At 51.4% G+C, this 121,896-nt stretch overlaps 4 protein-coding genes across 11 annotated transcripts; 3 read left to right on the top strand and 1 right to left on the bottom strand.

The window, feature by feature from the left end:
* The first annotated feature begins 649 nt into the window (after positions 1 to 649).
* Positions 650 to 2,975, top strand: KISS1 (KiSS-1 metastasis suppressor). The gene is made up of 2 exons (XM_036825565.1): positions 650 to 752; positions 2,661 to 2,975. Exons 1-2 carry the CDS (start codon positions 650 to 652, stop codon positions 2,972 to 2,974), a joined length of 417 nt encoding a protein of 138 aa, XP_036681460.1. The 3' UTR covers position 2,975.
* Positions 2,976 to 13,567: 10,592 nt separating this feature from the next.
* On the top strand, positions 13,568 to 23,908 carry REN (renin). 5 transcript variants are annotated; one of them, XM_036867685.1, is made up of 10 exons: positions 13,568 to 13,723; positions 16,774 to 16,924; positions 17,481 to 17,604; positions 18,203 to 18,321; positions 19,291 to 19,487; positions 21,328 to 21,336; positions 21,874 to 21,993; positions 22,402 to 22,546; positions 22,834 to 22,932; positions 23,557 to 23,907. In XM_036867685.1, the coding sequence occupies exons 1-10, from the start codon at positions 13,644 to 13,646 to the stop codon at positions 23,716 to 23,718; spliced, it is 1,206 nt and encodes a 401-aa protein (XP_036723580.1). In that variant the 5' UTR covers positions 13,568 to 13,643; the 3' UTR covers positions 23,719 to 23,907. The 5 variants fall into 5 exon arrangements, with proteins under 5 accessions (XP_036723580.1, XP_036723593.1, XP_036723571.1 ...); XM_036867676.1 differs by lacking the exon at positions 13,568 to 13,723 and adding an exon at positions 15,199 to 15,326 and having other exon boundaries at positions 23,557 to 23,852; XM_036867698.1 differs by lacking the exon at positions 21,328 to 21,336 and having other exon boundaries at positions 23,557 to 23,908.
* A 1,875-nt stretch (positions 23,909 to 25,783) lies between these two features.
* Positions 25,784 to 43,936, top strand: ETNK2 (ethanolamine kinase 2). Of its 4 annotated transcripts, XM_036874294.1 has the most exons (9): positions 25,794 to 26,288; positions 27,935 to 28,194; positions 31,174 to 31,296; positions 35,922 to 36,064; positions 36,659 to 36,742; positions 38,453 to 38,494; positions 39,184 to 39,329; positions 41,032 to 41,105; positions 42,734 to 43,936. In XM_036874294.1, exons 1-9 carry the CDS (start codon positions 26,031 to 26,033, stop codon positions 42,804 to 42,806), a joined length of 1,203 nt encoding a protein of 400 aa, XP_036730189.1. In that variant the 5' UTR covers positions 25,794 to 26,030; the 3' UTR covers positions 42,807 to 43,936. The 4 variants fall into 4 exon arrangements, with proteins under 4 accessions (XP_036730196.1, XP_036730199.1, XP_036730189.1 ...); XM_036874301.1 differs by lacking the exon at positions 31,174 to 31,296 and having other exon boundaries at positions 25,784 to 26,288; XM_036874297.1 differs by lacking the exon at positions 38,453 to 38,494 and having other exon boundaries at positions 25,795 to 26,288.
* Positions 43,937 to 47,432: 3,496 nt separating this feature from the next.
* Positions 47,433 to 77,323, bottom strand: SOX13 (SRY-box transcription factor 13). The gene is given in 16 exon segments (XM_036828194.1): positions 47,433 to 49,381; positions 50,046 to 50,262; positions 51,262 to 51,405; positions 51,720 to 51,816; positions 51,954 to 52,063; positions 52,472 to 52,634; positions 52,866 to 52,951; positions 55,369 to 55,402; positions 55,404 to 55,441; positions 55,444 to 55,513; positions 55,925 to 55,993; positions 56,419 to 56,591; positions 57,772 to 57,858; positions 57,944 to 58,055; positions 59,243 to 59,441; positions 77,247 to 77,323. Coding segments are annotated over 16 exon segments (1,878 nt in total). The 5' UTR covers positions 77,249 to 77,323; the 3' UTR covers positions 47,433 to 49,104.
* Positions 77,324 to 121,896: the final 44,573 nt, after the last annotated feature.

The following is a 121,896-nucleotide window of genomic DNA, read 5'->3' as shown; positions in this document are numbered from 1 at the left end:
TTAAGTTCCTATTACAGCAGGAGGGAACTGGGCCAGGTTCGGGAAGGCAGATTCTAGCGGGGAGAGTGGAGCACAGGAAGTTGTCATTTATGCAGAGCCCAGCATGGAAGGAAGAAGCGCCTGCTCCCAGGCTCCAGAGAGCAGGTTGGGAGCTCGGCATCCTCCATTCAGTGGAACTCCTTGCCCCACTTCACTTCACTTTTCCCTGCTCACTGCCACACTGCATCTCATTCCTTGTTTCTCCAACATTCCTCTCAAGCAAACCTGAGATTCAGAATCCTGGCCATTTTCCAACCCAAGCAGTCCTGCCCCTTCCACTGATATGAATCCTTCCTCCCTCCCTCCTTTCCTTCTCTCCTTCCTTCCTAACCTTACTGGCCTCACCTGCAGGAAGCCCTCCCTTATGATCCTCACCTAGCATGAGTTCAGCTTGGACTATACGGTGCAAGTGGTCTCAGTCCCATTTCCATGCTGTGTCTGTTCAGCCTCATCCCTCCACTGGGGGCCTCCAAGGGCAGGGGCTGTCTCCTCCCTTCCAGGGGTCCCACTTCACACTGGGATCTGCCCCACCACCCAGCCCAGAGGGCGTGCCTAACCTAGTCCCTCCTCCCTCTCTCTGTCTTGGTCTCAGGGCACTTCCAGGACCAGGATGAACTCACTGGTTTCTTGGCAGCTGATGCTTTTCCTTTGTGCCGTCTCCTTCAGGGAGACCTTAGAAAAGGCGGCGCCCATGGAGAATCCTAGAGCCACAGGTATGTGTTGTCTGGGAAGAAGGGTGGGAGGGAGCAAGTGAGTTGTCGCAAAATGAGAGTTGCCATATTTTTCAGATATGGCTGGTCTCTTGACATGAATTTAAAGCTGCATTTAATGGAAACCTAAGACTGATACATGCAACACATTTAGGGGCCTCACTAACTTTGCAAGCAAGGAATGTCTTGCCACTGTTACGGACATCATGAGGCTCACCCAGGTTCAGGTGCTTGTTAACCACCGAGCTCCTGCATGGTTTTCTCTGCTCTCCGCCAACCACCTCTCTGTGCAGATCTGCTAGGAAGGAATTTACTATGCAAGTTTGTCTTATCAGTGACCTCAGTTCCTTTATAGGAAATTTGAAAAAAAAAAAAATAACCTACACAAAAGGACAGATCCTTAATATCTGTCAACATTATGAGTTCATTGTGAAACTGATGACCTGGAGAAACTGAGGCCCAAAGAGGTAAAGAAACGTTCCCAAAGTCACTCAATCCAATGCTGCAGAAACCCAGCAGGCACTGAGCTCCCCAAGAGTGCCCTCTACAGGGCATGAGCTAGGACGGTGCTCATCCCCAAGTCAGGAGGGGGGTTTAACACTGCTGGGTGGTCAGCTTGGCCTCTGGGGACCTCAGTTCCTCTAGCTATGGAACTTGCATCATTCTCTCTATACACAAGATATCATTGTGCCCATAAGCTATCCCAAAGCAAAGAGAACATGGCCCTGGGTGTCCTTTGCCAAGTGTGTCTTCTCTCCTGGGATCGGGTGTTCTTTCTGGGTGAGGGAGGATCCCCCAGAGAATAACATCATCACTGCCCTGGGGACATTGAGCTCTTGGCTCTTTTTGGCAAAAGCTTTTAGGTGATGCTAAAAACAACAGCCTAGGCAGTGATCCTACTGCTGGGATGGTGGCTGTATCTAGAAAGGAAGTCATCGTCCCTCCCATCTCAGCCAGGCCCAGGGCCCTCCTAGGAAGATTATAACTAACTCTGGACCATGCCCACTCTTCTCCAGAGTATGCCAGGGCATTGAAGAGCAGGGCTCAAAGCCAACTACCCTCCACCCAACACACACCCACTCACACCCCAGACCTCATTTCCACTCATCTCCTGCCACAATTCGCTGGGGTCATTGTCTGCTGAGAGCTAGTTGCACTACTTTACTGCTAAAAAGTATAGTGCACTTAATGAGCCTTGCATGTGAAGTGCCTTCCAAATTAGCCTCATTAACCCTCAGTATGAAGGGGAAAGATTATACCTGGAGTGGGGGAGGTGAGCTGGTCGAGGTGACCCAGATAATTTCCCTTCTTTGTTGAAGTCCTTATATAGCCTTTTAGGGTTCACACTTGTTGGGCGTGTGCAGGCACAATGGTCTTAGCTTCACTTTCTTCATTTCTGTAACTACAAGCTTTTCATTAGCTTTTATATATTTAACAAGCATTTTTGAGGCCCTAGTATGTGCAAGGCACTGTTTTCAAGACTCTGAGAGGCTCAGAGATGAATGAACATGGCCCTAACCGCCCCAAGGAGTCTGTCTAGTGGGAGCCTGATGCAGGGGCGGGTCAGCCAGAGAGCCACGAAGAGGAGCAAAGCTGGGTGTCCAGCAAATACTTGAGTTTTCTTTATTTCCAAGCTCTACCCTGGTTGCTTCCTAAAAAAAAAAAAGTAATTCAATATAAAAGACATTCAAGACAATTCTGTAAAACATTTGAAATCAAAGCTATGTTGAAGAAAGGAGGAGCAAATGGTCACACCACCCAAGCTAAGAGGCTGCTGAGCTTTGAGCTCTGAGCTTCCTAGGGGTCAAGGAACAAAAGAGAAGCAGAGGATGGGGATGTGAGTAGGTGTTCCAAAGCCGTCTTTCCCGGGCCCCGGCCTCACGTCCGCCTCTCCCTGTGGCTCTGTCCTAGGCCCGCGGCTCATACCCCCGGCGCTCCTGGCCTCCGGGGCGCAGAGCCCGCGGTGCGCGGAGAGGAAGCCCGCCGCTGCCGGGCCGAGCCCTCGGGGGGCCTCGCTGTGCCCTCCTCCCGAGAGCTCCGCTGGGCCCCAGCTGCCGGGCCTGTGCGCCCCCCGCAGTCGCCTGATCCCCGCCCCGCGCGGCGGCGTGCTGGTGCAGCGGGAGAAGGACCTGTCCGCCTACAACTGGAACTCCTTCGGCCTACGTTACGGAAAGCGGCAGGCGGCGCCGCCCGGCAGCCGCGGCCGAGGCGCCGGGCAGGGCTGAGCGCGGAGGTGCGGCCTTAGACCTTCCAATCCCGGACGCGGATCCGAGCGTGGCTCGGGGCCGGGGCTGGGGGCGGGGCAGTGGGAGGGGCCTGCAGCTTGTTTCCTGAAGCAATAAAGGGAATGCTGGCGTCTCACCCGCTGGTGATCTGTGGCTAATTTTTGCAAGCGGCGCGGATGAGATTGTTCCCCTTCTCTCTCGGCTGGATGCTTAGCTGGTTTTAAGATGGCTTTAGTGTTATCAAGGTCAATGATTTTCAAACTAGAGGTAAAGGACCAAGTTGTTTTTTCCCCCAATTCGGGGCAGATCGGTACTTTTAAACACACACACACACACACACACACACACACACACACACACACACACACACTGAATCTCTATAAGACTTAAAAATAACTAAAAAGAAGCCCAAATTGGATGCTGCTTGGGTGGTGTTACAGCAATATCAAATAGCTATAAAAATTTCTGAAGATGTTCTCTTAATTCCTAGACCTATGTCACTGCAGATGGGTAACCAACATTTTTCAGAGGGCCATGAGCCGACACCCACACTTTGAGTAGCACTGATCTAGGGCAGGGGAAGGCAGATGGCTTAAGTACCTTCCCCTTTCCCAGGGAAGTTTTTAGCCAGTCGGACAGCCTGATCTGGAAGATGATGCCAACCATTGCCCCATCCACTGAGGTTTAAATAACACCTTAGTTCCCCAGTCAGACCTCCACTGGGGTGCTTGGCCACAACCACAGTGAAGCCCCACTCCATGCGCAAGGAGTGTCAGCAGTGCACTGGGCCATCCATCTGCCAACCCCCCCTCCCCCTGCCCCGGAAACCCTGGATGGGTCCAGTGCTTTATATTCATCACTTCTCTACATCCTTTGAACCACCCAGGGGGCTGAGCATGTATCAACCCCATTTTCACAAGTGAGAATCCTGAGGTTCAGAAAGATAAATATCTCACTCAAGGCACACAGCCAATGAGTGGCAAGCCATTTCAGACTCCTGGCTTCCCCATTGCACTGTCACACCTCTCTGACATGGCAGGGTTTCCATCTGAGTCAGCTGTGGTGAACATCAGGAATGGTCAATCTGCCTTGTGGGGACATTCCTGGGGGCCCCCAATAGCTGGGGAGTTTAAACTGCTGTAGGAAGGAGTAGAGCTTGTCAGTTGGGAAACTCCAGGAAATCTAGGCTTCTAAGCCCACAAGAAAACCCAGCCCTATTTGACAGCCTCACGCTACACGTACCCTGCTTGGTTTTGGCTGCGCTGGCTCTTCGTTGCAGCACGGGCTTCTCTCTAGTTGCAGCGCACGTGCTTAGTTGCCCTGCGGCATTGGGAACTTAGTTCCCCACCAGGGATCGAACCCATGTCCCCTGCATTGGAAGACAGATTCTTAGCCCCTGGACCATCAGGGAAGTCCCTACCTTGCTTGGTTTAGAATGGAAATGTTCTTTCCTAGAAGGATTGTGTGGTCCACCACCACTCCGTGAAACACCAGTGTTCCACCCATTACAGAAACCAGGACTCCATAGAATGGAGGCAGAATCTTGTTGCTATGGCAATGAGATAGGCTGCTATGGGAACACGACAACCTGCCCTACCCCCATCTCTACTCTGAAACCGTCCTCCAGGATCTCTCAAATTATTGGTACTGCTGTGAGCTCATGTCCTAGCATGCATGACAGGGTGATGCTGTTGATATTTCATCCCCCAAAAGGCCTGGGGTGTGTCTCTGTACCTCTGGGAGAGGAATCATAAACTCAACAGCTATTCTGTTAAGTGAGTTATTCTCCTATTCCCTGGACCAAACCTTTCTCTGATGAAGTCTATGCATAGGAAGAAGCTAATGGATCTCTAAAATCTGCTCTTAGCCAACCTAATTTTACAAAATTTCCTGTGATCCCCCCTAACTTCTCCTCGTGACCTCAAGTTTAGGCAGATAGAAGGCAGGGGTGTGTGTGTGTGTGTGTTGCTTCAGGGGCAGGAGAGTGAAATGTGTTCTCTGGTATAAGAAGCAGGCCTGTGTGTGAGAAGGTTTGTGTAAGAAGAGTAAATGTGAGAAACATACATGTGTCTGTGTGATGCTGTGTGTGGTGTGGCCCCTCTAACTACATTTCAGACCTTACTAGCTCCCACTGCAACCCAAGTGTTCTCCAGGATCTATGTTCAGCTGCTTCAGTGGGTAGCAGGAGAAGAGCTGGATCCACCTGTCCTGGTCTTCTTGCCCAGGACTGTGCCTGTGAGACCCCAGGCTTTGCAGCTCTTGGCCCCATATGCTGTGAAGGGATGGGGATCTCCATGGGATGAAGGGATTTTTTGGTTTCATGAGGCTCCCGGCCTGACTCTGAACTGATTGGAGGGAAGGTACAGGCTGTGAGGGGCCCCAGGGACTCCCATCTACCTCCCAAGACTTCTGGGTGGGCTCAGAGAGCTAGGGCACCAGAGCCCAAAGACTTGGAGGTAGGGCTGCCTAGGGGCTCTCAAACTCTCTCCTTCCTGGGAACTCTAGACAGTCCCCAAGGGGCAAGAAACCAGGAGGACCTGGGCATCCTTCCCTGGGGAATGGGAGGTAAGAGCATCTCTTTCCATATTCCTTTCCTTTTGGTAAGTCTGTTGCACTAGTAGGGAAGTGGTCTCATGCCCCTAAGCAAAGGAATATGGGGGTCGGAGGTGGGAGGGATGCAGGGGGATTTATGCCTCTAGTATCACTAGTAATATATTAACAAGCAATTTTTTAGTCCTGTGGTGTGCCAAGCACAGGGCTACTCCATTTCAACCTCACAACAACTGCAAGAGGTGGGCAGTATTCTTGGAGAAGTCAAGTAGTGCGCCCAAGGTTGGCTGGCAAGTTAGAGAGCCCAGAGTGAGACTCTCACATTCTAATTCCAAGTATCATAATCTTCCTATACACTACAGTCTTTCCTTTTTCTCTGGCCCTGCTGTGTGGCAGAGCCAACCCTCTTCCTGAATGATTTGTCTTGGGTAGCAGGTCTCTGGCAGCCAATGTAACTCTATCCCGATGCCTCTCCAACTTCTTTAATGACAACACAGGTGAGGTTACCAATCCCCAGAGCAGGTCTCCTCCCCTCAAACCTCCTGTTTGGGGTCAGGCATCTGACTTTTGCCCCTGTCTGTCTCCTTTCTCTGGAAGCAGCTTCCCCAGGTCCAGACTTGGTCATAGGGAGGCAAAAGATGTCAAGTCCCAGGGGAGTTAGTATGCCCTTCCTCGCCCTTCTTCCATTTTAAAACATCAGAGCCCAACAGGCTTCCATACTCAGCTCAGAGCAGGGAGCCTGGAGGCCAGCAGGACTGGTTTTGGTTGTTGGGAAAGCCAGAGCAGAACAAAGAGCCCCCAGTTTCATCCTCTTCGCGGGTTTTGCTTACCTATATTTTCTCTATTATCTGTCCAATAGAGTCTTAACAGCAGTCTCATCTGCATGTTACCTTCACAAAATGTTTAAAGGTACCACTTTTGACACATTCATGTCTGCTCACACCCTAAGCCCCCTAAAAGATAGCAAAGGAACAAGAAAGGAATAAACTCCCAAGGACAAAGAGAAGGGAACGGAAACCACAGCAGATGAGAAATGACAACCAGATATTGAAGATGGAAATTAGATGGAGGGCTTGGCAGAATGAAGGAAGCTACAACCTCAAAGCCAGCAAAAAGGTCTACTGAAGGGCCATAACTGATTCACCCCGAGGACCAAGTCTCGGTACTTGGAGCTACCTGGGACAATTTCTAGACTGAAAACAGGGGACTGGCTGGAAATCTCTACATGGAGAAGTTAGACTTCCTGAGTCCCCTATCTCCAGCTAACACAGCAGGCTACCCTGCTCCCCCATGAGGAAGAAGCTAGAGGCTTTCTCTCTCGAGGATTCAGTAGAGACCTCTAGTCAGGGGGTCACAAGCACAATGAGGGTGGGGATAAAGAGAGTGTCTGAAAAGAGGGAAAAAAGAGAGTGGACTGTGTGAAAGTCTGCCTGGGTGAGCCCTTTCCCAGTTTCTTCCCAGAATGCAGGGCACAAGGACCACCTCCCCAAATGGGAGAGAGAAAGCCCCAAAGAAAAGACCGACAGATACTGACATTGAAGGGTACCTACCTTTGTCCGTTTGGGCTGCTTTAACTAAGTACCACATACTGGGTGGCTTATAAACAACAGAAATTTATTTCTCACAGTTCTGGAGGCTGGGAAGTCCAAAATCAAGGGACCCCGGATTCAGTGCCTGGTGAGGGCCCACTTTCTGGTTCATAGATGGCTATGCTTTTGTTGTATCCTCACATGACAGAAAGGAGCAGGGAGCTCTCAGGGGTCTCTTTTATATGGGCTACTAATCCTATTCATGAAGGCTCCACCCTCATGACCTAATCACCCATGAAGGCCCCCCACTTCCTAATATCACATGGAAGGTTAGGATTTCAGCATATGATTTTGGGGGGCACAAACATTCAGTCTATGGCAGTGCTCCAGGGAAAATCTGCTCAAAGCCCCCATCTAGAGTGGGGTACACCAGCTGTGAGTCTTGCCCCTGCACACCGAGTTTCTAGGCCCCTCCACCTGTCTGTCTTAACCCTGAATGGAGAGCCAAGTTGTCCCAGGAGCTTGAATAAAACCTCTAGTTTGGAAGAGAAGACCAAAGCAAACAACACAGAGAAACCAGAGACACCATGAAAAAAATTAGTCTGTAATTAATATCCTCAGAGGGCATAAGAGAAAATTTTGCACTCATAAAACAAGTAGTGGATGCAATAAACATAGGAATAATCAAAGAATAAGAAAGGGCCTTCAGAGGTTAAAATTACAGGAGGATATATTTTTTTTAAGAAATAAAAGAGTTGGAACGTCAAGTTAAAGAAATCTCATAGAAGGTAGAACAACAACAAAAAAAATCAGGAGATAAAATACAAGAAACTTAGAAAACAAACAGAAGTTGCAATATCCTACTAATATGAGTTCCAGAAGAGAGAAAAAGAGAAAATGGAAGGGAAGAAATGACCAAAGAATTAATGCAGGACGATTTCCCAGAACGGAAGGACACGAATTGCCAGGTTGAGGGCATCCATTGAGTGGATGAAGCACATGAATAGAAAAAGACCCATGCCAGGGGTAAGGAAAGGTGGTGAAACCCACTAGAGATCAAACCATAGAAGAGTCTGGAATCAGAGTTGCACCAGACTTGTTAAAATCAGAAGATATTGGAAAAACAACTTCTAATTTCAGAGGGGAAATAAGTTTCAACCTAGCATTCTATTCACACCCAAACTCTAAAGAGTAAGGGTTGAATGGAAACATTTCTAGACCTGCCAGGACTCGAAGTGTTTACTTCTCCTGCACCCTTTCTCAGCAAGCTTTGGAACACATCTTCCACTTAAATACAAGTGTCACCTGAGAAAGAGGAAAACCCCAGAACCTGGACATAGGAAGCCACAGAGGAGAGCAGCAAAGAGATCCCCCAGGAACACCGAGCACTGAGCTCCTGGTGTGCAGGAGACCCAGGAGCACCGAGCCCCCAGGAGAAAATCCCACTGGTGCATTACCTGGGCATCACACCAGGCGAAAGGGGCTGTGGAGCAGCTGGGCACAGAAAAACAAGGAGTGGGAAAGGGGCGGGAGCAATGATGAACTTAATGAAAAGCAAAAAATTACACAAGGAAATGTCATTGTAATACACCATGAATGTTAATTTAATTATAATAATCTAAGTACTGGCTTTTGATTTTGCCAAAGTTGGAGGGACGGAGCATAAGAGAGAGAAATCCTTAATTACCATAAAAGAAGAAGAAATAATGAATAAAATTGAAAAATTAAGAAATGGCGGTTTAAGCATAATCTTTAGGAATATGGACAACCATCAGTAGCAAAATTGCTGAGAGAGTTGAAAGGCGTTGCCTCTGTAGAGCAGGACTGGAGATGCTGGTTATCCTTAAAAGCCTCTGAGTTCTACTGGATTTTAAAACTAGAGTATTTATATACGTCAATCCCAATCTCCCAGTTCATCACACCACCACCACATATATACACGAATATGTATAAAATGGATAACTAATAAGAACCTGCTGTATAAAAAAATAAATAAAATAAAATTCAAAAAGAAAACCCCGAGAGTATTTATTTTTCTGATAAAAAAGGAAAGCGAGAAGAAAGGAAGAAAGGGGTCCATTTTCTAGGAAATGTTCTCGGGATACCACCACTTCCCTATACTTCTGTTGGTGACACTCTAGCGCACAAACCACTAGCACCCTCGCATCAGAACCCCCGCCCCTGCATCACCACCCCTCGCACAGCACAGACACACACATGCTCCACTGAGCTGCTCCACCATTACCCCTCCTCTGGAAAAGGGACCTTCCAGTTTAAGCTTTGTTTGATGATGAAACAGACCACCAGTGCCATTTGGGGAAAAGCAGTTTATTATGTTTCTAGCTTTCATACCTCAGGATACGGTGTCTGGTCCCACTACATTGGGTGCATCTCATTTCAGGAGTACTCCTTCGACCAAGCTCTCCCACCAAGCCCCCCGCCCCCTTGCCAATCCTGTCCTCCTCCCAGGCGCTTGTAGTTCCCAAGACCTGGGTGACCTGCCTTCAATTTTCCTGGGCCACCACTTGAGCAGGCCTCAGGTTGGGATCACCCCAACCCTGTGGCTGAATTCCTGTTCCTCCAAGGCCCTCAGAACAAACAGCTAAGGACATTTGGCTCCCTGCAGCTCCAAGGTGCTCCCAATCCCAGCCCCAATGCCTTCCAAGTAATTATTCCCTCTCGAGGGTCCACCCACACAAGGCAGCCCTGGCTGGTTATTAAACTCTGTTCCGGGTCTGTTTTTTCCTCTCAAGGCCCCAGCTGCTCATCTCTGCAAGCTCAGTGCTCCCATCTGATTGAAAAATTCCTCCCAGGAAGCAGCTGGGCCCTCCGGGGTTGGGGAGTTAAGTGTGACATGGGGAGGAATACAGGTGAAGAAAAGACGTGTCCATTTTTATCTTTTCTCCTGCTTTCTCGTTTGCTTTTTATGAACAGAAGCAGTACCGGCCCAGAGATATTTAGCTCCCCAATTCCAAGCCTCAGTGAGTCTGACCTCTTTGCCACCTTCCCCAGGGCAGTGGCCATGGCAAGAGTTTTCCACTAAACTAATGCTGGTGGAAATAAATCCATGCTCCTTTCAAAGTAGCAGAAATCAGGCTCTTGGTACCACACAGCCTTCTCTCCCTCCACACTTCAGCTCCGTTGGTCCCTCCCAGTCTTGATCACAATCCCAAATCTCCTTGGGATGATTATCCTGGAGCAAAGTGGGATTTGGGGGCATTTTTAGAGAAACCCTGAGCACCACTTGCCTCCTGAGAGATTCCCAGAGCCCCATCACCCCTCTGAATGCCCCTGCCCCCCACTCTGCACACCCAGCCTGGGATCTGAAGAGAGAGGAGAGGACAGGACCCAGGCGGGATTTATGCTTCTCCGGACTGGTTCTCACGTCATGGGTCTGCCCCAGGGGAAAGGGCAGGTGCGGCCCAGCCCTTCCCTCTGCCTCCAGCTCCGCTTCCCCCGACCTCAGGTGACGCAGCCTGGGGCCTCGACGTGGGATCCTGGGGGGCTTCTGTGAGAAACACTGGACCCCTGGGCTGATGGGGCCTGCGAGATAACCTGGGAAGGGTCCCTACCCATGCGCCGTCCCTCCCACAGCCCAGGGCACTGGCAGGCCCAAGTTCAGAGGGAGATTCTCATGGAGTTCCACCCGCCTTCCAATCATCCTCACCCAACAGGGAAAGCGGGGAGTAACAGGCTGGGCCACCTGGCAGGGAGTCAGGACACATAGAATCCTAAAAAATACTGGAGCTGACTGTCCCAGGGTCGGAGGTGACCCCACGCAGGGCATTCGCTCTCACTGGGCAGTGCTGACTGCTCGACAGTTCTTCCTTAGAACGGAACTAAAACCGGATTCTTTCTCCCTGCCACCCTTTAAGGGCCTCAGCTCTGTACGATGAGGCTGTACAAACGGGTCTGACTCCAATTTCTGTGGAAGAACTTTCAAGGGCTTTATGATCCCTGGGGCTTCTCTCTCCCAGCTAAGCTTCTGCAGAGCTGCCCTCCACGAAGCTTCACGGCTTGATTTCAGGATCCCTGCTCATTCTGACTCCAGGCCACAGTCTTGCTGGGATGTGGTACCCACTGTCCTGTCTCAGGATCTGAGCCCCACAGGAGTTGAGGGGGTGGGCTGAGAGCAGCGTGTGAGAAGAGCAAGGAGCGGCTGCCCCTCCCAGCCTCTGAGCTGGAGTCATCAGGAGAGACAAGATACCACCGTTTCTGGGCCCTGCTACCCTCCCAGGGGCTGATTTCCTCTCCTCTGGTCCCTGCAACTCTGGTCTATAGTTTGACAGTTGTGTCTTTCCTGGGGAAGTTATTCACTCTTCTTATTCACACTTGTACCCACTGCTGGTCCCAGGGTCAGTACTCACATGTGCTGCACCCACTGGCAGGAGACAGGGATGTGGGCAGGAAGGGCATTTTTGGTTGGAGAGTGCCTGGGGCCCCAGAGGGCTTGGCCGGCTGTTGGGACCCCCAGCCCTGCCTTTGCCATAGAAGAGTCCTGAGTACTGACCTGAAATACAGGTGAGGGTCCTGCTGCACTCTGCCGGGCATCTAAACTGCAGTGAGGCCGGAGCTTTACAGAGCTCCCTCTCCCCCACAGAAAGCTCTGTGGGCTTGGCAGACTCAGCCACAGCCCAGCACCCCTCTCCTTTGCATCCCATTGGCTCTGCCGGTCATCTGTGACACACACAGCCCCAGAGAGGGGCCCGGAGTCACAAGGCAAAGCGCTCAGCTTGTCCTTCCCTAAGTTCTCTGAAGCCTCAGCTTCCTGTCTGAGCAGTGGGGACGATGGTCCCCACTTCACAGAGCTGTGCAGAAGGAATGGTGTTCGTTTCCGTCACCTTTGTAACTCCAGCATCTAGAAAAGTGTCTAATATATAAGAAATGCTCAGTGGATACTTGCTAATAAATGAAAGAGCACTGAGACCTACAGGGATGCTTAATAAATATTTATTCAATCTGACAAGACAGATGTTGCCACTTTGAGGGGTTCTTAAAAGTTCTCCCCTGCCCTCAAATGCTTCCCCCAATGCCAACCACAGGGCCTGAAAATTCTCCAGTGAGAGTTTATACCAAGAAACACCAAATTCTCCCATCACTTGGTAAGGGTGTTATAATTTCAGAGATCCAAATGCATTAATTAGACAACACGTTGGTAACAGAGATTAGCTCCTCTGGTTAAGTTCTTACTGCCCACAGTCGGTGCAGAGAGCAGTGCCCTGAATACACAGGACTTGGATACCAGACTGTCTACCCAGGAGGGTGCCCTGGGGCCACCCAGCATCTACTTCATCTTCCAGATTGGAGAACTGAAGCCCAGAGAGGGGAGGGGGTTCCCACGCCACACAGCAAGTTGGTGATAGAGTCAGAACTAGAAGCCAGGTCCCTGACAGCGATGCCAGGGCTCCTTGCACTGCTTATCACGGTTCACTGGGCACTCATCTGATGAGTACTAAGCACCACTCTGGGCGAGAGGCAGATATACACACACAGAAATAATTCCGAGACAGGACAGTTGAGGTCTGTGCTCTCACAGAAGGCTCGTGTCCGCACTGTGGGAGACCCCAGCAGAGACAGTCAATTCCAGGCTGAATCCGCGCCTGCTTCACGGAGGAGATAGTGATATTTGAAGAGCGAGCAGGGAGAAGCCAGGAGAGGACATCCTAGGCTGAATAAATAGCACCCATCCTGGGATTTAGGGGCCAGGTGAGTGTGTGGTGAGCTGCCCCTGACTGCTTGTAAACTACAAGAAAAAGGGAAGGGGGCAGAGACAGAGCCCAGAAAGGAGTTAAGGCCAAGCAGAAGGAGGAGGAGGGGTTGGAAGACCAGCTGCCCCACCTCGCTCTTTGGCAGCAGCCTCCCCACACCCCCAGGGCTGCCCTTCCCTTCCACCAATACTAGGTCAACTGAGGAAGGACACACGCCCCCTGCCCCCAGGCCCCTACTTCCAGAGGAAGGGCTGTGCTGCACTTTCCCATAAACAGCCACTGCCGACAGAGGCTTGGAGGGAGGCAGCATCGAGGCCCCTGGGTCTGGCTCTGTCAGGGAACGAGCCAGGAGGGGTCACCCATGTTCCAGATGGGAACACTGAGATGCAGCCTAGGAGAAGCTAGTCAGGGGCACAGCCAAGGTTAACCCAGAAGACAGAGCTACAAAGGCAAGGGGTGAGGGAGACTGGCTGAGGGACTGGAAACCTGGGTTCCATGCTTGTCCCAGCCCTGACCTTGTCCCCTAGCAGTGCTGTTTCTCATCAGCCTCTGTCTTCCCTGAGGGGTCACAGGGCCAGGCCGAGACAGGGCTACTGGCGTCACTGGGCACAGCCTTGCTTTCCCACAACCTTCCTTCCTCTGGCTCCCCTGCTCCGCGTCAGAAGCCTGATCACCCTTCACCCACTTAGCTCAGTCCCACGGAGGGATTTATTACTGGCTGCCCTGCCATCTGCCCCACGGTAATAAATTAGGGCAGAGCAGAATCGCAGCCATCCCAAGTGTGGAGCATACAAAAGGAGAAGGGTTCTTCAGTGGATCCCAGAGAGAGCTGGGACACAGGCAAAGCGTGGACCCAGGGGAAGCGTGGACCAGTGGAGCAGAATGCCTCGCTGGGGACTCCTGCTGGTGCTCTGGGGCTCCTGCACCTTCGGTCTCCCCGCAGACACTGGCGCCTTCAGACGGTAACTGGGAGAGAGGGTGGCAGGGGAGAAGGGATCCTCATTTTCCTAACACCTAGGCTTTCAGATATGTGATGTCACCCAGTCCTCACGACCAGCAGGGCAGCAAAGTTTATGGTTCCATTCAGAGAGGTCAGGTGACTCGCCCAATATCACACAGCCAGCAGTGGCACTAGTCAAGCCTGGAAGCAGTGTCTTTTGATCCCTGACCAGAGCTTTCACTTCCTGCATAGATCACCCTGCTAGGCAGTGGGGGCACCCAGAGATGATTGAGACATACTCCCTGCCCCTCAGGAGCTCACAGCCTAATTACTAAGAAGGGCGCAGTACAGTTAAGTCTACCAAGGAAGCAGCACAACATAGTGGTTAAATGCAAGGCTTCCAGGACTGGGTAGTCTTGGTTTAAATTCTGCTCCACTAGCAGAGCCAACTAGCTCTGGAACCACGAGCAAGACGCTGAACCTCTCCAGGTCTCAGTTTACCATTTTTAAAACACCTATTTTACAGAGCTGCTTTGAAGACTGAATGAGATATTGCATGTAAATCCCTCAGCCTGGTGCAGGAATGCTGTAAAAACCCAGCTGTTATCATACTCCAGGGTGGATTATCACAAATGTTAAAAGAAAGGCTTAAGGCAGCCCGAAGGTGGGAGGAGAGAGACCTAACATCCATGTTTGGTTCCAGGCCCTGTGGGAACAAGCAATTCTTGAAGCCTGCAGAAGGGGAGAGGCAGGGGGGTGGGGGGCCTGTGGAGAAAGGGTTTCAGGTTTGGGAGTGCAGATGGGACCAGAAGACCTGAAGGTAAGAGGGCAGGTTTTAATAACAGTAATAGTTGCTAAGTCTGTAAAATGCTGAGGAATTCACAGGATCGTGTCCCATATCTCATCTCAAATCATCCTCCAAACAACTCAGCAGTCCCATTTTGCAGCTGGGGACACTGAGGCTCCCGGAGGTCACAAGTAAGAGGCTGAGCCTGGACACACACTGGGCCTTTGGTTTCCAAAGCTGGTTTCCCCTGCTCCAAGGCTCATGGAGAGTAGCTGCTGGGTTGGGGGCATGGTGTGAGAGAGCGGGGGGCTTCCCAGCAGCAGGGTGTGCCTGAGCGCGACCCCACCCCCAGGATAAAGGCAGGGAAAGGTAGAAACATTCTCCCTTGTTCTCTTCAGAAAGAGAAGAAGAATGGAATTGGGCCAAGGTGAAGAGGGAGTCAGGCTTTCAAAACATACTTACAGGAATTTTGCTACCTGCCATGTGCAGGGCATGATGCAAGGCTCTTTGGGAGATCCAAACAGCAGACCCCATTCTCAAGGTGTGTCATTGCCTTTACATACACAAGTGCCTTTTACTTACTGAGCAGTGGGCAGCTTGCTTAATCTGCAAAGTGCTTCTCCGTGGTGGGTACTACCATTCAGTCCATTGTTATAGAGGAGTTAATGGGGGCTCAGAAAAGGCCCAGAGAGGTTAGGTAAATTGCTCAGAATCACGCTGGTAGGAAGGGATTCAAGTATGTCCCCACAACCACTATGCCCTCAGCACCAGGCAGCATGAGGCTGTGCAGTGCTGGCTGTGAGCACCCGGCGAAAACGGAGCAGGAGCCCAAGCAAAGGTGAGGCCACTGTGGAGGGAGTTCATGGGGCGAGCTTCCTGGGGACGGGGGTGCATGCTAGGCTTCGAAGGATGAGCGTGCTGGGGTGTGGGGAGGGAAGAGGAAGGGGAGAAGGAAGGGACTTTCTAAAAGGAGAAAGGTAAAAGTAAAGGTCCAGAGAGGAGGTTGTTCATAGTAAATGGTGGAAAATGAGCCCTCCTTGGGGTCAAGCCTTCTCTGCCCCTCCATTTTCCCATCTGTAAAATTACCCAGCTCATGAGATGGCTGAGAATCAAAGAAGATCAAAATTGTGAAAATACTTTGTTGAAGAGCAGACTATGTTATGAATTTGACAAGTCATTTCCGTTAAAATATTATACCGACAGGCATGAAAGTTGCCTTCATGTTTGTGGGCATAGCGGGGTACACAGAATACACGGGGTGTGAGAAGGAAAGGATAGTGCAAGTACAGAAAAAGAAAGAGGGCTGCAACCCTGGGACCCCCCACCAACAGCTCAGGACATCCTCCAGCCTCTGGCACACAGCCTTCATGTCAGAGCCCAGGGGACCCTATATGGGAAACGGGGCCGATCACACCGCTTTGAATGTCTGCTCCATCGCTTCTGAGACACCTCACTCCTTATCATAAAGTGAGGATAACGACAGCCAGCTTGCAGAGCTGTCATGAGGGTTACGTGGGTGGGGTGGCGTGCACAGTGTTTGGCACTCATGTGGTGGCAGCTCAGTATGCTGTGAGTTTCCCAGGTCTAATTCTGCCTCCCAAAGGTGATAGGAAAGTGTCAGGACAAGAAGCCGAGGGACTGGCACTGAGGCTCCAGAAGGCACATCTTTCCAAGGACAGGCTGCACAGGCACTCTGGAGAAGCCCACCTCTCCCCCACCGCACCCAGTTCATTCCGTCCACTGCACCCCACAGTCCCGGCTGGGCGCCTGCCCGCAGCATCCCACAGCCCCCACAGGCCACTGAGGGTGTCTGCTGCCACCTGCAGGCCCCATGTGGCACTGCCCCCTCCTGCCCAGCCTTGAGAGGGGCACTCCCAGCCTTCACCTCCTTAGAGGGGAAGTCAGTGCTGTTTCCTCCTCTGTCTCCTGGCCTGCTGGAGCCCCTTGAAGGCATTGATGATCTTTATATCTCTAGTATCCAGCACGGTGCAGGCACAGAGTAGGTGTTCAACCTGTGATTATGGAATGAATGAATGAACAAATGGCCTTGCAGTGATAAGGATCAAAATTAGACAACAGGAGGAGTTAGTTGAGGGTTATTTAATACCAGTGTAGGTGACCATGGAGGTTTGTAAATTCTCCTCTAGAGGCCTAAGGGTTCAAGAGTGATTCTTAGGTGCCTGGGCTAAGGTTAGGGGTAGTTGTATCAGAAGCTTCCGGAACTCTACCATTATTATGGGGCAGGACAGAGCCCTTCTACTTTTTCTTACTCCGTCATGGGCCAGGATCTTCCTCAAGAAAATGCCCTCCGTCTGGGAAAGCCTGAAGGAGCGAGGCGTGGACGTGGCCAGGCTGGGTGCTGAGTGGAGCCAGCTCACCAAGACACTCTCCTTTGGCAACCGCACCTCCCCCGTGGTGCTAACCAACTACCTGGATGTGAGTGCCCAGCTCGGTCCCTTGGCCCCCACCACCTGCCCTCTCCTTTTTCTCTTGGGCCTAAGGCTTTCTTTGCCCTTTTTGAGCACCTCACAAAATTCCCATTTCACAACTGGAAAGCCTGAGGCACAGAGGGCAGGAAGGAGCCCAGAGGCAGGGTCAGGTTTGGCACTCAGGAATCCAGGCTCTGGGCCCCAAGCCCAGGTGTCAGGGGTGGGCAGGAGGGGTGTATGACCTCAGATGCAGGTTTCTGTGACCAGGCTCAGTGCAGCTTGACTACTTACTGCATCAGTGGTTCCTTAAGGCTTGGGGCACCTTCCTGCTTCATTTGCAGTACTTTTCTTTTGCCCTCTTGTCTCACCGAGCCTCCCACTTCCTGGGAAGTCATAAGACAGTGCTAAGCCTCCCACCCCATCCCTGCTGGAAAATGGAAGCCCAGAGAGGCTGCATGATCTGCCTCATCTGGCCCCAAGTGCCAAAGGGGGTATCAGGCAAGACCCCAAGGCCCAAGGCTCCCTGAGCCCCTCAAGCCACCTCTTTCGTTTCATCCCTGCAGACCCAGTACTATGGCGAGATCGGCATTGGCACCCCACCACAGACCTTCAAAGTCATCTTTGACACGGGCTCAGCCAACCTCTGGGTGCCCTCCACCAAGTGCAGCCCTCTCTACACGGCCTGTGGTGAGACCCGGGACCTGGGGTGCCTCCTCAAAGCCCCTGCCCTGTCATGCTTGGGCAGTCCCACCTAACACCCAGTTAAATCCCTCCTGCTACCACTTGAGCTGCTTCCTCCCCGCCTCTGCTCCCACTGCCCCTGAGAAGAGAGAAGAAGAAAATGTCCCCCATTTTTCTTATATGGCCACCAAGGTAAAAAAAAGCAGGCTCCAGGAGCCCCCAGCCCACCCAGAAAGCCATTTCTCACTCCTCCTGAGATTGGGAGAGGACTGAATTCTCAGACCCATTCCAGGCTCCTGGGCTTTGCCGTCCTTACCCTCAGTGAACTTACTGAATGCTTACCGTGACCAGAATCTTCTCCCCACCCTAGTGTTAGCAATTACTTTAAAATACTTCATTTGAGACAAAATTCTCAGAGATATGAGCACATTACAGGGGCCCAAGGTACACAGTCCTTGATTGATGAAACACATTTTCCAAGCCTCCAAGCTCAGGGCCACCCTGTCTCTGCACTCAGGCCTCAATACATGGGCCATACCCAGCGCCTGCCCCCGAGCCCCCTGCCTGGGCCTCCCTTGGCCCTGAGCCTATGTCTCCCTGCCAGAGATTCACAGCCTCTACGACTCCTCGGAATCCTCCAGCTATGTGGAGAATGGGACGGAATTCACCATCCACTATGGATCTGGGAAGGTCAAAGGCTTCCTGAGCCAGGACCTGGTGACTGTAAGTGAGGATGTCCCAGGTCATCTGACCTCCTGCCCTTCGTGTCCCTAGACGTCTCCTGCCACCCTAGGGCCTGTGGTTGGGGAAGGTGCAGGCCAGTCCACCGTGGAGCCCGGAGAGCTGAAGAGCACCCTCCCCTGCTACTTCTCTCCAGAGCTGCAAAGCACCGGGGCAGAGCAGACCTGAGCTCCTGGCTCAACCTGGGTGATTTGTGGAGGCCTTTACATCTAATGCACTCATAGGGTTTGTCCTGAGCCCCACAGCCTGCAGTCAAGTAACCTGCCTGAGGTCACTCAGCTCTGACTGGGCTCTTAACTAGACCCTAGACTGAAATCCAGAGTCAGAGTCAAGGTCAGGGGTATTGTCATCCTTATGGTCAGCATCACTTTTGGAGTCAGGCTTAGGTTTTAAGGTCATAGTTGAGTTTAGAGTTTGGGATTAAGGTCAGTCCTGGTTTTCATTGTCACTTGGCCTGTGTCTGATCCTCCTCCATTTCTGGGTTTCTCCAGCTACTGCTCTGACAGAGTTAGGGGAAGGGTACTAATGGAACTGAGAGGAAATCAGCGTGAGCCCTTACTCCCCCTTGTCCGTGAAATTAGGGAAAAAGGAGCATGAAGGGCAGGCCTGGCTGTGCTGGAGAAATCCTTGGCCCATCATGGGGGTAGGGGACCAAAACCCAGCCCTACCGATGTGAAAGCTGGGCCACTGGGGAGCTCCTGGCATCTCTTTTACGACTGCTTGGCAGTACCACCTTCTCAGCCTCTGCCCCTTCCAGTCCCTCTGGACTCTACTGCCTACATGTGTATTAGGAGAGGTGATATGCATGCAGTGTTGATGAAATGGTCTTACCCCAGATCGTCACACCCTGGGGCCTGTGTGTGCCCGGGGGCCCCAGTGTGGAAGCCTAGACCAGACCCTGGCCAGGATACAGGTCGTGGGCTTGGTCTCCTCTGGTCCTTCCTCCAACAGGTGGGTGGAATCACAGTCACACAGACGTTTGGAGAGGTCACGGAGCTGCCCCTGATACCTTTCATGCTGGCCAAGTTTGATGGTGTTCTGGGCATGGGCTTCCCTGCACAGGCCATTGAGGGGGTCACCCCTGTCTTTGACCACATCCTCTCCCAAAGGGTGCTGAAGGAGGACGTCTTCTCTGTCTACTACAGCAGGTAGGCCTGGACTCCAGGGGCAGAGGCGGGGAGAGGGAAGGAGGCAGGAGAGCTGGGAGAGTAGGAAGAGAGTTCTGGGCCAGGATTTTGATGTATTCAGGATCAGGTGGTATTCAATCCATATCTAGAGCTACACTATCCAATATGGAAGCCAATGCTTAAATTAAAATTAATTAAAATTAGGCATTCAAATCCTTAGTCACACTACATATTTCAAGTACTCAGCAGCCGCAGTGACTAGTGGCTACCACTTTGGATAGTACAGGTGCAGCACATTTCCATCTTTGTGGAAAGTTCTTTTACTTTCTGTTCAGTTCAGCACTGCTCTAGAACAAGAGGAGAATGCAGGGTGGGGATGATGGGAAGTAAGGCATTGTCGTGACTGGCGGACCTCCCTGTAAGGGCCCTGGCTCCTCTCACATAGACAGCTGACTTCATTCATTCATTAATCCCTTCATTTATCTGCTCATTCACTGATTCAACAAATATTGGGCACTGATATGACAAGCATTGTGCGAGGCTCTGGGGGTACAGCCATGAACACGGTGTACAAGACAGAGTCCCTGCCCTCACAGAGCTTACAGTCCGGCAGGGAAGACAAGAAACATTACAACGTGATGGGCAACAACAGGGGCCATGAGGCTGAAACCCCGTGCTTTCAAATCTAGGCTGAGCTTATGTGCAGTTCAGCCAATCTTGGAGAAGCTGCTATCAGCTGTTGAGCAGAAATGTGATCTGCTCTCAGCTGCTGGGTATGAGATCAGAAGGGTGAGAACAGGAGGCCAGTAGCAGTGAGGACAGAGGGGAGGGTCAGTGTCCAGAGAAATCACAGAGATGAAATGAAAAGGAGTGTCTGGTTTGGTGAGAGAAAGGGAGGGATTGAGAAAAGGCCACCAATTGGCTGTCAGGGGCAGTCTTGGGAAGAGGTGTTTTAGAGGCCAGGCAAGGGCAGATGGCAAGCAGTGAAGAGGTGGATGTGTGTCAGGAAGGCAAAGGCAGGTGTAGGCTGCCCTGAGAAATTTGTCAGGGGAGGGAATGCCAGGTGGGGTGCAGACAGAGCTGCACAGAGAAGCAGGGAAAAGAAGGGTGGGTGTTTTTAAATGCTGGAGGATGCCTGAGTATGCTTGCAGGTGGAGGAAGAAGCCAGTGGAAAGTGAGAGGTTGAAAATGTGTGAAAAAAGAGGAGATAACTGAGGGTATAGGAGCCTGGAGGCCATGGAAGGGAGTAGGATCCCAGCAAACAGGAGGAAGGCGGGCCTTGTTGAGGAGAGGGCCTGCCTCTTCCTTTACACTGGGATGAGAAGGAGGGAACATCCAGAGAGATCTTGCAGTGTTGGGAGAGAGGCAGAGGGAAATTGTGCTAGCACATATGCATATGTACTGGATTTATAAAAATGCAATTAATTGCACTTGCACCAATAACGTGCAACCTACACGCTATGCACCCATGTGCATGCACACTTGCCTTCTACTATGAATGCTGGAAAATCCCATCTCTCTCTCTCTCTTTGTCTCTCTGTCTCTGTCTCTGTCTCTGTCTCTCTCTCTCACACACACACACATAGAGGAAACCAGCCCTAAGGTAGGCCCTGAGCTTTGGGAGGCATCATGCCACCTGGAGGAGAGGAAAGCAAGGGGCATCAGCTTCGGATTGGGCACCAGGAGCCCTGGCTCCAGTCCCCCACTCAGGCAAGTGACTTCAGGCAAGTGACTTCACCTCCTGGTGACTCCATTGTCTGTAGGGTAAAAAGAGTGCGTAATACCCACCCTGCCAAACAGCAGGCTGGTGGGGCTCACCTGAAACAAAGTCTTCCTTTCTGCTGTGTCTCTTTCTCTGCAGAAATTCCAAGTAAGGAGATGGAAACCCCCCCACTTGGCCCTGACCCTCCAGAGCACCTGGCCCAGAATCACACATGCCACCTGCCCAAAACTCACCTCAGCAGGCCCAGGCTCCGCTGGATGCCCAAGTTCTCTGCTCCTCCTTCCTGCTCTCCTCATGTCCCTGCCCACCCCCACCCGACAGCTCCCAGAGGCCCATCCCGTGTCCCGTGCCCCTGCGCAGCACACAGCTACCCGAACCCAAGTGAGGGTGGGGCTGATTTGTGTCTTGTTTGCACTCTACTCACTGTCCTTGTGCCTGTTCCTTCTCTGTGACCTCTCTGGGGGTGCTTTATTGGGCGCAGCCAGACTAACCTGGGACCACCTCTGACTGGGCTTGGGAAGGGGCAAGACAGGTGGAGAAGCGGCATGTTCTGCAGCTCCCTAGCCTTGCCGTCCGCCCCGCCTTCCTCTGCCCTACCCTGCACCTGTGCCCAACTTCCCTTGTTCCTGGGGTTACTGAGTCTCGAGGTTGTGGGTCTCCAAGAGCCTCTGATCTTCCCTTCAGGAATTCCCACTTGCTGGGGGGAGAGATCGTGCTGGGAGGCAGCGACCCGCAGTATTACCAAGAGAATTTCCACTACGTGAGCGTCAGCAAGACTGGCTCCTGGCAGATCAGAATGAAAGGGTCAGGAATCCTCAGCCCTCCTCACTCTCTAAAAATGCTGCTGCTGCTGTGGGTGGGGACTGGAAGGGGCAGGGTTACCATCCTGCCCTCTCTCCTAATGCAGCCGCTTCTTAAGGTCCAGCCAACATTTGCTCTCTGCCTGCTTCGTCCAGGGATGGGGAACACTGAGATATATGGTTCAGAGGGGAGGGGTCCTACTGAGAGGAAGCGGAGGGTCACTAAGCCACATGCTGAGGGACAGGCAGCACCTTTCTTCTTCCAGCTCATGCATTACCCCTCCTTCACTGCATCACAGGACCACCAGCACTCCCTCCCATCATCTGCCCTCACTCAGGAAAGCCATGCAGCCTGGTGGTGCCCCATCAGCCTGCTGTCCATCTGTCTGTCTGACTGTGTGGCCTCCCCCAGGGTGTCTGTGAGGTCGACCACTTTGCTCTGTGAGGAGGGCTGCATGGTAGTGGTGGATACCGGTGCATCTTACATTTCGGGTCCCACCAGCTCCTTAAGGCTGCTCATGGAGACCCTGGGGGCCAAGGAGCTGAGCACAGATGAAGTAAGGAGCTGGCAGGGAGGGCACTAGGGGTGGGGGGAGCATCACCTGGTCCAGGCCCCCAAATGACCCTAGGAAACATTCGGTCCCAAATGAGACCATTTCAGGCCTTCCTCTCCTGCCTCTCACACTCTTCCCATATGTGGCTTGGTCCCTGGGAGAGGGGACTGGGGACTTGGGGACTGTGCCCAGCCCTCTCCAGGAGAAGGGCCAGGCCACAAGCACAGGGCTGTGTCTGCTGGGGGACCTCCCACGCTCAAAGGGGCTCCCTTGACCCTCCCCGCCGCCAGTACGTCGTGAACTGTAACCAAGTGCCCACACTCCCTGACATCTCCTTCCACCTCGGAGGCAGAGCCTACACGCTCACCAGTGCGGACTATGTATTACAGGTGAGGCTCTAGTCTGCCCCTCGGCAACAGGGAGGAAAGGTGGGCAGGGGCCCTCAAAAAGAGACAAGTCGTTATGCACAGATTACCTGCTAGACCAGTTGTTCTCAAACTTGGCTGCACATTAGGGTCACCTGGGAGCTTTTAAAAATCCCCGTAATAAGCCACATCCCATACCTATTGATACCTCTGGGGGTGGTACCTGGGCATCAGTGTTTTCAAAACTCCCCAGGGGATTCCAACTTGCAGCCAAATTTGGGGATCACTGTGCTCATCTCCTGATCTCCATTCTCGTCAAATGCCCCCAGTAATGTTATGCTCCTATACTCTTACCTGCTTTTTATATTCAGTGGGTTTAGAGGTGTTAAATACCTCGTCTAGGACCAGAAGCTCTGCCAGACTGTAAGCTCCTGAAGGCAGCACTGTGCCTGATGCATTGTTAGCAGCATCCAGCTTAGTGCCTGCATCTCGGAGGGGTGCGATCCATGATGGTTCAAAGGGCCAGGATGTGATGGAGGCCCGGTGTGGATGGGGGACTGGTGGGGGGATGTTGCTGACGATGGCTGCTGGAGTCAGGCAACGTGGTTATCAGCTGGGCAGTGGGGAAACCCTCTTGTTTCCTGCCAGGACCCCTACAATAGTGATGATCTGTGTACACTGGCCCTCCATGGTCTGGATGTCCCACCGCCCACGGGGCCAGTCTGGGTCCTGGGTGCCAGCTTCATCCGCAAGTTCTACACGGAGTTTGATCGGCGTAACAATCGCATTGGCTTTGCCCTGGCCCGCTGAGGCCCTCTGCTGCCCTGCCGGTCCTGCCCTCAGCTCTAGCCCAGAGCTAGAGCACTCTCTGGGACTCTCCAACCGCTGCCTGTGCTTGTGCCCTCACTCAGGGGCATGGAGCACCTCCTGGATGTGCGCCCTGCCCCCAGCACCAGCTCTTCCCTACTTTGAGGACAAACAGAATAAAGACTTCATGTTCACAACCCCACTGTACCTGGGTTCACTAGGGTTTGAAACAGAGGGAAGCACAACCAAGAGATCATGTGCAGACAGGAACGTGACAGAATGACAAACTATATGTTCACTCACAAGCACAGGTTCCTGCGTGCAGGGAGGATGCCATCCATCTGACATCAGCGGGGTTCGAGTGGAGTTGAAGGTTTACACAACCTTGGGTGGGAAGTTTGCAGAGAGCCAGCCCCTTGAGGACCAGGGCTAGCACTGTGGCAGCGGACTGTGGGCCAGAAAGATGGTCCCAGCTCATGGAAGCCAGCCTCAAGCTCAGGCTCTGCGCTCAGGCACTGCAACCCCCCACCCCACATAGCCATTTACCCATGCAGTCTAAGGCACCAACACCTAAAAACGTAGAACATCAGAGATCCGACCGATGCTCCCTTTTTACATGTGGAGAAACTGAGGCTCAGAGAATGAAAGCATTTGGCCAAGGGTGCTCAGTGAAGTGTGAAAAATCCAGACTAGCCTTCTAGCTGCCCGTCTGACTCAGGTCTGGGGGTTCCCACCTTACCACATACAGTTGTACCTTCACAGGTTCAGAGCTTCACCCACCCTGGTATGGGGCCAGGTGCACAAGCACACAGATGTATGCACTGCTGTCCTCCGTCTCACAAGACTTGGGACTCAGGCTGATGTCTTCTCCCACTCTGACCCCTTGGACAATCTGCAGGAGATGTGTAGCTTGGGGAATGAGAGGCAGCATCTACCTGAATGAAGCCACTGACACTGTCCCTCTTCATGACAACTGCTCACCCTTCTTTTGACTGAAGAGGGTGAGGCACTGAGTGGCCCATCCAGGCCCCAGCAAAGCTCATACCTCTAGAATTACAGGCTCTTGGAGTTGTATAGAACACCAGGGCCTCTCTAGGGCAGCACTCCCACATCTGCCAGCATCCCAGTGCAGAGCCAAGAGCACAATTCTCTGAGTTTTCTTGCCTGCTTAGGTTTATTTCCTCACTGTTTGCAGGAAGGGTTGGAGTCAGTGTCGTTTCCAGCTCAACATACTGGGGCCCCATGACCTTAAGTAGGCAGGCCCCCCAATCATCTCCTACCCTGTTCAATAAGACAGCCATATATGGCTATTTACATTAAACATAAAATTAAATTAAATGTCACACTAGCCGCATTTCAATTGCTGGATAGTCACATGTGGCTGGTGGCCACTGCACTGGACAGAACAGATATAGGACATGTCCATCATCGCAGAAGTTCCACTGGGCAGAGCTGGATTCTGGACAGCAATCAAGACAGGAGGCTTGTGGTTGAGAGGTTCCTGAATAGGTGAAAGGGGCAACGTGGGGAAATAGGCACTTTTCTGGGTGGTGCAGTGAGAGCTCTCCCACGCGGCCAGGTGACTAGTGAGGTCCCCATTGGCACACCCACCCCCAAAAAGCATCCCCCAAAGTCCCCTTGCCATCGGAAAAGGCCTTTTCCCGCGGAGCCTCTTCCAGGAGTCCAGGGATTGGGGGCAGGAAGCTGGGGGACAGGTGGTCTAGCCTAAGCTGACCTCTTGGGAGCAGCAGTATCGCCACACTCCAGGATGCAGTGGGGGGCGGGAAGAGGCTTCCCCCGGCCCTGCCCCAGGTTACACAGGGAGAGCGGCCCCAGCCGAGGTGGGAAGGAGGAGGCCACTTCGCTGCCACGGAAGCGGGGGGAGCGAACCGGGGGATACCGGGCCTGAGACCCGGGTTGGGGCGGGCCCACCGGGCCCACCCCGGCCCCGCCCCCTGCGTCACGGCCTCTCCGGGGGCGTCACCCCGCCAGGCTCTCCAGGTAACTGTGGCCGCGGCCGCCCGCGGTGGCAGGCAGCGCACCCCCGCGGCCAGCGGGCCGGGGCGGGGCGGGGTGGGGTGGGGGCATTCCCGCGGCCCCCGCCCCGCGGCCCGTGATGTCACAATCGCGGCGGGCCCCGGCGTTCCCGGGTCGGCTTCGGGCTCCCGGCTGCGAGGCGGCGATTGAAGCGGGCTGCTGGCTCCTGAGTCATGGACTTCCCCTGGCCCCTCCTCTACCACTCCCACTCCCGCGCCGGGCCCCCCCGCGGGGGCTAGCGTCCGCGCGGCGGCTCCGAGGGGGTGGGGCTGCAGGGAATGGCTGTGCCCCCTTCGGCTCCCCTGCCGTGCTCTCCCTTTTACCTGAGGAGGCAGGCGCCTTGCCCGCAGTGCTCATGGGGCATGGAGGAGAAGGCTGCGGCCGGCGCGGGCTGCCGGGAACCGCCGGGCCCCCCGAGGGCCGCCGCCGTCCCGTGCTTCGGCATATCCGTGGACCAGGACGACATCCTCCCCGGCGCCCTGCGCCTCATCCGGGAGCTGCGGCCGCATTGGAAGCCCCAGCAAGTTCGGACTAAGGTAGCCGAGCGGGCGCGGGGCAGGGGATGGGGCCCCGCCGGGGCTGGAACGGGGATGCGTGGACGTGCGTTCGTGCATCCTTCCGGGTGTCGGTCCCAGGGGTGCGCGGCTGCTGCCCAGAAGAGGGTTGAAATGGTGGTTTGCGTATGTATTTCTTTCTCCATCTATTTTGGTCCCTAAGCAAAGCTAGGCTCCCGCCTCCCTCGGCCCTCCACACACACCCCCCCTCCTGGGGCTCTCGGGCACGCGGGAGATCCACCTGCCCACTGTCAGCACGTTGTGCGTGGGGGCCCCACCCCCTGTCGCTGTGCGCCGGTGCCCCTCGCTGCCCAGAAGCAAGTAGCCATCCGGCTCAGAAGCCTGCGGAGGCAGGAACTTTTAAGGGCACCCCCCACACTCACACACCCCGTAGTGGGAGCAAAGCCTCCGGGCTCCGAACTGCTCCTGCTGGTCCCTGAGGAATTCCAGCTAGCCCCGAGCCCTGAGCTGCGTGGAAAGCCTCACCATCGCCCCTAGCTCTGCCTCAGCTCCCCCTACACAGGGCACCTCCTCGCTCTGCTGGGCACATTGGCAGGGACAGACGTGGGCAGAGCCTCCCCCTGAGGAGCCTCAGGCTGACTTCCCAGCAGACCTGCCTCCTCTGTAAAGAGTCTTCAGCTGTCCCGTTCCCTCTGGGAGCTGCCTGTGGAGGATGTTGCCCCGAGTGGGCACCTGCAGCTTGTGCTGGGGTGGTAGGGACTCCATGCTGCTGGGCCTTCTGGGTGGGGAAAAGTGAGGTTCAGGACCATGTGTGAAGGTTGACAGACCCCTTTTGGGGGAGGGGTGAGTGGGTAACATTTTCAAAATAAAAGACAACTTTGGTGTAAAACCGTCAGGGCATCAAGCAGGCCTGAGTTTAATTCCAGCACTGGCCTAACATGCTGTCTTCCAGTCCCTCCCCTCTCTGGGCCTCAGTTTCCCCACCTTTTATTACTTCAAATGTCCCCTAAGGCCCCTTCCAGCTCTCTCACACCGTGCCCCATAAATTCCATGGTTCATTCCTCCTTGTCACCCTACCCAGAGAACCTGCCCAGGATCTACTGTCTCTGTCTCTTCTGGCCCTAAGGAGCTCTGACCACCTGGCCCTGGGGTGGGTGCCAACCTCAGTACCCTCCTGTACCTCTGCCGCTGCGTGGGGCAAGAGGGACAGCAAGGAGCCCTCTGCCTGGCAGGTGGTGAGAGGCAAGTTGGGTCAGGCTGTACCCATCCTAGGTGACTCCCCGCCCTCTGCCGCATCCTGGTCCATGGAGGTTTCTTTCAGGGCCTGATGGGAGAGTGAAAAGTGGGGGGGGGGAGGTAAGTGGTGTGAAAATTCCTCCACCGCCAAATCCCATCCACTAGAGGCAGACCCAGGAGAAGCATGCCTGGGCTGAGCCCAAGCTGCCATTTTTTTCTTGAACTCTCTGGTCTACCTCAAGCATTGGGAGAGGGTGGAGGGTTAGGAGCAGTGCTGAGCTCTTTACTAAGTGAGAGGGCTAAAGGACGGGGGTTCTGTGCGATTGTGCTCAGCATTCAAACGAGCACCCTGTGCTGGAGCTAGGTCACCACGGGGCAAGAGCAGAGTCCCTGCCCCACACGTCCCTGCGCTGCCCTCTCCCCCATGCCAGCGCTTCACTGATGGCATTACCAACAAGCTGGTGGCCTGCTACGTGGAGGAGGACATGCGGGACTGTGTGCTGGTCCGGGTGTACGGGGAGCGGACGGAGCTGCTGGTGGACCGGGAGAGTGAGGTCAGGAACTTCCAGCTGCTGCGAGCACATGGCTGCGCCCCCAAACTCTACTGCACCTTCCAGAATGGGCTGTGCTACGAGTACATGAGGGGCATGGCCTTGGGGCCAGAGCACATCCGTGAGCCCCGGCTCTTCAGGTGAGGAGGGTGCCCAGTGTATCATTCATCTCCATGATTCCACAGGCCTTGGGCTTTGAAATCGTTGGCCAGCTTCCCTGGTGGAGTGGCGTCCATGAAAGAGACTCTTAAGATCTGTGAGCTCCCTGAAATTGCATGAAAAATGTGTGTGTGTTTATGTGCCTTGCTCTGCGGAGAGGAGCTATAGTTTTGTGTAGATTTTCAGTGGGGTCTGCTGAAAGGATGTGTTCTTGGGGAGGCAAGTGAGAATTTTGGTGAACATGGGACCAAAGGGGGATCTGCCTCCTGGCCCATGCCTCAGTCCTCCACCCATCCCAAGTCTGACCTGGAAACATCTCGGAGCCTTGGAAGTGAAATCCCCAGAGTGCTCAGGGTTTCCTGCTCCTCCCCTCCTGCCGAGGGCTCAGGCATTCCTGGAAAATGGGCCTTATCCGGGGTGAGTGTGGTTGTACCAACCCAGAGAGATGCCTCCCCACCCCAGTCTGAGCTCCTTCTGGGCTTCCTGACAAGGTAGGCGCCCAGGTTTGGGGAACTGCTGAGGCTTCCTTCCAGAGGCTCACAAGGACCCATGGCCCCCAGGGAGCTGCTCCTATTAAGCGCCTGGATGTGTAGGACCCAGGAACTGGACTTAACCTTTAAGCCCTGTGGATGCCACTGCTGGGGGTCTGGAAGGGGGAGAACCAAAGAAGAGCCCATATTATGCTCTCCTCTGACCATGCTGAGCAGGGATGTCAGGCAGGATCCTTCTTCCTCCCCACAATGCCACGCCCATGTGCAGGGCACTCAGACTGTAGTGAGGCTTGAGGCAAACCGAAATTTACCCCTGACACCGGGAACAACAGCATGGGGGTCTGCTTGAGACCCTTGGGATCTGTCCTGTCCCAGCTAAGGGGAAGGAGCCTTTCAAATCTTGAAGGGAAATAGAAAAGCCCATGCAGGGAGTAGACCAAGAAGCTTCTTAGCTGTCACCTGCTACCCAGCTGACCTCAAGCTAGTGCGCCTGGCCCTATTTGCAGTGAACCCCTAGCAGGCCCTCTAGGGACTTAGAAGAAGGAAATCTGAGAGCACTGCCTCTCGGGCTGGTTGAGCCTCAGGATATTCATGTGGAGTTGTATGTTGTAGCTGTATGTGTGTGTATCTGGGGTGGGGGTGGGACATGCAGCCCTGTGCGAGGGTCTTCTCAGGCTCCAGGTGATAGTTCAAAATGCACCCAGCTAGAGATGTGAGGTCAGAGCGGGGCCGGGGGAACTCTGTCCTGACTTCTCCCACAGTACCCCTCCCAGCTCTCCCTCAGTCTTGTGACAAAAAGCTCAGATATTGTCAGGTCCTCACCACTCCCAGTCTCCTGCCACCTCTGGGAATCTGATGCTGTCACTCATTCTTTCATGGAAACAATTACCATTGTCAGGAAGATTGAAGATGGATTTAGGTTTGATAATAAGAAGAACTTTACATTTGGGGGAGAGCCAGAAATTGGGATAAGTATGGGAGGTAGACCCTTCCTTGATGATTTTCCCAGGATAGACCATTATCCTTCTGGGATGAAGGTGGATCTCTGAGGGAAAGGCAGGGAGGAAGAGGCCTCAGGAGCCACCGCCCCAGGTTCCCCTGAACCTCACCTCCGGACCTCCGCCTCCTGCCGAGGCTTTGCAGCATAAAAACGCTGACTGTTGAGGTTACTTTCATTGCTATTCCAGACAACAGCCCTATTGATATTCAAGGAAACACTCTGTTTAGGCTCTTTTCCGAATCTTCCTTTGGGTAGGGGAACCCCGGGTCTCAGGGGCTGCTTCCCTGCCCTGCCCAAGCCCTGGCGGGCACCCTCCTGCCCCAAGGCCTCTCGCCTCTGAAAGCACAGCCTTCATCTCTCACCCACTCGGTCACTGCCACGCCCCCTGCCCCCTCTACCCTTTAGGAGGTGGGAGCCTTGGGGGCTTCTGGAGGAGCCCCTAGTCTGCCCTGCCATCCTGTTGGGTGATGGCTGTCCCTTCCAAGGACCCGGCCAGGGGAGGGGGTGTCCCTGGAACAGCTCAGTAACAAGGTTTCAGACAGCCAATGCCTTTGTTGTCTTTCCCAGTGATTATTATTCGAGCAACAGGCAGAGGCGAAGGAAGCTTGAATGCTGGAGGCTTGGCAGCTGAGTGGGGGGTGGGGCTCCAGAAGGGAGAGCAGGCAGAGGACTGGGGGAGCCCAGCTGGGACACAGGGCCTCAGACGCTGGGGTCCTTATCAAGGCCTTCCCTCTCTGCCCGGTCAGTCCTCCATCCACCCCCGCCCTCTCCCAGCAACCTTCCCCAGCTCTGCTTTCTCCTCTCCCCACCGCCCCCTCCTTCTCTCCCGGGACCTTGGATAATGTCCACAGGAGAACTTGAAAATAGAACGCTGGTTTGTTTTGCGTCCTTGGCACCCAGCCGCCAGCATCAACTCCCTGCCGCAGAGGAAGGGGCTGCCCTGGGCCAGCCTGCTTCCCTCCCCACCTTGGCCAGGCTGATAAGAGACAAGCATTTCTTCCCTGCGTGGCATTACCACCCCCTGATTCCTTGGTGCCCTGCATTTACCTCCCCCTGAGGGCGTGGGTCTGAGTCCAAGGGGGCGGGGCTGGGGTGGGGGGTGGGAGGGGTTCTGCCCCCCTCCCCAGGTGACCCGTCTGTCCTCAGGGGTTGCTGTAGGCACTCAACCTTGGGGTGGGGCAGGGTCATTGACCTGTGGCCAACGGCCCACTGCTGTGCCCTTTCGCTCCCTGAAGCCCCGCTGGCTCTGGTTCTGGAAGGGGAGCTGCTGAGCTGAAGGCCTTATCTCATTTTCACATCTTCTGCTGAGACCTTCCTTCTGCAGGACCAAGAGCTCCTAACAGATTTGTAATAGTCCTACACTTGGCCCCAATGGACCTTGTAGGGCCATTTCTTTATGCTCAGGAGTGGCTGAGCTGGGGAGGGCCTGCCCCACACTCATACTCTACTCTTCCTGTTTTCTGCTGTAGGCTAATTGCCTTAGAAATGGCAAAGATTCACACCATCCACGCCAACGGCAGCCTGCCCAAGCCCATCCTCTGGCACAAGATGCACAATTACTTCACCCTTGTGAAGAACGAGATCAACCCCAGGTACAAAGATCTGAGAGGGTTCAAGGCTACCACTGTCTCTGCTGCCTTAATATGACCTCCCTTCCCCAGCCCGCCCCGACAGAAGGTTTAGTGGCTTCAGTCCTGATTCCTGAGCCTCTGTCTCCAAGCAGAGTTGGGCTGATTGACGAAATCTCAGGAACTTGTTTCCGCAGTTTTACACCTATGTGCTTATTTCTTCTTCAGTTTTCTGGTTGTGGCGGGGACTAGGGTCAGCATCTCCCCATTTCACTTGAAGGATACTGAGCTCAGAGACTAAGCTTTGCCCAGTGTCACAGGACTAGTCAGAGGCAGGGCTTCTGTTTCCACACAGGGCCCTTTCTACCTGAGCTGGCTTCTGAGCAATGAGAAGGGAGGGACCGGCCTTCTTGAGAATGGGGTGGGGTTGAGTTCAGAGTCAGTCAGAAGAACTCAGCTCATCAGCTGACAAGCCCTTGGACTTCAAGATTCCTGCTACTTGCCTGGGCACCTCTTGTCCCCACATGGCTCTGGGGCCCCGGTTCCTCACCTTGTTCAAGCTGACAGCTCGCTGCTTCCTCACTGCTCTTCCCAGGGAGGGGTGCACTCTACCCATCCTGACATGGCCTTTCCCCAGGTAAGACGCAGTTCCCTGGACCTATCCTTATGCTCTCGCCGGCAGCCTGAGAGTCCTTCTAGCCTTCAGATGCCTGACTCCCCAGCATACCCTTGAGCGCTGAGAAAAGGATGGTGGCATGGAGAAAAGATTGAGGTCATCATCCCTGCCTCCCCCAGAAAAGGCCATAGTGGGTCTCCGATTCCTCCATGTTCCCCACTGGGGCTGAACATCACTCTTCTCCAAATGTTTGTGGGAGCAGGGCACAGAAGAGGTTTGGAGGAAGGGTATCTCCTTCTCCCTCTAAGATGGTAATAATTAACCATCCCGATCGTGTGTCTCTGTCACATGCACGCACACATGACTTTATCTAGATCCTCCCTCTCAGAGATTATTAAGCACCGCTTTGAGACTACTTGTCTAGGACGGCCTTTGTTCAGACCTTCTGTGTCAAATGGCTCTGGGACAAGGACTGCTTCCCCCCTTAGGACTAGAACAGCACATAGAGAGCAAGACCCTCTGATCATCCAGCCCACCACTTTCGTTTGACAGATGGAAAAACTGAGGCCCAGAGGAAGGATGGGACTTGCCCAAGGTTATACTGATCAGTGGCAATTCAAGGACTAGAGTCCAGGCCTGATGCTCGGGCATGACCCTTGTTACTGCAGCTTCTTTTGACTGTACTGTCACTGTGTAACCTCGGGGTGTGACCTTGTTGGGAGGGGAGTGTGCCCTGAGGAAGAGCTGGCCAACTTCCTTTTCTCTTGTCTCACCTTTGACCTTAGGCAAATCAATTTGCTTAAATTGAGCCTCTTGAGGGGATGATGTCTGCCTTAAACTGTCTAACCTGCCGCAAGCAGGGCAGCGATGAGCAATCACTCGGATGGGGTGAAGCACTTGAGCTCCAGTCATTGCCTAATAACCCTGATTTAGTCAGTCCTTCATTTCACAAACACTGATTGATTGGGATTTAAAACAGCAAAAAACTTGAAGGTGACATGGGCCCTGCCCTCAAGGAGCTTAGAAACCGTCCGTGTAAATAGGACCTAGCTATGCAGTGTGTGTGATGTATGCAGGGGTGGGAGCACCAGGGAAAGTCTTCTTGGCAGAGGTAGTATGGCAGAGATGAGAAGGGAGGCCTCCGGCTGGAGGAGACAGCATGAGCACAGCTTGCTTGTGGATGCTGAGCAGATGAGGGCCTGGCTGGAGCAGATCTTCAGGAGGGATTGGGGATGGGTCGTGGGAGATGGGGCTGCAGAGGTGAGTTGGAGCTAGACTGTGAGGGGCCTTCAGTGCCAGGTTAAGGAGCCCAGATTAATTTATCAGGCAGTGGAGAGTCATTGTAAAGGTGTTGGAGCCAGGGGTTCATTGTAAAGGACAGATTTGGGTGGGAGTTGGGGGCTTCGAGGCAGGGAGGCCAGCTGGGGGAGTCTTGTGATTCAGTGGGCAACATCTAGGACTAGGGTTCCCAAATTGGAGCATGAGATTCCCCTGTGTGCTTGCTAAGTACAGATTCCGAGCCTAACCCTGGAGATTGATTGGGAGGTCTTGCATTAGACCCTAGGAATCTGCATTTTGACAGGCTCCCCAGGTGATTCTGAGGCAGGTGATCAAGGAACCATGCTCTGAGGAACATTGCCCTAGGGAAGCTTCATGAAGGGATGGAGAATAGGGGGATGAGTCAGATCTTGTGGAAACAGATTTGATAGTCTTGGTGTTGGGTGGGACATGGAGGAGCCCAGCATGGCTGGGGAAGGTGGAGTTGATAACTGCTTAAGGGGCATCAAGAGGAGCTTTGGATGGGTTGATTGGTATGAGGGCAAAGGTGATGAGTCAGTAAGTTTGAACACTTAGAAAGTCCTTTCCCTGTGGGGAGAAGGTACTTCCTCTCCCTCCCCCGCCCGGATCCTGAATGCCGAGTGGACACTTGCCAGGCAGCAGTCCCTTCAGGGGAACCCTCAGGCTTCCCTGAGGAGGGCCCCCAGCCCCTTCACCTGGGATGTGGAAGTTTCTGTGATGCAGTGGTGGTTACTATTCTGCCATCCCCACAGCCTTGAGAGAGTCAAGTGATGTCAGGGCTGAAGGTAGCAAAGCTGGTGACGTTTCAAGCGCTCAGGGGAGGGAAGCAGGGCTGCCCAGGGAGGTAGAAGGCCTGGACTGTTCCCACAGTAACCAGCTGTGTGGCCTTGGGGTGGGTAGGGTAGGGGTCAGACAGAGGTCAGGGCCTGGGCAGCAGGCATCTTGGATGTCAAAGACATGTTTTTCAGGCTAAGACCTGGGCAAACCAAAGGAAGCCTCCTAATTCTTATCTTTGGATGGTCTCAGTCCAAGGGGGAAAAAAAGAATCTTAAAGGAAAAGGTAGCTTCTTAAGAAAAGCCCAGATTAAAATGTATCTTATGCAGACCTGTCAACACAGATAAATTCCAACGAGGGTGAGGGGAGGCCTCCCCCATCCCACCCCTAATAGACCCCTAGACTCAGAGTGGCCTGTGCAGAGCCCCTGAGGGGCACTGAGGCCCCCTCAGTTCAGAGGCTCAGCTTGATTTTGGATTCTTGGATAGGCTGAGGACTGCTTTCCTTAGGTGAGGGAGTAGAGTATCCAGCTGTGTAAGACACATCTGGAGGCGGGAGGAAGTCTCTGCCCTCCCCTGAGCCTCCGATTCCCCATGGGGTTAGACTGGAGACCTAAGATCCTCTTTAGCTTTGACCTTCTCAGAGCCTGGAGGGAGCCCGCTGCTCATCCTTTTCCAGGGGAACACGGGGATGCCTTAGTCGCTGACTACTCTTCCCTGTGTTCTGGCTTCTGGGCTGGGTGAGGGGCAATGGGGCGTCCTGGGGGAGGGTCAGAGAGGACATGTCTCATTCACATCCTCCCGCATGTACCCTCACTGCCCTGGACAAGAAAGCAAACAGGAGTCATGTGAATGGAGATAAAAGCCCGGAACCACCAATGGGTGGAGGGGAGGAGGGAGGCTAGGGTTTTAAGGGCTCTGCTAACTATTTGGTTTTTCAGTACACACAGAACTGTGTGCTTCCTGGGAGCAAAGTTCAGAGCATTGGAGCACAGTGCACCCTCACCAACTTCCCCATGACCTCTGAGAACATCACTGACTGACCTGTTCATTCATTCCTCAACATGTACTTTTAGCAGAAATGCCTGCCGTGGGCCACAGGATGGGGTGGGCCGAGGGACAGGTGGCCTTCATGCATCTTTGTTCCTACACAAGCAGGGGGCCGGGGCGGGGAAACACACCCATAGTTCAAGGGGGAAGAGGTGAGTTATTGAGCCGCAACAGAGCAAGTGCTTTTCAATTGAAAGGCCCTCGTATCCCCTTGGCCTTGGAGGAGTGGGCCCAAGAAGCAATTTGTTCTGCTTTCTTCTGTAGACCTGAGTGGTCTCGCTGTGTGATGGGAAGCTAGTCTAGATGATCTCTAGTCCTTTCCAACCATGACGCCAGCCACCGGAGCAGGAGGGAGACACACAGGAACGTCCCTCTGTCTCCTCAAGAGGGCGCCAGTGCTGCCGCCACTGCCAGGGCACTGTCACTCTTCCACTGGAGGAGCTCTGGGGTCTTGTTTTAGAGAGCTTCACCTCCCCCTAGGAATTGTTCCGCACATCCCAAGAGCAGGTCTGTTTGCATCCCTCCCCTGCTGCCCTTGTTCTTTCTGGAATAATTGAGTTTGGACATTCATTCTCCCTCCCCTGACACCTCCTTGTGCCTCCATCCTTATTTCCCTCTCCCTTTCACGAAGTATCAGGACATTGTTCGGTCAGGGACTTTTATGCTTTGCAAAATGCTTTTATGCCCATGTTTTAATCAGCTTCTTAGAATAACCACAGGAAGTCAGAAGGATAGGAAAGGCCATTTTACAAGTGACAAAAGTGAGGGTCTGAAAGGTCAGCCATTTGTCCAAGGTCCCTCTGCAATAAGAGGTAGTGATGGGGCCAGAGCCCAGGGCTTTTGAGGGCAAGCATGTGCCTGTCTGCCGTCAGCCCTCCCTCCACCGGCCACCTTTCTTGCCACTGCCCAGCCTTTCTGCAGATGTCCCTGAGGTCGAGGTGTTGGAGCGGGAGCTGGCCTGGTTGAAGGAGCACCTGCCCCAGTTGGACTCCCCCGTGGTGTTTTGCCACAATGACCTGCTCTGTAAGAACATCATCTACGACAGCACCAAAGGTACGGCTTCCCCAGCCCTGGCCAGGCAGCAGCAGGGCTCAGGCTGCTGGATCAGCTGGCGTTTGGGTTCTCCTCCTCAGGCTGGTACTTGGACAAGCAAAGTGAGACCTTCTGGTGTAGGTCTCAAGTTAATTTGTAGGGGAGAAATGAAAAAGAAACAAATTCCTACTTAGAAAAATCTTTGCCAAGAAAGAACTCAAAATCATGGTTTGTGGAGCCATTCCCCTGACAACGAGGACGTCTTGGCTGCTCTGAGCCTTCCCTGTGTTCCTGATGATAGCTTCACCCCCATGGAGTACTTGGCTTTATTTTCTGGTCCTCAGCCATGCTGAGGACAGATGTCTTTAGTTGGGGAGAGTCTGAGGACCCAGCTGTGTGAGAGGGACAGCTGGAGCTGGGGAAAGGGCAGACAGACAGGTGGAAAGATGGAAGGAAGCAACTTAGAAGAAAGTTGCCACTGAGAAGTTGGGTTAGGCTGGGTTGCTGCAGAGGCCAGTGAGAGTCAGTGGGTGCACTCCTGAGGTCTGTGAAAGCTTGACCAAGCCCTATATCCAGATCTGGGGCCAACCCTCACTGCCTTTCCTCACCTCACAGGTCATGTACGGTTCATTGACTATGAATATGCCGGCTATAACTACCAAGCTTTTGACATTGGCAACCATTTCAATGAGTTTGCAGGTGAGAAGGGCATTACTCTTTGGCCTATATCCTCCTTGTGATGGAGGGCCAGGTCCAGGGGAAGGGTTGGAGGGGGTTCTGTGCATGGGGAGTGGAGGGTGGACACCCCTGTCCTCAAGATATCACAGCTTGAGGGAGGGGCCAGGCACAGCCTGCCTTGAGAAAGCTCCAGGTCTCATGGGGCGAGTGGGGTGGGCCGGGGCAGACGCACGTACACAGAGTAAGTCCCTGCTAGCCCATATGGCACTTTGGTACAAATTAGGAAAATGTGCCCTCTGTAGGATCCCTGAGGACATTCGGCTTGGCATGTGAATTCTAAAGAGACCCCTTCCTTCCGCTGGGCAGACACAGCCCACGCCAGCTGGCCCAGCTCAGCTTGATGTCGGCCTCCACTCACCCCCTGTCCAAGCTCCTTTATGCCCAGTCAACCCGTGCAGTCGTAAATAGGGGCCCTGCAGGCAGATAAGGGGCAGAACAAGCTGCAAGTAGCTATTTGCCTGGTGGCCTGATGAGATTAATCATGGTGGAACTAGTTAAAAGTGTGTACTTTGCAACTTGACTCCCCTACTTCACATCCTGGCTTTATTGCTTACTAGCTGCATGACGCTTGGGGCAGGTTACTTACCTTCTCTGTGCCTCTGTAAAATGGAGATGATAATAGTGCCTACTTCATAGTATTGATATGCGATACACACACCAGTGTGGCACATACTAAGCTCCACGTTGGTATTTACTGCTGATGTCAGGCAGGGGAGCTTTTCTGCCTCCGAGGGAGGCTGGAGCAGCCATGGAAGAGGTTGGATTTGGGGTGTGTCCTGGCGTAGGCCGTCCTTCCATAAAGGTAGGTGTGTACAATAGAATCATTTGTGTAAAGGAAGCAGGGCAGGTTTTTCCAGCTCGAGGGCTTAATTGTTAAACAATTCGATGGGGCTAAAGAGGCAACTGGTGGATGGAGGTGGACACTGGGGCTGGAGGGACATCCCCAGGCTAGCAGTGTGGGGTGCTCGGCGTGATGTGGCCAGTCCCTGTGGCTTAGGATAGGTGAGGCACGCCCAGACCAACTGTAGAGCCGGCACCTGGGCCAGCCTGAGGCACTCCCCAGGCCAACACAGGCCAACCCTCTCCCTTCTGGAACCCCAGGTGACCAGGGCTGTCAAGCACTGCTTGTACCTGAAGGTATGACTCCCCAGGGTGGCCACCAGCTGCATCTAGGAACCCAAGGGACAGATGGGGCCTCAGCTGGGCAGAGCAGCTGAGCTGTGGGGTGTGGCCTGGAGCAGAGGCTGGCACCCGCACGGCACTGGGCCTGTGACTGCTCAGCTGCCAGACCCACTGGCCTTTCCAAAAGGGATAATTTTTAAGCATTTTAAGTCCTTCTCACCCAGTCCAGCTGGAATTTCTCCAAGGGGGCAGATTGCATCCTGCTTCCAAGTTGAGAATGAAGGAGGAGGAACCTGGGAGCTAAGAACCAGCCTCTAACTGGCTGTGTGACCTTGAACAGCTTTCTTCTATCTGGGCCTTAGTGTATACATCCGTGCCAGGACCTTGTTCTCCAGCCATACTCTTGGGGGCCCAGAAGACTGAGTGTGTTTCTCCAGGGACATAAGGGAAGCTTGGGAAAGATAGGAAGAAAAGAAGAGGGAGGAAGAGACCAGACAAGGTGGCCCAGTCCTGGTCCTGTCGTTAATAAACTGTGTCTTTCTGTACCAGCTCTGAATCTAGGCTCTCTGCCATCATGCCCAAGATGTGCTGGTGCGTACGGGGCTGGCAGTTTGAGGACTCAAGGAAGGGTGGGACTAGAAGGATTCAAGGCCATTTATCTTAGGGGTTCCAAGCCTGGCTGTGTTTCCGAATCATCTGGAGAGTTGGACATGGGTGGGTGCCTGGCAATCTGTATTTTCGCCAAGCACTCCAGGCGATGTTTTTAGGTTAACCACCTCAACACTGCTTCAGGAAGCAGTATCTGAGGTGCACTACGTCCAGCCCTTGCTTTACAAATGAGATTTTGGCCAGTGAAAGGAAAGGGCTTGCCCGAAGTTAACTGGAGGTTAGCATCAGATCTAAGACAACTAGGCTCCTGATTCAGGGCTTTGACCCAGCGCCTCCAATGTGCCGTGGTTTTGTGTAGGGCTCAGGGACACAGTAGTGCTGTCTTAGGGGGTCCCCATCACTTCCAGGACTGTGCCTTGCCCCTCAACGAGTCTGCCTCTCTCTGTGCTTTCCTCCAGCTCAGCCCACTGAAAGCAGTGCCCCCAGCTGGGATGGGGGTCGACCCTCCACACATTAGAGTTTGGTGGTCAAAGAAGCTGCATTCTTTGCACAGCGCCACAGGGCACAGGACATGGAAGTTTTGAGGGGATCAGGGAACACCTACTGAGCTGGAGGAGACCCCCAGGTAGGCCCATCTCCCAGCAACTTCTGTGCGGCTGCCTCCCCATCAGGTGTGAATGAGGTCGATTACTGCCGGTACCCAGCGCGGGAGACCCAGCTGCAGTGGCTGCGCTACTACCTGCAGGCACAGAAGGGGATGGCTGTGACCCCCAGGGAGGTGGAGAGGCTCTATGTGCAAGTCAACAAGTTTGCCCTGGTGAGTGCTTGTGACTGGAAGGGATGGGGGAAGGAGAGCTGGGGGGAGGGACTCAGGGCCCACCCCCAGCTCCTGCCTTCTCACAGCCTTGTGGTGGAGGAGGAAGCAGAGCCCAGGGTCAGGGGTGAGGTCCTGGGGGAGTCCCATCATATGCTCCTGAACCCCAACCTAGAGGGGGGGTCTGGGAAGAGCCATCTTGGGCATCCTCTTAATACTGACACTCTATTCCCTGCTTTCCTCCCATTCCATCAAGTCCAGGTTCTCTCCTTCCTAGAGAACTACTTCCAAGAAAGATCCCAGCTTCCTATTTTAGCAAGTCTCTCATTTGGACAAGTTCTTTCCAGTGTCTAACCTTAGCCTTTCATGCTACAGTTAAATACATCCCTTAAGTTTTGTGTTTTGTTTTTTTTTTTTGTCTTTGGAGAAGATAGAGAATGTCAGTTCTAATCCTCCTTGTTAACTATCTCCACTGACTCACTCAGAACTCTGTGTAAGCCTTTCCCATCAGGCTCTTTCTTCTCAAATTACTGTACTGTCAGTTCTTGATTTTGAGTGCTGATTATCCAAGGTACATGGTTCATGCCAGGTCTCCACTGGTATGCACCAAGGGGATTGCTAACTAGTCTTACTAATGTCAGCCATGCATAAGCAAGAAGACAAGTCAGCTGCCCTGAATTTCACAATACATCAGAGAACTTAAATAAAATCTTTAATTACCTGTAATTTTAAATTGCCTATTCTATTTTCCTCATTGGTGTAAAACTGATTCTTATCAGGTTCTTCCTTTTTTTAAAAATACTTATTGAAGTATAGTTGATTTACAATGTTATGTTAATTTCTGCTGTACAACCAAGTGATTCTTCTTCAGGTTCTTCCTCTTAACTGTTCCACCTATGCCTTCCTCTTGCTAAATTTTTAGTAACCATTCCCACTTGCTAATTGAGCTCTGCTCCTTTTAAGTCGTGAAAAGAGAATAAAATGGGGGGAGGTACTATAGAGCCAACCCCAGAGTGAGCAGGACTTGGGGTGGGGCAGGAGAGCCACAGGAGTGGGGGCCCTGGCCTGGGGTCACTGGAGCAGCAGGAACCACGGCGCTCTAGCTTCTTGAGCCTGGGGTGGCCTGGGCCCCGGGGGGTCTGGCTCTGGGGAGGCAGTTGAACCCTCGGTCAGCAGCCCGGCTCATGTCCACACTCACTGTCTAACCTCACCCACCTTGTGGTAGAAGAGAGGGTAAGGGGCGAAAGAAGTCACTTTAGAGGTCTTCCAGCAACTGGACCTCTGATGCCCATGTGGCCAGGGCACTGCAGATGGGGTGCCACCCCCTCCACTGGCAACCAGGCCTGAGCTCTGCCTTAGGGATTTCTCTTGTCCTGGATACCTTGGGCTTGAAGATTCTCCTGGGTAGGGGAGCGGCCAGGGCTGGAGTTCAGATCCGGCTTAGGCTGGGGAACAAGCTGAAAGTCTGCTTAAGCCTGAGGGCGGTAGAACCTACTTTGCTTGCCTTTTTCTAGGAGTGGAGTCCCCAAATACCCTCCAGTGACTTGACCTCTGGAATATCTCCCACCTGTGCTGGGGAGACCCCACTGTGTCTCTGCCAGTGTCTTAGTTCTGCGTCTTCCACAGTGACTGTGTCCCTCCAGCTATAGGGTCCATGACAGTTTTGGGGGGCTCACTACACTGATCTTCTCTGATGTGTTTTCAGGCGTCTCACTTCTTCTGGGCACTCTGGGCCCTCATCCAGAGCCAGTTCTCCACCATCGACTTTAATTTCCTCAGGTGAGTGCAGGGAGCAAGTTGAAAGTCAGTGGGCTGGTGGGGGCGGGCGTGGAGGAACGGAAGAGCCTCGAGCCCAGTACGTGGGGGTAAAGGACACCCCAAACAGAATGTCCAGGTCCATTGCCCTGCTCTGCTCACCATCCCCATTCCAGCCAGCCCATGCGAGGCGGGTCACTGCTCCAGGGATGCCTGGGGAAGCGCGTGTGCCCAGAATCCCTCTCTGGAAGTGGTCAGAAGCCCTTGCACCCTGCCTCCTGATTCCTCTTTCCCTATTATAGCCTGCTGTCTGCTTCACTGCCCGGCTCTTCTGCCAGTGCTCTTCCCCACAGAGCCCGGTGCTGAAGGGAACTGCTGGAAATTAGTCTGAAAGATCATGAGTCCAAACCTCATTTTATAGCAGAGGGGCCAGAGTTCCAGAGGGGGGATGACTGGCTGAGGTCCCTTGGTGGTTTAGCTGACTATGCTGCCTCCCTGCATGGGGTATCAGACCCAACTGCTCCTTTAGTGGCCCCTAGTGATATACTAGGGGCTGTACCGAGACTGTACTTGAGTATTGACTACTTAGGCGGCCCTGTCGTGCGAGATATACATGTCCCTAAAACCAGGAATCATTTTGTCTTCCATTCTGGTCCAGTCTCTTTGTCTTTGTCCTGCCCACCCACCCTCAGCTGAAAAGGATGCTGGCTTTAAAGTGTTCACAAAAATTAGAGAAATGCAAGTCAAACCCACAATCACATCTACCTCACCCCCATTAGGATGGCTACTTTTGAATAAACAGAAGATAACAAGTGTTGGTGAGGAGGTGGAGAAATGGCAACCCTTGCGCACTGCTGTTGGGAATGTGAAATGGTGTAACTTCTGTGGGAAACAATACGGTGCTTCCTCAAAGAGTTAACATAGAATTACTGTACGATCCAGCAATCTCACTGCTGGGTATATACCCAAAAGAATTGAAAGCAGGGTCTCAAGCAGATATTTGCACAACCATGTTCATAGTAGCATTATTCACAGTAGCCAAGAGGTGGAAGCAACCCAAGTGTTCATTGATGGGTGAATGGATAAACAAAATGTGGTCTATCCACACAAGGGAATGTTATTCCTTTAAAAAGGAAGGAAATTATGTCACATGCTACAACACGGATGCACCTTAAGGACATTGTACTAAGTGAAATAAGCCAGTCACAAAAAGACAAATACTATATGATCCCACTTAGATGAGGTAACTAAAGTAGTCAAATCCATAGAAACAGAAAGTAGAATAATGGGTGCTGGGGGCTGGGCAGTTGCTGTGTAGGGGAGATAAGAGTCCAGTTTTACAGAATGAAAAAGTCCTGGAGATCTGTTGCTCAACAAGGTGAACGTACTGACCACACTGAGCTGTAAAGACTGAACAAACAAACCAATGTGTTTGGGGAGGGGTTGCTCCAGTCTAATCTAAGAAGAAAAATAAAATTATAGTTGAAGTGAAAACAAAACAAAACAAAAAACCCCAGCCTGGGCTAGGGTCCATTTGCCCAGACCTAGATGGGCTGAGCTGGTGAGAAATTTTCCTCATGGTGTGAGTGCCCCCAGCAGGGCTCACCTGGCTACCCTTCTCACCCCCAGTTCCCTTTCCTGTCTTCTGGCAGGTATGCAGTGATCCGATTCAACCAGTATTTCAAGGTGAAGCCTCAAGTGTCAGCCTTGGAGATGCCAAAGTGACCAGCGTTCCCATCCCTCCCCTCCCATCTGCCTGGCCAGACCTGTTCTCCAGGGCTCCATTCTGCTCTGGGGTCTTCACCTTTGGACAAGGTGGGCGAGGGGACAGGTGGGTGTCCCAGGAGAAGGCTCTGCCCCTGTTGCCAGCCCCCAGTGATGCTTCTGGTGACCATTCTTGTTTGGAGGGGCTGATAGGCCCCAGCTCTGGGGGTCCTCTTCACCTTGCCAGACTGGGTGGTGGGGAGTGCCTGCAGCCAGCCAGGGCTCAGACCACAACCACCCTGGAAAGGCCAGCATTCCCAGCCCCGCGCCATCCTGGCATCTGGGCTGCCTTGGATGTATCTTTGACCTTCCTGGCTTGGGGAAGGGGGAAGGTGGGAGGGCTCCTTTCTACCTCCAGGGCCCTGAGCCTCCAGCCTGTCTACCCCTGCATGCCCCATGTGGGAGGTGCTGAGCCCAAACCAGCATCCTGCCAACTCTGACAGATGGATGTACATATCTTGGGGGGGTGGGGTCTAGAATTGGGTTTGATGGCACCCCCAGCAGCCACCTCATCTGAGATTACTCCCTTTCTCCAAACCATATCCAATCAAATAACCCCTTCCCAAACCTCAGCCTGAGGACATGTGCTCTCCTCCAGTGCCATTTCTGCTCCAGGCTTGTGTTCTGTACCTCTGCCGCCTGCTGGGAGGGAAAGCAAGGGAATGGGCCACCAAAGCCTGGCTCTGCTTCCTGCTGTGGCTTGGCCAGAGGGGACGGAGCCAAGAGTGGGGTGGCTGGACAACAGCCAGCAGCCTCCTGCCTTGTTCCCTCCCTTGCCCTCCAGGCCCTCACTTCCAAGGAACAGTCTCTCCATGTCCACCTTCTGTCCTGAAGTTGACCCGCGGTGTCCCCACTGGGGAATGACTAGTGGGAGTCAAAGGGCAGGGGCCAGGGACCGCCGGGGCTTGCCCAGCCTGCAGGAGCCTGGGTGGGATCGGTCGTGAAGGTGCTGAAGGAGCTGTTGCCCCGACTCCCAATGGCCTCCACCTCCTTTCTGCCCTCACAGCCTCAGGCCTTTCTGGCTCTGGCCTATAAAATTATTCATTTGTAAATTATCATGGTTTTCTGCATTAAAACGGCCATTTATGGACCACTCTGTGTCTGAGTGCCACTGGTAGGGTTTGACTCGGATGGTGTGACTAGTTCTCCTGCGGTGGGGGGGTGGCAGGGTGCTCCAGTCCCTCCTCTCTGGGGCCCCTTTGGGCTGCACACTTTGCACCACGCCCTCCATTTACCTGGCTCACAAGGCCTGGGGTCCTGATTTGGGGTAGACCTGGGCAGAGCTGGTGGTTTCACAGCTCCTCTGCTTTTGACCATCTTGCTAGAATAAGTTGACCCTGAGAGGGCACAGCTTCGAGGGAACTAGACTGTGGATTCCAAGAACTTGGCCTATCCAGGTGATGGACCAGTAAGACCCCAAATGGAAGTGCTCAGGACTTCTTCCTTGGTCCTCACTGGCCCCAAGCTGTTAAGGGAGTTGAACGGGAGGTTGCTGTGCCTGAGAGCAGGCAAGGGTGATTTCCGGACCCAATATGTCACTTTCTCAGAAAGCCAGAGGGAGGGAGAACGGAAGCTCGAAGGTGAGTGGGGCACCCTCCCAGCTTCCCAGGCTGCACTCCCAGGGCCCCCAGAAGGTGCCTGGCACCCTTAGTGGTAGCAACCACAACAGCAGCAGCTGCCTTCCAGGTGGACTCTGCCTGTTTGCCTTTTGCCTGCAAAAGTACCAGGGTGCCATGGCAACCACTGGAGCTGAGCTGGCACTGGCAGTTGGGGCCTTGTTCAAGGTCATGGTGATCCAGGGTGGCCAGGCCTCTGACGGGTAGCAGTATCACATCTAGGAAGGGTGCTAGTGGAGGACACGGGTGAAAGGTCTGCCCCGGCATAGGGAGGGTGCCAGGGCTGGGCAGGTAGGGCCTCTGAAGGTCATCTGTGGGGTCAGGTGGTCATGGGCACCACCTTCCTGAGGTCTGTATGGCAGTGCCCACCCTCCTTGTTCCTCTCAGATCCACCTCTGGATCTGAGGGCAGAAATAACCACTGTGAAGGCAACTTCGTTTCCAGCCTCCTGGGGCCTTGATGTCACAGCACTGAGATGGTGGTACAGCGGTGAGCAGGGAATGGCTGGGACAGGGCCCCCCAGGTATCATCTTGTGCCCCTACGGCCCGGCCACCACCAGCACCAAAGGAATTGACCTGCAGGCACCATCCCACTACCGCCTTTGAGAAAGTATCCTCATTCCTCCAATTCTCCAGGGGAGTGGGCAGGTGGGGGCAGGGGTGTTTAGGCACACCCCTCCCACACAAAGCCTGGAGGCCCACCGTCTCGCCTTTCACTGCCACCCGGCACTAACCAGCCCCCCTGCCCACCGGGCTCAGCACCAGGCCTTGGACTCTCCGAGGGTGGCCTTGGCTCCACTCCCTCAGGCCACTTCTTGACACTTAGCAGGCTCTCCGGGCAAAGCACTCCTGGACTCTTCATCTCTGCTGGGCTCTCACCCCTAACCTCCGGAGAGGCACAGAGAGGGCAGAGAACAAGCTCGTGCCCCACCCTTCCCGGTAATGGTAATGTCCAGGACGCTCTGTTCCTGGCCTTTTAACCCATCTGACCCGGTCCTGCCTCTCCGGGGGCCAGGGGGGTGGGGCTCCAGGGCAGCAACCACAGGTTCCCGCGAAGAGCTTTTCCCACCCTAGGAGGATGCAGGGCACATGACTCTCTCTCAGCAGCTGGAATGAGGACAGGACAAGGGTTGCTGGAGGGAGTAGGAGGTGGGTAGTAGTGGCCTCAGGCTCTCCTGAGGCCACAGAGGACCTGGGAATAGGGAAGTGAGAGGAACTCAGGACTGGCAGGGGGTGAGGGCGAGCCTGGTCAGGAGTGTCCTGACCAGACTGCCCAGATTTGGTTTGGAACATAGTGAGGGGTGGTGGTGGGGACTGGAGGGTTGCGGAGATGGACAGGGAAGTTGAAATGAGCAACTCTCCCCTGTGACCACTAGGGGGCAGGCGCCACAGTCAGCCAAGCTCCTCTTCCCAAAGATCACCTTCATCTTTTCCTCAAGGGGCCCAAGAGGCTGGGCTCTGCTGCTTGCCACTGCCCTGCCAGTGACCTGGGGTGGGGAGGGCAAGGAAAAGGAGACTCAAAGCTCTGGGAGGCTGGGCTGGGAAAAACCAGCAAAGGCTAGCAGCCAGGATCCTCCCTAGATCAAAAGATCGGGACGCTAATTCTTGGGGTGTCTTTACTACCAAGTTTGTGGCCCAGGAATCAACCATACCTACCTTCTCTCACCACTACCCTCTCCAATTTAGAAATCCATTTTCCAGCATTCAAGAGCCTCTGCTTGAATACTTCTGTGTTGGGAAGCTCACTATCACTTTTGACCATCTTTGTCAAAAAGTTTGTTAAGCCAAAACTGTTGACCCTTGAGACTTTCATCAAAAGGCCAAGTGCTAGTGCTACCTTATGAGCTACATCAAATATCTATGTGTTGCCCACCTGACAGCTTTGAAGAAAGCAATCTTGTCCTTTCTGCCCTACCCTAGTCTCCCTTTTTCTGGACTAAACATCCCTGGCCCTCTCAACCATTCCTTGAAGGACATGTCCATCCACTAGGCTCCCTCCAGTCCTCTGTACAGGATGCCTGCCTCTGGGCCCCTCCAGTGTGAGAATGGCCTTTTCTATTGAGGGGCCTGGGACTGTGCGGTGTACACTGGCCCATCACCTTGCTTGTTGTTAACACATGCTTCTGTTAATCCAACCCAAGTCCAACTCTTTGACACGGTACTGTTCAGCTTTGTTGCCCCCACTCCATATTAATGGGGTTAATTTTTCAGCTACAAGAGTTGGTCTTTTTATCAACTCTTGTTGCATTTTGAGTTTCAGTCACCTAGCTCTTTTAGGTCTATGGGACTGTTATTTCTCTTAGTGTGACACGTAGGTCTTTGAAATCTCATTTCAAAGCGTAAGGTCACAGAGCCCTGAAGTACATAAATAGAGACCCTGCTTCATTAATCAGTATCCTGGGGGGCTCATAAATGGGCTCGTGGTGTCCATGTGAGCCCTTTTCTGGAATGAGGGTCCACAGCTTTCATTAGATTTTCAAAGGGCTCCTTCTCCGAAAGAGGATAAGAGCCATGGCTAAGGCATAACCTCTTTGTTTTCAGATGAGGACAATCAGGCCCAAAGGGGAGACTTGACACACACACACACACACACACACACCTGCCCAACACACACGCGCACACGCGCACACACACACACACACACACACACAAACGGCCATGTGGCTAGTTCTGGGGAGAACCTGAGCTTCCTGACTCCTATTACAGTACTCTTAACCACTGCCTTCTTTCTTAGGACCTGCGTGGGCACTTTGCGGTGAGGTCTGCTCACCTCCTTGAGGCAGGGGCAGGGTCTTACTAGAGTGTGGGCTCTGGGGGTGGCATCTGGCCTGGGCCTCCCTTGCCTAGGATGTTTCCTCCCTGGCTCCATGCCTGAAGTTCCATGGAGCTGCCACCGGGGGCAGTGGTGCCTGGGCTGATGGCACATTTAGGAATTCTGGACTTGGGCCAGCCTCACCACCCCATCCCGTCCCAGCAAGGGCCAGATTCTGAAATGGTCTGTCTTTATTATGTCAACAGAAAACAAAAAAATTCCCCCAAGTGTAAATAGGAGAAATGTGCTGGTTAAGTTACTAATCATTATCTTATTATTAACAAAATAAAGCACTATCTATGTTTACAGTCATAAAAAAAAAAGAAACAGCCTGGAGAGAAGTTGGGTTCCGGGAAGTAGAAGGGGAGAAGATGGGGGAACGGACACAGACTCCACATCTGTCCCTGTAGGATTTGGGGTTCCCTTCCCACCTTGCCCCAGGGCTGTTCTGGATCTTTGGAGTCAGGTGCCAACGGGATTTGATTTTCTTAGGGAAAGACCTTGTGAAAGGGATCAGGAGTTGAGGCAAGTTACGGGTGTAGAGTGGGGGAGGGGAGAGGAGCGGGCAGGTGTAGGGGCAGAGCTGGGTGGGAGAGGATGAAGCCTTCCAAGGACAGGGTGGGGGTGGGGAGCTCCCATCCCCTGCTCAGGACGGAGGAGTGGAGACCAGCTGCACAAGAGCCCCCTCTCCAGGGCTTCTGTCACTTACAGAAGGGGTCACCATCAGTCCTCCTGCCCCCACTCCTGGCACTCAGGTTGGGACCAGGGGCTGGGGCACCATGACGGAGCCCCTTGGAGGCTGAGCACATTCCCATGCTGCTGGGAGCTAAAAATGGCTCCATGGGAACTGACATGCAGAGTCAGGGAGGGAGTGAAGGGGCAGGCAGGGGAGGTCAGGATGGCTGGGGAGCCCAGGGCAGACCAGGGGCTTACAGAGACCCAGCAGGCATTAAAGGGGCAAGGGCAGACACGGAGGAAGGGAGAGACACAAAAAAAGGCCCTGCAGAGAAACAAGGACAGAGAAATGCACCAAGGACACAGAGAACCTGAGACACCCAGACTGACAAAGAGGTAGCAATTTGGGGACAAAGAGAAGCACAGAAAGAGCCCCCCGGAGAAGCAAGAATGGCATCAAGAGACACACCCACAGGAACTCAGCGACAGTGCCTGGCACTCAATAAATACCTTGTGCAATGAAAGAACAGATGAAAATACATGTGCACTTGCGCACATGGGTACACACGTGCGCGCGCGCGCACACACACACACACACACACACACACACACACACACCAGCCAGAGGCACGAAAGGCTTGGCATAAGATAGAGACATGGAGGAGAGCCAGACCTTTTTGCACAAAGTACAAAGCGATCCTCGTGGTAGAGGAGTGATCTGGGGTACTGTGGTGGGGGTGCGTGTTGGTCCCATGGTGGCTGGTCCAGCCAGGACAAGAATGGAAACAAAGCATGTGGCCCTAGGGGAACAGGTCTGTAGCTGCCATACCCCTGGGATGGGCAGACCTGCAGGAGGGGAGGGTCATACAGTGTCCCCTGGCCACGAGCCCCAAGGGCCACCACGGAGCTCAGCCAGCCCAGCACATCACTGCCATGCAGGACCCACTCAGGCCATCAGCTCCTCAGGTGTGCCCACAGGTGTGGTGGGGAGGGGGCATCTCCCATCATGAATGTATCTACAAATGCACAGCTGTGCCCATCTCCCGGGCATGCCCAAGTCCAAGTACCAATGTAGTCCAGGTGGGGTGGCTGTGCCTGCTGGCGTGGGGCCCGGTCTTCCCCAGGGAGGAGGAGGGCCAGGCCCATGTAGCCGAGATCAGTCTGTGAGTACCACCAGCTCCCCGTCGCTCTTCTCCTCGGCCTCCGAGTCCTCATCCTCGCTGTACCGGTACATCTCGCCATCAGCCACTGAGTGCCTGTCCTCTGTGCCCTCGCCCTCCTCCCTGAGGCTGCAGGTATTGACGATGACAGGCATGTTTGGGTCCAGGCCGCGGGGCACATAGTGCTCCACCAGGGGCTGTGCCAGGGGCACGCCTGCCACCCGAGGGTACAGGACATCTGAGGGGCTCATCTGCACCTGGCTGGCCTGCGGGCTGCGGGACAGAAGAAAGGCATGGTTACAGATGCACCCGCACTTCAAGCCCGACCCTGCTCTCCTCCGGTCTTCCTCAGGTCGTGTCCTCCGAGCTCCCACCCTTTTGGCTCCAAGACACATACACCCTGCTCCCTGGCTGCTTTCTGATGGCAAATTCACTGTCAGCTACAAGCCCCCACACACGTGCAGCCCCAGGGCCACGGGTCCAGACATTCCCAGAGGATTGTGTGTAAATGCAGTTTTGGGAAATTGTATATTTCATATGTCCCAGGGAGCTTCCTATTTAAAGAAATCCACTAGAATGCTTGTTTTGGTCAACTCCGGAATAATCCTCTGATTATTAGTACCTTGATTTTTAGTACCCCTGAATTTTTATTGAGTTTGTCAAGGGGACCCACGGACACATTTCTCCAGATACCCACTAGTCCCCAGTCAGTCACAAATCTATATCCTGAGCCACCAGGGACTCACCATAGTCACAGTCACCACTACAGTCACACACACATAATGCCCACACAAACCTATGCACACACATGCGTGCACACACACAGCTCTCCTGGAATCCCACACTAAGGCCACACGCTAACCCCTGCCACTCACAAGAGCTGCACACACGCGCGCACGCGCACACACAGTCTCAGGCACTGGGGAGGCCTGCTCACGGGGTCGTGTAGCTCTGGCGGGCATCCTGGCGCCGGGTCCTCATCAGAGCCTTGTACTCGCCCACCCGCAGCCGCTTGCCCTCCACGATGCAGGTGCGCTTGGGCCGTGGCTTGTACTTGTAGTCAGGGTACTTCTCCAGGTGCTGCCGGCTCAGCCTCGCCTGCTCCTCGTAGTAAGGCTGCTTCTCCTGGTTGGTCATGGACTTCCAGCGGGAGCCTGGCCCAGCCCCCAGGGGCAGGCAGTCAGTGCTGGGCTCTGCTGACACCCCCAGCCCCCTGCAGACCCTGGAGGCCCCGAGAAGGTTTTGGCCCCCAGATATATGTGCAAGCGCCTATACACAGCAAGTGCCTGGCCCAGCCCCCAGGGGCAGGCAGTCAGCGCCGGGCTCTGCTGACACCCCCAGCCCCCTGCAGACCCTGGAGGCCCCGAGAAGGTTTTGGCCCCTAGATATATGTGCAAGCGCCTATACACAGCAAACGCCTGGCCCAGTGTGGGTGCTCCATGGATACTGAGCAAATGAATGAGGTTGGCATGTATAAGGATATCCAATTGCTAGCTTAAGACACAGCACCCACTCACATACCAAACTACACAGCGACTCTGGGAGGCCTCTGGTCTGCATGTTTTGCATAAACAAAAGAGTAGCCACCCAGGCCCCCAACAAACCCCAGAGGCTCCCTGCTGAGGACAAAATACCTGGTGTCTCAGTCGACAAGAGACCTGAACTGGAGGAGCTGAGGTTTGGAAACAATTGCCCTCTTCTAGCTCCGCCTGCCCTGCCCCACATTTCTCCCTGGCCTCCAAAGAGGACATATAATTTCAAAAACCTTTCTACTGATAGCCCAAGAATACCAGTCTCTCCTGTCTCCTGCCAGAGCCAGCTCCAAGGGTCTGGGCAAACAGGGGAACAGGTTAGGGAGAGATGGGGTGGGGGAGCTAAAGAATGTACACACACACTCTCTCCCGCCTGAGTTCTTCGTTGCAGGTGCTAGCAGAAGAGCCCTACAATGGTACAAGACTCCAGGACCCAGCTGTCCCACATCCTGCCTGCCTCCCACGCACCATCAGATTCCACTGGAGTTCACCACGGCGTGGACCATCACCCAGAAAGCCCCAGTTAGACCCAGCTGACTCCTGCAACTAGATCCTGCTGGACTATGGCTCCTGGAGCCCCTAGAGCCCCCCGAGACCCCACCCCGCCCACTGGGCCCTTACCAAGGATCTTGCTGATGCTGGAATTGTGCATGTCTGGGAAGGCCTGGAGGATCTTCCTCCTCTCATCCTTGGCCCACACCATGAAGGCATTCATGGGCCTCTTGATGTGGCTGCTGTTCCGGGACTCAGGGAAGTGGCGGGAGCCTGGGGAGCAGGGGAGGAGTCAGCCAGGCAGGGCAGCCAGTGTGGGGTAAGGCAGAGTCCTCCAGGGCTGGCAGAAAAAAAATCCCCTACTTGACCACCAGAGGGCGCCGGGAGGCTCCCACAGGACCAGGGATGGCCAGGAGTAAGACCAGCAGGGGTCCCGAGACAGACAAGGGACAGATACGTAAGGGGACTCCACAGACAGACTAAGGGAGAGAAGGGATTGGAGACAGACACAACCTGACCCACCCTGGCCCTGGTGGGAAGCAGAGGTGGGCCCTCCTGCCCATCAGCCCAGTACCCGGAGCCCTCACCGTCCACATCACAGCCCAGCATGGCTTCTTCCAGTGGGTGCACACAGCTCTCCTCCAGCCGCTCCTTGGCTGGGGATGTGTCCAGGCTGATGAGGTCCTAGGTAGACAGGACAACTTGTACATCAGCCTCCTCTGCAGCACCCCACTCCCCTCCCCTGCTCTTCCCTTTGGTAGCCTCAGACACTGTGTCTTCCACCCCTGCCCACCCAGGTGCAGGGTAGTGGGAGCCCATACCTTACGGAAGGAGGTGTTGGGGGAACTTTCTAAGGCTCCACTGTGACCGTGCAGCAGCTGTCTGGCATCCTGGATGGCTTTGGTGACAGCATCCCCTTCACCAAGGAAGCCTATGGGACAGGGGAAGGAAAGGAAGGGACAGGAGGGGCTACTGAGGGAGGTACACCCAGTTCATGTCTTGCCACCCTGGGGTGATGCTCCCTCTTCCCCTCTGTTGCACTGCATATCCCCAAGGGGGCGCCATTTACACTGGAGTCCTGGTGACAGTAGACTGGAAATGAGAATGGCCTGAATCCCTGATTCAGCATGCCCAATCAGATACAGTGGGGAGAGCAGGAAGGGGATCTTCTTCAGGGACACTGAGTGCTGAAACTAAAAGGGGCCAAAGAGAGCAAGTCTAACCCCTTGTTTTATAAAAACTGTAACCCACAGAGGGGAAGGGACACGCTCAGGGTCATATCCTGCCCTCTTAGCTCTCTCCTAGAAGAGGGCTGAAGGGAAAGGTATAGGGGGCTTACCCAAAGGCAGGCTGGGAGGGCTGGCCTGCAGGTCCCGTGTGGGGGCCCCATGGCTGGGAGGACGGGGTCCACAGTTGCTCATCTTCAGGCTCGGGGAGCTGGAGGCATTAGGCAGCTCGGGGGCCTTGGGCTTGGCCGTGAGGTTCAGGGGTTGGGAGGGCTCCTGAGGGAGACCCAGAGGGTTAGACACACCAAAGGACACCTCCACGGAGGGACTGGGGGGACACAGGGTGACAGAGGGACAGAGGAGACAAGCATATCCAGAAGAGACAAGGAGACAGGAAAGGAAGACAGAAGAAGCAGAACAAGAACAAAGGACCCCATGGTCCCCTAGGTGGGCAGCCAGCCACCACAGGTGAGGGCGGGAGCCCCCCGCCAGTGGGTGGAGCAGTACCTGTAGGGGGTGGTGGGCAGACAAGGCCCCAGGCCTCTTCACCACTGGGGCGGCGGGGCTGTGCAGCAGCTGCAGCGGGTACTCCACTACGGAAAAGGCGGCAAGGAGAAAAGTCCTGGATGAGCACAGAACAGCAGACGCCCTGCTTGACGAGGTCCCGGCAGCACAGAGTGGGCAGAGGCTCGGAGCTGGCCCAGCTTGCTTCCAACCACTGCCCTCCCAGCCCCAAAGCGCTGCTGAGGACCTCCTATGCCCTCGTCCCACACTGCCCGGCACACTGATCAGCATCTTCACCCTGTTCCTGCCCTTCCCAACCCACTGACCGCAGAGTTCCCACTCGATGGTGAAACAAGATCAGGTACATCATCTACTCTTTCTACGGGTACTTGTGTTTTGTACCTACTACGTGCAGGGTACAAAAGCAGCTGCCTGGTTTGTAGCCGGCCTCATGTGCATTATCTCAACATCATCCCTAGTATGTGGCATATAAGAGGTACTCAATACATCATCCCATTTTATGGATAATGAAGACTGGGAGAAGTTACATCGGTGCCCATATAGTTAATAAATGGGAGCACTGAGATCTGAGACCTGAACCCAGCCGCATCCTCTAGATCCTTCCCCCCTACATGCACTCTCTCTCTGCTACCTAGCTGGCTTCATTCTCCCTCAAGGAGGACCAGCATCCCTGACTTGACAATTGAGGTGGCGAGATAAGCCATGTAGACAAACCACTGACCACATGGCTGGCGGTGATATGGGCTGCATGGGTGGCATGCCAGAGAACTCTGTTCAGCTGGGGTGACTGGAGCAGGCTTCCTGGGGGGAGGGGAGGCATGAGCGGGCGTGGCAGGCGGGCAGGTGGGAAAGCGGGAGGTGGGAAATGAGGCTGGCGCTCGATGGGCAAGCAGGGCTCGGGGCCTGTGAAGGCTGAGCCCGGGAGTTTGGACCCTATGCTATAGGCACCCAGGCACCACCTAAGGCTTGTGAGCTGGGAGAGGTGTTACTCATACTCAGCCAGGGCAGGGGAGGTGGTGGCACATCTGGCAGCCATAGGCTTCCTGCTTACTAGGATTCAGGAGCAAACAAAGCAGGGGGCAGCCTAGCCAGTCCAGGTCTTCCACAACTTATTTCCTGCCCCCTGCCCCCCTTGTCCAGCAAGGTGTGGCCCCCTCCCCACAACTAGGCCCCTGCCCTCCTCACCCGTGCAGCTCGGCTCTATGGACATCTGTAGGTGCAATGGTTTTGTGCAACCTGTCCTCCCCCTTCACCCCTCCCCATTCCCAGTCCCCACTCCTTCACCCCAAATGAGAAACTGCCTTCAAAGTAGGGCCTGACTTTCTCAGTCCTTTGTGTTTTCCCTTCCCCCACCCAGGAGTCAGTGGTGCTGGCCTATGAACTGTGCCCACGGCCCAAAGGCCTTGCTGGTGGACCCATAGGAACTCACCCGGCTAGATTTCCCCTGCCTTCTCTCTCACGTGGAGCAGGGAGCATTGACCAGAGGGAGTTGACTTAAAACCCTTTCCCCTCCTGGATCAATTATGGGCAGCATCTCTGCCCTGTCCCCAGGACCTCTCATAAGGAATCAATGATCGTAGCCTAATAATTCCATCTCTGCCTCCATCCCACTGTCACTGCCCTAGTCCAGGCTGTCATCCCCCATCTCTAGAATCCCCTCAGCAGCCCCTACCCTGTCTTACCTCCAGTGGGTACCCCTCTGTTCCCCACCACCCACAGCCAGTGTGACAACACATCCTCTGCTGAAATGTTCCCGCGCATCCCACATTCTAGAAAATAAATCCCAAAGTCCGTGCTCAGCCCCGACTGCCCTCCCCAGGCATATTCCACTAGCTGCCATGTACTCCCCTCAAGTCCAACACCCCCTTGGGCTTCCTGCCTCAGGACCCAGGCCCCTGCCCTCCACCCTCAGCTCCCAGCTTCACCCTCACAAGTCTACTCCCCCAGCACCCAAGCGAGCACCACCTCCTCAAGAAGCCTTCCCAGATTCCCCGGCTGCTGGTATCCTTCTGTCTCCCTCCCCAGACCGTAAATTCCTTGAGCTCAAAGTCCACATTTTATCACCCTCGTGGCTGCCCAACAACCAGTCAGCACCTGACGCTTGTTGCTGCTCAATCTGTGGTCACTGAGTCGCAGTGACAGGGCAGAAGGCAGCAGTGCCACGGTCAGGGCAGAGTAAGAGCATGAATTTGGGAGATGGGTAAATCTCAGTTAACATTCACAACATTAATATTCTGGTACAGGAAATGTCCCACAACTGGGGGCTAGACCTAGATAGGCAACATCCTCTTATGTCTGGAAAGCACTTTATGTTTTCATGTGCTATTTCTTTTCATTCTCCCAGTGAAATTCAGAAAGAAGGGATTATTCTTTGACTAGACAGATCCCAAAGTGAGGCCCAGAAAGGCCGCACTGCACATTATGGATGAGAGTGGTTCCTGGGCTCCTTCACTGACCTCAGGTCAACCCCCCCTCCCACACTCACCTGGCTTGCAGGGAATGGGCTGTAATGGCAAAGCACAGCTGGGAGTCGGGGGTGACAGGTAGAGGTTGGTGCTTGGGGGGAAGGCTGGAATCATGACGTAAGGACATGTTGACCCTGCTGAGGGCAAAGAAACCTGTGTGAGTCCCTGGGGGGCCCAACCAGCTACCCAGCTGTGGTCCTCCCTGGACACAGAGGGTGGACCCGGGGATGAGAGACGCAGGCCTGGGGCAGGGCCAGTTTTCAAAAGGATCCATCTGACCCTATGCCCCCTCTGTGGGCCTCTGTCTTCCTGCCCTCAGGTCCCAGCTGGGAGGAAGATATTCTGGGCCCTGCCCTTGAAACAGGGGACAAAAACAGGGGAGGGGGCTAGAGCACAAATGAGCCCCCCTCCTTAGGGTCATGCCCGAGTGGTTCTGCTCAGTCCACACTCCCTGCCTTTCCCTGTCTCCAGTACCTCTCCACACTGGTGTCAACCCCTCAAGCCCCTGCTCCCCCAGAGCCCAGCCCTCCCGCCCCTTTACCTGGATCCCAGCATCCAGCCCTCCCCTCTTTTTACCTGGATCTGCTGCTGAAGGAGGTTGATCTTATGCTGCTGCTGAATCAGCTGTTGCTGCTGCTTAGCGATCTGGCAGAAGGAAAGAGTAGGTGATGGGAGCAGGTACCTTAGGCCCCAGGATCCCACCTCCCACAAGCCTTTGTGGCCCCATCCACACCCTGCCTCCCATGCCTAGCGCAAGGACATGGAGGACAGCTGGACGGGGCAAGAAGCCAAACAGCCAACCCTCAGAATTTATTCTCCTTTTGTGGAGAGCTCACCCCTTCCTCAGCGACCAGAGGTGGAGGCTAGGCAAGAAGCAGCCTTCACTCAGAGCCCCGCGGCGCCGCTCCACGCCCCGTCCCCTCACAAGGGCTGACGAACCGCCAGAGGTGGGACCACCCAGCCCTTGCCCACGGCCCCCTCCCCGCCTGCCCCCAGGCCTCAGCCTGCACCAGCTAGGCCTGCCCCCACCACGCTCCTCTCTGTGCCCTGAGACACCAAGCAGGGCCTACCTGCTCCTGCTGCTGCCGGGCCAGCTCCATCTGCTGCTGCTGCTTCTCAAAGAGCATAGCGGCCATGTTCTTCTGCTCCGAGTGGGCCGTCAGGAGCTGGTCCCGCAGGGTGGACAGCTGATGGATCATGACCAGCAGCTGCAGCTCCTTCTCTGCCAGGCTCTCCTGGGTCCCTGCTCCATACGGACGCAAGCACCATTGAGGATTTTTGTTTGTTCGTCTGTTACCAGTCCATCCATATGACACTGAGCAGTTGCTATGCCCCAGGCCCCTGTCAGGGGCTGGACCACAGAGACGACTGAGATATAGTCCTTGCCCTGGAGGCGGCTCCTCATCTTGTCACCTGACAACTAGCTGCTCTAGAAGGTCCCCACCATCAGTCACTGATTCCAGGCCCTGGAAGTGCTGATGGTGGGGCATATCTCAGCCCTGGCCCACCTCTGGGATGTCCTTAAGTGCCCAGTGCCACTGGGTCAGGGTGGATAACTAACCCACAGGAGGGCCCAGAGTGACACGCTTAGGCTTTGGAGCAAGACAGATCTGGGTTCAAACTCCCCTTTTAACTCATCCCTCCTGGGAGCTGTTGGGCAAGCTACCAACTTCTCTGCACTTTATAGTTTTTTGAATCTATAAATGAGCACAACGATTGACACTTCACAGGGTTGCTGTGAGGGTTAAAGGTATTGAATGTAAAGCTTAGTCCCGGATCTGGCACATGGTCCTCAACTAGCAATGTCAGTGCTTCCTTGTCTCTAATCCAGTTCATGTCAGATGCAGCAGTTACTCCTAAGTGCCAGGATGCAGACCATTTGCATCAGAATTACTCGGGGAGCCTTTGAAAAATACAGATGCCTGGGCCACCATCCTCTGGGGTTCTCATTCAGTAGGTGGGGGTGGAACCTGGGGATCTGCATTGTTTTAAGGATTCCTCTGGGAGTGTGATCAACCACACTGGGAAACTTATCACCCTGATGAACCAAGGCAACAACACTTTAATTCACTTAGTGAGGTCCTGGTGGCCTAGAATTAAATTCCAGCAGTGAAAGGGAACATTCGGCTCATTTTATAGTGAGATCTGAGAAGTGGCAAAGACATCCCCAAGGTCACAAGGGTCCCAGGGGATTTGATTCCCACCAGGCCTCTGCTGCATGGCAATAAGCCTAGTGCTTGCACCCCCCGGGTGAGGGATGGTGCAGACCCCTAGGGGCAGGCAGGAGCCAGAGTGGCACAGGCCGGGTGTGAAGGCACCAAGAGCCCCAGAAATTGCCCTACAGGTCTGGACTGCAGGGCCAGGCCTGGAGAAGGGAAAGGGGTTCAAACATCTGTCCCCTGCCCACCCACATGGGCCTTCACCTTTGACATCTTTGGTTTCCACACAGCTCCTTCCCAGAAACCTCTCCTTCCAGTCACTGGACAGCAGCTTCTCGATGGCCGGCACGACTGGAAGATACCAAAGGGCTAAGGAGTAACTGTCCTAACACCTCCCCACCCAGGCCCCCGTGTCTAACTAGGGCAGACGTCTTACCTTCTTTTAAATTTCGGTTGAAGTCCAGCTTCTCCTGGCTTCCAGAAGCAGCCTCGGAGCCTCCTGGTCTCTTGGGTTCTGGGGACCCATTGCTTTCCAGGGAGCTGCTGTCCTGTAAGACACACTGAATGTCACTGTCACCCCCAAGGGAATGGGGGCAGACTGCATTGTGGGGGGCTGAGTGCCCCGGGGATGTGTATCCTGGGGGAACTCCAGAATCTACCCAGCCCCACCCTCCAGTAGGGCCCTCCCTCCCTTCCCACCTTCCCGACCTTTGCTCTGACTTGGCTTGATAGATTTGGTGAAAAGAACAAAGGTTTAAAGACAGAGACCTGGCTCAGTGATTCACAAGGTGCTTGAGCCCACACGAGTCCCTGAACTTCTCTGAACCTGACCTCCCTCTTCCGAAAATGGAAATACTAATACGTCCCCTGCCATAGGATTGTTGCTGGGATCAAGGGAGATAACGCATGTGAATGAGGTTTGCCACTGCAGACTTAGAGGCCAAAAGCCAGCTATTAATTATTACTCCCTTGTATGCACCTAACTCCAGCCCGGCAGGTTACTCTCAAGGCCCCCACCTCACCCTCTTTAAGACATTGTCCCCTCTCTCCTCTTCTCATCTGAGTCCTCTCCATTCTTTAAGACCCAGCTTAAAGCCCTACTTCTCCAGGAAGTCTTCCTCGACCACCACCCCTACCCCTCAGCCCACCTTCACATACTCCTCCTGGCTGGATCCCTCCTCAGAGCCCTAAAACTCTCCTCACTTTCACTCATTTGGCTTTTGATTAGGTATTCCCTTTTTACATCTCTTGCATGGAATCATGGAATTTTTAAGAGCTGCAAGAATCTTCACCACTCATGTAGTTCAGCTCCTTCATTTTAAGGGTGAGGAACTGTATTATCTTTAATAACAATTTAACTCTGGTTTGGTTAATAAGGCCGCTTTTCTCGAATCCTACATATGAAAAAGCTAGTAGATTATCTTTAAGCCAGACTGTGAGCGTGTGTATCCTATTTCTCAACTAGTCTTCAAGGGTAAGGACTGCTCACACATAGGTGAGCAGTTAATATCAGGTGAGTGAGGGCAGAAGTGCATCCATGTCCTGCTCAGACAGGTAGCCTGACCCACCCACCCACCTAAGTCTTGCCCCAGAGGAGAATGCTTCTGCCTGCCCCTCTGCCCAGCTAGGCTGGTGGGTGCCTGCTCCACCCACTAGAGGGAAGGGCACAGGCGTAGGAGCTACAGAGGCGGGGTGGGGACACTGACCCAGGAGCCCCTAGGAGAGTGCTGGGCACCTGGGCTGGAGCTTGAGGGTCAGCACCATCCTGGGGAGCCCGGGCTGGATCTCCGGGCTGGGGTTCAGCTGCGGTGGCCAAGCCCTGGGGGGCCTCGTGGCAGGGCTCCTTCTTCCCCTCTGACTTGACAGTGCAGTTCACCATGGTGCCAACGTCATCCAAGGCCAGCTGGGCAGAGCCGGGGCTCCTCATGGACATCCTGAGGGAGGAGGGGCAGAGTGAGGGAGGCGAGTCCTGAACCCCAAGGCAGTGACTGTTCCCCCAGCCCCAAACAGGTACACTCATGCAAAAGGCAAGCTTCCATTTGGAACTCACTGTGACAAACTAGAAAAGATTCTTGTCCCCTCCCACCCGCCTATTTTTTTTTAACAGAAAGGTCTAGAGAAGACTGGGCCAACATTTGGCATGCCCTGCCTGTTGCAATGTTGGAACTAGTGGGCTGATGGGTCTCCCTGAGAAGGCTAGAGATTGTTAACTGGCTCCTTCTGAGCCCAATAAAGCCAAGATCATATATACAGTACGTGTCCGTGTATGTTTGTGTACGTACGTATTTGTAATTAGTTATCAAAATTTAAAAATCAAGAGATATCCCATAAAAATCTGGATTTGAACTTCTCTTGAAGCTGGTCTGTGGCAATAATTGGCTGGAATTGAGCAGCCTATGAACAGGCCAGTTTGCCTTACTCTCCCTCTCCACCACTCCCTCCTACTCCCCAAAAAGGGAAACCAAGTATCAACTACCCTATACACTTATTCTTTGTTTTCCTTATAGTAGAGGCAAGATAAAAGTGAACTATTTGGAACAATTTTCTTATATCCGTTGTATCTATCTACCAAAGTGAGGAATGAAGTAAGCTGAGAGATGAGTAGCTTTCAGAAAAATATTTTCTTATATTAGAGTCTCTCAATTAGAGTCTGGCCCCTGTGGGCCTCTGCAGTCCCTGGTGTAATATAAGCAGAGACTGCATCCCCTGCCTCCTGTTGCTGACACCCCACTGCGTGGGATCACTACGTAGATGAGCAGGATCCTGGGAGAAGTTTTCAGTGGTTATGCCAAGTTCAAGGCCAGAGTAGCAGTTGCCCAGAGCTCACTTGCTCACCCTCCAAAGTGACTGAGACAAGACCAGTGGGGACACACAGCAGGTTCCAAGCAGGCACGGGTCTTGCCTCAGCTACTTCACTAGCTGCTGAGTGACCTTGGGCAAGTTACTTAACCTTTCCACACCTGTTTCCTCATCTGTAAAATGGGTGGTGTAAGGGCTATGAATTGATATTTACAAGGTGTTTAGAATAATGCTTTGTACTGGTAAGCACCGAAGTAGCCTTTGTTAAAGCACTGCAGGGTGGAATGCAGCACAAGGACGGCAGCCTCAACATAGCTGGGGGGGTGGGTGTGGGAGGCTTGTTTGAAAGACAAAGTCATGGGTCACCCACAAATCAGAAATTCTGTGGGTGAGGGCATGGATCTGTTTTAACAAGCCCTCCAGGTGATTCTGAATACTACTAGTATGAAAAGCACTGTTAAATAAAAATTTTTTTAAACTTTACTTACATGGGCATTAAATTTTTAGGAGGGGAGTGTAAGGCAAAAATTATATATAGTAAAACATCCCTTAAATTAAACTGCAGGTGCAGTATAATATTTGTATATTATATCAACTCTGTATAATAAAATGTTTCTTGTAATGTATAATGAATGATGCAATGTGCCATGTACAATAAATGTATACACTGTGTACAATACATGTACAGTATTTTACATGAAATAACTGAATGTGTTTGATTTGATGCCATCCTACAGATCAGACGAGACTAAACTCTCCTGCCACTTTCAAAGGGCAGGGTGCCCTGGGGGCTGGCGTGGGACCCAGGACAGGGCACTGCAGGATGAGGAGAGGAGGCATACGTCAGCCCAGGAGAAGACACCCCAGCCCAGCTCACCCTGAGGCTTTAGGGTGCAGCTCTGGGTCCCCTCCTACCACCCAGGGACCCGGAGAGCGGCCAGGAAGCAGGCGCTCGGCCCATCCGGGCACAGGGAGGGGCGCAGAGCCAGGCCCCGAGCAGGGGGGCTGGGCGTGGGGGAGGGGAAGTCGGGGAGGGGTATTATCCTGAAGCTGAGGGCAGCAATTACATAACAAACAAACCCGGGGCTCAAGCTGTGAATTAATCAAACCGCTGAAAATAAAACCTTCCTCTCAGGAACTTCAGACAAAAGAAATGAAAACAACCAGGCTGGCTGGAAAATAAAAGACAGCAGCGCTGAAATGGGGACAAAAGGAAACCAGACAATAGGGTGTTGGACAAAGGCAATAAAGCCAAAGGAAGTGTGACAGGCGAACAATGCGGGCCTGTGGGCTTCTGATCCCGGCCGCCTCCGCCCGCGCGCCCACACCCACAGCGCCACTGCGCCCGCCGAGCCGCCGGGTGGACTCCTCGCTCGGGGCTGGGGTCCTGAGGGCTTTCTCCTCCCAGCGGTCCCAACTTCATGGCCTTCCAGCGCCTACCTCAAAGCCTTTCTTCCCACTGCAGCCCAGAGACCCCGGAGGCAGCCGCAGGGCGCACCGTTACGGGAGCGTCGGACACCGGGCTGGGCCCCCAGCGCCAGCCGCCCACCCAGAGCTGCGGACCCGCTGTGCATCCCCCCAGCTGAAGGCGGAGGCAGAGGAGATGATGATCTGCCCTAATGAACTCCAGGACCTCACTGCCCAGTACCGTGGCCACTTGCCACGCGGCTGCTGAGCACCTGTACCACGGCCGGTCCCAATGCAAACGTGCTAAGCACAAACTACATCCCTACTTTGGAAGGGTTAGTACAAAAACAGAATGTAAAACAGCTCATTAGTAACTGGTTTTTGATTACACATTGAAATTACACTTTGGATACTGTTGGGTTAAATAAAATACATTGTTAAAATTCGTTTCACCTGTTTCTTTTTGCACTTCTTATTGTAGCTACAAGAAAACATTAAAAGTATATATGTGAGGGACTTCCCTGGCAGTCCAGTGGTTAAGCCTTTGCCTTCCAATGCAGGGGGTGCGGGTTCGATCCCTGGTGGGTGAGCTAAGATCCCACATGGCTTGCAGCCAAAAAAAAAAAAAAAAAGCAATATTATAACAAATTCAATAAAGACTTTTAAAAAAAAAAAAAAGTATATATGTGAGGACTTCCCTGGCGGTCCAGTGGTTAAAGACTTCGCCTTCCAGTGCAGGGAGTGCGGGTTTAATCCCTGGTTGGGGAGCTAAGATCCCACATGCCTTGTGGCCAAAAAAACCAAAACATAAAACGGAAGCAATATTGTAACAAGTTCAATAAAGGCTTTAAAACTGGTCCACATTAAAAGAAAGTCTTTAAAAAGAATTATATATGTGGCTCACGTTATATTTCTGTTGGAGCGTGCTGCACCAAGACATCTCCTCCCTTTGAGCTTGATGGCCTTTTCTACCCACACTTAACCCCCAAGAGCACTTCCACCTGGGTACTGGGATTATCTTTATTTGGGGAGTCTGCCTCCTGGAGCTCCCAACTCACCCTGGCTTCTGGCACAGCGCCTGGTAACAAAGAAAATGGCTCCTGGTGACCAGCCAAGGTAGCGTGGAGGTGTCAGTCTGTTCACCAGGGCGTGGTACCCACCAGATAACCCTGCCAGACCCTGCTAGCAGCCCAGACAAGGGCCTTTCATTCCCACAGGCGCCTGGCTCTACTTCAGGCACTGGCACTGGCTCTCCGTTGGTCCCCTCTCTGGACCCATTGGTTTATGGAGAAGCAACAGCCCAGGCTTGATGCAGAGTGCAGGCTTTTGGGTTCAACAATCTGGATTCAAATCCATGCTTTGCCACCAGCTGACTTGTGTGACTTTGGGAAGTTAACTCTGAGCCTCCATCTCCTAATCCATATAATGGGTATAATAATCCATATGTCACAGGTGTCCATGAAAATTAAATAATACGGGGTGAGCATCCATTAAGTTGTCATATAGCCCAGGATGCTCCTAGAGCCAGGTGGTTGAGAGAAAAGTCTCTACCTGAGTCCATTTGAATCCCAACTCTGATTAATTAATTGCTGTGCAACGGTGGGCACGTGACATAACCTCTCTAAACCCCAGTTTCCTCCTCAGTGAAATGGGAATAAAACCCCCCAATATGAAGGGATGAGCCTTCCATTAACACTCCAGACCCTATAAGATGTGCCTGTTTTACATTCTCTTGGCACCCTGAAACTTGGCCTTCAAAGTACTTTTCACAGCTGGTAATGATACCTTCACATGTTTTATTTCTGACTCGCCCTGTAGCCTGAGAACCCATCCAACCTCACACTGCGGAAATGTGCTTGTTTTTGCTCTTCACTGTAGCCCCAGAGTCTAGCACGGTGCCTGGAACATACAGGTGCTCAATAAATCCTTGTACAACACTCAGAGAGTTTAATATAGTTCAGCAGCACAGCACAAGGCAGACCTGAATGCATAAGTGACAGCTATTTATTATCATCATTATTAGATAGATGTTGCTCTCTGTGGTTTATTTCCCACATCTCCACCTCCCACACCCAGTTATCCTCAGCTGCATCTTCCTTGCATCTAAGTTCTTCCTATGAGTGACCCAAATCTCCCAGTAGCAAAGCAAGTCCATTTCCTTTTGTTCCTACCTTGGGACAGGTAAGAAACATTTTCCACACCTTTTGAATTTAAAGACCCTGTTGGAGTCTTCCCTTAAGTCTCTTCCAGAGACTTGAAAAAAAAAAAATTCCCTTATTACCCTTTCCCTACAAAGCATGCTCCATGCTTCAGTCATACACATGGTTTTTCAGGAGGTTTTAAGGTCAAGCAGCTACATCCTCCCCTCTCCCCAGACACCCAGAAGTCAAAGACTCTTTTAGTACACAGGAGATGTGAATTACTGGACTCACCCAGTTCCCACCCAGGTCCTGGTCAGAGGCCACAAGCCCACAGGACTCTCCAGTGGGACTCTCACTCAGGTGGAAGTGCTCCCATGTACCCAATCTCCTCCCTCTCACCCAGCCTTACTCATATTTTATAAATGGAGAAACTGAGGCCCAGAGAGGTCAAGTTCACGTGGCTTGTTTGGGCAGTACTGTTTCAGGAATACAGAGTCAGAAGACCTTCAACCAGCTGGGACACGGAACAGTATTCCTGCTCTGCCTTCCCTTCCCTTCTGGGGAACCTAACCCATAGACCCTCTGCTGTCTTCTTCTCCTTGGCCTTACCTCACCTGAGCATCTGTAGGAGGTGAAGGCCCCTAGGGAGAGAGGACTCTGGCCAGCCTCAACCTGGATGCCGCAGCGTCTTGAGTCTCTGAGCTGATGTCTGTGAGGCCCTGGGCCCCCAAATCCAGTGCCTAGGACAAGGCATAGAGAGATGCCTGCCCTCCACAGAGGGCCAATGGCTCAAAGCACGGTTCTTACGCGACAAAGCAGACTACAGGTGCTGATCTCCTTTTCCTCCTCCCCACAACCAACCCTCTCCCAGCCCCTGACCCCCACCCACCCCAGGCGCACACACACCAAGCCCCTTTCTCCCCCAAACAAATCACCAGCCACTTCCTCTCCCAATCAGCCAACAACAGCCCAGCTGGACTGGAATCAAAGGACTTCTTGCTCTCAGACCTTTCTCCCTCCACAGCGACAGCCCTTTTCCCCCCAGAAATATCTAGATACAGATCAAGATAGAGATAAATTCTAGTCATCGGAGCATGACAGGTGACTCAGACCCAGGGGTACAGGAAGACAGCCTGAACAGACAGGCAGACCCTCCCAGGAGGGCCAATGACAACACTTCCCCACCGGGCACCCACCTAACCTCTCTACTGAGACTCCCACTCCCAAGCTGACCCTGAGTAGGTGGTGCCGAGGGGCACTGCCAGGGAAAGAACCACGTGGCAGAGAAGGGCAGGGCCTGAGTCCCAGGGGAATGTCACTTCCTTTCAAAGCCCCAGAGAGTTGAGAGCCTCAGGCAGCCCTAAACAATAGCCCAAGGCGTGGGTGCCCAGAACTGTGCCCCGGTGCCACATCCTGCCATTCTTCTCCCAGGCCGCACCCTGCCACCCTTCCTGGCTACGCCCGATCCTATCTCTGCTGTTTACTCAGAGCTGAGAGCTGGGCTGGCTGCAGGCTTGGAACAAAGCTTTCCTGAGAGGCCCCCTCACCCTCTCCAGCCTCTGTGGGCCCTTGGGGGTATCAGATCCATGGCGTGGCCCAGCCTGGCCTAGCCCTGCTCAGGCGGAGGCCACAGCCAACACCCCCCGTTCCTGGGCTGTTTCTGGGCTGATCAAGCAGCTAAGACCAGCCAGACTGAGGCTTGCTGAACCCCCAAGAGCTCCTGTCCTCCCAGTCAGCAAGAGGAGGCAGCCTCCCCCGCACCTCTGGCCCAGAAGCCCAGCTCCAGACAGAGCCTTGGCAGCTGCCAAGATTCAGCTGACCCCAGCCCAAGGGCACGCAGGACTGAAGAAGCCAAGGAGAAACTAGCTGTGCTGTTCCCATTCACAGCCCCATCTGAGTCTTCTCTTCCTGGAGAGTCCAGGAAGAGACAGGGAGGGCAGCGTGGAAGGACTGTTGAGGTTCCCAGCAGGATGGCTGCCTGCCCCACGGGCCTGGGTAAGATTGAGGAGGTAAACTGTGTCTCCAGGATTCCCTTCCCTGGGGGCCCTCCTGCCTTCAGGACCTGATGCTGTCTCCAGCCCCTCCCAAGCCCCATCAGCAGCCCACCCACAATGTTAGGAAGCAGCCGCAGTCCTGGCCTTACCTCCCAGTGCAGGTCCAAGCCTATGTCCTGGATTCGGGAGTGTCTGGCCTTTTACACGAGCAGTGCCCAGCCCAGAGCAGGCATACAGCAGAAATGGTGTAGCCGAGGCCGACTGGCCTTGTCAAAGGCCTCCCTTTTGGGATAGCCCTGAACATTAACCAAAGGGAAAGGAGCAAAAAGAGCCTGCAATGACAGAACACCCACTTGGCTGAGAGCATTGGGTGAGGGGCTCGCCACTCATTTTTCCGATCCAACCAAGGCCCAGTGGAGCCATCTGAGCTCAGGCCTCACTGATGCCCAAACCCACGTCTTTTCATCTGTCGGCTGGTGCCCTGGCTGCTCTTCCTCTACCCCAGATAACAGGATCCGGTCCAGCAAAGATAGATCTGCCACTGTCTTTGCTGCTTACAGGATTCTAGTTGTTTTTGACTTGAGTCATGGCCAAGGAAGAATTAATCGAAAGAAACCAAGGCCACTTTGGAAACTTGGGGGAAAGATTCAACCTCTGAAAACCTTAGTTTCTTCATTGTAAAATGGAAATTCCAATACCTACTTTGTGATTAGAAGGTAATCACAAGCTTAGAGAATCTGGTACAGAATATATGTTCAGGGAAGGAGAGAGGAAGAGAGACCTAAAGCAAGGAGGCTGTCTTTCCCTACCTACTCCCAGACCACCCAGAGTGAGACACCTACCCCTACCTGGCCCTGGCTTTCCAGAGGCTGGCAGGTATGTGTGACCCTCTGGCATTGCTGGGAGGCATCCTGATACGGCTAAAAGAAATGGGCTTTATTGTCACCCAGACCTGTGTTTGAAGCCTGGCTCCACCATATACTACTGTGTGACTAAGGGGAAGTTTCAGTTTCTCCATCACTAAAATGGAACAAATAATAACTATCTCGTAGAATTATTGAGAAGACTGAATGTGATGTTTGTAAAAAACAAAAAAAATGTTTGCTCACTGAACCCTCTCATTCACCTTTTGGGGAAGCCTCCCCCACCCCTGCATGCCAAACACGCAGAAGACCCACACCCAAAGGACAACTGGGAGTGTCATCTTCTTCCATCTCCGCCTGTCCCCTGTAGGTCCCCCTCTCTTTGGCGCTGTTTCACTACCCTGCTTAGGTTGTCTGCATGTTCCATCGGTGTCCCCAACCACCCTGAAATCTCCCCTGGCCGGTGCCTACACTGAGCCAGACACCCAGGCCACGCACAGCGCAGACAGGCTGAAAGGACCTGAATTTGCCCAGGAAACCCACATCCTCAGTGCCACGGCCTACCTGACCAACCCCCCGTGCCTTCCCTTCCCAATGGCACTGAAGTTCTGCAGACCCTCAAAAGCTCCCTCATCTCCTCCAGAGCCGGAGCTAGAGGGTAAAGTGTTGTTCCATTAACCCCTGCCATCCCCTGCCAAGCCCAGGAGGGGACAGGAAGGTGGAGACTAGAAGGATGACTGCAGAGGCGGAAAAGGACAAGTGGGAATGGCCTGCAAACACCAGGCTGAGCAAAGTCTCATCTTTGCAGACATCCCTTTTGTTGGGGCTGGTGTGGGCCAGGCAGCATTTGGCTTCTGCTTGGTGACAAGTCCAAGCCATGTGGACTAGGCCTTCAGGGTCTATGGTGACATGGAGGCTCTGGAGACACGCGCAGTCAGTTCAAACCCCAGCAGCCCTCTAACTAGTGGCATGGATAGGCCGACTTATTCAACTCTCCAAACCTACTACTTTCTTTATAAATGTGATCAGTAATATATACCCACTAGTGTGGTTGTGAGGAGTAAACAATATAACAGGCAAAGGCCAGTGCCTGAACACAGCCGTGCTAAACAGCTGTAACGTGTATAACCATTGTAATCTGGAGCTGGGGGCGACGGCTGAGAAGTGGAGAGTCAGCCAGTTACTCGCTGCTCCAAGAGGGAGCCCAGTGAATACTTGAGACTTAACCTCTACACACCTCAGATTCTCTATCTGTAAAGGGGGCCAACAATAGCTACTTCTCGTGGCTGTTGGAGAATTAGTAAGTATTGTATATAAAATACTTAGTGCAATGCCTGGCACAAAGCAGACTGGCACTTAGTGTTGTTATCGTGATCGAATGAATGAATGATTGTGCTTCTGGCAGGGAACTTCTGCCAGCCAGAGCACTCTGCCCCAAGCCAGTGAACGTTGTGAAGGCCCTTCTTAAAGGTATTTCAAATATCAGCCTCCACACATCTGCGAGCCCACAGCCCCCTCTCAAAGTGGGCACCTTTACACCACATCCTCAGGTCTCTGAGGGCTCAGGAAAGGTATCTGATCCCTTCCCTACTTCTTCTCCCTCTTCCTGCCTCAGCCAGCCACTGCAGGGGCAGGGGAAATGGGGCAGCGATCAAGATAGGTGAGTGGTACAAGAAAGAGGAGTCAATAAATGCCTGTCACCAACAAAGGCCACCAGGCAAGTGTTGACAGGACACGGTCTTGACCCAGAAGTTCAGCATGCAATTAATCAGCAAATACACTCGGCCTCATCTTCTCCTTCCTGGGATGTACCTCCTTAAGGCTCCATAAAAGATACACCTTGAGGGAAGGTCTGGGGGCTGCCAGAGGGGCTTGAGCATCCAGCTCCCCAGCTTGGGCGACAGTGGAGGAACAAGGTGGCTGGCAGCACTGCAGTCATGGTGGCCGGGGCCCAAGGGCTGGACTGGGATGCATCAGCCTCACCTTTGGGCACCCTGCTCAGGTCTGCTGCTTCCCCCATAGCCTCCCCTTCCCCCATCCCAGGGTTTCTGCGCGGGACGCCACCTGTGCCTTATGAAAACCTAATCACCACCATCTCCCCCAAGACAAGCTCACTCATGGGAAACCCCAATTGAGCAGCTCTTGCTCAAGCAGCGTTCATTCTTCCAGTGAACAAAGTGTTCCGTTCTGTTTCTCTGCAAAGGCCATGTTTCCTCTCCCATTATCTACCACATCGGCACACAAGCCTGCCACAAAAGATTTCTTCTTTCTTTTTGTTATTTTCATGGTCCCCTTTATTTATGAGTGGTTGTTTTTTCTTGGCTTTGGCTCCTTTTCAAAAGGGCAGGGGAGCAAGGGGAGGAGAACAGTTTCATAGTCTTTGATTTCATCTAAAATGCTCATCAAACAATTCCCAAAGCAGCCAGCCTGCACCCCAGTCTGCCTGGGACCCCAACTTCCAGCACCAGCACCCTTTGGAAACTGAGGCAGAAAAGAGCCAGATCTGGCAAAGGGGTGGGATATGGTATGATTCTGGGAGGGATCTTGACATCTGGAGTCCCAAATGGTAATAATAATAAAATAACAATGGTGACATTCAAAGTATTTAACAACTGAATGATGCGCACTAACCAGTGAGATGGGACTCTTGGGACAATCAGATGAGTTGGCAGATGCCAGACACACACTACTGGTTGCCACTCTGGTGTGTACCCCTCTGATCATAGCTAACATTTTCTGAGTATTTACTATGTGCTGAGCACTGTTTGAATCACTTTAATAGATCTTCACCATAACCATCTGAGGTAGATGATATTATGATCTCCATTTTACAGATGGAGAAACTGAGGCACAGAGGTGATCTGAGCCCGGGCCATCTAGCGTCAGAATCCACCTCTCAACCAGACAACAGGGATCAGGCACACAATAAGCTAAGGGTCACGGATAGGCATTAGCTCTTTTACCACTTTCCCCAGCCCTGTGAAATAGTTACTGTTATCATCTGTTTTACCGATGAGGACACAAAGGCTTAAGGAGGCTAAGCAACTGCCAGTGAGTGGTGAGCAAGACACTGACCCAGAGACTGGCTGTCGAGTCCCTTCTTTCAAGCACTGGATTACACTGGCTTCTCTTCCACTTGTTTGAGGTCCCAAGAGCCATGGAAAATCATCACCTGGAGCCTGAATCACCTGCCCCTCAACCCCAACCTCTGATGTCCCTCTGCTGCTCTCATGATGCGGGGTGTCAAGGGACCCAAGCAGGTCCTAGCTCAGTTGATGTTAGAAAAGTCAAAGGCAAACGCCACATGCAGACATCAAATGACTCAGAGCCAGGGTCCTAACATAGCATCCTCCAAGTGAGTTCGGGGCAGCACTGGAGGGCCGCCTAAGCTATCACCTCTCCTTTGCTTCCTGGCCATCCTTCCTTGCCCTCTACCTCGACACCTCCACTCTCTCTCCCTTAGCTTCTCACCAACAGCAGCGAGCAGAGCTGTGCACTTCATAGGCTCCCCCAACATATGTGCCTAACTAATGTTGCAGTCATCTTATTTTCTTATCAATTTTTTTCTGACTCTAAAAGGAATGTGTACTCATTGTAGAAAATCTGCAAATTTAGAATAACATAAAGAAGACAAAAAGAAATTAAAGTCACTCACTTCCCATTAATCCAGAGGAGGCAACTGATAACAATTTGGCCTCTTTCCATCAAATATTTTTCCTGTGTGTCGTTTTCTTTTTCATCATTCAGCTCATAAGCAAGCTTTTGTACTATTCCCCCCACACACACACTTAATAGTATATCAGGGGAAGTTTTCATGTTACTAAAAACTGGAAATTATTGGGCTTCCCTGGTGGCGCAGTGGTTGAGAATCTGCCCGCTAATGCGGGGGACACGGGTTCGAGCCCTGGTCTGGGAAGATCCCACATGCCGTGGAGCACCTAGGCCCGTGAGCCTACAACTACTGAGCCTGCACGTCTGGAGCCTGTGCTCCGCAACAAGAAAGGCCACGATAGTGAAAGGCCCGCGCACCGCGATGAAAAGTGGCCCACGCTTGCCGCAACTAGAGAAAGCCCTCGCACAGAAATGAAGACCCAACACAGCCAAAAATAAATTAATTAATTAATTAAAAAAAAAAAAAACAACAGGAAATTATTTAAAATTCTTTAGGGAATTTTAGTCCAGTGGTTAGGACTCCTCACTCTCACTGCCGAGGGCCCAGGTTGGATCCCTGGTCAGGGAACTAAAATCCCACAAGCCGCGCAGCAAAAAAAAAAAAAGAAAAAGAAAAAAAGAAAGAAAAGAAAATTCTTCATGAAGTCATTTGTAACGGTTGCACATCTCTTCAGTGGCTGTACCATAATTTACTTTATCCAATGCCGAGGGTTAAAACAATCCAACTCTTTAAATCTTATATTACTGAAACCTCCTCTTCACCCACAGGGTCATCTACCCTCCAGACACTTCTGGTGGGCCAGGGCCATTCTGCTCCTATGACAGATGGGAAGGAAAGGGCCCTGACAATCAGCAGACAGAGCAAGGTAGCAGAAGGACCTCACCTGCCTCTTTTTTTTTTTTTTTTTTTTCAATTTTTAATTTAAGTATAGTTGATTTACAATGTTGTGTTAGTTTCGGGTGTACAGCAAAGTGATTCAGTTATACATATATATATATATATTCTTTTTCAGATTCTTTTCCCTTATAGGTTATTACAGAACATTGAGTATAGTTCTCTGTGCTATACAGTAGGTCCTTGTTGTTTATCTATTTTATATTTAGTAGTGTGTATATGTTAATCCGAACTCCTAATTTATACCCCCTCCCCTCACCTGCCTCCTCTTGATGGGACAAGTATGTAGCAAAAGGAGTACAGGACGGAATATGGAGGCTGTGACAGAGGCCCGGAAGCGTGGGCCCAGGGCCTGACTGCTTCTGCAATGGGGAGGACACGTCTCAGCGTTTCTCGGGGCCTGACTTCCCCATAAAAAGTTGGAGAACCACAATGAGATGCCACTTCACACCCATTATGATGGCTATTATTTTTAAGAAAAGAAAAAGCAAAAGGAAGTGTTGGCAAGGTTGCAGACAATTGCTGGTGGGAATGTAAAACGATACAGCTGCTGTGGAAAACAATATGGTGGTGTCTCAAAAACTGAAACATAGAATAACCATATGATCCAGCAATTCCCCTTCTGGGTGTATACCCAAAGGAGGGAAAGCAGGACCTTGAAGGGATGTTGCTCACCCGTGCTCATACAGCATTATTCACAATAGCCAAAAGGTGGAAACAACCCAAGTGCCTATGGAGGAATGAATGGATAAAATAAAATGTGGTATACATATACAACAGAATATTATCAGCCTTAAGGAGGAAGGAAATTCTGGCACATGCTACAATATGGATGAACCTTGAAAACATTATGCTAAGTGAAGTAAGCCTAAGTGAAATAATAAAAAGACTAATACTTCTTGATTCTGCTTATATGAGGTCCTTAATAGTTACATTTATAGAGACAGAAAGTAAAACAGAGGTTACTAGGGGCTGGGGAGAGGCACAAAGGGGAAGTTATTCTTTAATGGATACAGAGTTTTAGTTTGGGATGACACAAACTTCTGGAGATGGACAGTAGTGACAGTTGCACAATGTAAATGTATTTAATGCCTCCAAACTGTACAATTAAAAATGATTAAAATGGTACATTTCATTACTGTATATGCTACCACAAAAAAAAGATGGAGAACATGAAACTGCTAATAATTTACACCTTCATGGCACCTTTAATCTTGCAGACAGGCAGAGGTGAGAACGTAACACAGACTCACAGGCTGGGGACTCACGTCCGGCCAGGGGTCAGGGAGCGTGCAGGTTGGAGACCGGCTGCCTTTAGAGAGCCCCTTGCTCACAAAGCCATAATTAACGTAACTAATTGAAGTGTCTAAAAAGGCCAGACCCGCCCCACCAGCTAGGCCTTCCTTTCAGTGCCTCCCTCACCTCTAGGAACAATGAAAGGCTTTTACCTGCCATGCAGAGACAGGTGTATTCAGGATTCCTCAGCAGGGAGGGAAAGGGATCTGGGGGCAGGAAGATGGGGATAGAGGAAGAGATTTCGCTCACTTCCTCTAAGTCAGTTCCTTGGCTTTCCTGGAAATGCTTGCCTCAATTGTCCTTCTTAGGGTGGCAGTTTCAAGGAAAGCACTGGGCTGACGCCTGGTTTCCAGAACAGCTCTCTCCCCACCTCCCCACCCCCGACTTGCTGAACAACCCTGGGCAGTTACTCTACAGCTCTGGACCTCCTTGAGGTCCATTTGGGGAGGACAGATACTCTAAAGCAGGAGGTCTGAGCTAACAGAGGGGGTGACTGGGGTGGGGCCACCTTGGGGAGAGAAGGAGGGAAAGGAGCAGCCTTCCCAGTTTTCAGAGTCATCCACTTATTGCACAGGTGCTGGTTTCTGTGGGCCACTCGAATCATCCTTTTCCTCTTCAATGAATGACAGGCTGGGACCAAAGTCCCATCCTGCCCTAAGGTTCACTTGATATTTCCGTTTTCTATTACTGGTACCTTTACCGGTAAAAACTATCCCCGTTCCCACTTACCCAAGAACACATCCCAGCGTTTCCAGTATCTAAGAGCTGCCTGTGCTCCATGGCCTGATTAAGAGTTCAGGCCACGCTGATGGCCTTCTACTGCAAGAGAACCTTAGGGATTTTCTATGGAAACTGAAAAAAGCCACTGGCATCTCTGTCCATCTTTGTCCAAAGAAGAAGAGAGATGAGCGTCCCCTCCCCTGCTCTTGCCTCCCTAGGCCCTCCCTCTGCCCGCACAGGGCCATTAAAGCTGCTCTGCTTCCCTTCCCCCACAGCCTGTCGCCCTGACCCAGGGGGTGAGGGTCAATGATGGGGTCACTGGAGGCGCCTAGCTCAAAACCAGCTCCTTCGCTTAGGAAGGAATTTAACCCTCTCCCTCCTGGCTCATGACTATCCACCCTAGCAGATCTACGGATATGGAGGGAAAAAGTTATTGCAGAGAGGATCACACAGACCCACGTGATAATTCTGAGTGCACAGTGGAAATGAGCCCTGGATTTGGAGGCAGAAGGTCTGAGTTTGAGCCCTAGCTCTGCCACAAAATCAAGGTGCAATCCTGGGCAAGTCTTAATTCTCTGAGCCTCAATTTTCCTATCTGTAAATTGGGAGTCAAAATACACCCCACCAGATTGCTTGGAGCCTCAGCACAGTGATTTTCTAAATGTCAAAGCACTTAATACACTTGATGGTTTAGAAAGCCCCATAAAAGTATAAGGGATTTGGACGCTTGTAACTCACTGTGGGGCCTGAGACACACCACCCAACCTTGCAAGGTCTCAGTTTTTCCATTTGCGCATGGGATAAATTATTACTTCTTCTCTCAGAGATAAAATTTTAAGCTGGGGGTGGGGGTTCCAAGGTCTTTGATGTTGCAGAAATATAAGTGCTGCTAAGCCCCTGGTTTCTACCTTCAGACTGCAGCCCAAATCAGCAGAAAGATCGTGACAGCACCTGCCATTTTTCGAGTGAGCACAACAAGCTAAGTGCCTCACAGATATTTTTGGCAGCAACAAAACCCATTTTATAGTTGAAGCATCTGAAGCTAAGGGGTGGAAGCAAAATCCCACTGAAGGTCCACCTGACTCCAAGTCCAAACCCACAGCACAAGGACCTTGGAGAAAAGGCCGCTTCCCCACAGGCACTCCCAACCCAATTAGCCCTCTCGGCTGTGGGGCTGGGTGCCGGGGGGCAGCCTCCACTTCCTGCCGGGTTCCTGCAGGCAGCTCCCAAGGGCCCAGAGTCCAAAGGTTAGTTAAAGGCTGTCTATTACTATGAATTATTAAAATTCACCAGCAGCTGGGTTTGGTGAATGTGGTGGTTTCATGCTTCCAAACGATCCCAACTTATACGTGAATTTCACCAGTTCTGCAAAAATCCATTCTATCTGGTGTAGAACTGTCCCCCTTAGTGACCAGTTTAAGGGACAACACTGGGCAAAGGACAAAAGGCAGTGCACTCTGAGCCATATCATTCCTTCTATACCTGGCAACACCCTGCCTGCAGCTAGTGTGTGAGAGAGTTCACCCCCTTTTCTGGGCTGCTCCCCAGCGCCAGCACAGCGGGGTCCACACACTGGGGTCCACGCCCCGGCCCACCTCCATCCCACACCCCCACCCCTGCTCCAAGCTCCTGGAACACTTGGGGCAGCAGCTCATTCCCTTGCTTCTTTGAGTGCACGGGTCACTCCTGTAACAGAATAACCACAGCAATAATTACAGCAGCAAACGCCTGGATAAGACACAACCCCTGTGCCAGACACTGTCTGAACACTTTCCATATAACCCTTTTTATTTAATCCTCTCAGTATCAGGTATGATTGTCAGCAGCATTTTACAGTTCTGGAAGCTGAAGCACAGATTAGTTAAGTAACTTGGCCAGGGTCGCACAGCACATGTGTGTGCCAAATCTGAAGGAAGAACACAGTGGGAGGCTGAGAGAGGTGTCACAGCCGACAAAGTCTGTACCCACCACACTCGGGAGAGGTGCTCCTCCCCCTTTCCCAAATCCCACAGAGGCCATGCCCATGACCCAAGGGAGGAGCTGCCCCACATCCACACAGGCCCCAGGAGAGCCGCACTGTCCCGCCCCAGCACAAGCCCTAACAACCACCACTGCAGTGGCCGCGATACTAATACCAGCTCCCACTTACCGGACTCTCCTATACTCCAGGCCCCGAAACTAAGCACTGTAATATATACATCACTTCACTTCACTGAATCCTTTTAACCTTGGGAAGTAGGTATTAATCTTTTCCCACTTTGTAGGTGAAAAAACTAGGCTCTATGAAAGTTCTAGTATTTGCCAGAAATCTCACAGCTCAGAAGAAGCAGAGCCAGGACTCAAACTGGGATCTGTCTGACTCCACCTTGTACCTAGCCTCAGAAACCAAGCCCATGGAGACAGAAACAGCTCCAGCAGTCCTGGTGCCCAGGCCAACTCAGCTGAAAGGGCTTGTTCCCACAATGCAGCTATTTCCCATGATCCTGTCTCACCTCCCCAGACAGATTACAGCTTCCCTGCGGGCAGGGTCTGGCCTCCTCCCCGCCCGCCTCACCCAGTGCCTTCACATAATAAGGAATTGGTAGAGCTTATTCATCCCTGAATACCTTATTTGTTAAAAATATATATCAAACCACTGCCTTTAAAAAAAGACATCCAGAGATTAATATTGATCAATCCTGAACAAAATAAGTTTGCTCATTCATCGAGGAACGGCACATCCCAGGAAAGCTGGCCACACTCACTCACTTGAGCCCCTGCGGGACCAAAGCCGGGGTGAGTGTGGGTCAGGGCAGACCAGGAAAAGGGACCTCCCCTCCGCAGGCTGCCAGGCTTGGCCTCACACCCTGGGAAGCCGCAGCCCTGCAGGGGAAGGGAAGTTGTCTGATTACCAGATGGTTCAGCACGACCTGAAGGCAGCAAAAATGTCTTTGAATGGAAAGAAAAAGCACAGGGTTCTGTTGGAAGTTTGTTGCAGAATAATGAGAGAGAAGTTTCAGCCTGAATGAATGAGCCACCCATTCTGAAAGTTCTCTGAGACACTCTCTGGTTCCTCGCTGTCAACAAAGTCCTAGCTCCTTGGCCTGCATTCAAGGCTCCCTCTGACCTTGGAGGTCTCTTCCTAACTGCACTATAAGCTAATGCCCCCCGCCCCCCTTTCTACCGCAGCAGGGCTCCTTAGCCTCTCGGCTGGTAGCTTAGTCCCCGTTGTTCCTTACAGCACCTGGCACAGAGGAGCCCTACTAACATTTGTCTTAGCAAGACACAGGGCCTTGCTAATGGAGCCCCGAGTCTGGTGCTGGGCCCAGAGTACGTGTTCCATACACACCTAATGAACTTATCCATGCCGGATCAAATCTCAGAGTTCATCCTTTCATGAACCCCTGGCAAGAGCCTTGAGCTGGCCGGGCAAGAGGATGTCAACCCATAGAACAGAGGACAAGGAACCCGTCTCAGGACTGAGTGGCTGTCAGCTGTGTGAGGATAATAATAAGATAATAGTCCAATCCTCACAGCTGGAAACCAGGCCCATTCTCTCACTGCCCAACATCCCTCTCCCCCACTACCCAACGCATTACATTCTCTGCCCTGGCTCTTTCCAGAGTCCCACAAAAGCTTCTTATCCTTCCAGCAAGTCTGCCCTTCAACAACTATCCAACGGCACCAAGCTTGGGGACGTAGTTGGGATGCGAGAAACAGCCACTTGAGTGGTTCGCTCTCCCCGAAGCAGCCTGGGCTCCTCCCAGCCATGAAGCAGAGGCCCGGGGATCAGGCACCACCGCCCCTAACACTGAGAAGCCCTCCACTGACCAAAGTTCTCTGCCCTTTGGCACCTTGGCCCCCTGGGGGACGCTGACCCCTTGAAGAATGGCTAATGTAGCTACTTCTAGTCAAAGCCAAACAGTTGGGAGGGGAATGAGGGGAAATCAAGGGAAGAATGAAACCAACTTACATGAGGAGTGGATGGAGGAAGGGGGCTTGCTTCCAGGAATGGGGACTGGTGATGAGTCCAGGGAAGCGTAGAGGCCAGCCTGGTGGAGGGGGCGCCGCGGGTGCTGCTCCTGCCCTCTCCATCGTCTTCCGGGACCCCACACAGCAACCTGCACACACAGAGCCCAGGCGCCCGCAGAGCTCTATCTACTGCCCCGATCTCGCAGCCGCTGAGCTAAATTCCACCAGCTCAGCTCTTTTGCAGAGAGGGGGTTGTTTTGCTTGTGCACCATTGTTTCCACAAGGGTGGTCATCTTGCCCACTCCCCCTCTTCTGGGGTCTTCTCCCACACAGCTGCTCTTTCTCTGTAGGGTTCTTCCCAGGCCCTGCCGTCTTGAGAAACTCTACAGTGACTCTGCTCTGAGAGTCACTGCCCTGACCCTATTTCACAGAAAGCAATCTGCAGCCCAAGCCTCAGTGGGCACGATGTGGGAGGGGAGCTCACCCCACTCACTGAAGCCATTTGGGTTCACATGGGGAGGCCATGCCATCCCCACACAGGACTGGGCTCAAACTGGCCCCGTGCTAAAGCTGCCCCTGGTACAGGCCGAGGCACCGAACGGTCAATCATAAAAGTGTTGACCTGGTTATCTTTCCTGTCCAGCCTCTTGCCATGGCCCTGTGAGTCTCCCCCACCCCAGCCCCCGACAGTGGAGAACAGAATGTGCTTGGCTGCAGACCTGGTCGTCATAAATTGCTAATAACAGACTCTCAATCTGAAAAACAAAATAATAGAAGGCCTGGCCCTTTCTTTCTGCTCCTCTCATCCCCACCACTATTTCCTGCAAGGCCAAGAAGAGAAAGAAATGCCTCCTTTGGCCGCAGTCAGGAGAGAAAGCTACTCCTCACAGGCTCACTTCTCCCCATCAACCTCGTCCTTCACGGGCACAAAAGCTGGGCACCAAGGAGCCTGAACAGGGTATGTCTTTGTTTTCCAAGGTTCCTGCCTGTCTCTAATCTCGATTTATCCTGAGATTTATTGAGCACCTGCTATGTGCCAAGCTCTGTGCACCTGCCTGTGAAGGTGCCCTGAGCCACATTCATAGGTGAGAGGGCCGCTGGGGAGCGGCAGGGAGGCCAGGCCTGTGTGTTCAGTGGCGGGGGCCACCCTCTGTGCTCACCCCAGGGAGGGCGATCAATAGCAGGGCTGACCTAAAGCTGACCCTCTGTCTGTGTCGTTTCGCCCCCCAACCCCACCACCCCCCCGCCCCCATCACCTGCCCTCTGTGAGGGGGATGGGGAGAGCAGAATAGAAGTGAGGCCAGAGCCAGGAGCAGCCATCTTTGAAAAGAACAATAGTAAAAGGCAAATCCGCCTGGGGATAGATTATAAAATTGTGTTCAGTGTATTCGTTATATGCAAATTATATGTAAACATATACATGGCCCTTGGAAAAATCCAAGTGTCACTGCTGCTCGTTCTGCCTCTCTCTTACTCAGGTAGTTTCCAGGGCTACCTAGGAAGCTATCTGACCACCTGGCCAGGAGACCCCAGAGTACTGTCCCAGCCCCATATTACTGCATCAGCTTCTCTCCCTGACCTCACCTCACCCCGAAGCCACTGGAGAAACGTGAGTACAGAGGAGGAAGAGAAAATGGGGTCATGCCCACGCTGGGCACAGCCAAGGTAGCAAATGAGGGAGGAGAGGAGGATGGTGGCCTCGCCAAGGCAAACACCCTTCCAGATCTGGACCCAGGATGGGCTCCCTGCGACTGTCAGGAGACCCAACGGACTCCAGGCATTCCTCGATGCCCCTAGCCCGTCCCATCACCAGTTCCTCAAAGCCAATGGCAGCATGCCAGGGCAGGAGACCAGGGGACCCTGCAGCAGGATCCTGGAGTGGGTTCCCACTTGTGCTGCTGCGTGGTCAGACGTGTCACACGGATCAGCCTCATCCCTTCAGACCCACAGTCAGTGCGGAACTACGAGGCCCCACCACCTTGTCTCTAAATCTCAATTTCCTCATCCACAAAATGAGGGGCTAGATACTCTCTGTCCTTCCTAACTGACAAGGTTTCATGAGGCACCCCTGAGATGAGCTGCGTGGAGGGAAGCGCACCGTGGAGGGCACCACCAGGTACGCACGAGGGAGTGTGACTAAGTGTCCGACTCCACATCTGGATTTTGAAACTGCAACAAAAATTACTAGGGTAGCTGTCATCGTCCCCATCTGACTCTATTGCCACAGCAACACAGCACTCTCGTTTTATCCCAGGAGGGGTCCAAATGGTCCTCCCCAAGTTGCAGATGGGAAAAGCAAGGTTCTAAGAGGTGAAGTGACAGGCCTGAGGACACACAGTCTAGACCAGGGCCTTGGTCTCCTCTGGTGCCCACTGGCCTCTACCGCCCATCGGTCCCTCAAACACCAGTACAGCAATTGTTGGAGGAACGCTGGAGGGCTTCACCCCTGTGGGAAAGGCAGGATGTGGAGCCCCACTGCCTGCTGCACAGGGAGCAGCACCTGGGCTGGGCCACGGAGGTCAGCTCCCTCCACTCAGTCCAGCAGGACCAGCTGGTGCCCTGGGAAGGCTGCCAGCTGGTCCTTCTGGTCCTGGGTCTTGGGCCTGACTGATCTACCCAGGCAATGGGCAGCCTGGCCCATGACCAGTTTGAAAATCATGGAAGGAAGTAGACAGACCACTGTTTCCCCCTTACAGATAGAGACCAAGGCCCAGAAAGGTTTACGGCATCGGCAAGACCACACAGAGAGTAACCCTAACAGCTCCCATTTACTGGGCAACTGCTATATATCTAGAAACTTTCCTCCAATCCCCACAATAACTCTGCCAGAGGGGAGAAGCCGTGACCCCAATTTACGCAGCTCAAAGAAATTAGGTAAATGGCCCAATATCAAGATTCAAAATCCAAAAGCTTCGAATCCAGAAATTTCTGACTCTAAGACTCCATGGTGTTTTCACCAAACCATCCTGCTTCTCTATAAGTTGAAGAATATTCCAGCGTTAGACTGAGTGATTCATAATGTATTGGTGTGGGGAAGAGGAAGAAAGATACTGAGTGACGACCAAAGTTGGCACCTGACCCTGGAACAGACTAGGGATGAGCCCAAACCCCCTGCCGCTCAGGCCCTTTGCAGCCCAGCCCAGTCACCCTCCAGCTGTCGGGCTCACAGACCCTAATGCAGGTGCAAACAGGCGCCTTCACACCTCAGGGCTGCGGCTCACATGGTGCCCCTGCCTGGAAAGCCCTTCCTACATTCCTGACCAGAAAACTCCTATACCTCACTCAAAGCCCAGTTCAAATGTTGCCCCTCCTTTATGAATCACTCCCTAATAATCCTAGAAGAGTTGATTGTTCCTCCAGGGCATTCCAGAGCCCTTGGACATCCCTAGTCTCTAGTACTTGACTGGACTGCAATTATTTGTTTACCTGTCTGCTTCCTGCACTCTGACGAGATTTGGGCCCCTGATACTCTCTCAGGGACAAGGACAATAACGGAACAATAACGGCCTTCTCTTATGTATCCCTTACTATACAATAGGCATCTCTTCACAAATTCAACCAACATAACAGTCCCATGAGGCAGCGGCTATTATCACCCCTATGTTACAGATGAGGAAACTAAGACACCGAGAGGTTAAGTTACTTGCCCAAGACCACACAGGCAGTCTGGCTCCAGTCCGTCTGTCTGTGCGGGTACTATACTATTCTTCCTTGCCTCTCCATCCCTAGTACAGTGCCTGGCACATGGCAGGTGTTCCGTAAAGGTCTGTTTCGTTAAGGGCTATGGAGGGAGGAGGGTGTTGCTGCACCCCAGCCAACTCCACCCCAAATCCCACCTGGAATCCCTTGGCCCAGGTCTCCCTACTTCTTGCCCCACCTTCCATCACTCCTGACATTTGCTGCTTCTTTCTGCTAAAAACCTCCAGGTCCTTTTCCTGTCTCCCATCCATTTCTTCCTTGGGTGCCCCAGCAGCGGTGCGGGTCTTTCTGTCTTTCCGGTGGGAAACTGAGACCCCCAGAGGCCTCAAGGCCAGCGGATCTGTTCAGAGGCAGGTATCCTGCCTCCAGGGCTAGTGCCTCGTAAGGACTGGTTTTACCTCTGCCTCAAGCAAGAAAAAACAAGCACCAAGATGCAGGGGAGTCTGGAGGTCAGCACCTGCCCTTCCCTCATTCCCAGCACCCCCTGGCTGACCTGGCCACAGGTCTTGAGGCTGGGCCTGAGAGAGGGGGGAGGGGGCTGCTCCCTGGGGCCGGGGAGGAGGAGACAAGAGGCCCTTTGTTTCTGCAATGCTCCTGAGACACCTGTTCTCCCTCCTGCCTGCCTGCGGCCTCCCTCCCTCCCAGCCAGCCTGTGTGAGGCCTTGTTTATCCTGCAGCCCTGGCAGCCAGACCCAGCCTGCTCCCAGCGTGGGGCTCGGCAGCCCCTGCCAGCACCTGCCTGGTCCTGGAAGCCCCAGAGGCTGCCGGCCAAGCACAATTACCCTGCTGTTGACACAGTTGTTGATTTTCAGGAGGGCAGGGAGGGACAGGAGGGGAGGAGAGAAGCAGCAAAGGCATTTAACGCCAGCCTGGCTAATTTGCAGTTGGCCCTAGCAATCCTGCACCCCATCCCCGCCCCCCACCTCCACCGCAGCTGCCTGGGAGAGGTTTGGGCTTCCAATCCCTGGGTCACTTGGGCCACATACCACAGGCAGCCCCCGCACACCCCATGTTTATTAGTGCACCCCAAAACCCATGCTCCCCCATGCTGCCATATACAATTCATAGTCGAACAAGGCTGTCAGGAGCCCCTAGCCACCCTGCCTTTGAGTACCCACCAATCACCCTCCCCCGCAAAGTCATGATGCCCCAGGGTCCTTGGTGAGGGACAGGACCATCGGATATGCCCTTGGAGACCCAGGTGGGGGCCCTGGAAAACATGGCGGGTATCTGTCCTTACAACCTTCTCTCCTCTCTGACGAGCTCTTGACAAGCTATCTCCTCCTCACCCTCCAGGTCATTATGTTTCCTCTTACAGGGAGCCTTTCCTGATGGCCCAAATCCGGTTGTGGTGCCCCTCCCTGATGCTTTGATGCTCTGCAGCCCTGCCCCTGCACCTCCCCTACCTTCACTTCTGTCAGTGAATGTCTAATCTTTATCTTCCTCAAAACTGTGTAAGGGCTGCACTGGTCTCTCAGCCCCAGCGTACAGGGCACAGCTTTGAGGCAGGCGCCCCCCTCCTACCTGCTGAGTGGATGGGCAATGGAACAGCCCTCTCAGGCCCAAACACCTACCCCACCTCCACCCCAGGTTCCCACTTTGACAGTCTCCCCTTGGATTGACAAGGCCTGGTGGCCAGTTAAAAGAGCTTCAAGAATTACCTGTTAACTTGCCACCAGCACATGAATTTAGATTGGTAAATCCGATTAGCCAGTCATCTCTTCAGAGATCAAACAGCAGGATCTTGAAGGACAAGGGATGAGTGAGTTTGATGATGGGAGGGGGAGAGAGGAAGGCAGGAACATAAAGAAGACCCAGTGGGTCGCAGGCCAGCAAAGGTGCCTGGGGGAGGGGTTACTGTCGGGGGAGGCAGGACCCTGCCCTCCTCCCCACCTGCCTGCCCCATCTGAGAACTCCTAAACCCAGCCAGCCTTCACTCAGGAATCAGGAGGTTCGCTGCGCCTGTGGCCAGTTATCCGAACAGGACTCTGACTCCACAAGGAGGGTGGTGGCAGTCAAACTCTCCAGACCCTCTCTAAACTGCCCAACACACCCATACCCTCGCTCACACACAAGCCCTCTCCTCAATTCTGGTTCCCCAAACTCCAGGTCAATCAACACCTAGAAAGGGGTAACAAATAGCCAAAAATCACCTCCAAATTGGGGGTCTCAGGCTGAGGGGTATGGACCTAAGGCCAGGCAGAGCTGGTAGAAGAGAAAGGAACTTACTTTGTGAAAACCATAGGGACCTGATGCTCTGAACCAGTTCCAAAAGGGCCAGCATGTATAGCTGTGCAGACTGTGCACTGCACAACTCCAAGAATGCCATTCACCCAGACTTGTATACTTATTCCAACTTGACAGTCATGTTCACCCCTTGACTTCCTCAAATACCAAAGAGAAAGCTCTTCTGCTACCTACCTCTACCCCAGGCAAGATGTGACAGATCCCCTTTCTCTGTTCTCTGCCCTGTTTCCTGGCTCCGGTACCGGTGGCAGCTGAGCCCTTCACCCCGACTAAGAGGAGAGGCCTCCCTCTCCCTGCCCCACCAGCCCCAGCTACAGGACCCCACTGAGTCTCCAGAGCTCTTCCCCTGCCCACTCCACCCTCACCCCGGCTTGCTGGGGGGCGGGGTGACTGCAGTCCCATGCTCACAATGACACAGTGGGAGGAGACTGCATCTCTGTAGAGAGGGAAAGGAGGGTGGAGGGTGATCACCCACTGCCCCGCCCTCACCAGGTGGACTGCAATTGAACCCCCAATCTGTGTGAGGCACCAGAGGCTCTGGAGAACTGAAGCTCAGGGAGGAGGGATGAAAGGAGGCCTTGCGGGTCTCCTCAGCACCGCCCTGGCCAGGCTCTCTTTCTGCCTCCCAGTCCGCTCTCCCCTTGCCTTCCTGACATTGGTCTAATGTCCCCACTGTCCCCTGGGGGCTCTTAGAGGCACAGCCTTGTCCCCGGGGGTCCAGCAGGGGCTGACCAAGGTCTTCAGGGTGTAGGCCCCGCCTGGTCACTTACACACACTTACACACACATACCCTCCCTCTCCACCGGCCATGGAGAGGGGAGCCAGGCAGCCAGAGAAATGTCAGGGGTTGGAGGGGCCCCTCCCTTCTGCTTTCAACAGCTCCCTGTTCACTTCCCACTCTCCTCTCCCCACTGGCCTCAGACAGCCTGGTTGTACCTGCACACAGGCTTCCTTGCAGCCCTCCCCAATAACCTTTTATTCGTCCTTCCCTCCTCACCCCCCCACCCCACCCTTCGAGGGACAAGCCAGGAACCAAAGCCTCACAGGAATGGGTGAATGACTTTAGGCTCCTTCAGTAGGGCTGTGTTTCAGTAGGAGCAAGGTTTCCAGAGGTTCACACCTCACACTGAGACAGAAAACTCCTCACCCTCCCCTCGGGGCTGCACGGGACCTGTCTTGTGTGGCCAGGCAGGAGTTAATTGTTTTGAGTCAGTGTGAGGGCAGCTTAAGCCAAAGCTCACTCCCTTTCCTGCCTCCCCCCAGGTGCCAGAGCCAATGTAGGAGGTCTCTGGGCCCAGTCCCTGGACAGCCCACCCCAGCCCAGAGCCCCCCTCCCAGAGCCCACCGGGGGGATCCATAGGCCTACTCAATGGTCATCCTGAAAGGGTATCAGTCCAGTGTTACAGGCCTTCTTATCATATTCCAACTACTGCCCCTCCTGCCAGGGACCCCTCTTTCTGCAGAATATTCTACTGTTTGGTCAAGCCTTGACTCCCAGTCTTCCAGAGAAGAAACACTGACTACTTTGTCTGTTTCCCCGTCTGGCAATTCGACATATATTTTAAATCCTTTCCATCCTGATTACAAAAGTAATACACATTGCTGTACTACTTTTGGAAACTACAGAAATACAGGAATTAGAAAATATAAGCCGCAATTAAAACAAAACAGAAGTCAACAAAGGGTGGAGGTCTGGGGTAGGCCACCCCCAGCTACTAGAGCTGGGGATGGCTCTGCTTGGCTTGCTATACCCCTGGAGTCTAACTGGCCACCCACCAACGTCTTGGACTTAGAAAGAAATCCCCCCACCCTGGCTGCTCCTTCAAACGGCTGGAGCTGGGTCCCCGTGGTACCCGCCTCTGCCCTCACTCAGCACAGGGCCTGGGATTGGAGCGGGGCACCTCCAGCCCTGCCAAGGAGCAGGACCCAGCCCTGAGGTTCCTACCCGCTTTGTGGGGGGAGGGGAGGGGAGGGGAGGGGACGGGGACCAAGGCCCTCTGGGAACTAGTTCCCACCCCATCCTGTTCCACAGGCTGCACATTCCATTCTGAGTCAAGCAGGGGGTGGGGACTGGGGGAGGTAAGGCTGAGGGGAGGAGAACAGTCTGGCCTCCTCTGGGGCGAATCCCCCAGGGAGCTCCAGGCCTGGCAGGGATTACAGACGCAAACCACCAGGGGAGAAGGGAGCCTGAGTGTTTCTGCCCCATCTGTGGCCCCTTCCCGTTCCCCTCTCTTCAAGCCAAAACACTGACACTCTACCTCAGACATGTCCCCAGAAGACACAGAGAGACAAGATGGGGAGTAACACTAAACCCTCCCCCCCCAAACCTGGCCACAATCCCTAGGGCTGCTTATGGGGCTTCGTGCCAAGGCCATTTAAATGCTAAGTCCACTGATGAGGGGAGGGGAGTTTGTTGTGTGTATCAAGAGAACTGAATTCAGATTTGATGGCATGTGTCAGGCTTCCCTGAGTGACCAAATGAGCCTGGGTAATGATGCTATTTAAGAAAAAAGGTGGCAGCTAGAGATACTGTCCCCACTTCTTCCTTTCTCTCCTCTACCCCCCAACACACCCCTCCCCAGTAAAAACACTCCTGGCTGGGATCTTCAACCTTTGGGTACAAATCTCAGTCCCTGCTGCTCTCCTATCTTGCCCTCATGTGCACACTCTGAGATGCTGGGCCACATATAGCACATCCTGGGCCATGCCCAGGCCTTGGATTCACCCACTGATGACCTTGGGAGCAGGCAGGGGAAACCCCAGCCACTTCCTCCTCACCTCACAGCCTCTCAGAGTTCTGACCACTGTCACTCTGGACAGAAACCTGCTCCTAGGAGAGCCACAAGGGCCTTCACCATCATAAGGCTTGAGCAGGGCCGGTCTCAGGGGTCTCTGGCTAGGCCCATGGATGTAACAGGCACTCAGCTGAAGTGAATGCCCCATCCACCCTACTCCACCCCTCTCTTAGGAGAGAATTACCATATCACTGCTTCTTAGAGAAAGTATTTGAATTTTTAAAAGGAACAGAGTCACTCCTGATCAGAGAAGCTGGCAGAGGCTGAAGGTGGCCCTGCTGAGCTGGCCTGTAACAAATCTCCTAATTGAGTCTTCCCAAGGAGCTGGAAGGAGGACTAAGGAAGGGGCAGTCACCCAAAGAAGGGGTTCTTTGTCACCCAGCCAAAGAACCCCATCCAGGGCATGCCTTCTTGCTTGGGAGTAGGGAGATAGGGAGATGACAGGAGATATGAAAGCAACCCTCCATGGGTCCTGGTCCCCCGCGTGGTGACAGGCACTGTTACAGCCTTCCTGGCTAACATATCCAGGTTCCAGGAAGAGGACTAGCAAAGGGTGAGGACTGCAGCGAGTTCAGGCAGGAGTGAGCCCTCTTAAGCAAACACAGAGCACAAAAATAATTCCCATTCAAAGCACGATTTACTGTGGGCCTGGCCAGGCCTTTCCAGCACAGAGCCCTTTTCAAACACTCAGCTTCACCCCTGAATAAGGCTGGGGAAGGGGGCGTGCGGGCACAGCTGCATTTGAATTCCACTTTTTCCAGTGGCATCAGCTTCCTGGTGACCTACTCAGGGAGCTGCCCAACAAGGGCCAATCTCAAAGACCCCCAGAGAAGAGAAAACCTGTGTAGAATCAGGTGTCAGCCCCTCAAGGATAGGAACACCTAGATCCTCTGGAGGAGCAGGCCTCGCTCAAGCAAACACTTGTCTGGCAACAGCAAACCCAGACCCTTACCATTCATGCAGCACTGCTGCAGACTTAATCAGACGTGAGCCTCCCAAATTCTAAGAGATAAGTATTGCTGTTGCCCCATTTCATAGATGGGGAAATGGAGGCTCAGAGATGTTATGTGATGAATATCTCTCCTGGCTCTAAATCCTTCTTATTGTATATATCATGTTGCCCTGAATCTGCTAATTATCATAGTAGCAAAATGTTCAGGATGGGGCTCTCCCTATTAGGAGGAAAGATGGAAATAAGGATGTGGATAAAACTCAAGACATTTCCAAAGCCAAGGAAGGCAGCACTGGAAATTGTCTGTCACCATTACTGATCCCAGCATTGCTGACTAGAAAATCTGAGCTGGGGGTGGAATGCCCTCTCTAGGCAAGAGCAGTGTGTCGTGTTAGGCAACAGTGTGCTAGTGAGACCTGTTGGCTCTACCTCCAGAATGATCTCCCATCGGCCTGCCTTATCCAAGTCATCATGTCAGCTCAGAATCAGCCTCCTAGCCAGCCTCTCTTCTTCCATTCCTGCTCCCCTTCAAACTATTCTTTATGTAGTAGCTGAAGCAATGTCTCTTTTTCACATTTTTCCCCACTTATAAAAGTAATTCATGACCATTGTAGAAGATTGGAAAAATCAACAGAAGATAAAGGAGAAAATAACCATCACCCATACATCCAGTGTCCAGAATTAACTTCTGTAAACACTGAGGCAGTCATCTAGTCTTCCATCTATGTAGGTGCGTGATGGACGTGCATGTACATATCATTGTCTTTCCAAAATTGGTACTATAATAACAGTTTTAGATTTTTTTAAAAACTTTTTATTACATACATTTTCCAGGCTTAAGCTATTCTTTTTTAACTATGCTTTCTGGTTTGGGGGTTTTTTTTGGCATAGTTGATACATGCACATGGTACTACATTTGGAAAGGACAAAAGAATCTACATTGAAAACACCATCCTTCCTTCATCCCATCCCTCAGCCACCATTTCCCTCCCCTGGGGCAACTCTGATTACCAAATAAGCTGGTTTTTGTCTTGTGTACCAAATAATCTTTTAAAATCATAAAGCAGATCATGTCACTCCCCTCCTTAAAACTCTCCAATGGCTTCCCATGGCCCTGGCTGTAAAATCCAGGCTCCTAACCAGGTCCCGTGTGACCAGGCTCTGGCCCTTCTGGCTTCTCCAGTCTCCCTCTCCAGCCCCACTGTTACTGCCAACCCTGTTCTGGCTGCGGGGATTTTTCTTTTGCTGTTCCCTCTGCCTGGAATCCCCTTCCTTCAGGTCTTTGTGCAGTTGGCTCCTTCTCATCCTTCAGGCCTGGACTGAGCTAGTCTCTCCCCAGGGCAGGTTTCACTGGCCTCACCATCTAGGATCTCCCCTGCCTGTCCCCACACATACATTGTCTATCACATCACCGTGTCATATTTCTGAAAATCACATAGGATCTAATATTGTCTTGGTTACTTATTTCACGTTATTTATTGCCAGTCTCCTCCCTCTAGAAAGAAGGCTCTCTGAAGGCAGGCACACTACCTGTCTTGGTCACCCTTGAAGCCCTACTGCCTAGCACAGGGCCTGGCACATAATAGGAGCTCAACAAATTTCTGTTAAAGGGATGAATGAGGGTGACTGCAATGCTGGTTCTCATCACTGAGAGCCCACTTGCAGGATCTCCAAGCTCCAAGAACCAATCTCCTGGCCATCCTCTCCAATGACTGGGGATGGGGTTAGAGGGTCAGAGAAAAGAGAGAGAGGAGCCCACTGTCCAAGGCAGTGTGGGTGGGCAGCAGCTGCCTGCTCTTCCTCACTGTCACACAGCTTACCCCTTACTTGTGTTGTGCATTTGCAGGGTCCAGAATCAGACAAGGAGCTTATGACCAACCCAGATTCCTAGTCAACACTCCAATTGCAAGTGGAAAGTTGAAGGTGAAACTTTTGCCCCTTACCCCAAATCCCACATCCAGTCTGCCCAGGCAGCTGGGATATTCCAGGTTCCCAAGTGAGCCCCAGCAGCAGGCAACACAGATGCCACCTCGGGAGCAGAGCTCCCCCTGGAACAGCCTCAGCCCATCCCACCTGATTCTTCCCCAGGGCCGCAGACACTGGGGCTCCTCTCTCCATGAATTCACCCAGCCCCAGAGACACAAATGCGCATCCAATCCTGAGCCAGCAGCCCAGGTCAGGACACTCCTGGGGATATGCTTCCTTTCTGGGGCCTGATTTCCACTGAGAACACTACAGTTGGGCCAAGATTTATTTTTAAGAATGAGGAAAAGGAGGGAATAAAATGCCTTTCACAAAAGTTGTAAAGGGAGGGAGGGAAGAAGAGAGGAAGGAGAAAAAGAAAAAGAAAAAAGACTTCACAAGATGCAACTATGCAAGGAGTAGGGAGGTGCTAAAATCAGGCAAGGGTGTGAAGAAGTGTGAGGTTTCTTCCTTCCCAGAAGTAGACAATTATTATAATTGATTAAATGAGCACAACCCCAAAATGCTCTTCTGGGGTCTGTACAAAGTCAGTTAAGTAATAATGGCAATAACAGGTCACATTTCTCCAGCACTTACTATATGCCAGGTACTGTCGTATGAGCTTCACTTTATTAAGAAAACCCCATGAAGTAGGTACTGTTCACATTAAACCCATTTCACAGATAAGCAAGCAGATACAGAGCAGTAAGATTAAACTTCTCAAGATCATGTCTCCAGTGGCAGTATCTGGGATCCAACTCCAGACCCCTGTCTCTTAACCTCTAAGCTAGGCTTGCAGTGGTCCAACTACCATCCTGGCATTCATACCTTCCAAACCAGTATCCCTTAACTGATCATTAGATGCCCGTTTCAAAGCTGTGTGCATAACTCTGACCATTTTGCATAGGGGAAAATCTAGAAAAGTTAAGGGACTCGCCCAAGCTCACACTGTCCATAGACGGGAAATTAGGACCAAAGTATGCTGAACCCCAGCATCTCGAGCGCCACTCCCCAAGGGCGCACAGTGGAAAGCAGGGTCTCTGGAAACTCCGCCCAGAGCAGCAGCATCTTCTCTGGCTGTCTTTCGCCAGACCCCTTCAAGCGCCAGCGCCAAGGCGCCCTGCCCGGAAATTCCCAGAGTCAAAGCAAACTTCCCAGGAAAACTCCTCGGCTTCCTCCTAGCCCTTGTCACGGAGGCGGCTGCCAAGAGCGCCGCTGGAGTCCTTGCAGCTGCCGTCGGCCCTCCAGGGCTGGAGGCCGCCGCTCGTGCGCTCGGGGTCCTCCCGGAAAGGTCCAGGGCTGAAGTTCAAAATTCACTTCCCGCCCAGGCCCAGCTCGCGGCTCCGCCCGGCACTCTCCGGCAACCCCCACGTCTCTTGCCCTCCCCAGCTCCAGTTAAGTAATGGAGCACCTCCAGACTGGAAGACCAGACGGGCAGATGGGAGAATCCCGCGGGCGATCCCTGCGCGTCTGGGGACTGAAAGCAGCCGGCGCGCACGTGTGTGTGTACATGTACGTGTGTGTGTGTGTGTGTGTGTGTGTGTGTGCATGTACGTGTGTGTGTGTGTGTTTACGCACAGAACGCGCGGGGTGGGAAAACAATGGCGAGCCGCTGGGAACAGAGCGACTAGCCCCCCTTCCCACCTCCCTACCTCCCTACTCCCAGACACATTTGCTTTTGCAGAGAGACAGGGATGAAAAGATTCACCTCCGACATCCAAAGGCAGGAGGTGGAGGGGTGGTAAGAAGGCTAGGGTGGGAGGAGAAAGGGGGGTGAAACTGGAGCAGCCGGAGCAGAAAACAAACAGGATGCAGCGCCCGGCTGGTCCGCTGGGAAACGAACCTGGAAGGGTGAGAGGGGCTGCGTGGCTGGTCCCCGGCACCCCACACAACCAGGGCAGGGGTAGATCCGCGCCTCGGTGCGGGCACCGGAGCCCCAAGCCGGACGCGCACTGGTCGCCTCGGCTTCCCGCTGGGAAATCCTTGAACTGGGCGCACAGACGGGCTGGTGAGAAAGACCTAGTGCCCCCGGCCGGTGGGCGAGAAGCGGCCGTGGGGGGGGGCACCCCAAGCCCGGCTCGTGTGGTGCGCACACAGACACAGACACCCACGGTCTTACCAGGTTGCCACCCCTCTCCACAAGGACCCGGGTCTGCCCGCGAACAGACGCCACCGCCGGAGTAGTGAGGGGTAGGTGGGGGTCCGTTCCTTTTTGAAAAACTTTGCAAAGGATGGAAACTCGAAGAGAAGAGAGCCGGCGTGTGCCCAGAAACGCGAGGTCGCGAGTGTCAAAACTTCGGAGGGCTGGAGAGGGGGGCGCGGCGGCGCGCTCCGGGCACCGAGGGGGCGCACTTACTACTCAGCCGGGCGCTGGGCTCGCGGCTCGCGGCTCCGCGCTCCTGCTCCTCCTCCGTCCGGGTCCTCGCGCTGGCAGCCTGGGCTTCCCGCTCACATGCCCCGGCGACGCTACGAACGGGCGCGCGGGGCTGGGGCGGCTGGGCTGAGAGGAGGCACGCCCCCAGCCGTCGGCCGGGGAGTCGCTCGGGACTCGTGGCGACCCCGGGTTCGCACCCCACTACTGGCCGCCGTCCCGGGCGGAGAGCTCGGTTCCGGCCGGGCGGCGCCCTCCGCCGAGCCAGGTCGCTCTCTGCACTCTGCCCTCTGCCCTCAGCTCGCGGCCGTCTCCCTGCCTTCCGCGGTCCTGCTCCCTGACTCGCCGGTTGCTGCGCCGGCCCGCCCGGCTCTCCCGCTCCGCGCTCAGCGCCTCGGCTCGGTCCCAAAGCAGGGCCTCGGAGGCTGACCGCTGCGCCCCAGATTCAGACCCGGACTCGCGGCTCCGGGGCCGGGGTTCCAGGACCCGCACTCATACAGTTCAGTTCCAAGCCGGGACTGGGAGCAGGGCGCTCGTTGCTCGCTGCTGCGAGGCGACTCCACAGCCTCAGAGGAGAAAGAGGGAGGGAGACAGAGAGCGGGCAGGGGGAGGAGGAGGGAGGAGGAGGGAGGAAGGGTGGGGAGATGGAGAAGGAGGGAGGGGCAGAGAGTTCCCTCCTCCTCCCTGCAGCCAGGTCCCTCCAGGCATCAACAGCCGGAATCCTCTGTTGGAAAGGAAAGAGCTGAGGTTCCTGGGCGGCGGCGGAGATGGGTGGAGGTGGAGTGAGGGGATGGAAAGAATAGAAGAAAGAGGTGGATTCTGCCCACTCTCACTGCCCAGGTATGAGGTCGTTATAGAGTATCTTCGCTCCTTAGAGCAAGACCCAAGAAGTTGTCAATCCAACTCCCAGTCTCCTAACCCCTCCAGACAGATAACCTGGATTTAGGGTTTCTTAAAAACCCTGTTTCAGAACCTCCCTTAGGAACCTGATCCCACCTGCAGCTAGACTGCTTCCTGATGTGTCAGACCACTCCCTACTCCTGTCATTTTGCACTCTCTCAAGTCTTTTATTTTTTTCCCTGACCTGTTCGATATGGCGAGGTGTGGGAGGGATTCCTTTAAATCAATGTATTTATTAAATGGCCATGCCTGGCCCAGATGAGTGCTGGGGATACCAGGATGAATGAGAAATGCCCTGCCCTTTCTGGAAGGAGACAGGTAGTGAACACATGATTACAGTGAAGTGGGTAGTGAACACATGATTACAGTGAAGTGGAAGAGTGCTGAGATCAGCCAGGCACATGGGGCATGGGGACCATCAAGGGCACTAGGGTCTGGGACAGAGATCAGAGTCTTCTTGGGGGAGGTGTCATCTGAACTGCATCTTGGAAAGTAGAGCAGATTAAAGGCGTGGCAATCCTGGATCTGCAAATAACACGTGCCCACAGTGCAGGTGGCCAGCATCTCAGCAGGTGATGGTCAGCCAGGCTCTAAGACTTTCTGAGGCTTTGGATTTCATCATTCCCCACCACCTTCCTTGGCTAACTTGTCTTATCCATCTTTTAGGCCTCAGCCCAGATATATACTCTTCCAGAGCCTTTCTTGATGGCCAAATCTGGGTCAGGTACCCCACCTATGTATGGGCTTGGGAAGCCCCCCCGAGTCATAGATAGTATATGGTAACTGTTCATTTGTCTGACTCCCCAGTAAGCACCACAAGGGAAGGGATGTGTCTCTCTGGCTCACTGTTAGATCCCTTGTGTTTAGCCAGGTCTTGGCAAAGAACAGATCCTTGATAAATATTTGTCGATCAATTGGTTGATTGAAGAGAATCAATCAGTCACTGAGGAATTCTAAGCAGGGCCTCTGATGAGATCAGTCTAACTGAAGGCAGGGAGGCTAGTGACCAGACAATGGCGGTAACCAGGGTAAAAATAATGTGGGCCTGAGCTGGGGGTAAGGAAGATGGAAAGGAGGAAACAGGTGGGGGTAAGGAGGCGAGGGAAGTCAACATTAACTCTTCAGAGTCCGGCTTTTGGACGAATGTGGATGAAGCCCTTTCAGAAACTATGAAGCCAGGTGCCACCAAGCCTTTCCTCCTCCCAGCCAGCATACCTGTGTTTTCCATATGTCGGGCTGTTTTCTCTGGCCCCTGTTCAGCTTCAATGGGCAGTCTCATGGATCCCTCCTTGTAGCTATCCTTAGCTGTGGCAAATTGAGACAGGAAGAAAGGAGAGGTGGGAAGTGGGCTTTCCTCTCTCCAATATCCCTGCCCACTATATCTTACTTCATTGGTGTCCACCCTTCCCAATCACTGCCACTTGAATTGGGATCTTTATAGTACCTGCCTACTGTGTCTTAGTCACAGTACTATTTTCATATATAACATCTATTTGTACCTTATCCCAACTCTGTGAGGGTGGTATCATTATCCCCCTTTAGGTAAGAAAAATGAAGCTCAAAGTCATAGCCAGTAAGTGATGGGAGGAAGTTATTTGACTCTGAAGATTCTAGGTCTTTCTATACTACCACACTATTTCCTGGGAACGCCAAACTTACACATTTAACCACTCCCTCCTTAAAACACTTCAGGATTCCACACTCTCCTGAATTTCTTCTGACCTCGCTGGTTGCCCTTTCTTAGCCTCCCTTGTTTATATTTATTCCTCCACCGTTGTCTCCAGGTGGGTGTGTCCTGTGGGCTCTCCTGTACCCCATTTTCCTTTCTCTCTACTTTCTCTCCCTGGGTGAAATTTTAACTGTTTCCATAACTTTAAATACAAATGAGGCACTGATGATTCTCCCAATTTTTTATTAAGTCTCCAGGACTGTCTGATGTACTTTGGACCCATGTATCCAACCATACACTTGACATTTCTACCCAAGGACTCACAGACATCCTAAACTTAACATGTTCAGAATTGAACCTATAACCACCCCCCAAGCCTGTTTATACCCTGTACCATCTTTCCCATCTCAGCAAATCGTACCACCACCTACCCAGTGGCTTGAGCCTAAAACCTAGGAGTCATCTTTGATTCCTTCTTTCTGATCTAATCTACTTAGTGAGTGCTGTTGATCTGTCTCCAAAAATATATTCCAATCTATTTACTTCTCTGTCTTCACTGTCCCCACCCTAGCCCAGGCCATCATCATCTCTCAGCTAGACTACCACAGCCTTGCTGCTTCTGAGAACTGAGACTACCTGCAGCCACATAATTTAACTAAGGCTGCTTACATTGACGTGACTTTAATATTTGTTCCAGAAATTTCTTGCCCGGGAAGATAAGACTGTAAACCAGTAAATAACTTCATTATTTGCTTCAGGAACTTCCTGAAAATCAATTTATCTGAACAATAGACTGCTCAAACAGCCCCCTTCTCAGGACAATAGTTTGTTTAACCTGGCAAACCACTAGCTTATCAAACAATTGTTTATTTTTCAAGACCCTCCCCTTGCTGTGTCCTCCAATCCTGAATGGTTATCTCACAAAATTTGCCCAATCCCCATATTAAAGTATCAGCCTTAAACCAGACCTCAAACCCTATAAGTATCTCTTTACCTGGAAAGTGCCTCCCCAAAACCTGCCCTTCCCAGAGTGGCTCCATTTCATTCTCTGCTCTCAACACAAATGTCCTTTCCTTCATCTTTCCTCCTTCCCCACCTACAATCATCCCCTACCCCCATCTCCCACCTTTATTCTTCTAGGCCCCATTTTCTGCCTTCATATCACTTACAACAATTGATATTTACTTATTTTATCGGTTTTCTGTTTTCTTGTGCTTTTCTGTTTCCACTTTAGACTGTAGGCTCTGTGAGGAAGAAACTTGTCTGCTCTACTTTCCATTTAATTTCCAGAGCCCATAGGAGATGCTCAAAATATATTTGCTGAAGGAATGACTTTGATTGGCTTCAGTGAGTGTGGTCTCCAATCCACTTCGTATGGTGGCAAACCTGCTCCTGAGACACTGGTGGGGGCTGCAGTGTCCGGGGATGCTGAGGTTCCCAGCACTGCTTTAACCTCCAAGGTTAGAGACAAAGTGTAAAATGCAAATGCGTGTTGGAGAAGTATAAAAGGATTAAATTCACAGAATCATGTGAATTGCTTTCCTCACTGTTACAGGAGCAGGGCCTGGGAGAGAAGCTCCAGGAGAGGAAGTGAGCTGAGAGCACATGGAAATCCCTGTCTGGCTGCTTTGCCTGAAGCCCTTCCTGTTTCCCGCAAGACCACCGGCACCTCCCAAGGGCCATTTTCTCTGTGCAGCCTAGAGGAGGGAGCTTGTAGCTTGGGTCAGGGTAGGCCCAGCCTAGCAGAGCTTGTCTGGGCACCAGCTCTTCCTCCTACTGACCGAGGAAGTGCTTTTCTAGATCCCTATAGTCAGACATTTGAGTCAGGATTGAATCAGGAGTATGCGCTCAGGTGGGCCTCAGCTTTCAGAGAAGGCACTCCCAGCTGACGCTGGAGGGCCTCTAACTCAGTTTAACCCAAGTTTTTCCAGAGACTCACCCTCAGTCTTGATTAGTATGGAAGCTGATCAGGAAGATAACAGGTGGATTCATAGAATGTTTCATTTGCCTATCGGAATCTGAGAATATAAGATCTGGAAGGAATCTCCTCCAGCTCCTCTCTTTGTGCACAGAAAGGAGAGGTACCAAGGCTGGTACTTTATACGTATGATCTCCCTTTTTTTTTTTAATTTTTATTTATTTATTTATTTGGCTGCGCCAGGTCTTAGTTGTAGCACGCGGGATCTTCACTGCAGCATGCGGTATCTTCAGTTGTGGCGTGAGAACTCTCAGTTGTGGCATACATATGGGATCTAGTTTCCTGACCAGGGTTTGAACCCGGGCCCCCTGCATTGGAAGCGCGGAGCCTTAGCCACTGGACCACCAGGGAAGTCCCACGTGATCTCCTTTAATCTCTCAACAACTCTGTGAAGATGGGAACAGTTCCACTTCACAGATGAGGAAAATGATACTCAGAGAGAGGAAGGGAAGTTTCCAAGACCACATAACGAAGGGGCAAGAGTTGACATTTGAATCCAGGTTTCTGGCCCTCAAATCCATGCTTTTTCTACTATACCACCCTGCTTCACTTCTTATGGGGTCCTTAGACTCTGAACCATACAAACTAACACTTGAGTATTATTTAACAGCCTAGATTCTAGCTTAGACCCTAGAAGTAGAAACAGGTCCTTGCTTCTTACGTGACAGTCAGCCTCCTGTCCCTCAAGTGGAGGACTTTCTCCCAAGGAAGGATAGAGGTCTCAACCCATACCACCCCCTGCAACACAATTGCATGTGTGCACACGCAGGGACCCCACTCGGTGCATGTGCTCTTGGGTGCGCTAGTGCTGATGACTTGAGTCCTTTATATATACAAACACATGCACACACACACACGCACGTGCGTGCTTCTAAAACATCTTTGCTCTATTCTTCACACGTGTAGCTACTATGGGGAATCGAGCAGGGGGAAGAGGGCTGGAGTAGTCATTCTCACCTCCAGAACTAGCACGCGTTCTCTCTGTAAATTTAATTACTAGTAGTCCTAAATGCTGGGGATAAAAAGCAGGCCACATGTCTCAATGGTCAACTTGGAATGGGTGCAGTGCAAGGACAGCCACCTCCCTCTGAGAGGGCACCTGCCACACACACACACACACACACACACGCACGCACACACGTGCACGTACACACAATGGTTGTTTTTTTCTTCTTTTTATTCTTTCCCAACCCTTCCTTCAGAGGGGGGCCATTGGGCCCCACCTGAAAAGGCAGCTGATTGAGGGACGGAGTGAAAGAGGTAAAGAGGGTGTCTGCTTCCCGGAAGCCTGGGCAATTTAGAAAATCCTGCTGCCTACTCCTCTTCACCTCCACCCCACCCCGGGGCTTATACTGCCCCACCCCCACCCTCTAACTTTTGTTTTAACTCTCTTTCCTGTCTTGAGGAGACCTAGATCCTCATCCTGGGAGGGACTGGCAACAATTAACAAAGGCACCATGGAGTAAAGACAATTAACAATCCAGAAAAGAGGGGAAAGAGAGGCTTTGTTCTGGTCTCCATGGCAACGGGGGGGAAGAGGGAGGAGGAGGAGGAGAAGGAGAAGGGCCATCCAGAGAGGCTGATACTTTCACTTTCCTTTCATCCCTCCCCTCTCCCGCCCCCTTGGGTTTCTGCCGGGGAGACTGAGGGGATTTTGAAGAGAACAGGGCTAGGACAGGCCAAGTCTGCAGGCTGCAGATTCGAGGTGGGTGACTGAGGCTCGTGCCCCAGCTGAGGACTCACTGAGGAATCGAGGCCAGAGGGACAGCCTTGGACCTGAAGCAAATGCAGGACGTCCTCCCTTCCTCCTCCTTCTCTGAAGGGCTTATCTTGTGCTAAGAACTATACCCAAAGTCTCTGTTCCAGACAGCTCGTGGCCAAAAAGAGCTTGGGTGGCTTGTGCTTCCTTCCTCATCAGAGCACAGTGGGAAGTGGGGCGAGGGGCAGGACTGGCCGCCACAAATTACAGGGCCCACTGCAAAATGACACGTGGCGTCTTTGTTTCAAAGTATTAAGAATTCAAGATGGCGATAGCAGAGCATTAAATCAAGCACAGGGCATGTACGGCTGCACAGGTTGAAGGCCCTGGAAGCTGGCCCTGTCAGAAGGCAGCCTGGGGGCTGGGCTCTGCCTGCCTGCTCTGTGAATGTGCGTGTTGAGGGGGGAGGGAGAGAACACTTTGGAGCAAGTCTTTCCTTCCTGGATTTCTATTTCCTCATCCATTAATGAGGAGATTGAACTAGGTGATCTGGGCTAGGTCATCTGTGAGTCAGGGCTTCCTCTTCCCCAGGAGAAGGACTTTCCAGGCTTCTCTCCACTGCACAGAGTTCTGAGCTCCACCTCAGAGAGAAACCAAGTACAGAACACTCATTCCTAAGAGTGGGGTGTTCCAGTGCCCAGCTCTCCAAGGCTTCCCTGCTTGGAAAAGGCAGAAGGCAATGATATACAAGCGCCAAAACCTGACTGGAGATCATTGCTGTGGCTTTGCAGGGAATTAGAAGACACCTTCGATATCACAAGGTGTTTGTAGCCAGAGCAGAAGTGTCTTGGCAGGAGAAGCTAGGCACACCAGCCCAGCCTTGTGGGTGGGCCTCTCCGTTAGGCACAGGAGACTGGCTGCCAGGACATTTCTTGCTCCCAGCAGCCCTAATGTCATGAGACAAAATGGGTAAGGGACTCCAGAGTCTTATCCTTCTCGGGCTCAGCCTTACTGCCCTGTGGGTTCAAGTGAAATAAAGAATATTAGTCAGAAATCCAAATCAAGGAGAAAAAAATTCAGCTCCAGTCAGAGGCCCCAAACTAGGCAAAAAGTCAAAGATTCTGCTCTCTGCTTTTATCTCTCTGCCTGGAGGGTATCCTCCCAGGAACTCCTTTTAGGGATGCTATTATGGGCCCTTCCCCAAATTATATCCTAGCCCGTAATACTTCAGAATGTGACATATTTGGAGACAGGGCCTTTAGAGGCAATTAAGTTAAAATGGAGTAATTAGGGTGAGCCCTAATCCAATAGGACTGTTGTCTTTATAAGAAGAGGAAATTTGCATGCAGACACACACAGAGGAAAGACAAGGAGAAGATGGCCACCTCCAAGCCAGGGAGAGAGAGCAGAGACGAATCCTTCCCTTGTGGCCCTCAGAAGGAACCAACTCTGCCAACACCTTGATTGTGGACTTCTAGGCTCCAGAACTGTGAGAAAATAAACTTCTGCTGTTTAAGCCACCCACTCTGGTACTTTGTTAGACCAGCCCTAGCAAGTTACTATGGATGCTTAGGGGTTGGGAGGTCTGCACAACCTTGAGGCTGCCTGGACTCAGAGAATGAGTCTGCATGAAGGGGAAGGCTTTTGCACTTGCATTGCAGCACTATTTTAACTTGAAACAGAACTGATCTATTACTCTCTTCCCTCATAGACCGGTCTTTTAAATTTTTTATTTCTTTTGGTATCGGTTTAACACGTTTTATCGTTTTTAATCCCTTTAGTCTTTTATTTTTCTGGTTTTAATGATTTTACTTATCTCAGTCATTTTTAATCTCTGTTTTTTCTTTCTTCTAGATATTTTATACTATTTTCTTTTATCTCATCTTCTAGATTTATTGTTATTGTATTATCTTTTTACTTTCCATCTTCTTTTTCTAACCTTTGCCTTACCGTGTCTTTGTTCCATCTTTTAATTTCTTTTTAGTTTATTTGGTTTGTTTTTAGTTCATATTATCACTTTGCCTGCTGCCTTTTTTTTTTTTTTGAACTGCTCTTACCATCTTTTTATTTCTTCTTAGTTTACTTTATCTTTTTATTGACTGTTGTATTATCTTCTATATTTTACTGTTTTCGATTCTCTCAGCTTATTAAATGCCGAGGCTGGAAACACAGCCCTCAGGGGAGAGCTGGGAGGCTAACCCAGCCCCCAAGCTGAGGAGGCTGGAGGCTCCACCTCCTTGAGCTGACCCTCCCAGCAATTCCCAATAGATGCCCAGTTTGCTCCAAAGCTGGCTCCTCCCATCTATAAGAATTAATCTGTGTAATATAGGAGACCTTGGGATAAAATTCTCCCTGGAAGATATCAGGTTTGCTTACAGTAATGGCACATTAGAACTGTTGGAAGAGCCTGGCTTTCTCACATCATATGCCATCAGACCGCTTCATGTGCACTGCATCGTCTAGCACTTAACCATCACTAGATGTTAGACCAAGGCTGTAAAGAAACCACACTATTTGTAAGGGTGGCTGTGGTGGGTAGGAATTTCACTTCGGAAAGGAATCCCAGCATAACTCCTCAGGTTTAATTTTGACAAGAAACCAAGTTCTCTGGATCCTTGCAACAAAAGTCCTTGGGAAGAGGCACAGTGGAGGGTCTTCTGAAATCCTTACATCTTAGCTGCCTCTCATTCATTCATGTATTTGATAAATATTGAGAACCTACTATGTGCATGAACTGTGCTAGGCAACGATGACAAAGTGAAGCGCAAAAAGAGCTAGGCTCCTTACTGTCATAAAGTTTATCGTCTAATAAAAGTATCTTTACCTATGAATAATCTGATTTGCCCTCCTTCCATGCAAGATTAAAAGAGGTTATTGTGTCAGAGACTGCTAGTTGTCCCACAAGATGTTTTTCTCTTCTAGAATAATACAAGTTTTTGCTGAGAAACTGACTGCCAATCAAAAGGCTGCATTTCCTAGTTTCCCTTGCAGCTAAGCATAGCCATGTGCCTAGGTTCTGTCCTATAGGACCTAAGCAGAAGTGATAATACAACTTCCTGGTGCTGCCCTATAGGACCTACACAAAGTAATACATGCAACTCTCTGGTCATGTCCTTAACAAGAAAGGAAGTAATCTGCCCATTCTTTCTCCCTTTTGCTGGCTGGAAAAGGAAGTATTCTGCCCATTCTTTCTCCCTTATGGTGGCAGGAGCTGTACTAGGTATCTCAGGCCATGAGATGGGGCATTAAAAAAGGAGTCTGGGTCTCTGATACTACAGAGCCCCCATGAACCTCTGTACAGCTTATTTTTGGAAAATTACAGGAGAGGCTAATAAACTGAGACACTGTGACACTGGCCTTTGTTACAGTAGCTGAATCGGTTCTCTTTAGCATGTAGGTCTCCCCCAAAACTTTCCCTTCTTTTGAGGTGAGCCTGGAATCATGTCCTTCTGAGAAGTTTCACAGAAGAGTTAGATATATCCCTGCTGGGTTGCTCCTGTAGGCAAGAAAGAGAACCTTTCCTTGTCACCAGGGTGCATGAGGGTGGATGAGCTGCCATATTTCATGACTGTAAAAGCCTCCTTGCTGTGTCCTGTTTTCTTGAGTCCTGGAAAAGTAAGCTAGGTCTTAGCTCTTGTTCCCACTTTAAAAATCCTTTTCATGAAAAAACTATGCAAACACAAGAACCTATTCTGTTAAAAACTATCTTTCATCAGAGGAAGCTACGCCAATGACCATACTGACCCCACCCCTCCACCAGCAATGGGATTCCTCTCCAAATTTTCTACTGTTGGCTTAGAACTCCAAGTTGGCCCTTAAAATGTTTACTTTCATGCTCCCCAGTCACACTTTCAGTTACTTCTTCAGCTGTTGGAGCTCCCTGCATCAGCCCAGCCCCTCTGCAGACAGAGGCTGCTGTGAAAGCCTGCAGATTCTTCCACCACTGAAAGCTCAGTAGAATCCTAACACTGTGAATTTAGTCTTGCTTCTACTCAATCAGGTGACAGTAACCCCTTGTATTTGTCTGCTCAGGCTACTGTAACAAGATGCTGTAGACTGGGTGGCCTAAACAACAGAAATTCATTCCTCACAATTCTGGAGGCTGGAAGTCCAAGATCTAGGTGCCAGCTGATTGAATTCCTGATGAGAACTCTCTTCCTGACTTGTAGGCTGCTGACTTCTCCCTGTATTTGTACTTGGTGAAGAGAGAGAGCTTTCATCTCTCTTCTCTTCCTCTTCTTATAAGAATACTAATTCCCATCGTGCAGGCCTACCCTCACGATCTCATCTAGACCTAATTACCTCCCAAAGGTCTCACATCCAAATCACACTGGGGGGTTAGAGCTTCAACATGTGTGTTCTGGGGGGACACAAACACTCAGTCCATAATACCCCTCATCCCTACTCCTTTCTGTCTTCAGTCCTTAAAATAAAGTGAGTCATAATCCTGCATAAATCTAAACTGTCAAAGGATAATAGTTACATCCTTCCAGAAGATTCCTTGAAGTTGCCTCCTAATATCTAAAGTAGTTCTCCCAGCATGGGGCTGGATAGGTTTCTCAGTAAAAACTCCTATTACTTTTTTTTTCCTTCCAGTTTTATTGAGATACAATTGACATACAGCACTTATAAGTTTACGGTGTACAGCATAATGATTTGACTTACGTATGTCATGAAATGATGACCACAAAATTTATTGAACATCCATCATCTCATATAGATACAAAATTAAAGAAACAAAAAAATTTTTTTTTCTTGTGATGAGAACTCTTAGGATTTACTCTCAAGAATTTCATATATAACATACAGCAGTGTGGGTTGTATTTATCATGTTGTATGTTATATCCCTCGTACTTATTTGTCTTGTAAGTGGAAGTTCGTACCTTTTGACCATTTTCATCCAATTCCCCCTCCAGCCACCCCTGCCTCTGGTAACCACAAATCTGATCTCTTTTTCTATGAATTTGTTTGCTTTTTAAAAAAAATTTTATCGGAGTATAGTTTATTTACAATGTTGTGTTAGATTCAGGTGTACAGCAAACTGAATCAGTTATACATATACATATACCCATTCTTTTTTTAGATTCTTTTCCCTTATAGGCCATTGCAGAATATTGAGTTGTGTTGCCTGTGCTATAGAGTAAGTTCTTATTAGTTATCTATTTTATATATAGTAGTGTCTATATGTCAATCCCAACCTCCCAATTTATCCCTCTGCCCCGGCCTTTTTTTTTTGAAGTATAATTGACCTTCAACACTATGTTAGTTCCTGTGACACAACATAGCATAGTGATTTAGTATTTCTATACATTTCAAAATTATCACTACAATAAGTCTAGTTACGATATGTCACTATAACAAAGGTAATACATAGTTATGTACTATATTCCCCACACTGTACATAGCAATATATATATATATGATTATTTTAAGTTGCTGATCTCTTAAATTCAAACACACTTTAACAACCCTCCATTTTTACTCCTCCCACCCCCATCACATTTAATGTTTTTGACATCATATTTTACATCTTTTTGTTTTGTGTATCCGTTAACTACTTATTGTGGATATAGCTTATTTTACTGTTTTTGTCTTTTAACCTTCCTACTAGCTTTATACATGGCTGATTTATACTACCTTTACTGTATATTAGCCTTTACCAATGAGATTGTTCCATATGTAACTTTCATGTTTCTCATGGCCTTTTCTTTTTTGGTTAGAGAGGTCCCTTTAACATTTCTTGTGAAGCTGATTTGGTGGTGCTGAACTCTTTTAGCTTTTGCTTGTCTGTAAAACTTTTGATCTCTCCATCAAATCTGAATGAAAGTCCCGCCCGGTGGACCATTATTGGTTGTAGGTTTTTCCCTTTCATCACTTTAAATATATCCTACCACTCCCTTCTGACCTGCAGAGTTTCTGCTGAAAAGTCACCTGATAGTCTCCCTTGTATGTAACTTGTTGCTTTTCTCTTGCCACTTTTAATATTCTCTCTTTATCTTTAATTTTTTTTTTTTTCATTTTTAATTACAGTGTGTCTTGGTGTGGTCCTCTTTGGGCTGATCCTATTTGCAACACTCTGTGCTTCCTGGACCTGGATGTTTCATTTCCCAGATTAGGGAAGTTTTCAGCTATTATGTCTTCAGATATGCTCTCTGTCCCTTTCTTTCTCTCTTCTCCTTCTGGGACCTCTGTAATGTGAATATTAGTGTGCATGATATTGTCCCAGAGGTCTCTTAAACTGTCCTCATTTCTTTTTATTCCTTTTTTTCATTTTCTTTTTTCTGTTCAGCTTCAGTGATTTCCACTTACTATGTCTTCCAGCTTGCTGATCTGTTCCTCTGTATCATTTAATCTACTGTTGATTCCTTCTAGTGTATTTTAAATTTCAGTTATTGTATTCTTCATCTCTGTTTGGTTCTTTTTTATATTTTCTAACTCAGTTAAAAACTTCTAACTTCTCACTCTGTTCATCCATTCTTCTCCCAAGTTCTTTGAACATCTTTGCAGTCATTACCTCAAACTCTCTATTGAGTAGATTGCCTATTTCCACTTCACTTAGTTCTTCTTCTGGGGTTTTACCTTGTTCTTTCATTTGGAAGATATTCCTGTCATCTCATTTTGCCATTTTTATTTCTATGTAACTGGTAGGTTGGTTACATTTCCTAGCCTTGGAGAAATGGCCTTTTGAAGATCCTATACATTCCAGCAGTGCTCTCCCTTGTGGTCATCAGAGCTATATGTTCTAGGGATGCCCTATATTTGGGCTGCATAGGTCCTCATCTGGTGGCAGGCTGACTACTGTGGGCAGTCTGGTAGGCATGGCTGGCCCCTGGTCTGGTTGGTTGCCAGGGCTGAGTCACAAGGCTGCAGGCTGCAGGGCCCTGAAGGATCTTGGGGCTAGTGCTGGCCCACTGGTGGGTAGAGCAGGGTTCTGCAGTGGGTGGTTGTGAGTCTGAAGGTCCCAGATCTAGTGTCAACCTGCTGGTGGGAAGGGCCAGTTCCTGACATGGCTGGCTGCAGAGTCTGGGGTGTTGGCCTGCTGGTGAGTGGGGCTGGATCCTGGGACAGCTGGCTGAGGGGTCCAAGGTGTCTTGGAGCTGGTATGGGCCTACTGGTGGGTTGGGCTGGGGCCCAGGGGGTCCTGGAGTTGGTGCTAGCTTGCTTGTGGGTGGGCTGTGTCCTGGTTTGGGAGGCTGCAAGGCTATGGTAGTCCTAGGGCTGGTTTCTGCTGTTGGTGGGTGGGGCCAGTGTCCATGGGATCCCAGGGCTAGTGCCTGCCCATTGATGAGTGAGGCCAGGTCCTGGGGCTAGTGCTGGCCCACTGGTGGGCAGAGCTGTGTCCTGGCTGCAGGACCCTAGGGGTCCCAGGGCTAGTGCCAGTGAACTGGTGTGTGGTGCTGGGTCCTGGGTCCTCTGTTGCACAGGCCCAGGTTTCAGGACCGCTATGGGCTCAGGGAGTCTTAAGGCAGCAGGCCTGCTGGTGGGTGGGGCTGAGACTCTGCCCAGCTAGTTACATGGCCTAAGGCATCCCGGTACTGGGTCCCACAGGCTGGTGGGCAGGTTTGGGTTCCAGCCCTAATAGGCTAGAGGGAGGACTCCAAAGTGGCACTTACCAGCGCCAGGGTCCTCATGGTAGAACAAACTCCCCAAAATGGCTACTGCCAGTGTCTTTGCCCTCAGGTTGAGCTCCAGTTTCCTCCTGCCTCTCCAGGAGGCTCTCCAAGATCAGCAGGTGGGTCTGACCCAGGTTCCTTTCAAATTACTGCTCTGCCCTGGGTCTCAGAGCGTGTGAGACTTTGTGTGTGCTCTTTAAGAGTGGAGTTTCTATTTCCCACAGCCCCCTGGCTCTCCCCCGAAATGAGTCCTATTGGCCTTCAGTGCCATACATTCTGGAGGCTCATCTTCCTGGTGCAGGACGCCCAGGCTGGGGAGCCTGCTATGGGGCTCTGATCACTCACTCCTCGGGGAAAACCTCTGCAATTGTGATTATCCTCCTGTTTGTGAGTTGCCCACCTGGGGTGATGGGTCTTGACTATACCACATCTCTGCCCTCCTTACCCATCTTGTTGTGGTTCCTTCTTTATATCTTTAGTTGCAGAAGCTGTTTTCTGGTAGTCTTCCAGTCTTTCTCATCAATAGTTGCTCTGTAAATAGGTGTAATTTTGGTGTGCCTGTGGGAGGAGGTGAGCTCAGGGTCTTCCTGCTCCTCCGTCTTGGCCCTAAACTCCTATTACTTTTTATTTTAGGATGTAACTAGATCTATGAAATAATTTCATTTCTAAGAATTAGGTCCTTTTTTTCAGTTCTATGTGGAAAATGAGGCAAAGGTGAATTGGTCATTTCAATCTCAATGTCACTAAACTTCTAGATTCTTAAAATTGTAGTCAGTCTGTGAAGATATCTGTGGTAGTAAGTCTCCAAGATGGATTCCCAGTGATGCCCACCTCTAGGTGTGCATGCCCTTGCCCTGCTGTAATCCCTTTCCACTGAGTGTGAGCTGGACTTAGTGACTCATTTCTGATGAACAGAATAAGGTAGAAGTGACAATACGTGATTTGGAGACCAGGTCATATAAGGCAGACTGGCATTTGGATCATTCACTCTGAGAGAAGTCACCTGCCATGTCAAGCAGCCTTGTGGAAAGGCCCATGTGGTAAGGAACTCAGGCCTCCTGCCCGCAGCCATGTGAGTGAGCTTGGACGCAGACACTCCAGCCCCAGTCAAGTCTTCAGAGACTACAGCCCTGGCTGATAACTTCCCAAGAGACCACCTAAGAGAATCTGAGCCAGAATCACTCAGCTAAGCACACCTGGATTCCTGAACCTCAGAAACTGTGTGAGATAACAGTGTTTATTATTTTGAGATGCAAAGTTTGGGGGTAATTTTTTATGCAGCAATAGGTAGGGAGATAATAGATAAGGTGTCAGTATCAGTAAGATAACTCCATAGCTTCGACATATATTTACCTTCTATGGATGGGATCAGCCATCTGCAAAAAAGAAAATCAATATGTAGACAGGAATCTGAGAGAATATTTATTCTCTGGAAAGCATGATTTAATCATCTGCATAATTTGTATTCTCCCAAACCTCATATCATGATGCTGGACACAAAATTAACTAATTGATTAATTGATGACTGCTTATTGAGATTTGCATTGCTTTCTATTTGCCTTATTTAGAACAAATAGTTTGTAGATTCGCAAAGCTCCTTCTGGAGTGAAGAAGAGTTATTTTGACTGGTGAATCCATTTAAAATGTCTTATCTGAAGTCTTTACTGGCCACCCCTACCTCCACCCTTATCTTCACACCAGCCATCCATGGCACCCTGAAAACACCTCTGTTATGGCATTTGGCACTGCATTGTAATTGTCTGATTACTTGCTATCTCCATCATTAGGCTGGGAGATTTTTCAAGGCAGAGACTGTGACTTATTCAACTTTGTTCTTAGAACAGAAGAGTCTCTGACCCATAGTACAAGATCAACAAATATGTCTTACATGAATGAATAAGAATATATTAATGAAGGAAGGAATAAATAAATGAATAAATGAGTTGGCCTTGGAAAAAAACTAAGTAGCCTGAGGAAAATTCCTTCCCCCTCAGATTTCTGTTCATCTATAAAATGAAGGGATTGGACAAGTTTATGACTAAGACCCCTTTCCATTCAGACCTTCCATGATTTATGATTGAAGATGGGAGTGGGAAACTATGCCTTCTATGACCTTCAAAAAACAATGTTGGGAAGAAGATAATAAAGATAAGAGTGGAAATCAGTGAAATAGGAAACAGACCAACAATGAAGAAAATCAATGAAAGTAAAGGCTGGTTCTTTGAAAAGATCAGTAAAATAGATAAACTTCTAGCTAGACTGATCAACAACAAAAGAGGAAAGACACAAATTACCAACATCAGGATGAAAAAGAGGGAGCATCACTTCAAATCCTGTAGACATTAAAAGGATAAGAAGGGAGTATTATTAACAACTTTTTAGAATAAATTTGGCAACTTACATGAAATGAACAAACTACTTGAAATATACATTAGAAAAACTGGCCCAAGAAGAAATAGAAAATCTGAATAGCCTTCTATCTATTAAAGACTTGACTTCATAATTTTTTGAAAAACTTGCAAAACTCTATCAATGATTTAAGGATGAAATAATACTAATAATACAGTAATTGTTTCAGAAAGCAGAGGAAGAAGAAACATTTCCCAGCTCATATTATATGAGTCCAGTGTTACACTGATGCCACAACCAAAGATATTACAGGGAAAGAAAACTACAGAGTAATATCCCTTGAACATAGACACAAAGCCTTAACAAAATTTTTGCAAATAGGGCTTCCCTGGTGGCTCAGTGGTTAAGAATCTGCCTGCCAAAGTAGGGGACACGGGTTTGAACCCTGGTCCAGGAAGATGCCACATGCTGCGGAGCAACAAAGCCCGTGCGCCACAGCTACTGAGCCTGCTCTCTAGAGCCCGTGAGCCACAACTACTGAGCCTGTGTGCCACAACTACTGACACCTGCGTGCCTAGAGCCCAAGCTCTGCAACAAGAGAAGCCACCGCAATGAGAAGGCGGCACACTGCTACGAAGAGTAGCCCCCGCTCACCACAACTGGGGAAAGCCTGCATGCAGAAACGAAGACCCAACACAGCCAAAAATAAATAAATAAAATAAATAAATTAAAAATAAAAATTTTTGCAAATAGAACCCAGCAATATACAAAAGGATAATACACAGGACCAAATGGGATAGTCCAGGAATGCAGGGCATACACAGTGTAAAAGAAGAAATAAAACTGACGTTATTCACAGCTAAAATGATATGTATGTAGAAAACTAATGAATTTACCGAAAAACTGCTAGAACTAATAAGTCAGTTGATCGAGGTTGCAGAATACAAGGTCAGTATACAAAAATCAGTTCTATTTCTATATACTTGTAACAAACTATTGGAATATGAAATGAAAAGATGCCACTTACAGTAACATCAACAGCCATGTAATACTTAGAGATAAGTTTAATGAAGTTGTGTAAGACATTTATATGGAAGACTACAAAACATTGCTGAGAGAAATTAAAGATCTAAATGAAGAGATATGCAATGTTGGGACTTCCCTGGTGGCGCAGTGGTTAAGAATCCACCTGCCAATGCAGGGGACATGGGTTCGAGCCCTGATCCGGGAAGATCCCACATGCCGCAGAGCAACTAGGCCCGTGTGCCACAACTACTGAGCCTGCGCTCTGGAGCCTGCAAGCCACAACTACTGAGTCTGCATCCCACAGCTACTGAGGCCCGCACACCTAGAGCCTGTGCTCTGCAACAAGAGAGGCCACCACAATGAGAAGCCCACGCACCGCAGCGAGGAGTGGCCCCCGCACACTGCAACTAGAGAAAGCCTGCGTGTAGCAACGAAGACCCAACGCAGCCAAAAATAAATAAATAAATAAAAAATTTTAAAAATTATCTTTAAAAAAAAAAAGAGATATGCAATGTTCATGGATGGGAAGACTCAATATTGTTAAAATGTTAATGCTCCCAAAATTGACTTATAGATTCAATGCAATCCCAATCATAATCACTATGGACTGAATTTGTGTCTCCCCTCTCCAAATTCACATGTTGAAATCCTAATCCCAATGATTGCATTAGGTGTGAGGCCTTTGGGTGATGATGAGGTCATGAGGGCAGAGCCCTCACAAAAGGAATTAGTGCCCTTATAAAAAGTCCCCAGAGAGAACCCTTGCCCCTTCTGCTATGTCAGGACACAGTAAAAAAAGATGGCCATCTATGAACCAGGAAGTAGGCTCTCACCAGACACTGAATCTGCTAATCCCTTGATCTTGGACTGCCCAGCTTCCAGAACTGAGAAATAAATTTCTGTTGTTTAAGCCTATGGTAAGTCTATGGTATTCTGTTATAGAAGCCCCAGGGACTAAGATAATCACCCAGTAATTTTTGCAGAAATTGACAAGTTTATTCTAAAATTTACATGGAAAATTCAAAGGACCTAGAACATCCAAACCTATCTTGAAAAAGAAGAGCAAAGTAGGACTTGACTTCAACACATACTCTAAAGCTATAGTAATGAAGTCAGTGTGGTGTTGGTGTAAGGATGGGCAGTGAAACAGACCAGAGAGTCCATAAATAGACCTACACATGTTTTGTCAATTGATTTTGACAAGGGTGCCACAGTAATTAATGAATTTATTTATTTATTTTCCTATAACTTTTTTTTTTAATATGATGCTAAGCCTATTTTTTAAATTATTTATTTATTTATTTGGTTGTGCCAGGTCTTAGTTGCAGCAGGTGGGCTCCTTGGTGCCACAGTAATTTAAAGAGGAAAGGATATCTTTTCAACAAATGAAGCTAGAACAACTGCATAGTCTTATGGAAAAAAATATACCTTGACCACAACCTGATAACACATACAAAAATAAACTAGAAATGCATCATAGACCTAAACATAAAAGCAAAAATAATAAAATTCTAAAAGAAAACATAGGAGAAAATATTTGTTACCTTGGAGTTATTAAAGATTTCTAAGGACACCAAAAAAGAAACAATAAATTTGACTCCATTGAAAGTGGAGACTTCTGCTTTTCAAAGGACACTTTGGGAAAACAGTAAAGGAAGTCACAGGCCACAGCCTGGGAAAAAGTATTTACAATACATGTATCTGACAAAGGACTTGTGTTCAGAATATATAAAGAACTCTTATGTTTCAATAATAAGGCAAACAACCCAAGTTTTTTAAAATGGACAAAATATTTGAACAATAACTTCACTGAAGAAAATCTGTGAATGGCCAATAAGGCATATTCAACACCTTTAGTTATCAAGGAAGTGCAAATGAAAACTGCAACGAGATTTTATTACACTCCTATTGGAATGGCTAAAAGAAAAAAGATGGACAATGCAAAGTGTGAGCAAGGAGGCAGAGCAACTGGAACATTCATATATTGTTGATGGGTGCATAAAATGCACCCCCTTGGAAAAGATTTTGATGATTTCTTATAAAATTAGCATACACTTAGCATACGATCCCAAAATTCCCCTACTAGATATATACCCAAGAGAAATGAAAATATATACTCACAAAGACTTTTTTTTTATATAAATTTATTTATTTATTTTTGGCTGCGTTGTGTCTTTGTTTCTGCGCATGGGCTTTCTCTAGTCGTGCAAGCAGGGACTACTCTTCGTTGCAGTGCGCGGGCTTCACATTGTGGTGGCTTCTCTTGTTGCAGAGCATGGACTCTAGGCATGCAGGCTTCAGTAGTTGTGGCTCACGGGCTCTAGAGTGCAGGCTCAGTAGTTGTGGCGCATGGGCTTAGTTGTTCCACGGCATGTGAGATCTTCCCAGACCAGGGCTCAAACCCGTGTCCCCTGCATTGGCAGGCAGATTCTTAACCACTGCACCACGAGGGAAGCCCCACAAAGACTTTTATACTAATGTTGAAGGAAGTTTTATTCATAACAGCCCCAAAGTGGAAATAATCCAGGTGTCCATGAACAAGTATAAAGAAAGAAATTGTGGTGAAGTCACACAATGGAATACTACTCAGCAATGAAAAGAAAAACTACAGGTTCATGCAACAACTGTGGGAAGCCAGACACAAGTGTCCATGCTCCATGGTTCCATTTATATGAAAATCTTGAATTTGCAAAGCTAGTCTATGGTGACAGAAAACAGATCAGTGGTTGCCTGGGGCCAGTGGTTGGAGGGAACATTTTGGGGACGATGGAAATGTTCTGTATCTTGATTGTGGTGGTGGTTACATAGGTTTAAAAATTTGTCAAAACTCATCGAACTATACATCTAAAAATGGTATGTTTTACTTTAAGTAAATTACACCTCAATAAAGTTAATTTAAAAGGTAAAAAAGGCAATGTTGGCCACATACTACATTGAAGGAGTAGAGTTTGAGGTTGGTCTCAGTCTCTATCTTCCCATCTCCCTTCAGCATCCCCCTTTTCCAACATCTTTACCCCAAAGCCATCCCACAGCAGGGGCTCCTTTCTCTGGGAAAGGTCTCTTTCCCAGCATGTCCTCCCCACCTGCCACCCCCAACCAGGCCTTTCTTCACCAGCCTCCACAATCCAGAACCTCCTGTACCCCTGACCAGCTGGCTTTAAGGATAAGCTGTCTGTGTTTTCCCAGGTAAGGGCTTGAGGCCAAAGCTGACCAGTCTTAGCAAAATGTGTTCAGCTGATGCAGAGTTGGCCCTCGACTAAACACATCAGCCTCACCAGCTCTCACTGGGTCTTGGCAAGGGTGAGAGACTGCACATAGACTCTCTGGCACCTCCGCCTCCAGACCTCCACACTTATCCTGTGGACCACAGGCCCAGGCTCTCTGGCCTGTACGTGAAATTCCTGGCCTAGGCTTCTTGGTCTCTTCTCCACCGGAGTCTCATCCTCTTTTCGGATCCTAGCTCCTTCTGTCCCAGGTCCTCTCCTGCCCCTAAGACATCATTCCACCTAGGAAATCCCAAATAGAACTGTTTAAAAGAAAGAAATCCAGATTGGCAGTGATTGTGGCTTACGGCCCCACTGATGACCCATTAGAATCCCTTGAGAAAGAACAGCCTGAGCTGGCCAGTGTTCCTCCCCACCAGGCGAATGACTCTTTGCAAGGCTGGATGACCTTGTTGCTCACATTATTCATGGACCCTGCCACCACTCACCCCTCCCTCCCCCAGGGAGATATATATACAAAGCATTTGGAGAAAAAGGAAACAATCCTAGCTAAGCATGTAAAAAGGGTGCCAAGAGAGCTGAGAGGCTTGGTTAGGGCTCCTGCCCTGCATTTGTTTCTAGAGTCTTCTTTGCACCCCCGTTCCAGTGAGAGGCTAAAGCGTGGAATCCAGGTGGGCAGTGAGGACCAGAAACTGTGGGGGTTTGAGCAACAGCATCCTTAGGGGAGCTGCGGTTCTTTGGCCCCAGCCCCTTGTCTTCCTCCTACTTTTGGACAGAAAAGAGGATGCAATTACCCTGGTCATGGGAATGGCTGGACCCGTCCGACTTGAAGACAATGACTTGGCCAGAGCACGTGGGCGAGCCCAGGAGACTGGCTCAGGTCTGCGTCTTCCTGGGAGGAAGTGAGGCATTGTTTCGGGGGCTGTGTGGGCCCGCTGGAACTCTGCACAATGCAGGGATCAGTGGGTGCCAGGTCCAGCCCACCATCGGGAACTTGTTTATTGCTTTAATGACCCCACAGTGGATCCACCTGGAAACAGACCTGCTAATGAGCGGAGACAGAGCTGGCACAGCCCCAAGGGAAGCCTGTCGGGCCAGCTCCCCTGGAGGAGCTAAGGGTGTGTGGTCTGAGACTGGAAGAGCTGGGAAGTAGAGACCTCTGTTCTGTCTGGGAAAACCACAGGGAGATCTCATGCTTCTCCATCCCCATCCGCCTCCTGCTATGGGGTCATGAGAAGGCAGAGTGGGGGAAGGGGCTGTGAGGTTGAGAATGGGAGGCATAACTGGGCTTCCCATTCTAGCCTCTGCTCCAAACTGCTGGTGGCCTTGACCAAGCTAAGCTTTCTGGACCTCAGTGTCTCCAACTTTCAGGAAGGGATACCAAAATCATTCCTGCTGTGTCTCTACTTTCCCAGGGTGTTGGGAGGATAAGGTAAGATCAGACACAGCAACTGCTTTGAACTCCTTGGAAGAAAAAAAACTTTTAGACATCAAGGCTTTATACTGTTTGCTTCTTTGCACTGTGGCTGGAACCTGGGAGCTTGGGGAGATGTACAGTCTGGGACCCAGTTTTCCTAGACTGTTTGTCAGACACCTGCCAGAGACTGAGACAAAGCGTAAAAACTGCCCCTGTGTCAAGGACATCTGGGAGTCAAGGGTGGGCAGCATAGGAGGGGACAATGGTGTGCTGGAGCCAGCCTATGCCAGATCACGAGAGCCAAGTGTTCAATGTTCAGGAGTGTTAAATCCAATGGTAGCTTGCAATCAGCTGCCATAGGGGTTTTAAAACTGTAGAAATCGGAAATCTCTACAGATCAGGATTTTTTTTTTTGAGAGCTGGTTTTTCAGACAGGGTCTGCAGAAGGCTCACTCAGTGCTGTTCTGACCCCACTTCACTCCCCATCCAGGTCTCACTGAGCAGATGTGGCTTATTTGCCCTCTGGACAGAGGCCCCTGGAGATTGGAGGCCTGAGCACTTAATGGCCCCCATCCAGGCAGTAGTGGGGCAGGAGTGGCCAGTGAGATGTAGGTTACTGGACTCAGTGCTGGAGCTAGGAGAAGAGTTGTCTCTTCTATACCACACTGAGCTCTGAGGGATGGGAGCCAAACCAAAAACTCCAGCTGAGTGTTGAAGACCACTTCTGCTCTGGTGTTTCTTTGGCCTGGTTCAAACACAACAAAGATTGGGGATGGGGTTGGGAGACCACATGAGTTGAACGTATCAGGCATCTGTGAGGACACTTATAGGAGGATAACTCAGAGATCTCATTAATTATTTGAGGAATTGTTTGTTTGCTTGAGTTTTGGGGGTTTGTTTTTAATGTAAGAAGTTTCTTTATAAACTGAAAATGGGTGATGGTCATAGATCATCTGACATAGCAGGCAGTGGGGGATAAAATTATGACTCTGAAGGAGGAAGCTGCCAATGACCTGAGATGGGTCAAGGGGACCGCTCTGGTCCTGGAAGCCAGGATACCCGGGCTCTACGTCTGGCAAATCCCTCTCTCTCTGTGGGCCTCCACTTTCTCATCTCTCCTCTGCAGTACATCTTTCACTGGTAAATGCATGTGCTCCAGAGTCCAGGAGGTCCTGGGCTTAAATCTTGCCTCTTACTAGCTGTGTGACCTAGGGAAGGTTGACGTCTCTGATCCCATCAGAGTTACCCAGAGTTACTGGGAGAATTAAGTAGGATAATTCATGTGAACTCTTGGACAGACCCTGGCACACTATGGGTGTGCAGTAATGAATGGCAGCAGTGGTCAGTCCTTCATTCTGAGGCGTTACTGCTCTCTAAAGCAAGGTGACATGGGATGGGGGTGGGGGCCCAGGAAGGACCTGCCACTTAAAAGAAGTACGACCTGGTGGCACAGTGGTTAAGAATCCACCTGCTAATGCAGGGGACACGGGTTCCAGCCCTGGTCCGGGAAGATCCCACATGCCGCGGAGCAACTAAGCCCATGCGCCATGACTACTGAGCCTACACTCTAGAGCCCGCGAGCCACAACTACTGACACCTGCGCACCTAGAGCCCGTGCTCTGCAACAAGAGAAGCCACCGCAATGAGAAGCCCGCGCACCACAACGAAGAGTAGCCCCCGCTCGCTGCAACTAGAGAAAGCCCGCGCGCAGCAACGAAGACCCAATGCAGCCAAAAATAAATAAATTAAAAAAAAAAAAGAAGTAGGTAAAGCTCTGCATCTCCAGGTGATCTTACCAGGGGATTTCAACCCAGCAAAGTGGAAGTCACAACCTCCCAGAGGAGACCCCCATATTGTCACAAGGAAACCACATAAATGATCTAAGGTGGAGAGGCAGGGCACTAGGGTTCTGGTTTTGACTTGGGCAAGTCACTTAGCTGCTCTTGTTCCCAGTTCTCTCTTTTAGGATATGGAGCTCCTCTTTGCCTGCCTCATAGCCCCAGACAAATGAGGTCATGCTGATGAGCAGAATGAAATCAGTTAAAAATATTTTAGAGTACTCTATGAAGTGTATTATTATCACAAATAATAATGTAATTAATCTCCATGGCCCAGGACAGCCCTTGGGGATTTATCTGCGGGTAGAAGAATTTTCCTCTTTCCATTATTTTCCAGGGAGGCTTTTCTCCAGTAGTACCCTCCTCACCTCGGGCTCAGAGAGGAGCTGAGTGTCCAGTGTGTAGTCCATGGTCCTGTCTTCCACCCTCCCACTTGTCCCTCCACTGGGAAATCTAGATATATTTTTAGGGAAACTCATTCCTCCCTCCCTGATTTCCTTTCTAGGGCATGCCTGGGAAAGCTCTCTGAACTTGGGCTCAGAGGCTGCTGCAGGGATGTTCTTGAACAGTTCTCTCTGACCCTGGGCTTTGGTCCCCAGGAGGGCTGAACAGGGGAGGAGGCCCAGGGCCAGAAAGACAAAAGGTGTGGCAGAGACAAGGAGAGTGAGAAATGCAATAAAGTCTGGAGTGGGGGGCGGGGACACAACTGCTGAGGCCCCCAAGGAGAGAAAATGAGTAAACAGGCCAGCCACTGTCCCTGGTTTCTCAGTGGAGGCTGATGGCAGGGCTCCAGGCCCAAGGCAGGTCAGCTTCAGCTTTGCAGAGCTGGAGGTGGGGCAGGCGGGTGACACAAACTCCTCTGGGAATGAGGTAAATAATCTTCAGCTGCAACAATAAAGATCAGTTATGACCTAATCGCCCAGCCCATTTCAAAGGCCCAGGGGGTGGGTCTCTTCCTCCTGTCCTTCCAGGTTTAATTATCTGAAGAGTCTTTGGACTTTGAGAAACTCAAAAGAGAAAGAAGATCTGCAAATAATTAAGCCAGGGAATAGTCTTCACGAAAGAGGTGTCTGTGGGTATAGGGCGGGGGTTGGGGGGGAGTCGGGGGAGACAGAGGGCGTGGCAGGTCCCCCTCGGTGCATCTGTGTGGGTTGGGTGAGGGTTGGGGACCGAGACTGGAGAAGAGGTAGAGAGGCAGCTGAGGCCGACAAGAGCTCCAGGGCCAGGAAGAAAACCAGAGTGAGCCCCGAGGGTCCTCATTCTCTGCCCAGTAAGGCAGGTACCTGGGGAAAGCTGTCCTCTGTGGAGTCCTCATACCGAGGCGTCCTTTACACTGTTAATGGTTCCTTTTCAAATACTACAGTTGTTGGCAGTATCCTCGAAGGGACTGAAAGAACTCAAAACAACACTAAACAAGTCAGCTTAATTATTGCACTCACCATTGCAGTCCAGGCCGACACAGAGTCCAGGAAAGTATCTGCAGTCATCTCCTACTCACCCCGCTTGTCACCACTGCAGTAGTCTCTCTCTCTCTGACACCATCCCGGCAAAGTTCTCTCACGTTCAGCAAAGCCTCTTGCCTCCACTTGGCGATAGGCTTGGTACGGTCTCACCCAACTTGCCCAGATCCACGTTCTGCATGACATACATCACTAAAATATATCACAGCAGTGGCAGAGATCAATTTCACACATGATTGAAACCTGTGAAGGAATCATGGCACACAGGTTACATACTCCTGCTAGGATTTGGGCTGGGCCCACTGGTTTTTCTTAGAGGAGTTTTAGGATTGCAATTCATTTGGCCTGGTCCTTTGTTTCTAATAGAGGTACCCATGAAGACCCTAATGGGATTTTTATATCTCCTCCACCATGTTTGCCCTTGGATTCCTGAGTAACCCCTTTAGAATCACAGCCTTTTAGCATCTGAAGGAACAGTAAAGGTCTCCAAGTTCATTTTACAGATGGGGAAACTGAGTGTTCTTTCCTAACCCAAAGCTGGCTGTCTGGACTCTCATTTGCTTTCTAAATGACTTTTCACAGTGTTTTTTGCTAGTTAGGTATATCTTTATTATGATAGCTTTACATGTGCCCCTATGTCATATGGCTTATTAACATGACGATGGAGGCTCACCCTGGATTAAACTGTATCCCCAGGCAGCCCACTGGGTAGTCACAACACAAGTTGCCTGTGAGCATGAGACCCATCCCGTACTCAAGCGTTGAGGCTCTACCGTGTTTTAAAATTACCTTGGTATATTTATATATTAGAGTTCTTTTCTATTTTAAAAATGCTTTCCCATTGTGCTTTGGCTCACTGGAGCAATGTTGTTCTCCTGGTTGTGCCAATAGGCTTTTCAATCAAAAACAAGAAAAAAAAAAATCCACATTTTTTTATTTCTTTATATAGCTCAGCTTTTTCAGGAAAATAAATATTTGTTGAATTGAGAAAAATGTTTTTGTACCTTGTGTGTTTTGCTGTTATTGTTGTTAAATAAGTGCTTTCGGTGACAGGGCTTTTGTTCTGAGAAAGGGCTTTTAATGTTGGGGTTGGGAGGAATGTTGTGCATCCATGGGGCTGTTAGGAGTTTCAAAGTGGAAGAGTCTTAAATCATCCCAGCCAGCAGTGGCTCCTCTTCTCCCCCACTTTGTTTCTGTCTAATTCATACCTTCCTTCCTATCACCAATGCCATCACCCCCCCAACTTAGCTTTCCAACCATTATGTGGTAGGAGAGCAGGGAAGACGGTAGTGCAGTCTGTTAGTCTACTGAAGTCCCAGGACCACTGGAAGCTCCACAGAACCCATCCAATCCAGAGTTGGGGGATAGGTGAAGCAGCAACATCCCACCTTGGGGTTTGAGTGCCTGGCCACCAAGGTCGCTCCGTGGCCCACCCCCAGGGATATTTCCAATGCCCACAATTCACCTGGCTCTCTCAAGGATATTTTCACACAGTGAGTTCCACTTAGATGGAGCGAGGCCCTAGGAGCAAGGACACGGTATGGATACATGCCAATGCCAGCCACCTCTCTCACAGGGCTTTTCCCTCTCTTGTGATTCATCTCTCCACTTGTCAAACGCTTGCTGAGTACTGCCACAGGCTCAGCACTCTGCTGGGTCTCTGGCGATGCAATGGTGAAGGAGACACAGCCCAGACCCTTCAGAGTTCAGCCTCTGGCAGGGCACAGACACTGAGACATTTGATCACACCTTATGGATGGTAAATATTAGGGTGGGGAAAGCTCTGGATGATATGGGGGCAAGCAGGAGGGACATCTGACTCAGGAGGCTGAACTTTCTTAAAAGATATGTAGGTTTTCGTCAATTGAAGAAGAAGGGAAAAAGCATTCTAGGAGAAAGAACAATGTGTGAAACAGAATGACTGAAAAGAAATGTCAAGTAACTCAGTTTGGTCAAACAGGAGGGATGGCCGTAGGAAAGTGCTGGCAGGAAATGAGAGCTGGTTGGGCTCATTTATTTATACCAAGCACTCTTTTGAGACTAGATCCCTGTTCTCATGGGGCTTCTATTCTAGCGGGGGAGACAGTAAAAACCAAGCAAACAAACATATCAGAGTGATAAGTGGCAAGCAGAGAATCACTGCAGGAAGGCACGTGGATGAGTGACAGAGGCACTACTTTGGGTTGGGAAGCCAGAAGAACCTTTCTGGAGAGAACTAAATAAGAAAGTTGACCATGTGAAAATAAGGCATCCCGGCAGCGGAAACAGCTACAAATGAGGCCCCAGTCAACAGAGCTGTTTGAGGACATTTGAACAGTGGAATCGGTTTAAATGATCCCCTCACTCCTACTTCTCTAGCGCCTTGAAATAGTTATTGCTGCATAACAAATTACCCCAAAATTTAGTGACATAAAGCAATGAACATATTATCTCACGTAGTTTCTTAGGATCAGGATTCTGGAAGCAGCTTAGCTGGGTGTTTCTGGCTCAGGGTCTCTCTTCCTCACCCCGTGGGCCTCTGCCTAGGGCTACTCACAACATGGCAGCTTGCTTTGTCCAGAGTGAGTAATCTGAGACAGCGACAGAGAGAAAGATAGCACACCCAAAACAATGGCCACAGTTTTTGATGAGCTATCTCAGAAGTGGCATGCCATCAGTTTTGCCATATGCTATTGGTGCAGTGTTCAAGGGACTACACAAAGATGTGACTGTCAGGAAACTGGGATCACTGGGGGCCATTGTGGAGGCTGGCTACCTCTGCCCTCCGGCTCCTAGTGTTCACATCCCTTCCACATGCAAAATACACTCACCACCCACCCCCCCAAGACCCAAAAGTCTTGCCCCATTATAGCATCAGCTGTATCTCATCATCTAAATCAAGTCCAGGTGCAGATAAGGCTCCTCTGGTGTAGTTCCTTCAGTACATGAAAGGTTCCTCTTGACCAGTTAAACAAAGAGATGAGTTATCTGACCACCCCCCCCCCACCCACTACACACCCAATATACACTTTGGGAAAGGCATAAAATAGCTATTCAAAAAGGGGGAAAGTGGTCCATAGCAATTCTGAAATCCAGCCAGGCAGATGGAATAATTCTTCATGGCTCTTGGCTTTCCCCTCTGAGTTCTTGGTTCTGACCTCTGTGTCATCCTTCATTTTTCATGAAAGCTAACATGTGTTTGCAGCTGAGTAGTTTCCTAGCTTGCTTCCTACCAGTTGAATTTTGGGAGTCAAAAGGCCTCTTTTCATTTTGTGTTGTCTGTGTAGTATATGAAAATACTTAGGGGAAAAAAAAAGACAGCCCAGAGCCTAAACTACAAAAAAAGTTCAGTAAATGGTAGCGATTATTATTAAAGGGAAGAGTCTAGGTGAGTATGATAGGCAGTATAATGACCCCCTAAAGATGTTCACATTCTAATCCCTGGAAACTATGAAAATGTTACTTAAGTGGCAAAAGGGACTTTGCAGATGTAATTAAATTAAGGATTTTGAGATGGGGAGATAATCTTGGATTATTCAGGTGGGTCCAATGTAATCCAGATAATTCTTCTAAGTGAAAGAGTGAAGCCAGACTTTTGGAGAGGGAGATGTGATAACAGATACAGAGGTTAAGGTGATACAATTCCTGGCATTGAAGATGGAAAAGGACCACAAGCAAAAGAATGCAGGTGGTCTCTAGACGCTGGAAAAAAACAAGGAAATGGGTTTTCCCCTAGAGCCTCCAGAAGGAATGCAGCCCTGCCAACACTTTGATTTTAGCCTAGTGAGAGCCATTTTGGATTTCTGATCTCCAGAACTGTAAGATAATAAATGTACAATGTTATAAGCCACTAGGTTTGTGGTTATCTGTTATAGCAGCAACAGGAAATTAATATAGTGGGTATTGGTGCCATTAAGACATGAAGGGGTAGGAGAAGATTTGGGGACAAGAAAAATTTATGTTTTGGATATATTAAGTTTCTAGAGCCCAGGTGCAGATGTGCAAGAAATAGCTGGACATTTGAGGCTGGAGCTTAGGAGGACATCTGGGCTGGGGAAAGAGACCCAGGGTTTCAGGAGATTTAGAAGCCATAAAAATGAATAAAGGATGATAGTGAGAAGAATAGAGGATGGAGGATACTTGGAGGGCAGGCCAAGAAGGAAAAGCAGAGGAACCTTTGAAGGAGAGAGAAGGAAACATTAATAAGGATTAACTAGAGGATTAACATCCCCTCACAAAGGTGGCAAAGTGATAACACGGTGAAGACTCTTGTTTCACTGCTTATCCCTGAGTTTGCTCTTTATTTTCTGCATTGCCCGGATCACCAGAGTTTGTCTGGAAACCCTCATGACATGGGGCTCAGTGCTCCCAGGATGCCCAGGAGGAGGGTTGAGGGAACGGCAGACAAAAGCTGCCTCCACAGCAACTGCAGTGTCAACCTGGCCGTGACGCCCAGGACCTGGCTCACGTCTCAGGAGCACACGTGGGATCCCCAGGGAACAGAGGGGCAGAAGGACCATCAGGGTGAAGCTGTCTCTTTCACTTCTTTGGCATTCAGCCCAGGGGCCTAGATTTATCCTGCGCTGAGTGAACAATATAGGGCCCTTCACCTGGGGGTTGATGAGGCAAACGTGGGGCCCCTGAACAGGGCTAGGAGGTCCAGGTCATGCTGGAGAGAGATCCTTCCGGATATTTCCCTTCCTAGATGGAGGGCTGTGCTGACTCATCGCCCCTGTTCAACTGTAAAGGCTGAGGGGCTCCTTTAAGCCTCCTTCCTTTGGAAACATCCATAAACAAGTTTATCACTTAGGAATGCTTTTCAATAACAAGAAACAGAAAAGCTAACTTATAAGGGCTTAAATAAATTGGGATTTATTTTGCTTACTGGAGGTTGTCAGTAGCTGGCATGGGATTAGAGCACTATAATATTAGGGTTAACATCTTGTATTTTTCTTGGCCTTTTTCTCAGAGTCACAGTATGTTTGCTATAGCTCCGGGTATCATATCCCCATTCAAGGTGGGCAGCAGAGGGAAAGAATGGTGCCAGATATACCTATCCCATTTATTAAAAAACAAGGGTTTCCCAAAACACAGACAGGTTTTTGCTTATGTCTAATGGGCCAGGACATTGTCAAAAGTCACCTACAGCTACGGAAGATAAAAAGATGGTTTTCGTTTTTCAGCCTCTGGAGTGGAGACTGGCCGGGGAAAGGAGGATTTGAATGGGTGTGGGATAAGCCAGTCTATAGCTAAAGTGATGCTTGTTGACTCAAACTGCCTCTATTTAAAGGAGGTATTTTGTTCCATTCGAGGGGTATAAGGGTATAAGGGACCTCTTGCCCTGTCAGGGACCCCTCATCCACCACAACAGGCAGACCCTAGATGATCTATCCGAGCACCCAGCACCATGGGCTACAGCCCACTAACATCTCCCCCTCTGGGGGCTCCTGTCGCACAGAGCCACACCACTGCA

The sequence above is a fragment of the Balaenoptera musculus genome, chromosome 1 (genome assembly GCF_009873245.2).
Source record: "Balaenoptera musculus isolate JJ_BM4_2016_0621 chromosome 1, mBalMus1.pri.v3, whole genome shotgun sequence".
In the NCBI taxonomy this organism is placed as follows: Eukaryota; Metazoa; Chordata; class Mammalia; order Artiodactyla; family Balaenopteridae; genus Balaenoptera; species Balaenoptera musculus.
The sequence above is the reverse complement of the archived record's forward strand: the minus strand, read 5'-3'. Positions and strand labels throughout refer to the sequence as shown.

What these genes read in the sequence shown, in the direction of transcription:
- REN (XM_036867676.1), top strand. Translation starts at nt 15,244, where the DNA reads ATGCCCTCAGCACCAGGCAGCATGAGGCTGTGCAGTGCTGGCTGTGAG. An exon ending in GAGCAGGAGCCCAAGCAAAG is followed by an intron (nt 15,327 to 16,773) that starts GTGAGGCCACTG and finishes GTCATGGGCCAG; the next exon opens with GATCTTCCTCAAGAAAATGC. An exon ending in TGGCAGATCAGAATGAAAGG is followed by an intron (nt 21,994 to 22,401) that starts GTCAGGAATCCT and finishes GGCCTCCCCCAG; the next exon opens with GGTGTCTGTGAGGTCGACCA.
- ETNK2 (XM_036874294.1), top strand. Translation starts at nt 26,031, where the DNA reads ATGGCTGTGCCCCCTTCGGCTCCCCTGCCGTGCTCTCCCTTTTACCTG. An exon ending in CCCAGCAAGTTCGGACTAAG is followed by an intron (nt 26,289 to 27,934) that starts GTAGCCGAGCGG and finishes CCCCCATGCCAG; the next exon opens with CGCTTCACTGATGGCATTAC. An exon ending in ATCATGCCCAAGATGTGCTG is followed by an intron (nt 38,495 to 39,183) that starts GTGCGTACGGGG and finishes CCTCCCCATCAG; the next exon opens with GTGTGAATGAGGTCGATTAC.
- KISS1 (XM_036825565.1), top strand. Translation starts at nt 650, where the DNA reads ATGAACTCACTGGTTTCTTGGCAGCTGATGCTTTTCCTTTGTGCCGTC. An exon ending in GGAGAATCCTAGAGCCACAG is followed by an intron (nt 753 to 2,660) that starts GTATGTGTTGTC and finishes GCTCTGTCCTAG; the next exon opens with GCCCGCGGCTCATACCCCCG.